Consider the following 144,179-nt stretch of genomic DNA (forward strand, 5'->3'; position numbering starts at 1 on the left):
AGGGAGTTAATACCTGAGTTTATAAACGGACACTTTTTAAAGGTTTTGTTATAAATCATATCAATTCCGAAGAACTGACTACTGAACTGATAATACACTCGGGGATTTTAAATATTCCACCAGAATTTTTCATATTCATATTTTCCCCGCGTAAGTTTACAAAAATTATGAGATGTGGTATCAGTGACAATGACACATCTATCCATCTATCTATTAGCAATCATAAGGTCTTTTACAATGAGAAAAACCTACACCGTATACTAGAAGTCGGCTATAAAGGTGTCATACCACCAATTACTCCCTCAAATTTAGAACGTATGTGAAAGTAGGCCTACTTGAACAAAAAATAGTGCATTTGATGTCATTGTTCATCTAAACTAACCAACAAGTTTGCAGAAATGAAACTTTTGTTAAAAGAGAAATATATTAAGACCATTTTGAGCCAAATTTTACCTGTCTAGGAATTTGCATTTAAAATTGAGGATTAATGCGCTCCATGGTATATCAATTTAAGATTTCCATAAAACCAGGGGTTATTTTTAGTGGTACCTCCTTTCGTGAGCTCTCTTTTTTCTCATATGATTTTGAATGTATGTTGAAAATTGGCATGCAGGAAGGTGACACCTGTGCAATTCAGGATATACCTAGTTTCTATGAAAAAGTAAAATCACAAAAATATTGAACTTAGGGGTAAAATATATAGAAAGCTGTGAAAATTGCAAACTTTGGTTGAACATTGAGGGACTTTAAATTGGTGGTATGACACATAAAAGATCCCGAAAAAGTGAAATAATATATAACAAAACCAGAGGTATCAACCTAGTGCTGTACGAAAGGAAAACAACCCATTATACATCGTACGCGTTTAAAGCGATTCTATGGCTTAAACACCTTACCAAACTACGGCTTCAAAGCGGTTCTATGGCTTAAACACCTTACCAAACTACGGCTTCAAAGCGATTCTATGGCTTAAACACCTTACCAAACTACGGCTTCAAAGCGATTCTATGGCTTAAACACCTTACCAAACTACGGCTTCAAAGCGATTCTATGGCTTAAACACCTTACCAAACTACGGCTTCAAAGCGATTCTATGGCTTAAACACCTTACCAAACTACGGCTTCAAAGCGATTCTATGGCTTAAACACCTTACCAAACTACGGCTTCAAAGCGATTCTATGGCTTAAACACCTTACCAAACTACGGCTTCAAAGCGATTCTATGGCTTAAACACCTTACCAAACTACGGCTTCAAATCGATTCTATGGCTTAAACACCTTACCAAACTACGGCTTCAAAGCGATTCTATGGCTTAAACACCTTACCAAACTACGGCTTCAAAGCGATTCTATGGCTTAAACACCTTACCAAACTACGACTTCAAAGCGATTCTATGGCTTAAACACCTTACCAAACTTTGTTTTTATAATCATCATTTCGAAGAAAGCAATCGTATCTCACCTGTAAAAATCGAAACTACTCAAACAGCTGTTCTTTTTACATAGTTTATACACTGATGTATATGACTTTTCTTCTTACATTCACAATTATCAAATCCAAGATTTTCTTTTGTATTAATCTAAAGACCTATCAACCTAGAGATTTTTTTTTATATCGCATCAAAATATGTCGTTTAATGAATCATATACATAATCAACAATATGTTCCATAATGATGTACGTTTCTAGAACAAAACGATATCGTATTATATAAAAGATCGACACTGATCCATCATTTGTCGAAGGACATGTTTATATTTAACGCCAAATTTAAAGGTTGACCACCGCTTCACCATTAAAAAGCGTGTGTAACAAATTTCTGACAGCTACCTATTTGTTCATCCCCTTCACTAATACTTAATGACAGGATCTTTCTCGGGCTTTTATTCGTATACTGAATATTTGTTTAGGATCAATGCGGAAAAATAAATACGTATTGCAGGAAATTACTTGAATTTGTCTGTTTTTTGGTTAACATACTTTTGTTTGTCTTTTGGACGTTTCCGATTGATTTTTTTTTATCATGGCATTTTTAGTTTGTTTTCGACTTATGAATTTGATTTTCCCTTTGGTTTTAGCCTTTCTGTTAGTCAAAAGTTACAGTCAATTGAAAAGTGTTTTCCGAAAGAGTCGCAATGTGGCACCAATTAATACGGAGAATACTTTTGAAGTTGTGAACCTCCTATTATGAAGTCATACAAAGATTCTTTTTATCATTTTTGCTCTATAAAATTTTGTTGTTTGTGTAGCACATTTTAGTAGATATTTCGTGCATAACTTCTTTCTCCACTCCATTCGATCTGTTATCTTTTAAACTAACGTATACTTTATAATCAACGTACTATGTTTAGAGTTCATATTATGATTCGTTTATTGTTTTTTTTTTTTTATCTTGAGTAATTTATTCTGATAGGCTCTGTAAGATTTAGATAGGGACAAAATACTGTTCTAACATGCTAATGAATAGTACACATCACTGTTCAATAGGTTATATGGGGACGAAGTCCCCAATAACAGTAGAAAAATCAATAAAAAAAAAAAATTAAAAAAAATCGGAAAAATTTTCCCGAAATTTTCATTGTACTAATGAACTCAAAATTTCAATCTTTTTGATGTCGTGTTTTGAATTCACGCAGCTGCGCAGAAATCTACAATGTACTTCCTTTTTGCGGTCTCGTTTGTATGAAACTTTGAGTAAAATATATATTTAACAGTCTAGTATAAAATAGGAAGGAACGCAATACCAATTTCATTTTTAATAATTCCTTGATATGAAAAAACGTTACCTGATGATAGCGTTTCTTTGTTTACATTGCTTATGACATCATAACTTAAATAACGTCACAACATAAATCCCTAACAACAGAACCAAAATCGGAAACGTTACGGTATTTCCGTTTCTTTTTTTTAACAAATATTTAAGTTACAAAAAAATAATTCATACAGACTTCGTCCCCATTTAAAGGTAATGCCTGCCTCATATTATTTCCGTTATGCATCATTTAAACATTATTTTCCTGTTTATCGCCAAACAAGCAATTGTTTCGGGAAATATACAAGGAAATTATTACTTGAATCTATATTATATTGGGGAATATTTCTAACCATCATTAGGTTTGTGTATATTTTTTACATTTTGATTTGATACGTATTACAATGATTACTTTACTGAAGGTATAGATGATGTAGGTTAATAAGACAGACATAAGACATATCAGTCTAAATCGGCCTGTTGCGTCTACAGAGTAAAAGAGGGGATAACGATACCAGAGGGACAGTCAAGTAAGCATCTCATGCGATATACATGCATCCTTCGAGATATCAATCCGTACTCACTTCCGGAAGGGACAAAGCCAGTAAATAATTTAATTACTCTTTTCTTGAAGTCAGGAAAATTAAAGTTATTATCAATTCGTTTGATGTGTTTGAGCTTTAAATTTCGCTATTTGATAAGAGACTTTCCATATTTTTGTTTTTTACTTTTTGCAAACTACAAGACAAAGATTGTAACATACAACACCACTTTCAAATGATGTAGCTTTAACCTGCTTAACTGTTATGTTAGGCATACGTCAAAGTGATTCTTTCCTTGTAGTGTGCTTTAGTTATACATATCCCTTCAACGTGATCTTTTATTTGTCTTCATTAATATAAATTGTACTGTTTGGTCTGTTTGGTGATATTCATTTGACGTGGCTCTGTACTTCTGTATTTTTGCTAGTGTGCTTTGTCCGTGTGACTTGTTATGTTTGTTTGATATATATGACGTGGCTCTGTGCTTTAAACATCCTGTCATTCTGTTAATGATATATTATAATTTTTGCATACTCTGAACGACAAAATTATTTTATATCTCTACTTGTGTGACGTTACATTCTGACGTCAAACACGCGATTCTACACCAGAGTTGATTTCAATCTAGCCACTCGGCTAGAATTTAATTCATCATTCCGTTAAAAAATTTCCAATAGTTCATATTGAAGTAACTGTAAAATGTGTATCCTTGCTGTATAAATGATACTTATTGTCCTTTATTATGACCTTGTTTCATATTTTGTTACAAACATGTAACAGTATATCATATAAAAGAACGACATTTCGTTCAAATAGTTTTGAAAAATACAAATGATGAGTTTGTACACAGTGTAGTTATTTTTTTCTTTTTCTTTTTAAATAAACAATACATGCAGATAGTTTTATAAGTTGTACAAGTTTCTGCAAGTACAGACCATGTTATATCCCATATGAACCTCTTTTATTGCCACTTATTAAATAATAAAGCATGGATTCGAAAGTTTAAACTTCTATTTTTATACAAGTAATATCAAAGTGTTTTGCGACATAATTTCAACATTTATATGCCTCTAACATCAGAGTTTAAAGTCATTAAGATTATAATCCCCACCTGTTATTCTGAACCTCCCTGTGAACTCAATTAAATTTGACTGTCCCTTTGGTATCTTTCGTCCCTCTTTTAAAGCGCTATTCAACTATTTGTATTCTGGTAAAATAATCTCTTACCTTTTATAATGAGGACAGTTTCAAATGCTCGAATATAAAAATAATTCGTCAATTTGGAATTTCTTTTTCTACAAAATAATAAGTTCGTGGATTTATGATAAGTCTTAAAGGTATATAATTTTCCTCCAACCCTTCCGCTACCTTTAACCTTTTGAAGAAGTCATTGTTAAAGTTAATTTTTATTTTCCTTTTCAGAGAATTTCAATAAAGATGAGATTCCTGCTGTTGGTTATTATCCACAGCGTTTTGGCAGAAGGTAAGAGTTTATCCATATAGTTCAGAGTACCTCAATCAAACACTGTGGGACCTTTTGTGTATCTGGGGTTTTTTTTATGCTACAGTGTTTTTTTAAAACTTTTTCTATTAAAAAGTCCTCTTTTGTATATACTTTTTGAATAATTGAAGGCCGTATTTTGATTTATAATGGTTGACTTTTACAAATTTTGACACAGTTGTCTCATCTTCTTATATATATGTACCGTGCAGTTATAATTGATGACGTTTTAAGTAAGTAGGAAGTAATGTTAAAATAATCAAACGTATTGCGTATGTAAGGTATGGTAAAACTGTGACTTCTGTGAAACGCAGATATGCTTAAAATATTGTAAAAACCAACGAGCACTTGCAATAAAAGTTAAAATTTCGATGCTATATTTCAGATATAAATATAGTCTCAGACATAAAAACAAATCATTATGTAGGAGAAACAGCTATCTTGTCATGCAACTTTTCTGATGATGCCTCAGGAATCAGGTGGCGCCTTGCTGGTGCAATTATTGCAACATCATCGAATATAACCTTGGCAGACCCCGAGGGTAAACACTTCAATGTCGTCGAGGATGAAGACAAATATAATCTTGAAATTTATAATGTGACAAAATTAGATTCTGGTCTTTACTGGTGTGAAATGCAAAGAGATGGACGGATTACACAGCAAAGAGTCACATTGTTCATATTAGGCAAGTTAACTTTAAGATATGATTTTTTACAAGATGGTAATATGTCTACCAAATTTGAACGTAAAATTAGCAATATTCTGTAAAACATGCTTCCGATATGATACGACATTCTGAGGATTTCATTCCCTATGCTGCTTACATAAAAGTCAATGTACAAAGTTTTCCAAGTGAGAAAGTGCCCTTCAAATGTTTTCCATAAGTCATCATGAATCGGTTGACCGTTATGGAAAATCAATGACACAGAAGACCATAGATATGATCACTTATAAATTAACAATCTCGACCTCTTTCCTTGATTTTGATATTCCTGATTGTAACTGATCCCTTTTTTGTTATATATATGCCTCTTTTTTATACATATATGACGGGACTCTGTACTTAAACATCACGTCATTGTGTTATTGTACTATGGTAAATTTGTGTATTTTTTTGCTAATATTCTTTGTCTATATACCATTTTGTGCTTTTTTGTTACATATTTAAAATTGAGAATGGAAATGAGGAATATGTCAGAGAAACAATGACTAGACCAAAGAGCAGACATAAGCCAAGGGCCACCAATGGGTATTCAATGCAGGGCGAGAAACTCCCTCATCCGAAGGCGTGCTTCGATCAGCTGGCCCATAAAACAAATGTATGCTAGTTCATTGATAATGGACGTCATACTCCAAAATATACACAAAAAAAACTTAAATTTAAAATCATACAAGACAACAGACTAACTCCAGATGCTCCTGGCTTGGGACAGGTGCTAAAATGTGGCGGGGTTAAACATGTTTTTTTTTGTCTCCACCCTCCCCCTATGCGTCTAGCCAATGTCGAAAAAACAAACACACAACAATACGCACAAGTGAAACTCAGTTCAAAAGAAGTCCTAGTCCGATATCAAAATAGATAACAAAAGAAACTAAACAGAATGACAATGAAACATAAATTAACAAAGGACTACAAGCAGTTACTAACATGCCAGCTCCAGACCTCAATCAAGCTGATTTAAAGATTATGTCTTCATCATATGATAATCAATTACAATCCCCCCCCCCCCGTTAGGCGTTTATTATTATACCATCATACAATATTGATTGTTTTTTAGCTATTAAGATAATAACACAATGTTGAGTGCAGTAGCCCTGGTTTTTGACATTTTTACTTATTATGTCTCTATATTTTGTTCACGCATCGTTTTTAATATAATGGAATTTGAAACGACTGTCATACAAGTGAAAGGTTAATCTAGCTTTAAATCCGCCATTTTGTTTTTACATTAGAAAATGTCAGTACCAAGTCGGGAATATGAAAGCTCATATCCATTCGTTTGATGTGTTTGAGCCTTTGATTTTGAGACATTCCGTTTGAGTTTTCCTTGGAGTTCAGTATTGTTGTCATTTTACATTTTATACCACAAAAAAAACCCGAAAATTTGTGAGAAAAATATACAAATTTGGAGACCTTTATCGATCTGTGTCTTATACGCTTTCTCTCAGTAGAAGTACTGTCCGCGAAATTCAAAAACTCTTTGTTTCAACAATTGTCCCAAAAAAGGGTAGATGTGAATTCCATTTCATATGCATTTTACATATACCATTACCAAAATAACTTAAATTCAAGTGTTACATTTAGAGACTTAAATAAGGTTAAAACTTCAAAATGTAGAGATAAAATCAGATTACTTGTAACAAAAAGAAAAAGTCATTGGAATAAAACAATTCATGGTATCTTTCATATAACTAACCCTAGTGTCGAGGTTAGGATTTTTCCTTAAATGTCACAAGTCGTTGCTTATATTTAATTATTACAATGTAAGAGAATGTATATTTCATTACTCAGCAGTAACTAGGCAATAACAAATATTTTATCTTTGTGTAATAAAACATTACATTTTTGTTTTATTTAAAAGAGAGAAGGACTACAGAACTGATTACAGAGACTATGACAACAAGTAGGAATTTATGTGTCTCTTATCTACTCTACAAGTTGAGCGACAAATTAAGAATTGTTTTCAAAGGCAAATGATTTGGGTGTTGTTGTTATCTTGTTTCTCTCTTATAGTTTAAGTTTTCCCTAAGTTTTCGGTTGTGACCTGGATTAGTTTTCTCTCAATCAGTTTATTATTTTGAATACCGGTATTATACCGTTGCTTCTATTTACATGGACTTTCGCACTTGACTGTTGTTAAATAGTTTTATGAATTCATAGACATGAACACTATCCAATAAAATGAAAAGAGGTAAAAAAAAAAAACCAACACTTTAGTAATTTTTCTTAACTTTAAAATTGGTACAGAAATAATACCAAAAGTGATCACAATATTCCATGTTTGAAAATCATTACTTTAAGATATTTGAAAACTGTAGCAATGACGAGAGAGAAAACAACTGATGTTGACAGTATGTTTGATTTTAATATTATTTGGCCTCCAGTCACAATTATTTTTATTATTGATTACAATTGTTTTTTTTTGTAAAAGTCAAATTAAATGAAAAAATTACAACGGTTAAGAAATGTAATATAAAATCGAACACTTTTATACCATTATCATACTAACAAAGTATGCATATCGATTGATGAATTAAAAAATATGGGAAAAAAACGATTTAAAGCCACTGTTACCTTTATATACTACATCTGCATATTCTATTCAAATTCATTTTTGAAATAGATGTGTGCTTGACTCCTTCATCGTCTTTGCACATACAACTAGCGTGAATGCTAACGTTAACAATGTCATTAATGTCAGCGTATTACTGCAATAGACCTGCATCATTCACGTATCTGGATACGTGCACAGATTGACGTATCGGGTAGATTTGTATTAAATAAAGAATTAACCTTAATTGAAACTGAATTAGAATTAACTGCATTATACAATATCTTCTAAAGATCAAATTTAATCTATTCTTTTTAAATTTACGTGTTATACGATACTTCGATATGATACGCAGGCAAATACGTGAATAATGCAAGTGGTCTATTAATAGTTTCCCAAATACTTGCATAGCGTGCGTAAAATGTCCTGTACCAAGTCAAGAAAATGGCCATTGTTATATTATAGTTCGTATCTGTGTGTGTTACATTTTAATGTTGTGTTTCTGTTGTGTCGCTGTTCTCGTCTTATATTTGATGCGTTTGCCTCAATTTTAGTTTGTAATCCGGATTTGTTTTTTTTTTCTCAATCGATTTATGAATTTCAAACAGCGGTAAACTACTGTTGCCTTTATTTAAACCTGTAAGCCCTCCCTCTAACCTGGGACAGTTATGCAACAGAAAAACTTAAGAATCAACTATAAAAATCAATTGAAAAAGGCTTAACTCATCAAATGGATACAAATAGAAATACATCTAACAAAAACACAGAGTAAACGTGGCAGGGAAATTGTATATCAAAACAAATAAAAAACAGTAAGTAATGACTGACTGCTAGTTCAAATCCAAAAACAATTAATAAGAAAAAATCATGCATCTTAGACTAAATTATCAATCAGAACACATCAACATCCAATGGATTTAGTATAAAGACGTCATAAACAGTCAAAGAAAAACACGACCTTGTGCAATGTCAAGATACAGGTATCGACAGATTTTAGATTCATAAATGTGTATATGTAAACAACAATAATATCTAATTTGCTACTAAATTACTGATAACATAATCAGTATTAATACCAATCAAAACAATATTAAATGATCTAATTACAGTGTCGTATTAGTAACCTTTTAGAATAAGTTTGTTTAATGATCGATAGGTTTACCTGAACGATTTTTAATCTCCTGCCACGGTAAACAACGTTTCCGTAAAAATGAGGATAAGCTTCATATCCGACTGAGAAACACACACAAAACATTTTCAGTCAGAAGTATCTCCTACTAGACTTCATCTTCAAATTGACTATGTTTGCTAATTCCTTTTAATACTGTTTATACTATTTTATTTACGAAAGTATGTGTTATGGATAATTTTGTACCATACGTTTATCTCAGTCTAATGTATGTATTGTTTTAAGGAAACAACAGCAATAAAACTGTAGAGAACACTGATCCAGGTGAAGCAGAAACAGTCACAAACTCGGGTATATTAATCAATTAATCAAGCAAATAAGCAAATGCATAACCAAAAACATCAAGTAAACAACCACTGCAATGCCTAAAGAAAAACGATGACAGAAACAAACACTGCACAAAAATGTCACGACTGATGCAGTAGTAGAATCTATATTTATCTGTCTTAATGTGGTACCAAAGACCTTGAATAAAATTAATTTGACTCGTTTAATTTTAATGAAATTTTGACAAAATATCAATTTGACCCTTTTACAAAAATTTTGAAAAAAAACTTGAGCCACACATTTTTCCAGAAAATGTAAGTGGATATATAGCAGTTTGACAAACTCTAATTTTGATCATTGAGAAGCTTCATATTCCTTGTACTATAGAACGTGATTCAAACATTCAGCCGATTTTTCAGAGTTATTTCTCTGTAGTATGTAGCACCTTAAGTATATAATATATCACTTTAAGTGATACACAGCCAGCTAACTGTGGAGAACACCGATTCAGGTGAAGTGCTTGATTGATTATTGACTGCTTTACGCCACATTAACACAAAAAGTCTATATCGCGGCGATCAGGTGAAGTGGAAATAGTCACAAACTCGAGTATAATTAATCAGTTTATACAAACATTTTACACTTGATATCATTAAAATGTATCATGTGGAGCAGGATTTGAAGCATATAACGTCCTCTTCAAATCATGAGTTTTGAATGTCTGATTGGTATTTTCCATCTCATGTTTGACAAAAACAAACTGCTTACAAAGAAATATGGTCTAAAGTCTATGATACTGTTGGAAATATCGATCAAATGTTGTTTACTGTGGATTCATTATTATTCTTTGGATACCAATTTTCATGGGTTTCGTGGGTACATGTAAAATATCGATCAAATGTTGTTTACTAGTAATTGGGTCTACCCAAATTTACCTTAATGTGTGATTCATAGAAATAATTAAATAAATATACATGACTATAGCACAGTACGTCCAAATGGGAATATCAATCATAAAAAGGGGGAAATAAATCAACAAAAATGAAGAAAAAAATATTATGGCTTCGATCATCTCTACGACAGACTATTGAGTTTTCCATACAAGAGTTTTATCATTGAGAGAGAAATTGAAGTACAGTTAAATAACACCAGGATAATAAGGATTTACCGTTTTCAATTTTCCACGGATTTCAATATTTTTGTGATTTTAGTTTTGAAAGCCAATTTAATGAAGTAAGAAAGATAGTTAGGATTAAAGTGTATTCAAGCGGTAACTACAAACCTTTAAAAATAAACCACTTCAAGCCATTTCCAATAAACTCATAAAATTGCAGCATAGATATCAGCATTAAATTTATGTATGCCAGATGCTAGTTTCGTCTTCAAAAGACTCATTATTGACGCTCAAGTAAAATAAGGTGAAATTTCGAAAGGTATTTTCAAATACGGCTAAGGTAAGTATGTTGGTATTATTGATAAATGTGTTTTTAATTTAAACTACATATATTCAATGTCTTTTTAATGCCAATGATTGAGAACACTTTGAAACACATTTTGCAAGTCGACCAAAAAATTCAATCTACATACGTATAACACTTCTAGAGCAATCGACTTGTGCATAACTTCTTTTTTTAATGCATACGAGTAAGTCAAGTGCTAAGTAATAATTTCATTGACGTTTTACTGTAAATAGTTATCAAAGGTACCAGGATTATAATTTAGTACGTAATGTTTTAATAAAATCCTCGCTTATAATATATTCTTTGTTTTTTTTATAGAAAATACACGCGTGCCGTATACATTTAAGAAATTTATTCTATGAAACATATGTTTAGGACGGTCATGTCAAGAAAAGTTTTATCATGGTCTATTATCAGCTGGACTTATCCTTATATCATTTTTATTGGTTATATGCAGTGCTTGTTTCAACCGTAATTGTCGAACCAAGAAATTAGAACAAAGATAGAAAGATAAGTCAACCAGTGGTATACATCTCAACAAGACATAAGAACAAAGATAGAAAGATAAGTCAACAAGTTATATACAACACAACATGATTGATAAAGAAATGTGCAAGGAAAGGACAAAAATTACAATAACTAAAACTATGTTATATATTTTTGACATGCAAATTTCTGAAATCAATTTGGGATCAAATGAAACTTAGAATATGACATCATATATTATCACTTAGATCACTTTTTTATGGATACATGATAAACGATACCAATTATTATAGTATTTTTGATTTACTAACAATGATATATTTTACGGTATTTACAAAGGATATAATATATACGAGCAAAAAACAATGATTTCAAACTTTTAAAATGGAATTTCTTCAACATAACGAGATATTAAGAAATAAAAAAGGCAAACGTGAAAACTAGGATTTATAAAATATCACATTATCTTATTTTTATTCAGTTGCATATCATTGTGAGCTAACTTTTATTATATATATTGAACACTAACAAGTCCTAATATCTCATGATATGAACTAACGTTAACGAGGCCGGGATAAGGTACCGGTACTTTATGTATCTCTAACAAATGTAAAGTTCAAATAAAATTATATATCATTAAAGAACGATAAAGAAATGCAAGGACATTACAGCTCTAATCAAGGAGGAATTTTCTACGAAATAGTCCATGTTTATGTATGTCGGCGTTTGTTTTGCCGCAGTTCAGTGTTCTGGTGTTCCAATGTTTTTCTCTTATAGTTGATTTGTTTCCTCGGTTTTAGTTTTAGTTTTTCAAGTAGGATTTATTTTCGAGTATGCGATTGTTGACTATTGAACAGGAGTATGCTTCTGCTGCCTTTATCTATGTGTGAATCTATTGAGGAAAACTAAATGACACATTATAATACTCCTGATCAGAATGCTATAAAAATATCGAAAGTTCAGGTCTAACAATACGTCCTTATTTTGTTATCTAAAACAATTTTCTAACAAATAAATATGAAGACAGATTTAGTTTCTGATAACAATTTGTCTAAAGTGTAATAATGTTGTGTCATGTGTACTATTGTTTATACTATTGTTGTACTATAAGACAAACAAACATGTGTACTATTGTTTGTCTGTTTGTCTTTTTCATTTTTGGTCATGGCGTTGTCAGTTTATTTTCGATTTATGAGTTTGACTGTCCCTTTGGTATCTTTCGTTCCTCTTTTACAAACATGCGCACATATAATTCAAAATCATAGTCGATATCGCTATAGGGATACTACGGGAAATATGAGAGTTTACTTGTCTGACCAAATCTTGATATTTCCGTAAAACAAGGGTAATATATTAATTATGCTTAACCTGTGGAAATTTTGCTTGAATTTTGTGGATTTTTCACATGTACACATTAAATGTAAGGAATATAATTTGTTTTGGTGAAGTCCATTAAGGCCCTTATCATTTTGTCAGTTTTGTTGCCTCATTCCAAATCAGGTATGTACTCCTGAGAAAAAAAGCGTTATTGATTGATTTGTCCGAAGAGCTCTAACAGCCAATATTTCATATCGGTTAATAATTATCTTCTCTTATTGGATCAAAAGGAGCCCATGACATTCTTTATTCTTCAGTACTAAATCTCATCAGTCATAAACACAGCAAAACGGACCAGAAAACCGTTTGTTGTCGGACTTTTACATGTTAATGCCCGATGGGACGGACGTGCTTTCTCTGTTAATGACATGAGGGGTGTGGTTTCTTTGTTAATGACCGGAGGGGTGTGGTTTCTTTGTTTAAAGATATGTCCCTTTAATAAAACAATTTCCTGTTTTTAATTTTATATTTGATTTGTTTAATTGTTTACCATATGCTTTTGTAAATTATAGACTTAAATGAATGGCTTAAGACTTAAAGTTAGATGTATTACTACGACTGGTCTTCATTCTTTGCTATACAAATCGTATAATAACTTGAGTTTGCTTTGAACAATTTGAATATATGAGAATTTGTAAAAACATTATTCCTAATTCAAATATTAGTAATAGTTATTGAAGCACTAGTCATTATCGTGAGATATGGACTGCCCGAATGCAATGATATTGCCTGCGACAGTGATAATGACCTCGATCACCTACGGCTCAGTCATTATCACTGTCTTAGTCAATACTACTGTCCTGTGGGCAGTCCATATATCACGATATTGACCAGTTTTTCAATACCTATTATGTGAATGATATATGAGAACCGAAAGATCAATTGAGCTACAAGACTTGTATCGAGTTGTCCTTCATCTGTAGATAGAGTTATGCACCTTGCATTATCATCTAAATTGAATTTTATTTTTACAGGGTTTGGCAGCGCATTTAAAGCAAACAGCAAGAAGTCTAGTTATCATACTTCTATAATAAATTAATCTTATTAACCCTTCTTTTACGTGAAATATTTAACCTTGTGTTGAAGTAACATCTTAAGTATTGGTAAAACTCCCATCACACATGGTCATATAAATCTCTTTTCAAAACTTGTTAAAAACAAAGGACTTTGTACCCAAGGAATACTGACCTTATATGTTTTTGGCAAAACATTTCGTTAATCTGAAACAGAATGCTGATCAAACATCGTTTTTGATTTGGCTGTTTAATTTTAAAATTTTAAATTTCCTTGTACGTCAAGAAACATAGCCACTATGACTTTTTTGCTTTTGAAAAAAATATGACAGATAAATAGAACATTTAAATGACGTTTTAAACAACGTTTATATATATTGAAGAGCAAAAATAATTATTTATGAAAGATTTAAGATAAACATTACAAGTGAGCAATTCGGGCCATAGTCTCATCTTTTATTTTATTCCAATATGAGTTAACTTCTTTGAAATATATTGCAATAAAAAAATATCCAAAAGGTCTGAATTTCCAATCAGTTCAGAGTTTTGTATACACAAGGTAAACATTTTGGTTGAAGATTTGGACCATTTCTCTTTGGTCATATCTACCTTAGACTCTGGACATATGTTTATTTTAATGAAAACTTTTTAAAATGTGTGTTAATTTTATACAGCAAAAATATTGTTAATTATACATACTTCTATATATATTTATCAAAGGTATCAGGCTTATAATTAGATACGACAGACGCGCAGAATTTGGTGAGGCTGTCATCAAAGTGAGAGGGTTAGCGCTATAAAACCAGGTTTAATCCACCATTTTCTACATTTGAAAATGACCGTGCCAAGTCAGGAATATGAAAGTTCTTGTCCCTTCGTTTTTGATGTGTTTTGTTATTTGATTTTGCCATGTGATGATGGACTTTCCGATTAGATTTTCCTCTAAGTTCAGTATTTTTGTGATTTTAATTTTTCGTCTACATCAGTTACGCTCATATCAAAATAATTAGAAAGCCAAACAAGTATAAATTTGAAGAGCATTGAGGACCGAAAATTTAAAAATAAAATGTGCCAAACATGGCTAAGGTAATATATGTCAGGTATAAGAATTTTCTAAGTTTTTTTTTTTTTAAATATTTCATACTTTTGCAAACAGTTAATTTATAAACAATGACCATATAATAGATATTTATGTCAACACCGAAGTGCTGACTACTGGGCTGGTGAAACCCTCGAGGACAAAACGTCCACCAGCAGTGGCATCGACCCAGTTGTGTGTATACCCGATTTTCAAATTCATGCATTTTCATGATCATTTCCGATTTCAATGTTGTAACGTCAGTTAGAACATTGGACCAATTAGTTTATCTAATTCATAAAAAATCGAGATATTACTACTTCATTAAAATTTTACTTATAGCCATTATATTTTAAAAATCTGTACGACTATATAACGTGAAAAAAAATGATGTCATTCAGGGTTTAAATGAAACGTTTAGTCGCCAGATACTTTGGTTCATACTTATCATACACATATAAATTCAGAAAAAAAATAAACGTCATCAGGGACCGCCAATTAGGGGGAGAGCTTTCTGTATAAAACTGAAATCATGTGATCTTTCGATTAGTAGATAATGTTTGTAGTACATATGTTTGATAGATGGATCAAAACTAGAGTTAAAAAAATAAACAAATGAATGCTGAATGTACTATGTTTTTTACCACAGGGTTGAAGAGTAATTGTGGTAAGTAAAAAAATCAATATTTGTAAACAAAGCCCTGTGAATACACATAAATGCCGCATGACCCTATGTTTTTGTTGTTGCAAAAGATAGGGCTGCATTTGTACCTTCATGAATGGTATATATAAAAGCTTCTAATTTCCTAAAGTAAATTAGATATAAATTTAAATCAAGACATAGATTAGCATTAAAGTTCATGCCTTTACTATGCGAGATTTTTTTTACTGAAATTACCCTTTTAGAAAAATATGCACTTTGTCACTGTGAATGTTGAAGGCCATACAATAATCACAAAACTCATTTCCTGTTAATATAAATGCAATGGAAGCTTTTGGGAACCAGTTAAAGTTGTTTTATACAAATTTCTATGTTTTACTGCAGCTATTCATGATGCACTGAATGTACTGTGGGAGGAAGCAGGGGGTATATTTGTTTCCAGATTGAACGAAACAACAGAAATTACACTTAGGAGTCAATGAAAGGCATTAACATTCTCCCCATGTCAATCACATTTTGCACATATTTCTCATATATAAGGACTTTCATTTATTTTTACATAATTCTTTGCCTTTCTTTAATTATAAGATACTAGACAACTTTTCATGATTACATACCCTTCATATATGAAGCTAGTGTTGAAATGTTTGTAATTGGAATGCTATGTTAAATAATTGCTTTTAAATATTCTTTTAATTGATACTCTAATCTTCTAAATGCAAAGTTTGTACATACTCAGTCTTAGTTGGCACTTTTTTCTACTTCAGGTTTGGCTGTCTAGTTTTGGCGAAGAAGCCATCATAATTTTGGAATAACAGGAATTTACACGAATGTAACAAAATTCTCTAAAATCTTGCACCCGATGAAACATATGTAAGATTAAGGTATTTTAAAAGAACTAAAATTGAGAAAGGAAATGGGGAATGTGTCAAAGCGACAACAACCCGACCATAGAGTAGACAACAGCCGAAGGCCACCAATGGGTTTTCAATGTAGCGATAAACTCCCGCACCCGGAGGCGTCCTTCAGCAGTTTACCAGTTTAGTAATATTATACAGCACAATACATTTCACTTCTAAATGAAATCCCCACCACACAAGTTGGGGGCATATACGGCGACTTACGTTTTAGACTTTTTACTTAAAAAAACTCACTTAGATATCAGGATAAAAATAATTGTACACAAAATGCGCGTTTCGCCTATCAAAGATTCATCAGTGAGGCCCGTTTCAAAAAATTTCAAAATATAAAATAAAGTACTACGTTGAAGGGCATTGAGGACTCAAAATTCCATAAGGTTTTTGTCAAATTAGCTACGGTAAACAATTCCTAGAGTAAAATGCCTTAGTATTTCGAAAAAAAATAATAGTTTTATAATCATTTAATTTATAATTATGACAATGTCAATGCTATTTCCTGTCAACACAGAATGCTGACTACTGGACCTGGATTATCATCACGGAGAATGCCCCACCAGCAGTGGCATTGACCCAGTAAGCTATTACTGGGGTAGAAAATCCTCAGTTTACGAACAACTGCAACTTTTGAAAAGAGTTGATTTAAAATTATAGCCATTTTATTGATACTGCGTGTCAACACGGAAGTACTAATAACTAGGCTGGTGATACCGTTGTGGAGGGAATCTTTACCAGGATAGTCTTGTTGATTTCAAACAACCCTCATTGTGTCCACCTGACGTGCGTATTGTATAAAGGACTCACCACCATGTTTTAGAAATAAAAATAAAAAGATAGTGTAACATCATATACCCAAAATTCAGAAAGATTTGCCAAACATAACTGAGATAATATATTCCTTTTCTAGAACGTCATTAATTGTTTAACTATTCAAAGTTTTGTAAACAGTTGATTTATCAATAGGACTATATCAATGGAATTAGATATAAGAAAATGTGGTATCAGTTTCATTCAAGTCACAGTTTGTAAAAGTAAACCATTGTTGGTAAAAGTACGGTCTTAAACCTAATACCTGGCTCTAAACCGAACAGCAAGCCACACAGGGCCCCCAAATTACTAGCTGCATGTCAACACGGAAGTGCTTACCACTACGCTGGGGATACATAGTTCAATTGTGTGATGCGACCTTTATTGTGTGGTACGAGTAAAAGCACTGTTAAGAGTGTTCTTGTATTAATTCAACTGTATTCTTGTCACGTACTGTTGTCACTTAAGCGATATTTTTAACCCTGCCATACAAGCAGAAGGTTTGGCTAGCCGTAAACCCACCTTAAACCCCCATGTTTTCTTCAAGTGTCAGGTTCCAAATCATGAGTATGACATCTGTTATGGAATAGTCCGTTTCTATGTATGTTGCATTTCTGTGTTTATGTTGTTCCCCTGTCTACCACCTCATGTAGGTGTAAACCATCAAATCATGGTACGTCACATCCGGTTGTATACGAAAATAGGTCGAAAAACATATTCCCTTAAATTTGACAGTTTTGGGTAATTAATCCTACATTGTATTGCAGTAAAACATTTCTGTTTCATAAACAGCTGTCTTGGGTATTTCAAAGCACCTTTATTTTTTATTCGGGGTTTCTATAGAATATTTTTTAAACTTGAGGTTACATGATTACTAAAGTTTGTACACAGATTAGATAAGGAGAGAAATTTGATTGGTTAACTTCCAGTGATGGTTATTTTCCTATATGCAATGAAATGTTATGTGAAATTTTTTCTATAGTACTTGACAGAATGAAACTTTACTCGGGCTGAGAATTTCTTTATTTGAAACGAAGACAAATTCTGCACAATTTTTTTTTTTTGCAAATCTAACAAAGATTAAAAGGAGAAAATCAATGGTGGTATTACATCTATAGTTAATGCGTTTCCCTCGGTTTTAGTTTGCGACCCGGAATTTGTTTCGATGAACCGTTGTTTGAATATATAACAAAGCTATACTACTGCTGCCTTTATTTTTACATGTGTATGAAAGGTTTGAGAACATAAAGCGTCACTAGTATCTGTTGATTATTATCCTTGCTAATGGAGATAAAAGATTTGATCACACAAGAAAACTCATATTTCCCCAAGTTTCCCTTCGGTCATTTTGACAAACATCTCGATGTTCTTGCGTTAAAGAATCTAGACATGTCAAAATTTGCATACGTACAATACAATTGGCTCAGTAGTTATTATATATATCGCGCCTTTTCTCGCTCGAATTCGTAGTAGATATGATGTTCATAGAGGAAACTCGTTTTCGTGAGAAAGTCACAACCAATATATGAAATGTATTTAGCTATCAATTTCAACATATTGAATTATTACACTTTGGACATATTAGTGTTAGAACTTAACCCGTCCTCATAGTCATTCGTTAGAAAATTGTTTTTAGAGGAGGATACTTTATTTAAAGTACTTATATCAGCACATTCAGATTTCGTTTTGGAGTAAGTAGATGCAGATGTGATAGGTGTGTAAGTCGGTAAATATTCTATTTCATTCTTATTTAACGGCACATATGGATTTCTGGTATTGTCCTCATATATTGTGTGCTTTTCATTTAAAGTATTCACAGAATCAGGTTGTATGTTCATACTTAAACTTTCTATCGTTGACTCAGATTTCGGTTTATGTTCTCTGTCAATAGCCTCTTCTGCACTTGAAGCTTTGTTTATTGGTGGCAGCTCTTGTTTTATTGGGGTAGTGTAACTTTGTAAATATTCCATGTCTTCTGAAATGAGTGGTACATATGGACTTAAATATTCATCTGTTTTAACTGACGCGACGTCACTATTGTCTGATGACTCATCGCCGTCATTCGAATTCATAGATTCCGGCTCCTTTTCGGAGTGCACTTGCACAATGCTGATAGAATTTGTATTCAAATGCGGTGACAGTCTATCATCATCGTTATTTAGTACTGGTTTGTTTAAAGAATTATTTGAACTTGACGTACCCGATTCAGCAGATTTTGATTTATTTAAACTAAGATCTCCTATAGAACCCATTACCGTAGTTGAATCATTATCATCGACTACATCTAAATATAGTGGTTTTGATTGCAATAACAAATTAGGACGTAATGGCAGACCTGGACTTCTTTCGATATTTTTTATATCATTCTGATCAGGATAATCATAATGCGTCATTTTGTTTTCATCAATTGATTCATACACAGACGAATCTTCTTCGATTTGAATCATAATTTCCTTTCCATGCACATTTGGTTTGTTATCTTCTTCTTCAACAAGCTTGTTGAGTTGTATATCATCTGCTGGCTTATCTTCCGATCTATGTTTTAATGTCTTGCTCTTGGATCGACACTTGCGGTTAAGACACGCATTGCATATAACCGATAAACATAATACCAGGACAAGACCAGCTCCTAATAACCAATAAATAAACTGTTCTTGCACTGGTGGCCCTAAATGAAAAAGATTTATTCATTTTCCATATGGAGCTTTTTTAAATGTATTCGATATGCGTGCAGTTCACAAAAAAGAATGTACGCTATGCAAGTATTTGGGAAACTATTAATAGAACATTTGCATTATTCACGTATTTGCTTGCGTATCATATCGAAGTATCGTATAACACGTAAGTTAACAAAGAATAGTTTAAATTGGATCCTTAGAAGATATTTTATAATGCATTTAATTTTAATTCAGTTCCAATTAAGGTTAATTCTTTATTTAATAAAAATCTTCCCGATACGTCAATCTGTGCACGTATCCAGATACGTGAATGATGCAGCTCTATTGCAGTAATACGCTGACATTAATGACATTGTTAACGTTAGCTTTCAGGCTAATTGTATGTGCAAAGACGATGAAGGAGTCAAGCACACATCTATTTCAAAAATGAATTTGAATAGAATATGCAGATGTAGTATATAAAGGTAACAGTGGCTTTAAATCGTGTTTTTTTTTCCACAGTTTTTAATTCATCAATCGATATGCATACTTTGTTAGTATGATAATGGTATAAAAGTGTTCGATTTTATATTACATTTCTTAACCGTTGTAATTTTTTCATTTAATTTGACTTTTACAAAAAAAAACGATTGTAAACAATATTTAAAATTATTGTGACTGGAGGCCAAATAATATTAAAATCAAACATACTGTCAACATCAGTTGTTTTCTCAGTTGTTTTCTCTCTTGTAATTGCTACAGTAGTTGTTTGGTATATCAATGCCGTAGACGTTTCCATGTTTGCAGTTTCTGAAAAATAAATTATCATGCTACAGTAAAAAAGGGACAAATCTATAATCAAAAATACAAGTCTACTTTAGTAGGTTCAAAAATTCGAGTAAGTAACCTCTTTCAAAATCAGCTAATCGTTTTAATCATATTCTATGAGAGCATTCAACCGTCTCAAATATCAAAACATGTGTTCGTCCGAAGAATTTATTCCAATGAGTTGTGTAGCTCGCACTTCTTAATATGTGCATGCGTCCGAATCTTAAATCTTATTATGAACAAGAAAATGCGGGTTTCTTGTGTGCCGATTCCCGCTTGAAGTACGAAAAAGTGTTACCTGAAATCTTAGCACTAACAAAAAATACCGTCATATCCCTGCTGCCCAGAATCCATTAAAAAGCCCAGAAAAATAGACATTTTCTTGGCTAAATTTGATCCAAAAATGTTTTTAAAAATGTAATAAAGTTTTGTAATTAAAAAAAGCAGTTTGCCATATTTCCACATCACTTCCACTATTTCATGATGTTAGATGACGGTATCTGGTCCACAGCTACTTTTGCATAGTACTAGTTCTGTACCAAAAATCTGTAGTACTGGAAATTTACTTTTGATATTCAGTACTATTTTATTACTTTAAAATTGTTGTAATATTTAGGTACCCTGTATTTTACAGTACTTAATTTGTACTTGAAATTTAAGTACTACATATTTTTGGTTACACTGTTACAACTTCAGCATTTCGAAAGTATGTCTTTTTCAATTATCTTAAAGTTATGATTTTCAAACATGGAATATTGTGATCGCTTTTGGTATTATTTCTGTACCAATTTTAAAGTTAAGAAATAGTACTAAAGTGTTGGTTTTTTTTTACCTCTATTCATTTTAGTGGATAGTGTTCATGTCTATGAATTCATAAAACTATTTAACAACAGTCAAGTGCGAAAGTCCATGTAAATAGAAGCAACGGTATCATAACGGTGTTCAAAAGTCATAAACTGATTGAGAGAAAACTAATCAAGGTCACAACCGAAAACTTAGGGAAAACTTAAACCATAAGAGGGAAACAAAATAACAACAACAACCAAATCATTTGCCTTAATTTGTCGCTCAACTTGTAGAGTAGATAAGAGACACATACATTCCTACCTGTTGTCATAGTCTCTGTAATCAGTTCTGTAGTCCTTCTCTCTTTTAAATTAAAAAATAATGTAATGTTTTATTACACAAAGATAAAATATTTGTTATTGCCTAGTTACTTCTGAGTAGTGATATATACATTGTCTTGTAATAATTAAATATAAGCAAAGACTTGTGACATTTAAGGCAAAATCCTAACCTCAACACTAGGGTTAGTTATATAAAAGATACCATGAATTGTTTTATTCCAATGACTTTTTCTTTTTGTTACTAGTAATCTAATTTTATCTCTACATTTTGAAGTGTTAACCTTCTTTAAGTCTTTTAAATGTAACACTTGAATTTAAGTTATTTTAGTAATGGTATATGTAAAATGCATATGCAACGGAATTCACATCTACCCCTTTTTGGGACAATTGTTGAAACAAAGAGTTTTTAAATTTCGTACTTCCACTGAGCATGCGCGAAAGCGTATAAGACACAGATCGATAAAGGCCTCCAAATTTGTATATTTTTCTCAAAAATTGTCGTTTTTTTGTGGTATAAAATGTAAAATGACAACAATACTGAACTCCAAGGAAAATTCAAAACGGAATGTCACAAAATCAAAGGCTCAAACATCAAACGAATGGATATGACCTTTCATATTCCCGACTTGGTACTGACATTTTTTAATGTAAAACAAATGGAGGATTTAAAGCTAGATAAACCTCTCACTTGTATGACAGTCGTTTCAAATTTCATTATATTGAAAACGATGAGTGATCAAAACATACAGACATAATAAGTAAAAATGTCAAAAACAGGGGTACTGCAGTCAACATTGTGTTATAATTTTAATAACTAAAAAAACAAACAATATTGTATGATGGTATAATAATAAACACCTAACGGGAGGGATAATTGTAATTGATTATCATATGATGGAGACATAATCTTTCAATCAGCTTGATTGAGGTCTGGAGCTGGCATGTTAGTAACTGCTTGTAGTCCTTTGTTAATTTATGTTTCATTGTCGTTCTGTTTAGTTTCTTTTGTTACCTATTTTGACATCGGACTAGGACTTCTTTTGGACTGAGTTTCACTGTGCGTATTGTTGTGTGTTTGTTTTTTCGACATTGGCTAGACGCATAGGGGGAGGGTTGAGACAAAAACATGTTTAACCCCGCCACATTTTAGCACCTGTCCCAAGCACAGAGCCTCTGGAGTTAGTCTGTTGTTTTGTATGATTTTAAATTTAAGTTTTTTTTGTGTATATTTTGAAGTTTAGTATGACGTCCATTATCACTGAACTAGCATACATTTGGTTTATGGGCCAGCTGATCGAAGTACGCGTTCGGATGCGGGAGTTTCTAGCCCTGCATTGAAGACCCATTGGTGGCCCTCGGCTTATGTCTGCTCTTTGGTCTAGTCATTGTCTCTCTGACATATTCCTCATTTTCATTCTCAATTTTAAATATGTAACAAAATAGCACAAAATGGCATATAGACACAGCATATTAGCAAAAAATTAAAGACAAGAATACACAAATTTACCATAGTACAATAACACAATGACGGGATGTTTAAGTACAGAGTCCGGACATATATGTATCAAAGAAAACTAAAAAGGCATATATATAATAAAAATGTGTAAAGGTTCCGCGGAACCCAGAGTCTCGCCTACTTTTGCTGTAAATTGCAGGCTCAACAAAATTGAGGGAAAAAATCAATAAAAATATTCCACTTGATACTATCTTTTGATTGTAAAAAGCTTCTGTCCAAGTTTGGTAAAAATCCAGGATGGTTTATGAATCTAATAAATATTTTAAAAACTTTAACTGCAGACTGGATGTTATGTTAACTGGAAGAAAAACTAAGTCCATTTATAAGTTAAAAACATATACACAGGTACAAAATATTAACAAAATTTCTTTCTAGATACTAGCTTTTGATCATAAACAAGCTTCTGTCCAAGTTTGGTACAAATTAAAAATAGTATAAGAAAGTTATCAAATTTTTTTAAAATTTAACCACAGAGTGAATGCGTTGCTGGCAGAAAATCTAAGTCTATTTAAAGTAGAATACGGAAAAAATGGATTTTTATTAAGAAGGGATATAATTACGATACTGTTGTCAAGTCATTAAAGATTGCATATTTTGGCGTTAATATTGAGTCACTGATAAGGTCTTTGCATCGGAACTAAACACATTATTTTTAAAAACAGTTGTTGGCATGACACGGGTTATGTTCTTCTCATATATGTTATGATGGTATGATACTAAACCCCTAACGGGAAGGATTGTGCCTGATGTTCATATGATGAAATCATAATCTTTCAGTCAGTTTAATTGAAGTCTGGAGCTGGCATGTCAGTTAACTGCTAGTAGTCTGTTGTTATTTATGTATTATTGTCATTTTGTTTATTTTCTTTGGTTACATCTTCTGACATCAGACTCGGATTTCCCTTGAACTGAATTTTAATGTGCGTATTGTTATTCGTTTACTTTACTACATTGGTTAGAGGTATAGGGGGAGGGTTGAGATCTCACAAACATGTTTAACCCCGCCGCATTTTTGCGCCTGTCCCAAGTCAGGAGCCTCTGGCCTTTGTTAGTCTTGTATTATTTTAATTTCAGTTTCTTGTGTACAATTTGGAAATTAGTATGGCGTTCATTATCACTGGACTAGTATATATTTGTTTAGGGGCCAGCTGAAGGACGCCTCCGGGTGCGGGAATTTCTCGCTACATTGAAGACCTGTTGGTGACCCTCTGCTGTTGTTTTTTATTTGGTCGGGTTGTTGTCTCTTTGACACATTCCCCATTTCCATTCTCAATTTTATCGTTTTAAAATTTACTTTTGGATACTATCTTATGATCATAAACAAGCTTCTGTCCAAGTTTGGTACAAACCAAGGATAGTTTAAGAAAGTTATTAAAACTTTTAAAAACTTTAACCACAGAGCGAATGTAATGTTTTCCCGCAGAAAAACTAAGTCCATTTATAAGTAAAATACGGAAAAAATGGAATTTTATTTTTACAAAATTTACTTCTGGATACTATCTAATAATCATAAACAAGCTTCTGTCCAAGTTTGGTAGAAATCCAGGATAGTTTAAGAAAGTTACTAAAATTTTAAAAACTTTAACCACAGAGTGAATGTAATATTTTCCCGCAGAAAAAACTAAGTTCATTTATAAGTAAAATACGGAAAAAATGAAATTTTATTATCACAAAATTTACTTCTGGATACTATCTTATGATCATAAACAAGCTTCTGTCCAAGTTTGGTAGAAATCCAGTATGGTTTAAGAAAGTTATTAAAATTTCAAAAACTTTAACCACAGAGTGAATATTTGTGGACGCCGCCGTCGACGACGACGACGGAATGTAGGATCGCTTAGTCTCCCTTTTTCGACTAAAGTCGAAGGCTCGACAAAAAGGGATCAGTTATATTCGGGAATATCAAAATCAAGGAAAGAGGTCGAAAATGTTAATTCGCAAGTGATCATATCTATGGTCTTCTGTGTCATTGATTTTCCATAACGGTCAACCGATTCATGATGACTTATGGAAAACATTTGAAGGGCACTTTCTCACTTGGAAAACTTTGTACATTGACTTTTATGAAAGCAGCATAGGGAATGAAAACCTCAGAATGTCGTATCATTTCGGAAGCATGTTTTACAGAATATTGCTAATTGTACGTTGGTAGACATATTACCATCTTGTAAAATATCATATCTTAAAGTTAACTTGCCTAATATGAACAATGTGACTCTTTGCTGTGTAATCTGTCCATCTCTTTGCATTTCACACCAGTAAAGACCAGAATCTAATTTTGTCACATTATAAATTTCAAGATTATATTTGTCTTGTTCTTCATCCTCGACGACATTGAAGTGTTTACCCTCGGGGTCTGCCAAGGTTATATTCGAGGATGTTGCAATAATTGCACCAGCACGGCGCCATCTGTTTCCTGATGCATCATCAAAAAAGTTGCATGACAAAATAGCTGTTTCTCCTACATAATGATTTGTTTTTATATCTGAGACTATATTTTCACCAAATGTATCTGAAATATATATCATCTAAATTTTAACTTTTATAGCAAGTGCTGGTTGGTTTTCACAATATTTTTAGCACATCTGCGTTTCATAGAAGTCACAGTTTTACTATAATTCACATACACATTACGTTTTATTATTTTAACATTTCTCCTACTTACTTAGTACGTCAACAATTAATACTGCACCGTAAATATATGAGCTGCGTCGGATAGAAATCGACCTTATGCAAGTGCATGCATGTACACATATACATATATAAAACTTTGATCGATTTTGGAATAATTAAGATATAAAAGCTGCATTTTGGTCCGTTTAAAAGGGTTGTCTTCTTATGAAAACCTACTTTTGGAACAGACTTTCCGTAGAAATTATTTTAACCCAAAATAGGTTAACAGAGGTATTGATTTTCGTTTGCATAAGGTCGATTTCTATCCGACGTAGCTCATATATTAGAAGATGTGGTATGAATGCGAATGAGACAACTCTCCATCTTAGTCATAATTTGTAAAAGTAAACCATTATAGATCAAATTACGGCCTTCAATTATTTTGAAAGTATATACAATAGAGGCTTTTATAATAAAAAAAAAAGTTTTAAAAAGCAAACAACACGGTAGCAAGAAAAAACCCAAATACACAAAGGGTCACATATTGTTTGATTGAGGGACTGTAATCTATATAGATAAATTCTTACCTTCTGCCAAAACGCTGTGGATAACAACAAACAGCAGGAATCTCATCTTTGTTGAAATTCTCTGAGGAGGAAAATAAAAATTAACGTTAACAATGATTTCTTCAAAAGGTTAAAGGCAGCGGAAGGGTTGGAGGAAAATTAGATACCTTTAAGACTTATCATAAATCCACGAACTTATTATTTTGTAGAAAAAGAAATTCCAAATTGACGAATTATTTTCATATTCGAGCATTTGAAACTGTCCTCATTATAAAAGTTAAGAGATTATTTTACCAGGATACAAACAGTTGAAAAGCGCTTTAATTGAGTTTACAGGGAGGTTCAGAATAACAGGTTGGAATTATAGTCTTAATGATAACTCTGATGTTTGAGGCATATACATGTTGAAGTTATGTTGCAAAACACTTTGATATTACTTGTATAAAAATAGAAGTTTAAACTTTCGAATCCATGCTATATTATTTAATAAGTGGCAATAAAAGAGGTTCATATGGGATATAACATGGTCTGTACTAACAGAAACTTGTACAACTTATAAAACTATCTGCATGTATTGTTAATTTAAAAAGAAAAAGAAAAAATAACTACACTGTGTACTCATCATTTGTATTTTTCAAAACTGTTTGAACGAAATGTCGTTCTTTTATCTGATATACAGTTACATGTTTGTAACAAAACAGGAAACAAGGTCATAATAAAGGACAAATAAGTATCATTTATACAGCAAGGATACACATTTTACAGTTACTTCAATATGAACTATTGGAACTTTTTTTAACGGAATGATGAATTAAATTCTAGCCGAGTGGCTAGATTGAAATCAACTCTGGTGTAGAATCGCGTGTTTGACGTCAGAATGTAACGTCACACAAGAAGAGATATAAAATAATTTTGTCGTTCAGAGTATGCAAAAATTATAATATATCAATAACAGAATGACAGGATGTTTAAAGCACAGAGCCACGTCATATATATCAAACAAACATAACAAGTCACACGGACAAGGCACACTAGCAAAAAAACAGAAGTACAGAGCCACGTCAAATGAATATCACCAAATAGACCAAACAGTACAATTAATATTAATGAAGATTACATAAAAGATCAATATAACACGTCATTAAGTTGATAAACAACGTCAGTACGAAGAATCTGTACACCAAAACCATCATATGTGCTACATTAAACTGTTTTAAAGATTCAGATCACGTTGAAGGGGTATGTATAACTAAAGCACACTACAAGGAAAGAATCACTTTGACGTATGCCTAACATGACAGTTAAGCAGGTTATAGCTACATCAATTGAAAGAGGTGTTGTATGTTACAATCTTTGATTTGTAGTTTGCAAAAAGTAAAAAACAAAATTACCGAATTCCGAGGAAAATTAAAAATGGAAAGTCCCTTATCAAATAGCGAAATCAAAAGATCAAACACATCAAACGAATTGATAATAACTTTCATATTCCTGACTTGGACAAAAAAGAAAAGAGGAATTAAATTATTTACTGGATTCGTCCCTTCCGAAAGTGATTGTGGATTGATATCACGAAGGATGCATGTATAGCGCAGGAAATGCTTACTTGACTGTCCCTCTGATATCTTTACCCCCTCTTTTACTCTGTAGACGCAACAGGTCGATTTAGACTGATATGTTTTCTGTCTGTCTAATTAACCTACATCATATATACCTTCAGTAAAGTAATGAAATCAAAATGTAAAAAAAATATACACAAACCTAATGATGGTTAGAAATATTCCCCAATATATTTTGGATACAAGTAATAATTTCCTTGTATATTTCCCGAAACAATTGCCAGTTTGGCGATAAACAGGAAAATAATGTTTAAATGATGCATAACGGAAATATAACCTATTGAACAGTAATGTGTACATTCATTAGCATCCTTAATATCATATAAAGAAAGAATGCAAACAACAAAAAGTAATTCAGTTCTCTCTCTCTCTCTCTCTCTCTCTCTCTCTCTCTCTCTCTCTCTCTCTCTCTCTCTCAAATCAATAGTAAAAGGTAGATAATTATGATTGTGAGTTTGTAAAACAATATGCAAAATAAGGCGTTTAGACAAATATTATTTAGGCTTAGCGCGGGTGGTGAATGAGGTCCTATCGACAGATCTTTTGTTTAAAGTATTATTGAACTATTTATATTGCACTTATTTATCAATAAGTCCATCATAAAACATAAATATGTCTTAAATATTGCGATAAAAAGTTAACGACACGAGAACCGCACAAGCCCAGTTAGAACAGTAGTTTGTCGGTATTTAAATCTCACAGAACCTATCAGAATAAATTACTCAAGATAAAAAACAACAACAAACTACTCATATGAACTCTAAACATAGTACGTTGATTATAAAGTATACGTTAGTTTAAAAGATAACAGATCAAATGGAGGGGAGAAAGAAGTTATGCACAAAATATCTACAAAAATGTGCTACACAAACAACAAAATTTTATAGAGCAAAAATGATAAAAAGAATCTTTAGATAACTTCATAATAGGAGGTTCAAAACTTCAAAAGTATTCTTCGTATTAATTGGTGCCACATTGCGACTCTTTTGGAACACCCTTTTCAATTGACTGTAATAAAATTAACGGTATCAATTTTCTTGCACCAGATGTAACTTTTGACTAACAGGAAGGTTAAAACCAAAGGGAAAATCAAGTCGAAAACGAACTAACAATGCCATGATAAAAAAAATCAATCGGAAACGTCTAAAAGACAAACAAAAGTATGTTAACCAAAAAACAGACAACTGCAAGTAAATTCCTGCAATACGTATTTATTTTTTTCCGCATTGATTCTAAATAAATATTCAGTATACGAATAAAATCCCGAGAAAGATCCTGTCATTAAGTATTAGTGAAGGGGATGAACAAATAGGTAGGTGTCAGATATTTGTTCCACAGGCTTATTAATCCCTTATCTTAATATTCAAATAATTCAAGAATATACTCGATATACATTTGATTACCGAATCTGGAAGTGGTGAAGCGGTGGTCAATCTTTAAATTTTGCGTTAAAGATAAATATGTCCTTCGACAAATAATGGATCAGTTCCGATCTTTTACATAATATGATATCGTTTTGTTCTAGGAACGTACATCATTATGGAACATATTATTAGTTACATAGTGTGCTAGTGACCTAATACGGTATATATCGGGTCAGTAAATTCCATATGGGGTGAGAGCGAAGCTTGAATCCCCATATGGAATTTACTGACCCCATATATACCGTATTATGTCACTAGCACACTATGTAACGAATTTATCTTACCGACTATCTTAACGTGTGAAATTAAGACTAGTGATTCTCAAAATGAGCAAGTCTTCAATACTGTTAGCACTAAGAAAATACTTCCATTGATCTTACAAAAACAGATGCCAACAATAACGACTTGTAAGGTTTAAATGTGTTTTATGAATTTGTTTCAATCTTAATCATCAATTTCTTCGTCTTTTGGAACTTTTAAGATTTTTTCTTAGTACCGTTTTGTTTTTTTATAAAGCGACATAACACCATTACTAACCGTGTATGAAATAAGCCCCTCCCCCTTCTTACCTAATAAGGATTATAAAGGGACGTAACTCCACTACTAACCGTGTATGAGATAAGCCCCGCCTCCCTACTAACCTAATATCAAATATACACGGTTTGCACGCGGACGCTTTTAACCAATCATATTCCTGGAAATGTATAGGAGGTAAGATAATGTTGATTATGTATATGATTCATTAAACGACATATTTTGATGCGATATAAAAAAAAAATCTCTAGGTTGATAGGTCTTTAGATTAATACAAAAGAAACTCTTGGATTTGATAATTATGTACTATGTAAGAAGAAAAGTTATATACATCAGCGTATAAAATATGTAAAAAGAACAGCTGAGATACGATTGATTTCTTCGAAATGATGATTATAAAAACAAAGTTTGGTAAGGTGTTTAAGCCATAGAATCGCTTTGAACGCGTACGATGTATAATGTGTTGTTTTCCTTTCGTACAGCACTATGTTGATACCTCTGGTTTTGGTATGTATTATTTCACTTTTTCGGGATCTTTTATAGCCGACTACTATTATACGGTGTAGGTTTTTCTCATTGTCAAAGACCTTAATTATGATTGCTAATAGATAGATGGATAGATGTGTCATTGTCACTGATACCACATCTCATTATTCGTCCCCGAGGGTATCACCAGCTCAGTAGTCAACACTCCGGTGTTGACATGAATATCAATAATGTGGTCATTTTTATAAATTTCCTGTTTACAAAACTTTGAATTTATCGAAAAACTAAGGATTTACTTATCCAAGGAATGAATTACCTTAGCCGTATTTGGCACAACTTTTTGTAATTTTGGATCCTCAATGCTCTTCAACTTTGTTCTTGTTTGGCTTTATAACTATTTTGATATGAGCGTCGTCACTGATGAGTCTTATGTATACGTAGACGAAACGTGCGTCAGGTGTACTAAATTATAATCCTGGTACCTTTGATAACAAAACCTTTAAAAAGTGTCCGTTTATAAACTAAGGTATTAACTCCCTTTGGCAAAGTTGATCTTCGAAGGATTTGGCTATTTTTATAAGACCTTTTTGGTTATAACGCTCTTCAACTGTTTGAGTTGGTATACATCCTTGTTATTCAAATATTCGACTTTAAGCGTTCTTGACATGGATAGGTCAAGAACAGCAGATTCGGACCCATGAAAATTAAAACGTGCTGTTTTCATTTTTTTAATGAAAATGAGACAAATGTTATGACTTTATACATGCGTCTCTCTGGATTGACTTTCATCTGGAACCCTTAGTGCGATGTTCTCCTTCGTTACGCTCATTTTTTAGCTCACCTGGCCCGAAGGTCCAAGTGAGCTTTTCCCATCACTTTGCGTCCGTCGTCCGTCGTCGTCCGTTGTCGTCCGTCGTCGTTAACTTTTACAAAAATCTTCTCCTCTGAAACTACTGGGAAAAATTAAACCAAACTTGGCCACAATCATCATTGGGGTATTTTGTTTAAAAAATGTGTCCGGTGACCCGGCCAACCAACCAAGATGGCCGCCATGGCTTAAAATAGAACATAGGGGTATAATGCAGTTTTTGGCTTATAACTCAAAAACCAAAGCATTTAGAGCAAATCTGACATTGGGGTAAAATAATCTATTAGGTCAAGATCTATCTGCCCTGAAATTTTCAGACTAATCGGACAACCCGTTGTTGGGTTGATGCCCCTGAATTAGTTATTTTAAGGAAATTTTGCAGTTTTTGCTTTTTATCTTGAATATTATTATAAATAGAGATAAACTGTAAACAGCAATAATCTTCAGCAAAGTAAGATCTACAAATAAGTCAACATGACCAAAATTGTCAGTTGACCCATTAAGGAGTTATTGCCCTTTATAGTCAATTTTCAACCATTTTTCTAAAATTTTAGTATTGTTTAAAAAAAATCTTCTCCTCTGAAACAACTGAACCAAATTTAATCAAACTTGGCCACAATCATCATTTGGGTATATAATTTTCAAAAATGTGTGGCGTGACCCTGCTTACCAACCAAGATGGCCGCCATGGTTAATAATAGTACATAGGGGCGAAATGTAGATTTTGTCTTATATCTCTGAAACCAAAGCATTTAAAGCAAATCTGACTGGGATAAAATGTTTATCAGGTCAAGATCTATCTGCCCTGAAATTTTCAGACGAAACAGACAACCTGTTGTTTGGTTGCTGCCCAAGAATTAGTAATTTTAAGGAAATTTTGTAGTTTTTGGTTATTATCTTGAATATTACAATAGATAGAGATAAACTGCAAACAGCAATAATGTTCAGCAAAGTAAGATCTACAAATAAGTCAACATGAACAAAATTTTCCTTAGAGTTATTGCCCTTTATAGTCATTTTTTAACAATTTTCATAAATTTTTGTAAATTTTTGTAAATTTTTAGAATATATTTTCCACTGTAATTACTGGGTCAAGTTCATTATAGATAGAGATAATTGTAGCAAGAAGGATGTCCAGTAAAGTAAGATCTACAAACACATCATGATCAACAAAACACAATTTTGTCATGAATTTATCTGTGTCCATTGTTTAATATGCACATAGACCAAGGTGAGCGACACAGGCTCTTGAGAGCCTCTAGTTTTTCATAATTCCAAAAATAAAACAAATGAAGATATATTTGCATTGAGAAAAAAGTAAAATCACAAAATTACGGAAATCCGAGGAAAATTCAAAACGGAAAGTCTTTTATCCAATGCAACATCAAAATAACAAACACATCAAGGAATTGTAATAAATTGTATTGAATAGCATGTAAAGAACTAAATCATTATTTAACAATATACTAATATAAGTCCAAAACGTCACCACAATCCTTGAATCACAATCTACAAATACAAATTTTTATATTAGAAAAAAAACCACTTACTTACAAAGGCATATTTATATTTACAAAAAATAAAATCTGAACGCAACTAACGAACTTGCTTTGGTGTTTCCTCGACCATTGATAAGAAATGTTATTCTCGGTATTAATTTTGTACTTTTAATATATCGTCCAAAATTGCATGCTGATTTCTATTTGTTTTTTCATTTGTATTATAGTGTAGACTGTTAGCTGTCTCATTGACATTTAATACACGTCTTCCTCCTTCGACTTAGAAATGAACTATAGACAGTTGATCCGTGAATACAAAAAGAAAACCACAACTACATCGTTTAAATACTCATTGATCGTCATTCCTATGTACAGAAAGTTACCTTCAAATGTTAAATTACTTTTTTTATTCATTCAGTCAAAAAATTTTAAAATGTTTCGGCAAAAACTGTCAATTTATTTTTTATTTGTAAACCTAAGTTGACATGAACATATCTAAACAAATTATATGATTTAATGAATGGAGGTTGACCCAAAGAAACATGTACATCAAAGGCAATAATTTTGAGTTCATGCATAGCAGTTGCATAGATTTAAACATAAATATATGAGAGCACATTTATTTAATAGTCTGTAGAATTGATTTTAAAATGTACACATAATTAAAATATACTCAATACTTACCATAAAATATCGTATAGACTGTTTTATAATAATAAGCGCAAAATGTTCGTCGTCAATCGTCAAAGAAATATGAATATGAATTGAAAATGATACATGTGGGACATATGACAAAGAACACAGAAAACATAAAAGCACAAAATGATGAAACAAAATATATGAATATATATATGTAAATATATTCGATGATATATTTGTGTCCTCTAATATCATATTTCTGTTTTGATTTATGAACAATAGGTAATAGCATGATATTTCTTTTACTTCTAACCCGATGCAGATGCGATATGTACAACATGCATCATATATATAAAAAAAAAAAAACAACAACATGTAAAATGCACTAGTTATCAAAATCTTGGACATTATTGATAGTGTAATTATTAAAAACTATTTGATATAGGAATAAAGAATAAGGATTTAAACGAAACATTGAAGAGGAAAAAAATCGGCAAAAAAAAACCCGGACCATTACTCAACCTTCGAATATTTAAATTCAAGTGTTGATGTTTTTGTTTGTTTTTTTAACGTTACCATCACGAAGTATCCATGCACTAAATCACAACATATTTAAAGAAAAACTTGCCTATGTGCAGTGTGACCTTTTGCTGCATAATGTGTCCTCCTAATCGCATTTCACACCAATAAAGACCACTATCCGATTGTATCACACCAGATATTTCAAGATTGTATTCACCCTCCATTTGATCTGCGACAATATTAAATCGTTTGCGGGTGTCTGGATTTTCCACATTTAAATCCAAGCCTCTTGCAATTATTTCCTGCAAGCGACGCCACCTGATCTTTGTGGCTCCACGAGGAAACATGCATGACAAAACAACTGTTTCCCCAACATAACCATAATGCGCTTTGTTTGAAAGTACAAATTTATCATCTATATTTGTATCTGAAATTTGAAATTTTCCTTTTAAGTTTTAAATGGCATTACTGATTAGTCTCTAGAAGAATTTTTCAAAAACATTATATGATTTATAGAATCCATAAACAAACTAAGGCGAATATATTCCCTATTTGTAAACTACGAGATCAATTGTTTCCTAAATTTGACAGTAAATTTTGTCACTCTTAAAGAATACAAAGAAGGAATGGGTAAACTAAAACTGTTACGCGAAAAGAAACATAACAAAAATACCGAACTCCGGGGAAAATTCTAAACGGAAAGTCCCAAAGCAAATGGCAAAATCAAAAGCTCAAACACATCAAACGAATGGATAACAACTGTCATATTCATCACTTGGTACAGGCATTTATTTATGTTGAAAATGGTGGATTTAACTTGGTTTTATAGCTAGCTTCACCTTTCCCATGTTTGACAGTTGCATAAATGAAAAAGCAGCAACTTTTGTCATTAATTTTTTAACAATTTAATTTGATCACAACTAATAATTCTACTGTAGACTGAACGTGTATTGCTGTCATTTAATGGATTTGAAGAATGGTAAAAAAATCCTTAAAACTCGTTACGAAAGGAACATTATACCTTAGTACAACTTATTCCTTTGTGTTATTCTGTACAGGATGAAATAGGTAAATATTCATCAAAATCACCTCTGTAGACCAAACCAAACCTTTCTAAAATAGTTTATGAATCTTAAATTATTAAAAAAAACTAAGGTTTCAACTCCTTCCGGCAAAGTTGACATCATGTGTATTGGGGTATTGTTAGGTCTTTTTTAATAATTGACTCTTCAACTGATTCGGTTCTTATATACCATTGTCTCTCAATATAAGGCGTTGGTCGTTCCTAATGAAATTAAATTTGGAAACGCGAATCGTACGCATGAAATGTATAACTTGTATCTATTTTTAAGTGTATCTTACCTATGTACAATGTGACCTTTTGTTGCATAATTTTCCCACTAAATCGCATTTCACACCAGTAAAGACCACTATCAGATCGGTCCACATCAGCTATTTCAAGATTGTAATCACCCTTCATTTGATCGACAGCAACCTTGAATCGTTTGCGGTCGTCAGCATTTTTCAGCTTCAAATCGGAGCCTCTTGCAATAATTCCCTGCCAGCGTCGCCATCTGATTTTCTTGGCACCATGAGGATACTTACACGGCAAAACAACTGTTTCTCCAATATGAGTGTGTTGTGCCCTATTGGACAGGACAATTTCACCATATTGATCTGAAATATACAATCGTATTTTTTACTTTGATTGACTATTGGCTAGTGGGTTTATTTTTTTTTTTATCAAAACACCGCAATTTCTTGATATCATTTCCACGTAAATAAACCAGTAATTTGTTTATTTTAACACTAAAATATTCTTAGTTTAAATCACCAGTCACTTTCGAAAAGTCAGGAAAATGGCCATTGTTATATAATAGTTCGTTTCTATGTGTGTTGCATTTAGTGTTTCTGTTGTGTCGTTGTTCTTCTCTTATATTTGATATGTTTTCCTCAGTTTTAGTTTGTAACCCGGATTTGCTTGTTTTTTTTCTCAATCGATTTATAAATTTCGAACAGCTGTATATTACTGTTGCCTTTATTCAACATATAATATGAACCCAGTCATCGTTCTGGTTCTCATAAAAGAAGAATTTGGTAAGTTAAAAACGGTTATGAAATATTGAATTTGATCCTCATAATAAAGTTTCTTTCGACATTTTTGTTTTTAAAATGGTATTTCAACTGCTTTGGATTGAGTACCATTGATGATAGTAAATACGTTGTCAATAAAAAAAAAAAGTGTCTTGATGATATCAAATATGCAATTATCAACAAATGAGAATCCTGAATTTTTATATAAGGTTTAATTGTGGTAAGTGGACGAAAGAATTCAAAAGGAAGAAATTTAGAAATGTAGTCCCCAAATATCACCTATCGCCATTCCAACTGCGTTACACTGTCAATTGTAAACTTGTTCTCATTTTTATAATAATGTACGAAGAACAATACATATTATGCATAAATAAAGGCAACAGTAGTATACCGCTGTTCAAAACTCATAAATCCATGGACAAAAAACAAAATCGGGGTAACAAACTAAAACCGAGGGCAACGAATTAAATATAAGATGAGAACAACGACATAACACTAAAATGTAACACACATAGACAAAATCCCACGAGAATAACAAATATAACATATATATATATAACATCAAAACCAAATACATGAATTTGGGATAGACAAGTACCGTGACACGTCTTATCGCAATGTGAATTTACACTCAACAACTCTAACTCTTCATAACATATTTATAGTTGCACTTGCCTATGTACAATGTGACCCTTTGTTGTGTTATTTCTCCACCGATTTGCATTTCACACCAGTAAAGACCACTATCAGATTGGTTCACACCGGACATCTTCAGATTGTATTCACCCTTTATTTGGTCTGCAATAACATTGAATCGTCTTCGGTTGAAAGTATGTTTCGAATCTAAATCCGAGTTTTTTGCAATAATTCCTTGCCAGTTTCTCCATCGGACTTTCGTTGCACCTTGAGGATACTTGCATGACAAAACAACTGTTTCTCCAGTATGAGTATGTTGTGCTTTGTTGGACAAGATAATTTCACCAAATGTTTCTAAAATATACAATCTAAACTATTACTTTTATTGACAGCACTTGCTTTTCTTTACAGGACTTACCTAAAACATGTATGTGGTTCTTAAATGTACAGTAAAAACGATTTTTCACCGAAATGTATCAGTTAAAACAGAAATGACAGAAATATCTTACTAAAGGTGAAAATCTATAAAGCACATTCTTAGTTAGAAACTATCTTCCAGAATCGAATTGGTTATCCAAATTATTTGGTGAAAATAAACTAACAACGCCATGGCTAAAATAGAAAATGAAAAAAAGACAACAGTACAACACAAAAAACTATAAGTATGCTTGAAAGAAAAGGAAAGATAAGCCCATTGTTTTGGCACCTTGAATACGAGAGTGAGAGTATAATGAATCTACCAAAAAGCATCCTTCAGATGTTCATAACACATAACTCTCTGTAACATTTCCATTTACAAGTTTTGAAATTTAATCTAAACATATATTTATAAGACCTTCAGACTTCTAAATTTTGTGTAAAAAATCCAAAACTGCAAAAATAGCCTCATTGTTTGAATAATATTAAGATATGGGTATGACTTTTATCCGAAAAGACATTTTTCGTTAAAATTTATTCATTTTAAATATGATTCACTGCTGAATAATTTTGCCTTTAACAATACTGGTTGTCTTTTCATGTGTTTAAGTGGATATGATATAGTTATCAAAGGTACCAGCATTATAATTTAGGACCGACCGTGCGACGGCTTAAAAGCCAGTCAAGGTCGTTAAACACTTCAATTTGTTGATAATTTAGTACGCCAGACGGGCGTTTCGTCTACATAAGACTCATCAGTGACGCTCAAAATAGTCATAAAGCAAAACAAGTACAAAGTTAAAGAGCATTGAGGATACAAATGCTAATATTCATCAAACATAACTTCTAAGAAGCGTAAACTCTTATGGTCCCATGCAACTGTCTACAGACCTAAAAACAGAAAACAGACTGAGCAAAAAACAGCAATAACGAAGGTGAACTCTTTTCGAAGAACCCAGAGCGCGACACACGATCAATCCTTCATTAATTAAAATTAATAAAAGAATGTATACAAAAATATAATATGGTTATCTTACTGCATTTGTGGTGTCAGCATGTTCTAGTTCTTACCTGCTGCCAATACGCTGTGAATGACGATCAACAGCAAGCACCGCATTTTATCAGATATTCTTGTTCAATCTGTGAAAAAGAACAAAATCTAGAATCTACAATTTCTTTTAAAGGTTAAGTCATAATAGGTTTGACTAAAGCTTAAAAAAAATAAGTCAACCTTCAGAATCAGTCTTTTGAAATAAAAAAAAATTGTCAAATTGACTAAATCCATTATCTGTGAAACAATTTAAACAGTCATCTTTATGAAATGATCACGTTACGGTCTTAAACAGTAAGCTAAAGCCAAACAGTTGAGCAAGCTTACAAAAACCGACATGGGAGACAGCAATCATTAACAAACACTGGATGATATGCTCTAGTCTTAGTCCAAGACGTGCCGACTTAAACAGACACAAAAAAAAAAGAATACAGTGATGTTCAACATTTTTGAAAGCGCTCATCCCTGTTCTAACCTGGAACCGGTACAATAAAAGAGTTCAATACAGTTGGAGGGAGATTCACAAATAGTAGTACCCGCATATTTGTCTAACTGACCAATATCTTATCTCGACCTCAGCATAGTACTTCATAAATTTCTTATCTACTAATATTTAAAATGTAAAAAAATTAACATTTACAAACCATATGATGATTAGAAAATATCCACTTCGGTTATTGTTATGATTATGTAAATAATAGTTTCCTTGTATCGTATATTCGATGAACAATTGTTAGTCTGGTGTTCAACAGGAAACGAATATTCAATTGATAGTTTGCGGAAATATAAAAAGCTTTGAAAATTACTATACAACACCATTAACGCTCTTAATGAAATTCATGTCCAAAAATATACGTTTGGATCAAGAGATTAAACAACAAAACCTTATGCAGTCTATCATCAATCGATACGTTTAGAAAATGCTAAAGGTCGTACATAGAATGATTTATAACTTCGAAATCTATAGTTAAGTCATACCAATCTGCGTAGGAAACAAAAAGGGACAATAACAAGTCATCGGTCGAAAAAAAAACTGACATGGCAAAACAAAGTAAAACTACGAAAGACAAACAAAAGTTTATAAAACACAATATAGAAATCTTAACGATAGGAAACATGAAACCCAATAAAACACGGCGATTTCATATCCTGCTCCACATGTGGCACTAGTTGACTGATTCTGCTAAGTACACATTCGGTGAAAAATCTCATTCAGTAATGAAAACAGGATCATTTTCGTTGTCATCTGTCTCACAGGTATTCCAAAACGGTTAACCAACCCAAAATGACAACCTTAAACATGATGATTTCAACTATTACCACTGTATCAGTGGTATTCTGTATGTCAGTTTCGATTTGATAGATGCGTCATACATAGTCATCAAATTTTGAATTATGTATAAGTGAGGAAACATCATCATGACCAGCCTCTGTCATTTCTCCCATGGATTTTTTTTTTGTCATTTCTTCCATGGAAGCTACTGAATGATGCATAAAGAAGTAGTCCCATAGGAATGCCGATTATTTGTTGATAAACATGTTCTAATTTAATAAATATGGTGTCATTTAAATAGCATATATTGGTCTAAAGCATCACATTATTTGTCGAAATGCGCATCTGGTAGAATCAACTTAGTACTTAGCAATGCTATTATTTAATGAGATTTAAAACGAAAACGATCTTGTTGTGGGAGTTGTCTGAAGCGACAACAAATTCAACAAATTAATGGAAATGGGGAAAAAGCTGGTTATGTTATGAAGGTAGGACAGGTGTTAAGAAATGTTTGGATGTTTGAAGAGATTTATCCATAGCTTAAAATTCTTTTTGTCAACAATCCTACAGCGTTAACAAATTTGGAAAGAGCCTTTTTGACTTATTTTTGACTTTGATCTTATGATCCAGTTGTCTAGCATAATTCTTTATTCAATCAATTTTCAAACGGGGTGTCCAATTTTTGGATTTAGGCTCAATGTTTTAGGCCCTTACGATAACACATTTAACAATAAGTAATGTTGAAAATGTAAAGGTGCTATCATAAGCTTTCCTCAATACTGAGATCTTGGTAGACGTGTTTTTAGTTTATAATATTATAGTCACAATATGCGTGGTAAAGGTATGACAGATAATATGATCAGACTGGTCCATAAGCTCACTTAATACAGGAACTTCTTAGGAAGAAAGAAAGGAAGTTAGCAGTATCCTTGAACTTTTCTTTCAGCTATATAGCTGATTTTCTCTCATTAAAGAATTCAAAATTTGGTGACTAAGTTGAACGCATCTATTCCATCAAATTTGAAAAGGAAACACAAGGTCGTGTTTTTCTTCAACTTAAGACATCTTCATGCTAAACACATTGGAAGTCATATGTGTACTGATTGATATTTTAGTCTTACAATCAGGTTTTTTTTCGTTACTTGTTATTGGCTTTGAACTAACTGTCAGTAACTGTGAATACTCTCAGATTTGTTATTAGCGTCTTTTTGTTTAGGAATGTAAATAAACTCATCATAGATACCAGGACTAATTTGTGTATATACGCCAGACGCGCGTTTCGTCCCCAAAAGACTTATCAGTGACGCTCGAATCCAAAAAAGTTAAAAGGGCCAAATAAAGTACGAAGTTGAACAGCATTGAGGACCAAAATTCCTAAAAGTTTTGCCAAATACAGCTAAGGTAATCTATGCCTGAGGTAGAAAAGCCTTAGTATTTCAAAAAATTCTAAATTTTGTAAACAGTTAATTTATTAATATAACCATATCAATGATAATTCATGTCAGCACAAAAAGTGCTGACTACTGGTCTTGTGATACCCTCGGGGAAATAAATCTCCACCAGCAGTGGCATCGACCCAGTGGTTGTAAATAAACTCATCATAGATACCAGGACTAATTTTTGTATATACGCCAGACGCGTGTTTCGTCTACAAAAGACTCATCAGTGACGCTCGAATTCAAAAAAGTTCAAAGGGCCAAATAAAGTACGAAGTTGAAGAGCATTGAGGACCAAAATTCCTAAAATACAGCCAAGGTAATCTATGCCTGAGGTAGAAAAGCCTTAGTATTTCAAAAATTCTAAATTCTAAATTTTGTAAACAGTTAATTCATTAATATAACCATATCAATAACAATTCATGTCAGCACAAAGTACCCTGCCACTTCCACTCTGTCTTTTTGTTAGATGTGTTTTAGCTCTGTATCGATCTGATGAGTTCAGCCTTTTCAATCAATTTATAGTTTTTTTCTTATGTTATACTGTTACATCACTGACACCGGTAAGGGATGGCAGGCGCGCCTACAAATTAGTTTAACTCCGCCATATTTTGTACGTGCCTGTGAGGAGCCTGCAATTCAGTTTTTGTCGTTTGTTGCTGTATATCATATTTGTTTTCGTTCATTATTTTGCACCTAAAGCATGCCGTTAGTTTTTTTCGTTTGAATTGTTTTACATTGATGTGACCTACCAAATAAGACTTATTACCGGATTTGTAATAACATGAGAAACACGACAGGTGCCTCATGCTGAGCAAAATGTGCTTACCCTTCCCGAGCACCGGAGATCACACCCAGTTTTTGGTGGGGTTCGTGCTGCTCAATCTTAAGTTTTCTATGTTGTGTCATGTGTACTATTGTTTGTCTATTTGTTTCTTTTTCATTTTAGCAATGACAAATAATAGTACACAAAGCACAACATAGAAAACTGAAGACTAAAAATAAAAAAACATAAATCCCACCAAAATCTTGGGATGATCTCAGGTGCTCTGGAAGGGTAAGCATGTCCTGCTCCACATGAATGATTTGACCGTTAAGAGCAGGATTGGCATAAATAACTTTATTTAACGTTACCACACTTTGGATGTTCATAACAACACCAAGATATTCCTATAATCTGGTACATATTTAATATATAGTCATTTTTTCTATACCCAGCTATGATGTATTATGCTAGTGAAATAATAGTCTCAAAAATGCATAAATTTCCAACTGCATTAGTAGAAGTAATACAACGTAATTCTGACAACATCATAATAGAACCATTTCAGCAACTTTGCATATTAACAGATTTGACTTAGAGAGCAAATGTCTCCTTATTTCTTCCGAAACACTGATGGCCATGTATAATAAAAGTATGTGAATTGCAAATATGCAAATGGTGAAGATATGTCATTTCCTGTAATAAGTTGTCATTTGCATGATTTATCAGTTTTTTGCGAAGTCTATTTCAATAGTAACTATTGTAACAAAAAGATAAGATCATCTTGATATCCAAGAATATTTTTCCTTCTCAAAAAACATAAAAGTTTCACTTAACCACCTCAACTAACCTGACCGCTAACATGATTCTCAGGTTTTGTTCTCATTAGTAATGTGGCTGCCATGTATCATAGAAATTAGGATCATCTTGAACATTCTCTCTCAAACAACTCAAACTAATTGTCAAAGTCTTAAAGTTTACAAAGAATATCAAAACTCTACCATCTCAAAATAACAAGAATCAAATTGATATGGCATAAGAGGAAAACCACTGATATGTGTTTGTTATTAAACTGGCCCTTTTAATAAATTTTTAAAGGCAAAAGGAATTGAGATGTGACTTATACTGTTAACTTTGATTGGGTATTAAACAAGATTCTGTATCATAAAAGTTGGATTTATTGCAAAATCATTTTAACAACACAATAAAATGTAATTTTCATTCAGATCATAACATTCAAGCTCTAGCATACACAACATTCAATATATATGACAGGTTATTGTGACCAATGTTACATAGATTTCTGACATTGCTTGACCCTTTCAAATAATGCTCAGCAGGGTAGTTCTTTACTCTTAACCATATATACCTGTAATTAACTCACACAAGTTACTCATAATTTTTGATGGCATATATATATATATCTAAATAATGTTAATTTCAAAATGTAATATCTGCAATACGAAATCATCTCAATAATAAAACAAAATCAACAATTATAGAAAAAGCATATGGATTTTGCACAAATGCAGAAATTAAATTCTAATTTTACAGTATTAATAATGACGCTATTTTGACTTAACTGTAAAAAAATTGTACATCATTAATATCTCCAAAAGTAAAAGTATAAAATAAAAACTAGAATAAAACAAACAAAATTGAAAAAATTAATCAAATTTAAAAATCAAAATTCATGGAATTTCTGAACAATTCTTAACAATCGATATAAGAATATGTGGTATGTGTGCCAATGAGACACCTCTCCAATTCACAATTTTTAAAAGTAAACCATTATAGGTCAAAGTACACTGAGCATGGGAAAACTATAAAAATTCCATTAAGAATAACAAACAAGCATAATTAAAGTTTTTAAATAAGTAATCATTCAAAAATCAAAATAAACCATTTCTGAATAAAAACTTGGTTAAATATCTTAACTGTAGATAAAATGCTTAATACTAAATTTTGATTTTGTAAAATGTCAATTGAGACTAGAGTTCACAGCATCAATCAAAATATGTTTTAAATAAATTTGAATGTTTTGTTTTAATATAAAGATGTACTGTCAATTTCGAACAATATTTTGCCCTATAAATAAGTCACTGTTATACTTTGCTGACTGATTGATCGACCAATCAATGATTCTAAACTTCGAGATCTTGTCAATGGTTTTGGTGTCGTCTGCATTGGAGCTTCCATCTTTGATTTTGAACTACCAATCAAATGATATATACCCTCTAAACTTGATATAGAGTTTGCATTATAGTCTGTTTCTACTTTGTACATTTTCTGTTTTAAATGCTTTGGTTTTTGATTAGGAGATAAGGGGAGAACTGCGACGGTATTAACATATTTCGGTCCTGGTTTGTCATCTGTCACATGTGACTTCTGATTTGCATTTATTGTATTAATATATCTCTGAGTCATTTCCTTCACATTCACTGGAGAATGTGGAAGCTCTAATGAACCACGTTTACTAACGTTACCTTCGGTAATGTTCTGATTGTCATGTTGCTTTTGTGAGTCAAATTGCTGAACATCTTCATAAACCCCACATGACATATGAATAGAATTCTGACTGTTTTTAAGTATTGCAGGTATCCCACTAGTTGCCCTTATATTTGTCACATCAGGATCTGAACGTTCTAATATCTGTGGTATAGCCACAGGCATCGGAGGAGCTCGATGTTTTTTCTCACTGACGTTTTTTACATGTTTATAACCACTGACAACAGAATTATCACAGATATTGGTGTTTTCACCTTGTTCTGTTGAACCATGTCCATTTAAAAGATTTTTAACTCTATTTGGAGGTGAACGATGTGTTGACTGAGGTAATTTTTGCGTCACTGGAGGTGATCTCTTAACTTTGATCTCCTGACCACTTGCTTTATGGTCAAGGTCAGAATTATGCACTAGAACAACATGTTCTACAACATTTTCTCTGTGTTGCTGTTGTAATCTCTGTCCATTGATTTCAGGTGAGTAGCTTCCCTTTTTCTTCACAGAAACTTCCTGTTTTCCATTTAGCACATGTTTGTCATTTTGTGATTGCACACTTGAATTTTCTAACACTGCTGTAGTTCCAGTTTCTTTTTGAACTAAAGTTTTGTCTTTTTTGGGATGTTTTGATTTTTGTTTTGCTTTCAGTAAAGGAGAATTTTGTGGAACAGCTTCTGTTTGCAACAAAACTTGATCATTTTGTAAGTGAGGATTTCCTTGATAAGATGGATTTGGTTCAGGCTCTGACCCTCCAATGCTATGAGCAGACAATGCAGGCTCTTGGCTATGAATCAAAACTTCAATGCTATGGGATGATGTTTTAAGACCTCCACTGAAATCTTTCCTCATTGGATTAGCTGGCACAGACTGTGTGGAGTTTAAACTGTCTGTACTCTGCCGAGTGGCTCGCACCATTTGCATCTGATGAAACAAGATTGCATCTCTATCAATGTTCATTGGATAATGATTATATTCTTTCTGGAATTCTACAGATTGAACAGAAGCTGATGGATTAATAAGAGGACTGGATCCCAGGAAATTGTTTTTTGATCCTTTGCCATTTTTAGGAAGTAACAGATCCTTATCGCTATCACTTATTTCCCAATTATTGTCAATATCATCTTCTAATTCATCAACAAACATGAACCCTTGACCCTCACCTCTTTCTAAGAACACATGTTGTAACTCTTTATTTTTTATTTCTTCTGTTAGCCTCTTTTGCAGTAATTCCTCCCAGTTATCCGAAAAATCACTATTGTGTCCACTATCATCATTTTGATTAATTGCCTCATTCTGATCCCTGACATCTTTGAGACTAACATATTCTCCACCTTCATCATTGAAAACTGACGAAGCCTGAACACGTGTTCTATGTCGATCTTTTAATTTCACTATTTCCATGGGAACCACTTCTTCCTCTTCCATCATTTCAGAACGCCTTTTCCTTTTCTCCATTTCCCTCCTCAAATCTCGACTTTTAAGTTGGGATAATAAGTTTTGTTCTGCTTCAAACTGAGTCTGCAGTATATCCTTCAATCTATGTCTTTCTTTATTTGATAATAGCAACCTTACAACTAAAACCCCAATGCTCTCTTTTGACCCATATCCTTGAGCAAGGTCCTGAAGTTTTTTAGCACCTAAGACTGGGTCAGGTATGTCAATGACCTGATTGACAGCCTCCTGATACGACACATATTTCCACAGACCGTGATTAGCAATGATAAGGACTTGATCCTCTGGTCTAAGATTGATACTGGTCACATGTGGTTCTGGGACTACATGAGGGAACAGAAAGCTGCATCCAAGCAGACGAGAATTACATGTAACACCACTGACATGACCATCCTGAAATATAGAAAATCATTGTAACTTGTGGTAAAACCAACTTAAATATTCTGGTTTTCATTAAATTAAAATATTGGTTTTTTTTTAAATTTTCATTTGTTTTCATTGTTCTGTGAATTTTTTTATTTAAAAAAATCTTTTAAATATACCCATAAAATAAAATGTTTAAAGAAAATATAAAATAGTTAAGTTTCCTTACTTACTATTTTTTAAAATCAATCAATCAAAGTCGAAAAATAAGATTTATGTGTGTGTATATAACTAATTTTTTTTTATTATAGCAAAATCTCATGTTATAGAGCAGATATTAGCAAAAGAATCCTGAAAGTCTACTATGCAATGGGTAAAATTTACTTGAAGGATGCCTGGTTAAGACATAGCTTTTCGTTGGGTTTTATGGGGGTAGGGATTACTAATGTAGTACACTTTTAACCTCATAAACAAATGTAGAGAGACTAGAAATATAATTTTTGCTATGATTTGTTGACATACAAATTTCCAGTACATGTTAATGTTGGTCTACAGTTATTTCTTATTTATCACTTACACCATTAAAATGGCGTGCATTGAGTGTACAGTCTATCAATTACAACTGTAAATAGTAAAAATTTCTGTTTTTTTATGCTTTATTTATTTTGTCTTATACCTCAGTAATGATTCCATCAGACTTATAAATTCTCTGTCTCTCTTCCTTGTCCTTGTTGACAACAAATAACCTTGACAAGGGCACAGCTTCACCATGACGACTGATTACTGCCATGGTATCACCAACATTAGCAATATTTAGTACAAACTTGTCTTCTGTTTCTGACTTCCTTATATGGCAAAGAACACCAGCTGCCCCAACTTTCTGTCCAACAGATTTCAATTTACTGAAAAAGAAAAAGTATTATGAGCATTTAGACTGTTTCAGTATAATTGTTGTAATTCTTGGATGATACAAAGATATTCCAATGCATTTGTATCATTATTATCAAGTATGCTCTCTTGCAACATAAAACTATCATTTTTAACGAGTAGTTCTGGTCACAATTTCTCCTATCACATTTTTTTGATATATAGAAATAGTACTTTTAAGGGAAGATAACCAACATACAATTCTTGATAATAAAACTAAGTAATCTCCCTTACTTTGAAAATCGTCTCTCTTTTGGCAATCTATCAAAAGATCTCTAGATGTGTTTTGGGCTGAAAAGGAAAGTTATGTTATATTTTAGTGTCCTATAATGTCGTATGTGGAAAAGTTTTGACCAATCAAATTTATTTTTGATGATTTTTTACCTGTGCAAGGCCAGCATGGTATATTTCATATAACTGTAATGTGTAGTTTGATGGTGTATTTCTCCAAGCAGGGTTTTATCCACATTGTCTGTTATCACCTTGACAACCTCGTCATTTCGTCCTCCATCAAATATACCAAACAATCCCTCTACCTCATTGGTAAAACTTGGCTTGTTGATAATGGATACTGACAATCTAAATAAACAAGTAAAAATCATGTCAGATATATTATATACTGCAGTAAATTTTTTTTCTGGGTATAACTTTGCCTATAGTTTTAAAGACAAATCCCTCTATTGTTTATGCGCATATACAAGCGCAACAGTACTATGCCGTCAGTGGTTTATGACGTCGCGGTTTCCGCGAACTGGAAACGTTTATTAGAGTTATTCCTCTTTGAGCCGATGGAGAGAGTGACAATCGTTTTGATAGGTTAATTTGCCGAGAAAAAAATGAAAATTGTTTTTAAATAATAGACATGTTCCAGAATTGGATAAAATATGAGAATGAAGAGATCAACTATACAGCAATCTAACAACAAAAAATACACAAAAATGACCGTAAAGAAACGAAATAGAATCAGGATACTCGACAACAAGATGAGCCAATCAAATTATAATATAATACTTTTTTCCTTAATTTTCTACATGTATAGACTTTTGTAGGTTCTTAATTACATCGATATTTTACAAATCATTAAGAAAGTACGAAAATCATCAATCTTTCTGATCATGTCCTCAAAATTCACTGTATCTTTAGCAATAGGTATGGATATGGCAAATTGCACTGACGTATTTTGAATGTGTACTGCACTTACATTTGTACATGAATATGATAATTAGATTTCAAATAAACACCAACAAAACAGTAACCTAATGACGCATACATGTAAAACAAAGTACATCTAGAGAAGTTAACATATAATCTTCTAACATTGTAGGTTTTTTTATATGACCATTCCGAGTTTGTCCCGATTGTTTGATATTTATGTATAAGGTGAGCATTTTTTGTTTAAAAAAACATAATCGTGTCTTTGTTAAAAAGATGTCGGAATGAAGAAATACAGAGGAATGCATATGGGAAAAAAATAATTAAAAGGAGATTTGAGAAAAGAGGTCGGACTAGGTTTTATTCATACTCACGGTATGACAGCTGTATGAGTATACTGTGACTGAGTTTCTAGCAACATTACGGAATATTTCGATATTCATAGATGCCTAAGGATGAGTGATCAAAACAGAAATGGTGTTAATTAGACCCCGTTATAACACTTGCACGGAATTGAAATAAAATCGATCTCTGAAGAGCATCTCGCGTTTTCGATCTTTTTAAAAGAACTTGTGCGTTTACATTTAGTCTACATTGCATATCTAAAATAATCAGCCTAACCATTTCGTTGACAAAAAATCGTAAAAAATTAAATAAGGAAATATTTGGTTCATTAGATAATTATATGCTTCTGCATTTATTAATATTATATTTGATTAACATGTCATAAGTAATTAAAAAAAAAAGAATTGTCAGAAAAAAAATTACTTATAACGCTCATTTCGTTTGAAGATGAGTAATCTACAGGAAAAAAAATACTGAATGAATACAATTGAAAAGATATTGTTTTAAAAAGGTGCACCGAATATCACACGTATAGTAAGAGAATATGGAACGAATAAGTAACAGGGCATCAGTCGAGCACTGAAACGAGTATTTACGCCTTAGAATAGGGTTATTTTATCTCTTAGAACCAATATATAGCATCAGAGACAAGAACAGAAAAGGTGCGACCTATAACAAGCATATTGTAAGCGAATAAGTAGCAGGTCATCGGTCTAACGCTAAAACTGGAACATACGTGCTAATAGGTATATTTCACTTTTAAGAACCTATAGCTAACACCAGAGACAAGAAAACAATTTAAAAGATTTGTTTCGTAATAGGTGCAATGTGTTTCAACGTATAAGGAACGAATAAGTAACGGTATCAGTCGAGCGCTGTAACGGGTCCTGTCTCAAATCAGGAGTATGTAATTTAAAGTGGTTGTTGTTTGCAAAAGAGTCACACATTTGTTTTTCATTAATTATTATTTTTTATTATTTTCTAGTTTGAATTGTGTTACATTTGTCCTTTCGGGACCTTTTATAGTTGTGTATGCGGTATGGGATTTGCTCATTGTTGTAGACAGTACGGTGACCCATAGTTAATAATTTCCAGTGTCAATTGGTCATTTGTGGAGCATTGTGTTATTTGCAATCATACCACATTTTCTTTTTTTATTAATATATTTTCAGAAGAATGACGCAAAAAACGTCGAATATATTAATTTGGTTTTTATTATGTCCATGGCACGTTTTGTCAAATCATTTGAGAATAAACACTGAAAACATTTTTAAACTGACCATGCGCAGATTTATTTTCATATCTACATAAAACACTTGGAATTTTATATCGATTGATTGATTGAAAAGTCGATCGCGATGTATCTAAAGCGTTTTCACTTGAAGAAAAATCGGTTCATAAAAAAATCGTTCTTTTAAAACTACGTCTGGGGATGGAATGTTTATGTCCGATTGAAGATCGATCTTTCTCATTTTCGCAATACCAAAGATCGGCGATCTCAGAAATGATCGATCTTTATTGTTATTGGAAACGGAGTCTTAGATTTCTAATGATTTTAAGTAATTATCATCAAAATAAAAAGGAACAACATTCTTAAAAGAAATTAAAATTCAAGATACCGGAAGCAAAATTCTGTCTTGTCTTTCAGATGTACTTTGATTGAACAATGATATTATATAAAAAGTCTTCATTATTTAAAAAAAAATTTCTGTTCAACACGTAAGCACTATGAATAACCTGAAATGAAATGTTCACAGAAGCATTCGTGTGTACATTTGTACAACGCAGTGTTTTCCAACCACCGCATTTATATTACGTGTCTGTGATACTGACTGAAAACTAAGTACTATCATGTGTAGATTACTGTGAATTTATCGTAGTTTAAAACAAACAAACAACAAAACAGCAAATAACGAGAACTGGGTTGTCTCTAATTTGTGAGAATATAGCCTAAAACGGCCGAACGTCTTTCGACGTTGTTTTTAGAATTGGCGCAATGTGTTCCCGCCAATTCAAATTGTTAACCCCTTTTTTGAAATATCTCTTTTTCCATTACGGTGACCCCATCTTTTTATTTCCTTATTTTGTTTAGATATAAACAACGCATATTCTATTGAAGACTCATGGAGAAATTATTGGTCAATTTTTTTTAAACTTATTTTTTTTATAGGTATTTCACAATAAAAAAAAGGCGGGAAAACTATTATAGCGACTTATCATTATTATTTTCCATTCAGTAAAGGGTGATATTATTAAAATAGTTTGTATTAACAACTAGGTTAACAAAACAGACAAGTTTTTATTGGATACGGACTTTAAAAACAATATTACACTGCTATTGACTAGAAGTCCCAATTTCCAAATTCCGTGAAAAAGATGGCGTTTTAAATCGAAAACGAGGTCGGTGACCCCATTTTTTTATTTGCTGATTTTAAAGCTTTTACCTAGCCTAAAGTAAAAATAAAATATAAAGAAGATATTATTGGTCGATCTGAATAGAAGGATTTGTCTTTAAGCTGTCAAAAGTTAGGAAAGACAAGGAGATACGTTAATAAAAACACTTGAGAGAAATGTTATCATAATACATCTCAAAACTTTGACGAAAGGAGCTTAGAACTTGTAATAGTTTAAAAGCTCAAAGTACTATAAGTGCTGTATTTGAGAAAATAGGGGGCCAAAAACAGGCCTTATCATACCTTGTCCTTTATCAACTCATCTTTTTTAATAACTCATTGTCCATCACCTAGCATTAACTACATTTATCTTGATAAATAATATGAAATGTGAAACATATATATATAAATGACCAATTGATTCACTTATGAACTTATGATAGTTAGTTAAAAAAAAGTGTAAATTAATTCAGTGTCCACAACACGTTTATTATGAATACCAGGTAACCTTCATCAGGTGCACTCATGCAACATCTGATGTTTTAAATAAGTGGATGTATAAATTTATTTGAACATTTGTGACTAGATTTCAGTAGGTTGATTATTTGGTGAACTTTTTGGCCCTTTTGAGGTAATAATACTTACTTGTTTCTGGTTCCAGAAGTTTGAGACAATCCAGTTTGCCATGGTAACCCTGAGTTATCAAATACTGACTGTCTGAGATCCAGTAATGACCGATTCTGTCCCCTCATATCTATACTACAGATCTTCTTTACAGTGCTTAAATAATAATTCAATCTATTGATGGTCATAGCTAGTAATATTAAATGTTTCAAATAATTTTTGTTAAAATCTTCACATTATATGAAAACAATAAATCAGATATAGTTTCTGAAGTTTATGGAAATTATATATGTCATTGCTTTAGATTTCATTTGATTGTAGACAAAAAAATCAAAATCTAATAAGAATTCATTGTTTAAATGTTACTCATAAACTATGCCTAGATTATCTTACTATTTCAAATAATATTTCATTTTCAGTTGAACATGACTAGTAGATTATTCTGAGTTACCTCCCTTTCAAAAAAACTAATGTCATTTTATTCACACAATGTGGATATCATTTAGATAGTTACCTAATTCCTTTAAGAACACTGGTGTCCAAATTGATATTATTACCAGATATATCCAACAAGTTAACTTGGGATGACATTAGGTTGGCTACAGTGATATCTGACAGGCGATTGGAGCCAACTTCTAATACCTACAATGAATTATCTCCCTTTATATAATGTTCAATCTGACATATTTAAGTGATTAAAAATCATTTCCAGGAAAAATTGTACAGTGTTATTTGTTTGCATTTTCATTTATATATCTTTGAAAAATATATCAAAATTTATTGTTATAATGCTTTATGAAATATATATTATTTTTTACAAATTTTCTTTAAAGAAATTCGTAAATAAAAAAATTAATTCTTCTGTAATGAAAAACGAATAAAAAACAAAACACATAAAATCCATCTTTTGATGAAATAGTTCCTTTTGATACACAACTAGTGGACAAGACCTAAATTACTCAGTACATACTTTTAATGCTTGGGCTCTCTTAAAATCAGGCAGATCTTTGATGAAGTTTGCATTGATTCTAAGAACTTGTAATTTTGGATGTTTTCCCACAGCTACAGGTAAATGTCTCAGCTTGTTCCCAGATAGATTCAATTCTTGTAATGTATCTAGTCTCACTATATCCCTAAATCAAACAAAAGTATTCAATAACATCAGATAAATAATTGTCTCAAAAATGTCTTCAAATGTTATGAAGGCATATAGAATAATGTACAGCATTATACGTCATTTCTTTTAGATTAGAGCCTTGATACAATTGCAGGAAGAACAAAGCTTTAATCTCTCTTGTTTAAATATGCATGATGATGATCTATTTGATGCTGGATGTTAATCAACCATCAATCAATGACCCTGACATTCTTTTTATTTCTACAATCATATACAACTTATTCAGTGTCTACTGTTTAAAGAATTGCTTCAAATAAGTAGTAGTACCTGTTTCTAAGTTCTGTAATATAGTTGTGTGCCAGGTGTAGAACTTTTAATCTTGAAAATGTACAGACAAATGTTAAAGCCAGGTCATCTAAATGGTTGAAAGACAGGTACAGCTCTGATAGTCTATATGGTGAATTAGAGGGAGGTAACTCTGGCAAATCTTCTAAATTATTCCCAGTGAGGTTCAAATATCTTAACCTGTAATGGAAGAAAACAATTATTCATTAAAAGAATGCAGGAAACAATAAGCAAGCATTAAACAAGAGAAATAACCTTTTCATTACACATTAATGCTGTGTTCACACATAATTTTGAATTTGATTCGCATTTATTAATTCGAATCATTTTAATTCCAATTTGTAACGTTTTACGTCTGAACATAAATTCTAATGCAAATTGCAATAGGAGGAAAATTCTCTTTACTCTCCCAACAACGCTAACTTTTAATTCGCATTATCAACTAATTGATTATTATTTTATTCGAATTACAATTTAGAAAGTGTCCACACCACAGTGTATTTCTAATTAAAGCAAAATTAACTAATTTGTATCAACGAAAAATGCATTTTAAATGCCAATTTGACAACGTGAACTAGCCAATTCAAATTTGATTCGAATTAAAAAAAGAGTGTGTGAACACGATTAGCGTATTCAATTCAAATTAAATGCATGTGTGAACAAGGCATTAATCAACACACATTTGAATCATGAATAATGTCAAAGTTTTAGACAAATAATTCAAATAAGTATATTCTAGCATGTCTAAAGACAGACAATTATCAACCAATCAGTAACTTGTTCGTTAGAAAAGGAGAAGGTATGATACTATGTGTAGAACTTTTTTTTTTGGGTTAAACTCTACCTATTTTATACTTTAACCAAAAACAACTGGCATTTTAGGTCAAATACGTAAACCTTGTCATATTTTAATTTTAACCTATTGAAATAAATTTTCAGATAAAAGCAACTGGTTCATTTTTCAATAAAAACAACATAATTTTGAAAGATTTAAACATTTTTTGAAAGATCAAATACTGGTGCACATGCTATTATTTTAACTGCTTACTTTGAAGCTTTAATAAACAATTCAGCAGGAATGGATTCTATTTTGTTATGTTCCAAGTTCAGTTCCTCTATCACAGTTTTACCAATATCTTCTGGGAATGTAGATATTTGATTGTGATTGGCTCTTAACACCTTCAGCTTCTGTGCCTCTACAAATAACCTGAAATAAATGACAGAAATTTATATAATGTCAAATAACTTTAACACTGTAAACATGCTGATTTAATGTATAAGCAGATACTTTTCTGATGACATTGCTGAACTGTTATGACGAAATCATAACTCCAGGTTTACATATTTGTTTTGTATATATTTTTACTTGTACAATTGAAAAAACAAGCATCATGATTTTTCACATATTTTTGTTAAATCATGAACAGTTACAGGCATACTTAAAATAAACTTATTTTCAATAAACATAGCCTCTACATTGGTCACTGTAGCTTATTATTTGTGAAAGATTCGCTCCTAACAGAAAATGAGTATTTTTTTACATTCTGCACATGTGTAAGCCTCCCTTAGTGCAATAAACTGAGTCCAATTTCCATGACCTCCATTTTCTCTGGAGCATTCAGTGTCCATTAAAAAATAAAAGAAAGTATGGCAACAGAACAGAATGTTTATTTAAGGAAATGTTGTAACATTGCCAATCAGACCAAAAGATCTAGGGAAAAAGATGTCAACAATAACACTGTTTTAGTTGCGGTTTAATTGAGATTTTAATTAAAAACTTGCCTTCCTGGTAGTTTAGTGAGCTGGTTATAACTGATATCTAACTTCAGGAGAAAGAAACACTCTGACATCCAGCCTGGTAAAGTCTTTAACTTGTTACTACAAAACAACACAAAAAGTTTAATGATAGAATAATGCACATTTGTTGAATCTCTTCAGGTGAACTACGAGACAGATTTTGATTTTCTAAATTTTTTTCATAAAAAATCTCTTAACAGGATTCACTAGCAGGTGTGCACTCATGCCTTTAAAATATGGTACTGATAAACATCACTTTTCATATGTGTTAAATTTTTCTCAGTATATTGAATGTATAATTTGTATACATATTTTCTTCATTCACTAACCCATTTGACATAATTATATTTAAAAACAAGAATGTGTCCATAGTACACAGATGCCCCACTCCCACTATCATTTTCTATGTTCAGTGGACCGTGAAATTAGGGTCAAAACTTTAATTTGGAATTAAAATTAGAAAGATCATATCATAGGGAACATGTGTTCTAAGTTTCAAGTTGATGTAACTTTAACTTCATCAAAAACTACCTTGACCAAAAACTTTAACCTGAACTTTGCACTATCATTTTCTATGTTCAGTGGACCATGAAATTGGGTTCAAAACTATAAATTGGCATTAAAATTAGAAAGATCATATCATAGGGAACATGTGTATTAAGTTTCAAGTTGATTGGACTTCAGCTTCATCAACAAGAGTGCACACGCTGAAATGTCTCGCCTTCTATACTAATCATTGATATTATTGAGCTTTAGTACAACTGTCACATAAACTTAACATTAACCAAGATAACTAAACAAAGACCAATGAACATTGAAAAAGAGGTCCAGGTCAGATGAACCATGCCAGGCAGACAGGTACAGCTAACAATGCTTCTTTACAACATATATAGTTGACACATTACTTATAGTTTAAGAAAAATAGACCAAAACACAAAAACTTAACACTGTGCAATGAACCGTGAAAATGAGGTCACAGTTAAATAAAACCTGCTTGACTGACATTAAAGATCATAAAATATTTCCATACACCAAATATAGTTGACCTATGGCATATAGCATTAGATAAAAAGACCAAAAATCAAAATCTTAACTTTGACCACTGAACCATGAAAATGAGGTCAAGGTCACATGACAGCTGCCCGCTAGACATGTACACTTAACAATCATTCCACACAACAAATATAGTAGACCTATTGCATATGGTATGAGAAAAACAGACCAAAACACAAAAATTTAACTATAACCACTGAACCATGAAAATGAGGTCAAGGTCAGATGACACCTGCCAGTTGGACATGTATACCTTACAGTCCTTCCATACACCGAATATACAAGCCCTATTACTTATAGTATCTGAGATATGGACTTGACCACCAAAACTTAACCTTGTTCACTGATCCATGAAATGAGGTCGAGGTCAAGTGAAAACTGTCTGACAGACACGAGGACCTTGCAAGGTACACACATATAAAATATAGTTATCCTATTACTTATAATAAGAGAGAATTCAACATTACAAAAAATTTGAACTTTTTTTTCAAGTGGTCACTGAACCATGAAAATGAGGTCAAGGACATTGGACATGTGATTGACGGAAACTTCGTAACATGAAGCATCTATATACAAAGTATGAAGCATCCAGGTCTTCCACCTTCTAAAATATAAAGCTTTTAAGAAGTGAGCTAACGCCGCTGCCGTTGCCGCCGCCGTAGCCGTAGCCGAATCACTATCCCTATGTCGAGCTTTCTGCAACAAAAGTTGCAGGCTCGACAAAAACTACCTCGACCAAAAACTTGAACCTGAAGCGAACGGACAGACGCACAGACGGACGCACAGACGAACGGAGGCACAGACCAGAAAACATAATGCCCCTCCACTATCATAGGTGGGGCATAAAAAAACCATTTACCATGTACTGGATGAGTACATATTTTACAATTACAACAAACTCAGGCAACTATGAATAATTTAAGATATGCAGAATACATTAAACTTACTGTGATATCTCAATGTTAACAATCCACTCTGGCTTAGGACTAATGGAAAATGTTTCTAAATCTGAAACAAAAATGCATTTTTTTTAATTACTTTCATAGTATAACAGTGGGAAATTGTTGAATATGCATTAAAAATTAATCCAGAGAAGATGAAGGACGCCTCCGGTACGGGAATTTCTCGCTGCATTGAAGACCTGTTGGTGACCTTCTGCTGTTGTCTTTTCTATGGTCAGGTTGTTGTCTCTTTGACACATTCCCCATTTCCATTCTAAATTATATATCAAAGGAACAGAGCTTTTATTGAGGTTCTTCATCTTGATAGTTCCTAGTTCATCATTTATACATTATGAAAATGTTGTATCCTCATTTTTCTGTTTGTACTCTTTTTCTATATTTTTAACAGCTCTTGCAGCACACAGATCAGCTAAAACTTTTGTACATAAAATTACATTTGTATCTCACATGAGCACAAAGCCTTCATACTCATAAACGTTAAAAAAAAAAGTTTTCAAACAAGTCATAATATTTTCAAAAGTTTTTTATACCCAAAATACAAGGATATTGTTTGATTAGATGCAGAAATCATTCCAAATTTTTACTTCAAATTAAATTATAACCAAAATGAATGGGTCCATAGTACATGGATGCCCCACTCACATTATCATTTCCTATGTTCATTGGACATGATATTGTGGTCAACACTCTAATTTGGCATGAAAATTAAAAAGATCATATCATAGGAAACATGTGTACTAAGTTTCAAGTTGGTTGGACTTCACCAAAAGCTACTTTGACCAAAACAAATTAACCTGCAGGGGGACAGCCAGACGGATGGAGGAACGAACTAATGAATGGGCATACAGATGAATGAACAGACACACAGACCTAAAACCATAATGCCCATAGGTGGGGCTTAAAAATGGCTGCATATTTAAACATCACTCACAGCTGAACAGATGTCTTACTTTAGGAACAATTTTACTGATAGTGATGACCATATTTCTATACCCCAGTCAACCCTAGAGGTGCAAAAACTGAAAAACTACTGATTATTTTTGAAGACTTCAATACTTACTGTTATGTGAAGCTAACACATTCTTCAATGACATCCCATTTATTTGTAATGTATGCATCTCATTTCTCTCACAATTCAAATACTCTAATCCTTTCAGTGAACGAATATCTAAGTCTGGAATCTGATTGTCTCGCACATCTAAATGTGTCAATATTTCCAAAAAAGAAAATTTTGTAGTTTCACTTGGCAAGAGTGACAATAAATTCATTCTAAAATCTACTTTCTTTATATGTTGCATTTTAGACAACACTTCGTAAGTCAGTTTTTCTATTCTATTCCCTGCCATGATAATGCTGTCAAGTTGTAATGCTGCATGCTGGGAGTTAAGAAGAACTTCAGGTACTGTTGTAAAATGGTTGAAAGCCAGCACTAAAACATGAAGTGACTTCATCCCCCACATCTCCAATGGTAATGCAGTTAGGTGATTGTTGTGTGCTTGTAGAACTTGTAAACTGGAAATAAAAACAAAACATTTATGCTTATTTAAGAAAATTTCACATTATCAGCACAAAAGTGTATTAGAACATCAAAATATTTTGGTGAAGTTTGTGTTGAACAATTTCTGTGTAGTGTTTTGTTAGCTGCTGTTCATTTGTTTACCATTTTTCTAATTTAGTTATGGTGCTGATAATCTTCACTTATGTTTTTCATTGTCCCCTCTCCCCTTTGTTGAGATTGCCATTCTAATACTACAACTATCAAATTATATGCATCAATTTTAACAGAAAAAAAATGCACAGCTAATTTAGGTATTTTTAAGAAAATGCTTCAACGCAATTATCAATTTAGATTTTTTTTTTTAAATCTAATATTAGGGTAATACTATGCTTGTCAATATTTTGAAATGATAAAAACATTGCAAAGATTTCTGAACTTACACTTTGAATGTTTTGCTTTCCAGAGTGTTGGCCCTCAAAACATGTTCTGTGTATGGTAAATGGTATTGTGATGTATTTCTTAAGTAATTTTTTAATGAATTTCTTACTTGGTAAGTTCTGCTAGGTCTGGTGGTAATATTGATATTTGGTTACTAGCTATGTTCAGTTCTGTCAAAGTCTTCATTTTACAAAGTGATGATGGTAAAATCAGCAGATTGTTGTCAGCTAAGTTAAGACTAGTTAGGCTGTGGAACCTGTTGATATAAACAAACACTTAATTAGTTTCATTTAATGGAGATTTTATATGGATAAGTTAAGACTAGTAGTATGGCTTTGGAAATTGCCAAAAAGTATAATAACTTTATAAATAATTTTAAAAATACTACTACAGGAAAAAAAGAGGGACATTCTAACTCAAAAGTGGGAAATAAACTGACAACGCCATATAACATATTCTTAGACATGTCATGGTAGATGCTAAGAAATAAACTGACAATGCCATATAACATATTCTTAGACATGTCATGGTAGATGCTAAGAAATAAACTGACAACGCCATATAACATATTCTTAGACATGTCATGGTAGATGTTAAGAAATAAACTGACAATGCCATATAACATATTCTTAGACATGTCATGGTAGATGCTAAGAAATAAACTGACAACGCCATATAACATATTCTTAGACATGTCATGGTAGATGCTAAGAAATAAACTGACAACGCCATATAACATATTCTTAGACATGGCATGGTAGATGCTAAGAACTAAACTGACAACGCCATATAACATTTTCTTAGACATGTCATGGTAGATGCTAAGAAATAAACTGACAACGCCATATAACATATTCTTAGACATGGCATGGTAGATGCTAAGAAATAAACTGACAACGCCATATAACATTTTCTTAGACATGTCATGGTAGATGCTAAGAAATAAACTGACAACGCCATATACATTGTAACATATTCTTAGACATGTCATGGTAGATGCTAAGAAATTGGAAAAGATAACATTGAGCCTTTGGTCAACTGATCTAAGACTAACAACCAAATTTTCAACTTACCTCGGTAAATCATCTAACCAACCAATGGTATAAATGTCTTCCTCTATTGGTCGAGATTTGAGAGCATTATGTCTCAGATTGAGGCTCTGTAAGTCCTGGTTAATGAACACAGTTTCTGGTAGGAATTCTAAGTGACAATTGGATAAATCAGCTTTAGAAGGTAACTTTGCTGTAGCCTATGGAAGGTAAATTAGAAAAATATCAAATAATGAGTATAAAAAAAGATTTTTATTTGGTGGAAGGTTAGAATTCAAGTATTGTCAATGTGATGGTGATGATCTTCAAACTCTTTGATTTTATTTCCTTTTTTCTTATGCTTAATGATAATATCTTGCCCTCATTTCTATTTATAGTATATAAGAATATCCTTGTTTGGTTTTATTGTATGTTCTACTATTAAGACCAAGGTCTAAAACAGCAAAAGGAGAGGTTTGAGTGCAAACACATCCGATTAACCCACCACAATTTGTGCCTGTATCAAATCAGGCTATCCAGACCATAGTTTGTTGTTGTCTATGTTTTATATCAATTTTGAAGAAGTTGGGTGCTGGTGTGATCTATTGTTGGCTGAAAATTTTTTATAACTTTGGAAATTAGCAAGTTTCATATTATGTTAGATTCTGTTTTAGCCTGTATGTTATTACCTTCTTTGATTTTCTGAACCATTTTGAAAATTCATTTTCATCTGTAAATGACAGGTACACTGACCTATCACCTTGAAGTGTGGAGGTCAACTTCAGACAGAAGTCATGACCTTTGAACTGGGACTCTTCAACAGAACCTTTAGCAAGTTGTACAATTGTTGGTTTTGAGTTCTTGTTTTTGTCTGAAAAATATATAAAACTGTGGTATACAATCATCAAACAGACTAAAACGGTTTTTGTTTTATTTCTTGACTGGAACTGACTATATTAACATGTGCATCATAAAAACAAGACATTTTGTTTTTCATACTAAATACAGACAAATACTACTTCTTTACCAATTCAAATTCAAACTCAGGTCATTATAGTGATACAAAATGAAGAAAGAAAAAAACACAACAAAATTGTCATGTGTTAGAAGCACTTTTCTGGAACTCACTTCATTAGAAACATTTAAGGTCTAATGATTGAAAGCTAACAATGTTTTAATAATTGATGATTTTTCATTTGCAAAAAGCCTTCCATGGGGATAACAAAAAAGTTTGTCTATAAGTAAAAAAAAAAAAAAATGCAATATGATGCCACCACTTATCAAATGACCATGGTTTTAAGATTTGAATCTATGAATATCTAAGTATCTATATCTGTTGTCCTGACATTAGAATATGACCTTGGTCTGTGATGTCTTCCTATAAAATCCGATAGATTAAAATGTCAAAATGAAGTTTTATTATGTCTACAAGCTCTTTCTATTTATGAGCATTTTGATGAATAACCTTTGGCAGTGCCATACTCCTCCAATGGTCATTTAAGTTTACAAAGTTTAAATTCTAGTTCAATTATGCCTGTCTTAGATAGTTATGGACCGATATATATATTTATATCATATGAATAGATTAATAAACCACAACTTTATCTATAAACTATAAACTAATGTATGCCATGGGTTTGAAAAGGCATGACATATTGTACTGGTATCCTGTCTTTACCTCTGTAGATCATTAATCTGGTACCCGAGATGACACACAGACGTTTTACCCATTGGTAAATCAGTTTCCCCTTGCGTACCAGTACTAAAGACTGTAACTGGTTCCTGGAATAAGTACTGTCTGATATAGGTTTACCTGAAAAAGGTGAAAAATACTAACTGCATTAATTCTTATAGTTGGGGAACAATCTAAATGAGAACTGAGTTCTCCAGATTTAAGAATAAAGAAAACTTTAAATCATCACATATACTATTCTGTTTTATTTTGTTACAACTAGACGCTCGCTGATTCTTATCTTTATTCTATGGTAACCAAATCCAGGTACATCTTTCAAACTTATGTTATACAAGGCAGCACTCGCAGCGGCAGAGTGGAAAGGGATTAATATAAGTTGCAAAACTTTTTTCATAATCCACTATAAATAAGTATGATTAAACTAAAAATTCTTATGATTTGTATCATTATATTCTATTATATAATTTTTAAAAACTGGAGATGTGTAATCAAATGAGGAAAAGCTTATCCATAAGTTTTTACGCAATGGCTGTATGAGGGGGAGGACAGGGGGTTACCCTTCTCCCTTCTCCCACCCCTCTTCTCCTTTCTCCTTTCTCCCATTAGAATAAAACATCTCCTTTTGAGATAAATTTAAAAAAATTCTCCTTTCTCCCAGCCTTCCTCTCCTTTCTCCTACCCCCTTTCTCACTGTCTCCCTTACCCCTGTCCTCCTCCTCCTGTATGTTCCCTCTTCCCCTACCCTTTGTCAAATTCTGAGCAATCTCCTGTTTGGTTTTGCTCTTGCAGAAATTAAAAACTTCTTAAAAATAAATGTCTTTTTTTAATAGTTGGTGATATTATAAGACTGTCAACAATTAAATTTACCACACATGACATCACAAACAATTGTAATAAGACAGTATCTTCTTATGATCCTGATATTTAACCACAATGTGACAGAACTATTTATCTAATTATAATTGTAGTTGTATTACATGATAAAAAACAATATAGTTGAACCATTGATCTATATAATATTAGTCCCTATAAATCTTTTTGGGGTGTTTAAATGGCAGTAATTTATATCATTGGGAAGATTATTAATTCTATAAAAATCAGATCAATCAATCAATCAATCAGATTTAGATTGTTTCAAAACAACACAACAATAGATGATTTTTGACATTTGTCATTGCCAAACATTTCAGTAAGATTTAATGTGTTTAATTATTATACTATTAACTGTGATAAAATAATTTATAGGTTTATCAAACAATATTCAGACATATTTTAAGTAAACAAAGTGTTTTTGTCAGTTTTGCTTGCCATTAGAAATGTATTATTTCTTTATCAATAATATTATTTTACAAAATTTAGTTTTTGAATTACAATGTATTCTTTTTATACATGAAAGTTGGAATTAGCACCTTATTTTGCATTTTAATCATAAGCTTTTATGTTCAGCTTTTTTAATTCCCTTGTGTTGTCTCTGATGTGTATAGAAAATTAACAAGGCTTACAAAAACACAGACAGAGAACTAGCTCAAAAGAGAAAACAAATGACCTGATATAGGAATGTTTGTTTTTTACATAATTGTTCACTCAACATAGAAGCAGCGTAACAGTAGACTTTATTTGTATACTGTATAAAATAAAGATAAGTTTTATAAGTTTGTCTGAATTAAGTACAAATGCTTGGCTGATTGCAGAATAAAATTATCTCCCAATACACATATATACTTCCTTAACCTATTTATTTTACACCAAAATTTCACATACTAATGCATTAAAGAAATAATCAGTCATGCAAAGTTGGGCTTCAGTATTCACAGTCTTTTTTTATATTTTGATATAATATGGTCTCATTATATGAATTTTAATTTTAGTTTCTTGTGTATAATTCAGAGTTTAGTATGACGTCCATTATCACTGTACTAGTATACATTTTTTTTAGAGGACCAGCTGAAGGACACCTAAGTGTGCGGGGATTCTCGCTACATTGAAGACCCATTGGTGGCCTTCGGCTGTTGTCTGCTCTATTGTTGGGTTGTTGTCGCTTTGACACATTCACCATTTCCTTTCTCAATTTTATCTGCATAAAAGCTTACCTAAATCCAACCTAGGCTGCAGCCTTGTCAGGATAATGTAATATTGTGTTAAAAGAATCTGTAGAATTTCAAATAAAAAACAGAGTCTTTCTCAGGCCACTGTCTTAATTGAAATAATAAGTTTGTAAACACTAATTAATTTAAGTTTAAACAATCTAAACTGCAAAATTATTTCAATTTTGTGGAGTCAACATTCTGTTTATTTCATTGTAAGTTTAATATATTATACAAACTGTTACAAACATAGCAATGATATCATCAATGTTATCACAAACTTTACTTGTATATTATTCAATCTTATAAATCAGTACAATACTTATTCATTGTTCAAAATTTAACAGATTAAATAATGATAAAATATTACAAACTTTGACTTTCAGTTTTACACTTCAAATCAAAACATTTCATTAACTTTACAAAAAAACAGCCTAAGGGGAGATAATCAAGTAATATGATTACATCTTTAAAACTCAATTATTGTCGTTTTACATATTTTCTTGTTATAAAAGGTGTTAAGAGCTACAAACACATTAAGTTGGGGGATAGTACATATTTCTCCAAATTTTTAGTGTTATGCCGAAGGGTAGATAACTGAATCATGAAATCAGAAAATCTTTCAATTATTCCAGGTTTTTGTTCCCTAAATGATGATGTCTAGCTCTTGATGACTGACGTTTATTTCTATTTATTTTATAATGTAAACATGAACATAAAATGTCCATATATGGATACTTTTTATTCTTTATTGTGTGAATAAACGGAAATTTCATGGTAAATTTAAATATTTAGTATGACAGAAATTTTATTTTAGATAACATAAAGTTATTGAGTGGTGTCATGTGATCAGTTCAAACTGGGATGTACTGTGCTGTAAAACTTCTAAAAAGAGAAATCCCATTAGACAGTCCTGAACCAGCAACTCTATTAAGGACAGGGGTGATGGAAGAAGTGTTTACCCTTCCAGAGGACCTGATTTAATCAATGATTATTTTATGGCCTTCATGTTTATACTCAATATTAAGTTTTCACAATAAGTGTTTCATTGATAAATAGACTGTTTGTCTATCCTCCTTTTGCCACGGTTTTGTCTATTATATAATATTTCAATAACTTTTAGTTTTTCAATTTCCAATCTTGGTATATTTTTATTAACATTACAGTCTACTCAGATAACTCTACCTATATGACAATTGTACATGAGTCTAAATAACACGGAATATTTGATAATAATCCTCTGAAAATCCTCACACCCACCACAACTACAGCCCAACCCCAAGTGAAGGCTATAAATATTGATAGCCTGTCAATACTATATATGTAGCTCATTAACAACAAGTTTTCAATACACATCTATATAAACCCTGTCAATACCACAAACGTAAGTCGTAAATATTGTCAATACTATATAGGTATCCTATAAACATCAAGTTGTCAATAAATAAACACACCACTACATCTCTGGGAAATACATTTATATGGTATTGTTAAGGGAATACTGTAATAAAATCTCCATCTTCTCCTTAAATTATAACAAATATGTCAATAAAATCATTGTATTATGTATTCTATAGGGACATACATGTAGTCAATTGTACCTTTAAATGGAGACAAAATTACTGGTGAAAAAAATCCAAAAATGACAAAGGATTGAATAACAGTTGAACTGAGTTTAAACCTATATTGTGAAGGAATTTAGAACACAGTATTGATACTTAATAGGGTTTATAAGAAAAGTAGTGTAAGCTTTTCGATGAATAGAAAGACCTCTCAAAATTTAATGAAAATTGGGAAGTAGATTTTTGCTATATAAGACCCTAAAATCACTTTGATCAGAAAGTCAATTAAAGGAGTAGGTCCATTTTACAGCATGGTAATTTGACCCCGGGTTCACTTTTTAGGGGGTTCAAAATACCATATGACACCTGTAAGTGCAGATTTTGGCCTCAAAATTTCAGGTTCATCTGACAAAAGATTTCAGGCATTTTTTATAAACACTTAAGTGTCTATTTAATTGATTCAATTAGTTTATATGAAAGATTTTTACTGATTTAGTCATTAAAAACGATCTGATTCAAGCTTAGATATAAAAAATCTATCAAATATGCCAAAAAACGTCACTTTTCAGATGATTTTTGTCAAAATTGGAAGTGGCCGCATCAGTGTTCATCCTCAACCTTTATATATGTTATGTATGATCATCAAATACAAATTACATTTAAATATTATGAATGAACATGAATGCGGCCACCTTCTTTTAAGATGGAAACTGTCTAAAATTTAACTAAAATGCTAAAATTATGAAGATTTCAGTAATTTAGCATAACTTAATGATGCTAGTACCCAATATATGTGCATTGCATTGTCAAAAACAGCCCATATTTATGTAGCAGAAGAATTCTACTTTCCAATAAACAGCTTAAAGATTATATTTTCACAATTTTGTAAAACTGCTATATTTTGGGGCCAAAAAGGGGTCTTACTGAACCTACTCCTTTGCATGACAGTATTGCATCAGAGAGCCAGTTTGGAACAATTTTGTCAATGTAAGCTAAAAAGCATCCCTTAATGAATTATTAACTTGCAAGTGAATCATTTGACTTATTACATTGGTTGCAATGAATTACATTGATTTCCAAGTTAAATAAAAACCAATTATTTCAAGTTCGAGCAATCTAAACTTCAAAGTATCATCAAACAGGAATTATATGCCTCGGACAGAACCTACTAGTGCTTGTACATTACAACTGATCACTGTAACTGATCAAATATGAAGACATTGAGTTCAGTTGTTGCTTAGAAAAAGAGTGCTGAAATATTGGTTGTTGGACAAACAGACAGATGAAAAAGGTTAAACAGAAAATAAGTTCTATGGGAATATCAATTTTTATTCCGATTAGAATTAAGATTTATTTATTAGGAAGTCAAACCATAATCCTATTTATAAGGCAAACTTTATACTTATTACAAATTACATTTAATCTACATTGAAAATTCTCTTATTATTAAACAACATTTAAATCCTGTGAAGAAAACCTTTACAATTTTATGCCCTAGTTGAATATTTTGATTATCAATACAGATTTGTTAAATAGAATTGCTATCCTTATAAAGGTTGTTAAAATAACAAGTTTTTAAAAAGCCAGGACAATTAAACAGATTACAATTTAAGATTATAAAAATAAATCTTTTGAACTCTTTCAAATAAATATATGGTTAGAAATTAATAAACATTTATTTACAAGTTAAATTTGCCTTTTATGGGGGGTGAATAAAGAAGAACTTACAGAATTTTCATATTTTATACCAAACTTGATATAAGGTGTTTCGTTTCTTCTATCAGATTCTTTTGCTATAATAGAATATGCTTGTGTTTTTTTAAACTATATTGGCTAGAGGTAATGGGGAGGGTTTGAGATCTCACAAAACATGTTTAACCCCCCTGCTTTTTTTTGCACCTGTCCCATGTCAGGAGCCTCTGGCCTTTGTTAGCCTTGTATGTTTTTTTAATTTTATGCTTACATACCATTGTGATATTTGTTCACATCTATGAATAAAGTCACATGCATTTCTTGATAAATTAGTGTAAACAATATTTTATTTTATAAATGTACAAATTGCTGAAAAATATTTTTTCTTAGAATTTAAGTTATTATTAATGAAAAGTATAAGACTTGTATTGGATTACTTTCCTTGTATGTTTTTTTTTTATTTCGTGACGAAACTAAACTATTCAGTAATAACATTTTAACAGTGCATTTAAAATTCCATTTAAAATTGAAATAAGGGTTTTATAATACAAACAAAATCACTGAATCATTTATTTCTACATCACAACAAATATTTGAATAAAAATTCAGGTCAAACTTTCTCAGACTTTTGCTTCGGTTATTTAGTTACATGATATATAGTCTGAAATATTAGATGCCTCCTTTAAACTCTGTTAAATATACAAAAATGATCACTTAAGATAGCAGTGCTCTATCGTCTGTGAAATATATATGTTAAACACCCAAAAGTGAAAAAAGATAAAGTCGGTTGTAAGTTTTGCTATTTTCTATGTGCCATTACAAAAAATACAAATATAATATCTGGGTTGTTGACAGTGGTCATTGGTCAGTAGCAAACTATTAAAAATAAATCTCTGTGTACTAAAGTGAGGGAGGATAAAAAAAAACCATATATACCTTCTTATCAACTTTCACAAGGTAGAAATATTTTATAAAGATACAACTTGCAGCAGAATACTGAAGATAAACAGTGCTGAAGTGACTTCAAACAAACAATCAAATAATATATATTTGAATATTTCTAACAGGCAGAAGACGATCAATCTTCAGAATCAGTATTCAAAGTACCTCCTCCTCCCGGGTTCAAAGCAGAATACTGAAGATTGACTTTATGTAGTCAGTAGCTTACAAAACAAAAAATCTAACATCCATTTCATTTAAACTAATATATACACCCTAAATAACTAAAAAATATGCACCATTTACTAAAGCATCATTTCCTTACCTGCATAGAATTTAACGAGATAAGACAGATCTTCACAAGCACCAAACTCCTGTATTTTACTTATATCTGTATATCCTATTCTCTGTAAATATTCATTCTGTATGGCTAGAGGACAATCAAACGGTTCTAGTCTCTTAATAATGTCCCCGTTCAACTGAACGTGGAGAGAATTTGGTGGTCGGCCGCATCGTGTACATATCTTCTGGGACTGTGTGGATAATGTCAATTTGAAAAGCTGTGAGTTATCAGCATCAGAAAAGAATACTCTTATATATCCATTACTGGTATCTTTATCTAAATAAGGTCGGTCAATGTCATCAGCTTTAATTCCCATGGTCAGCGTTCCATCAGAAAAACTTTTATCTCTTTTATTTGCTTCCACATACAAATCTGCTAATGAATCGGACAAGTCCCAAGTATCCTCTTCATTCTTGTTTCTCAGTCCCTTCCCATGATGCAACCCACCACGGAGATAAGTGTCTACAGTCCACCATGCATCTGCTCCATTGAAGTCTCCATGATATAAAGGGTCATCAGTTCTTGTTGTTGCATGTGATTGCGCTGATATTTGACTAGGGGCACAGCTGTCAAAACTTACACGGCTACTGCTACTGTCTTCAGTGCCTCCCTCTGGTGGAGGATTGATAGTCCTACAAGTAAAATAATGATAGTTATAATTCTGTTTAGATTATTCTTGACACAAAATAATACTCTATTCTTAATCTTAACCACCTCTCTGTAACCTCTCTATTTATTTCTGTAGGTTTGTTTCATTACCTTAGAGTCAGCGTCATTTTCAATATCTTCAATATAGAGTACAATAAAAAAAAATCATGGTGTATTCATTTTCATAAACCCGTGATGAGTCTATTTTTGTAAAACTAAATACATGCTTATACAAATGCAGTTTACATGCATATAAAACCATTGAATAAATGTCAAGAGAATTACACCTCATTTGAACTGTTAAGCTGTTTAAACAACACTAGTTACCAATACAGAAAACCAATTAACAATAAGGACAAAGGGTAACAATAAATGCCAAAAGCCAAATACGACAGCTTTAGAGTGTTACTAATAGTTACGAACTGATTTTTTTAGTTCATTCTTGTGTAGTGCTGTTACACCACTGTCCAGGTCAGGGGAATGGCTGGGCACCCTAATACATGTTTATCCCCACCCTGTTATGTTTAGGACCTTTTTTTTTTTTTATCTTACAATGCTGTAGTTAAGGGGGGGAAATCAAACAAAATATATGACTAACAAAAATTATTACAGATATTGGAATGAAATAAATATATATAATTATAAAAAATCCTTTCTTTCAAAAGATAATTTACCTTATATAAAGAAATTTGTGAATCACTCCATAAAAGATAACTTTTACTATGAAGTCATTTTTGGGTTGCTACTTGATTTTGTGGTTGAAAAGAATTTTGCAAGAATGCATGTAAGATATTTATGTATTATAGTGGAATGTGTGGGTTTTTGTGGTTGATGTTGTCTTGTATTGTTCAGTATTTTTGGCAAATCTTTTTATCTCTTTTTAGGTATTAACTTTGAGTTATTATGATTTATCTTCAAAAAAGGAGTATTGAATGAAAAAGATATTAATTTTTAATATAAACAAATAATAGCTTAATTTAATCTTTCATAGATAAACAAAACCTTGCAAGAGATTTAAATTATTTCTGAACAAAATTGGCAGCAGTCCTTTTGCGCCAATTACTGTTTTTCATGGGCATCATTTGCGCCAAATTTTTCCAAATGTATCAATTGCGCAAATATTCAGAACTCATTTGCACCAATTTACCTGTACGCATATCTATCATAAATATTAATAATTACTATATATTTATTCTTAATTTTGGCTTAAAAAGTATCATATGTTCAGATATATTTCACCATGAAGATATGCATCTGCTGTAGAGAAATGACTTAAAATGCATTAGACATTTTCTGTGTAAACTGCCGGCTCCAAGTCCGAATAAAGGAGCAGGGAAGTCATTTTTCTTCTAATTGGCGCAATTGTATGTTTTATTTTTGGCGCAAATGATACTATGTAATTTTAAAACATGTGGCACAAAAGTAGCATTCCAGAAAAAAAGTTGTGGCGCAAAAGGACACATTTTTGGCACAAACGGATCTCTCCCAAAAAATTATACCCATGTTCAAAATCAACACGCTACTAGTATATACATTCAGACTTCCTTATAACCTATTAACTAATTATTTATTTCTTAAAGTTTCAAATTGCATTAGCTCAAAGCTATATAAATATAATTTTTACAATATATTTTCCCACGTTCTTAAACCCAACATGACAATTAAATAACAACGAATTGTTGTATTGTGAGGGGAGAAGGTGATACCTAGTAACATCCTGAAATGACGTATCGGTAATAGGACACTAATACATTACTATAGAATTATTACACGTAATTATACATAGCTACCCCACATTTACAAGGTTGAAATTGTTATGGTACTCTAATATCCCAAAACATACTTTTAATGTGAAAAAGTCATTTTAGTTAATTTTGGATTATAAGTTAAACAAGAATGTGTCCATAGCACACGATTGCACTACTTGCACTATTATTTAGTATGTTCAGTAGATGGTGCAATTGGAGTCAAACTCTCATTTGGCTCATAAAATTAGAAAAATCATTTAATAGGGAACACATGTACTAAGTTTCAAGTTGATTGGACATCAACTTCATCAAAAACTACCTGGACCAAAAAATTTAACGCGAAGTGGGAAAGACAGACGGATGGACAGACCGACAAACGAACAAACGGACACACAGACCGACAAACGAACACAAAGGCTGACAAACGAACAGACACACAGACTGACAAACCTTATGTCCCTGGGTGGGGCATAAAAAGTAGTTTACTGATCTCTGAATAAGATAAACTGTGATCTTATTGGGGTCAAACGTAATTAAGTTTCAATAGTTGAAATTCTTGAAATAGATTAAATATACTACAATTGAACCACTGAATAAGAATACATGTAATTGACTAATATTGACAAGATACATGCTGCTTTCCTATTGTTACAATAGTCCTTATTCACAGCTGGATAAAGTGGTCAGATTTAAAGTACAAATTTAACCTGTTCACAACAACACTTTAAGTAAAGTAATGTGATTCAATTACATATGTTAGCTCTTAATATTTTGGACTGTTCATAATAAATGGTTTCGTTCATTTCAAGTTGTTCATCATATACCCAAGGTGTTTTCAGATAAAAAGGAAATCTTTGACTTTACTGAAAAGAAATGAGCATCTTCCTTCTATATTTTTATCCTGAGCTATATAATTATCTTCATCCTAATTATACCTAGAAATCATGAAATGAAGAGCAATTTTTTAAGAAATCTGAACACTGTGGTACAAGTATCCATGGAATTGTGTCCAGCACAAGATGCAGACTAGCAAACTAGCAAGACTCTTTTTATATTGCTTGGACTTAATTAAGGATTACTTGACATACAAATCTTTTAATTTGATAACTAAATTTGTTTTAACTTTCAAGAAAGGTGGATTTGTAAAAAATGTGACATGCTAAGCCAAGCATCAAGTCCAGTGTATGTCCTATGGGTATTATAAACAATTATGTAATTTAACTTAGATTTTAGTTGATAACACTTGCAAATATAATGCCTACTAGTGTGGCATTTCTCTAAATCTTTCAACTGCTTAATTGTATAATAGAAATTTAAAATAATACATTTCATCCTGCAAAAAAGTAGACTTTGCTAGAACATATTCAATCAAGAAAAATAACAGGTACAAGAAGAAACCCTGGTACTTAATTAAAGCTATCTATAATCAGAACTGACAATTTCTCCTTTGCTTAAGTGACATTTTGGTTGGGTGTTATATTTATGGTCCACAAAGCTATATGGTCTGTATATCAAGAAAAAGGATGTCCCCAAAATGGAATCAGTAAAAATATGAAAACTGTTTTCTTTGAGTTGAGAAGCATGATACTCTAATCTATTGGTATAAATATTTTAGAATTTACAACATGAATAAAAAGAAATACTGGGTAAGGGGATATAAGTTGATTCAATAGTAACAGACCAATTCTTAGAAACAATAAAAAAAAAAGTGTTCTATTTGCTAATTAAAACATCAGCAAAAAAAACAGTTTTTTATTATTATTATTACTTCTCTTGATTATTTCTCAAGAATGACTTCAAAATTAAACTTAAAACACTCGCATCTAACAGCAAGATTACAACAGCTTATAAAAACTTCAATATATACAGCAGTATTTTATTATTTTCTGTACAGCAGAATAACTATTAAAGTAAAATTTAAATGCAAATATATAGATTTTTCATATTTATTTTGTAAATATTTAGTGCTACATTTTAAAAGAGTTTATTTTAAAATTCTATTAAATCAAGTGTTATAATACATTGTTATATTTTACAAATTTACTTAAACTCCAAAGCCCTCTTCTAATTTGTTTACCTTATAATTTCATTTACATAAAATTAAACTTTGTAAACAATCCACCTACCTTGGAAATGGTAATATAATTTTGTTATATTCTGGAACATACATTTTCAACATTTTCACTCAAAATATCACAAAATATAATAAACTCTCCTGACAAACTCAAACAGCTGTCTTTTTTATCGTGAAATACTACTCCATCCTTGAACAGTTAGAAAATCTCATGTTTAGAACTAAATTTATAATTCAAGAAGCTGTTTACATCTTTTAAGGTTTTAACCTTTCACCGCTACAACCACGTTATTAAGCCTACTTTAACCGAACATCTCTTAATACAGAAATATGACACTTTCTTTAGGAGACATTTTTATATCAACAAACTAAGATCAATTAGACCTTCAATTAAATATGGTACAATGTGAATTAGACAATGAACAAACTAGTGGTAGATTTAAATTCACAGTCATTCCGATGTCGTTACACCTGAGCGACCATTCAAAACCAGCTATTTTTGTTATTACATTCACCCTTTTGATCTAAACAACCCCAAACATTTATACCTGGATAAAAATCTAAGGCTTTCACATCTCAGCTCCATTGCTCCATCCAATCTTGATAAGGTATAAAAAATATGTTGTAACGCTATCTACAAGTCGATCTTATTTGGTGGGATTTTATTTCTTTGTGTCCAATGTCCTTACATGTAATATGGTTATCAATCAATCTAACATTTTTTGGACATCAGGACAATAAACATGTAGTACAATGTGATAAAGATCATAATTATAATTATCAGATAATTTCATCAAAGATTGTTTCCTTTTCACCTTATAACATCTTAGTTATTTTTGGTTTCATTACTTTATTTACTTGTTTATATTTAGCCAAATATGTCTATTTTATATCAGACTGAGTAGCTTAAATATTTTTTAGATTACATTGCAACTTAAAAGAGGGGTGGGTGGTTGAAACAAATAACTGATGACCTGAACTAGCTTTTTATGTTTTTTTTCAACAAATTTTCAATTATGAAAAATTATCATAGATGTGTGCACCAGAAACCCTTTTATTCAAATTTAATTACTATACTTAAGATTGTGTAAAATATAAAATAATTAAAAAATAAATCATGGAACAACATGTAGAAAATTTGTGTCATTATACAAATAACCACATCATTATCCTATTATAAAGATATCCTATAACCTGATTGGAGAATGATGGGACTTTCTGTTTAAAATGTAATCACTAAGTCATTTACCTCCCCTGTTTGTCATTACGGTAACACTGTGACCCCCGAAGTGAGGTGTACCATCATTCACATACAAAATCCATCACAAATACCCATACAAAAATACAAATCAATTAGAAAATTGCACAGTATCCGAATTCAAGTCAATTCTACCATGTCGGAATGATTTTCAATGGGTACTGAATTTGATAAATTTCTCTTCAACATGTCAAGTGCTTTATACTTACTTACATAATCAAACTGCAATGTGTTATGAAAAAAATCAATTGACGGTGACCTTGCTAGCAGATTACAGACTAGTTTTTCTAAGTACATGTATATAAAAAAGAAGATGTGGTATGATTGCCAATGAGACAACTATTCACAAAAAGACCAAAATGACACAGACATTAACAACTATAGGTCACCGTACGGCATAACCATTAAAATATTGTAAAATTCAAAAGTGTGAAGCAATGACCTCCAAACTGAAAGAATTTGTCTCATTTTAGATGGATCTATTCTTAATTCACAAGTGATTTTGAAAGTGTGTTTATATGTGGTTTTTTTTATTTCCTTTTTTTTTTTTGAGATATTGATTCATCTTTTTATATATTTGTATTCTTGGATAAGTTAATATTCTTATAACATCAATTGTTAAAGTAAATAAAGTAAAAAATGCAGGAAATATATCTTAGCCTCATTTCTTTGTGTTTTCACTTCGTCCTAATGCAACATTTTAACAATGTCTTGCCATTACCTATTGTTGTATGACGTCAGCGAATTGAAATAGATATTTTTTTCACATGTGCAACTATTATGCATTCATTTTCTCACACTGTGTAAAGATCCACCCATAGACAAATACTTCAACTAGTACATCGAATAGAATTCTTTTTACAAGCTCAATTAATTCTGTTTGATTTGCACTTTTAATAGATGTCATTGAAATTATTCTTAGGTACTAGTATACCATATAATTATTTTTTAATTTATTAAATGGACCTAAAAAGAATTAAAAGAACAAATAATAAAATTAAAATTTCAACAAGATGAATAAATAAATTATAAATCTTTGAATTTAAAAAGTTAACAGTTACTTGAATAATATTCACATTAACTTGAATCAGTTTTCCCACGACACTAAATCTTCATAAAATGTTGTTTAGTGTATATATTCAATTTAAGATTTATGTTCCAAACTTTTACTAATAAACAGAATAAGGATAAATGTTTCATGAACTTTCATATTTTCTTTCATTTCTGCAACAACAAAATATCCCAGCACCACAAATACATCTGTCCCAATTATTTTAACTATTTCAGTCCCATACCTCTGGAAGAACAAAACAGAAGGTCGTGAAAAGTTAAAAATGCAGTATATTCAATGATTTGGTAGTAAGAATGTTATAAAATTTCATTGGATTTGGTAAAAAGAAACTTAACTTGGCATGGTAGAAATTGTTTTCATGTCGTTTTTAGACCTGTATTCAAACTTAAATGTCATTTCTAATCATTTGTGAAAAACTGTGAAATTTCAGTAGAAAGGGCAGGGAAAATAAAAAACTTTTACAAGTATAGATTAGTAATTCATTTTTGAAACTTTCTTGTATTAATAATATAATTGATTATAATTTAAAAAATAATTATATTATTAATACAAGAAGATGTGTTATGATTGCCAATGATACAACTCTCTACCAGAGACCAAATGACATAGAGGTTACATTTGATGAAGTCATTATGTAAAAAAAGATTTGAAATAGGAACTGAAATAGGAACTAAAGTTACAGATATCTTAGATTTTTTTTACAGGTAGACATTAAAGACTTTTACCTGACCAATAGTTAATTGGATTCTTACCTTAATTAAGAAATTAGACCATAATTGAAAGGTAACCTTCCGTTCTGAAGATAACTAATGATATCAAACGGACCAAAAACAAACAATTTGTTTATCTATACAATCCAATACAACTTACTAACTCCCGGTGAACAGAATATGTCATAAACAGAATATCATAGAACAATGCAATCTCTTGATAAAGTTCCTATAGCATCTTTTTGATCCTGTCTTTGACTGTTTACTTTATATAACTATCTAGGCCTATATAAGTGGATGTAGTATTTGAATTATACCAGAAGTGACAGCTCACTGGTGCCTTGATAAAGTGGTGCTTGTCCTGATGAAGTCAGTAAAGCTACTTAGGCATTCTTTAAAGGGTGGTGGGTGTCCAGTGGTTCTTAGGGGGAGAAATATTGTTTTTGGTAGTGATAAGCAGAAAAAGGAAAAAAATGTTTATGAGATTATAGCCCTAGAATGATAAGTACCTGTAGTTTAAAATTTTTAAATTCTAAAATAAAAATTGACCTTCATTAAAATCTAGCTCATAAGCTCCTGCCCTCCCCCCACAAGTTTTATCATATCACATGCATCAACTATTGTGTTTTCAATACTCTAAACTGACACCAATTAATTGAAAGCATCATTTGCATTTAAATAGTCATGGCAGAGGAAAGCATGAATTTGTCAAACTTTCTTAAGAAATTTTTGACCATTTATAAAGATTATAGAAAATCTGTTTCATTTCACCTGCCATCTGTCATAACACATTTTAACTGTCCATTTCAACCAAATAATTACAGGTCAAATCGTCCTTTTCTTTTATGATTTTAATTAATTCCTTCATAGAAGGAGCATAAAACATCCATGCATACAGTGAAATGGCCATTTACTGACTGTTAAAAATAAATAAAATTGTATTGTTCTATTTTAACGGGTGGACCATAAGTAACATCCATTTCAACACATTATAATACTATCGTTTTGTATTTAATATGCCACTGTCTGTTTGTTTGTTTTTGTTGTATATTTTAGTAACAATCCTATTGTTTGGATTTTATACTAATAAAATTCTTATTCTTATTATTATTCTTACTGATAACCTTCTGGACACTTGCTTAAGATATACAGCCTTAAAATAGAGGGGATAGGTGAAATTTAAAAAAAAATAATCCGGTCATATTTTCTTATGCCTTACCCCAAGTCAGAAACCTTTTAAGTAGTTGTTTGTTGTATGTCATATCTTAATGTTTTTAGAAGTTCAGAAAATTGTGTTAATGTTTGATGTTTGATAGTTTATGTTTAATATATTTACAACTTTGATAGATTAGGAGGATATATTTTCTCCTATACAAGAACATTTGCTGATGAAAAAGTCCTAAGCTTACATTAGTTCATTTGATTTCATAATGTGGGGGACCAAAGAAGACCAATATCAATATAAAAAAAAAGATGTGATAATCTCCACAAGAAACCTAATGACACAGAAATTAACAACTATAGGTCACCGTTTTGTTCATGAATGATCTCTCTTTTTGATTAATAGCATAAATGCATTGTAACATCTGAAATTTTTAGGAAACCACAACAAAGTAAAAGCCATGAACACCAAAGATTAAAAGGAAATGTAAACATCTACAGGTTACCATATGACCTTCAATAAGCAAAATGTATAGTAATCTATAAAAGGCACCAGGATTACATGTGAAAATTCAAGTAGAAAACATGTCCAGCAGTAAATTAAAAAATATCTGTTTTGACGTACTGCTTATATCTGCCTTACTTCTATATCCTTACTCAAAGAGTGTCTAAGTATTCTACATGGATCATCAATTATTTATATTTTTTTAAAAGACTTGGTCTGAAAAGGAACCATCAATTATATAACCATTTGCCTTCACTCATGCTATTGAGATATATTGCATTTCTTGGACTATGACCCCGCATCTTGGTTTATTTAAAAAGAAGAGCATACCAAACTCTCAAGGTAATAATTTCTATAGAATATATAAAATTGTAGACAAGTGCAAAATTTAAACACCTGTGTAACAAAGTATAAATACAGAGACATTCTTATCATTTATATTACATAACAAAGACTGTTCTTTAAATTTATGGGTTTATAATGGATCTTACATAATGAAAAATTCAGTGATAGTTCACCCACATAAGGATATGACTCAAAAGTACACGTAACTACCCGTGGTTACATTGTGTTAAACACCACCCCATTACTCATCACATGCCGATTTATCTTCTTCCTATTTCTATACGGTAACTGTACACACAAGTTTATCATTGCATCTTCTCATTTTGTTAAAAGGTTTTAAGCATAAGTATATTAGGGAACAACCTAAAGCGTTTTCCTTATTGGGTTGGTAGATCATTTCAACAGAATACCATTTCATCATCAAATTAAAAGATTTGTTTAAATTTTAAAATATTTTTACCACATATAAAGAGTGTCTGTCACCAGGTGCAGCATGGTATAACTCCAGCATGCCAAAAAAAAAATGATAAAGTATAAATATAAAGAGAAGTGGTATAATTATCAATGAGACAAATATACATGTGAGGCTAAAGGATGAGGTTAAAAACAAATATAGATTCCCATAGTACCTTCAACAATGAGCTAAACCCATTCCATATAGTAAGCCATATTAGACCCAATTTGGAGATCAGTCAATAAAAGTATCTGTTTACAGTGTTGTGCTTGGTACAGTTCTATACTGGACAAAGTAGTGTTATAGATACAGTAGTATGCTGAAAAAACAACATCCTGAAAGTTAGATGAATATTTGTTGAATTTGGAGGTAGACTTTTTCAACAAATTGTCGGCATTCCTATGGGAACGAACTGTGCGCCTCTCCTTGCCGACCTCTTCTTATTTTCATATGAATCGGAGTTCCTTCAGACACTTGTTAAAAACAAGAAGACCAAAGAAGCCAGGTTATTTAATTTCACTTTCAGATATATTGATGATGTTCTTTCCATTAACAATCCGAACTTTTCTGATTGGGTTCCATTAATATATCTCCCAGAACTAGAAATTAAAGAGACCACAGACACGGCTTCCTCCGCCTCATTTTTAGACATATATCTAGAATTTGACATACACAGTCATCTCAGTACCAGAATCTATGACAAACGAGACGATTTTAGTTTTGAAATTATCAATTTCCCCCACCTTAGTAGTAATATACCAACTTCACCTGCATATGAAATATACATTTCCCAACTTATTACGTATTCAAGAGCTTGCAGCTCCTATTCAGACTGTGTAAAACGTCACCAGTGTCTGAGCAGAAAGTTGATGAACCAGGGGTATGTCAAAGAACGTCTCGTCCTTTTTCTAAAAAAAGTTCATCGGAAGATACCCAGAATTTGTTGATAAATATTCCGTATCAACTTCACAAATAATACAAGATGGTCTTGAAGTATAAATTTTGCGTACTGACGTTGGTTATCATCTTAATAACGTGTAAAAGTATTATTTCATTTGTCCTTATTTTATATTACTTGTACTGTTAAGTCAGTTTTTTGAGATATTCTTTTGAAGTGACTCTGTGGTTATGTAAAACATCATACTTTGAACGACAAAATTATTTCATTTATTAATATTACTTTTACTTATGGATCTTGACATACTATGAATGACAAAACCATTTTATTCAAAAATTCGTAAGGGTTCCACGGAACCCAGTGTCTCGCCTACTTTTGCTGTTAATCGCAGACTCAACAAAAATGAGGACAAACATCAATAAAAATTTCCCTCTCAATACTGTCTTTTGATTGAAAGAAGCTTCCAAGTTTGTTAAAAAATCCAGGATAGTTTATGAATCTAATAAATGTTTTATAAACTTTAACTGAAAACTGTATGTAATGTTAACTGGAAGAAAAACTAAGTTCATTTATAAGTAAAATACGGAAAAAGTGATTTTTTTTTTTACAAAATTTACTTCTGAATAATATCTTATGATCAGAAACAAGCTTTTGTCTAAGTTTGGTAGAAATCCAGGATAGTTTAAGAACATTATAAAAATTTTTAAAACTTAAACCACAGAGTGAATGTTTTGTTTCTGGCAAAAAAATTAAGTCCATTTATAAGTAAAATACGGAAAAGTGGAAATTTATTTTTACAAAATTTTCTTCTTGATACTATCTTATGATCATAAACAAGCTTCTGTCCAAGTTTGGTACAAATTAAGGATAGTTTATGAAAGTTATCAAAATTTTAAAAACTTTAATCACAGAGTGAATGTAATGTTTCCTCGCAGAAAAACTAAGTCCATTTATAAGTAAAATACGGAAAAGTGGAAATTTATTTTTACAAAATTTTCTTCTTGATACTATCTTATGATCATAAACAAGCTTCTGTCCAAGTTTGGTACAAATCAAGGATAGTTTATGAAAGTTATTAAAATTTTAAAAACTTTAACCACAGAGTGAATGTAATGTTTCCTCGCAGAAAAACTAAGTCCATTTATAAGTAAAATACGGAAAAAATGGAATTTTATTTTTACAAAATTTACTTCTGGATACTTTCTTATGATAATAAACAAGCTTCTGTCCAAGTTTAGTAGAAATTCAGTATAGTTTAAGAAAGTTATTAAAATTTCAAAAACTTTAACCACAGAGTGAATATTTGTGGACGACGCCGACGACGACGGAATGTAGGATCGCTTAGTCTCGCTTTTTCGACTAAAGTCGAAGGCTCGACAATAATACTACTTTTTCTGTCAAGTCTGTTTTTTATGATATACATTTGACATGAAACTGTACTTATGTATCCCGTCATACTTTGAACCACACAATTATTTTATTAATTATTATTACTTTTACTGTTAAATCTGTTATATCTACTTTACGTGACTCTGTATTTATGTATGCCGTCATACTTTGAACGACAAAATTATTTTCATGTCTACCTGTACGAATTTCAAGCGCGCAATTTTACACCAGTACTGAAAACCTTCTATCCTTTATGGGTAGACTTTACATAGATAAATTAAGTCGTATAAGAAAAACAAAATGAGTATGTTAAATTTGATGTATGCCTTTTTGTGCTTCTTCGTTACATTTGTTGTTTTTATAGTGATTAAGATGATAACACAATGTTGACTGCTGTACCCCTATTTTTGACATTTTTTACTCTTTGAGTATGTTTGTTTTGTTCATGCATTGTTGACAATGTAATGGAATTTGATACGACTGTCATACAAGTGAGAGGTTTAGCTAGCTATAAAATCAGGTTCAATCCACCATTTTCTACATTAGAGAATGCCTGTACCAAGTCAGGAATATGACAGTTGTTATCCATTCGTTTGATGTGTTTGGACTTTTGATTTTGCCTTTTGATTTTGGATTTTCCTTTTTGAATTTTCCTCGGAGTTCAGTATTTTTTTGTGTTTTTACTTTTTAGATGCTTATACCAGTAGCTTCTTTTTTTTATTATCTTTCTAAGCAATCAGAAAACTGCATTAAAGTTAAAATATCAGTCAACAAGAACAAAGTGACCAAGAAAAAACATTGTCTAGAGACAGACAACAAGAACAATGACACACCCATACCAAGTTTTCACATCTTAAAATCATTTGACCTCCCCATGATCCCATCATATAAGTATTTTAACACTTCCCATATGATAAAGCTTTCTTCTTTTTTTTATATTTCATAATTTATCATTTACACATGAGACTTGTAATATGATACTGTCAAGGGAAATGCATTGAAATATGCAAGCATAACTTTTTTGAAAAATTTTCATCTCGTAACACAATGACTCATACGATGCATTAAAACACAGAAATATGATCATTTTGTATTAAGTCAAAAAACTAAATTAATGTGGTGTGTCTTGTCACATATTAAATATTTACGAAACTTCCTTCTCTTCAAACAAGTATGAAAATAAAAAAAGTTTATAACAAAATGTCTTTAACAATAGTGTAAAAGTTCTTTAGGTTTCAGAGGTAATTTTTACCAAAAAATCATATAATAGAAAAACAGCAGATATTGGGTATCTATCCATGACACAAAATCAGTACTTGTAACATATAAAAAGCAAAGGAATGTCTTTAATCAATTGCAAGTTAAACATATTTGTTCATGACTTATCCCTGTCTCATGTGTTTTCTTTCTATACATGAGAATGCATTATGAAGTCACAATTTCCATTGAAAAAGCCTGCATGGGAAGAATTCATATGACATCTTAAAATTAAGTTCTCACCATGCAAGTAATTTTCTAAACAAGAGGCTGTCACAACGACAGCAAACCGGATTTATTAACATTTATTTGTGTCCTGGCAATATCACAAGAACAATAACTGATGTCTGATGAATGCTGAAAGTGAAAATCGTCAATATCAAATTTGACCTCCATTTTGTAGTCAGTATCAACATATTAAAATTTGAAAAGCTTAGATTGAATGGTTCATTAGTAAATGCAACAACGTGAATGGAAACGCCATTTTACGATCTTTCAAGAACCATAACTCCTGAACAGTAAAAGTCAAAATCGTCATTATTGAACTCGACCTCTATTTTGTCATCAGTAACAACATATAAAAATTTCAAAAGCTTTGGTTGAATGGTTTATGAGAAAATGCACGGACACGACTGGAAAGACCATTTTTCAATCTTTCAAGAACCATAACTCCTGAACAGTAAAAGTCAAAATCGTCATTATTGAACTTGACCTCCATTTTGTCATCGGTAACAACATATTAAAATTTGGGAAGCTTTGGTAGAACAGTTCATGTGTAAATGCACGGACACGACTGGAAACTCCAATTTTTTCAATCTTTCAAGAACCATAACTCCTGAACGGTAAAAGTCAAAACCGCCATTATTAAACTTGACCTTCATTTAGTTGTCAGTAACAACATATTAAAATTTTAAAAGCTTTGGTTGAACGGTTCATGAGTTAATGCACGGACAACATTTGATTGCCGCCCGCCCGCCCACCCCCCCATACATCCCCAAATCAATAACCGACATATATGTCACAAAAATCCGGTTAAAAATGAAAAAATCATGGAAGGTATCCTAGGTTCATGTCACTAGATTTTTCTTCCAATTTATACATTCTTACATTTTGTTTTTTATCTTTGTATTTTTAAATATCTATTGATTTAAGATTGATTAAAGTTTGATTGAAACAATATTTCTAGTTGAACACTCTCACACAGCAGACTTGTCAACTCTACTGAACTTTTTAAGTAGATTTATAAACAAAGAAAACCGCTAACCAGATTAAATCAAGGCAAGGTAACTTTTGATTTTATAATCGCTTTTAAAATTATTTATTTTTAAATGTAACATATAAGTTTGTGAAAAGATTAATTCCACTTAAACTTAAACCATTTAAATAATCTATAAATATAACATGTCATATACAAGACAAAAACTCTTAGGTTTTTGTTATTCAAACCATGGAAGTATTATAGTGTCAATATGATATTTCTATGTTCAAACAAAGAGAGATAACTCTGGCTGCCCTAATAGAATTTATGTATTTAAATATTATCAGTATAGAAGTATACTCCTTGGATAAAGTTCTGTTGTTCAAATGCAAGGTTGGGGTGCTATCTGAAGCAGGATATAACTTGAACAAGTGGTACAGAGATTTGTTGTTGACCTCTAGATCTTATGAATAAGATGATGGTATGATTGCCATTGAGACAACTATCTACCAGAGTTCAAACAAAGTTGATATAAGCAAGATTGCCTTCAACAATGTTAGTGTTTAAGTCTAATTGTAAAATGATATAAAGGGCATAACTTCCTCATAACAGTTTAACTTAAATGAGTGCAGAAAATGACAAAAGCAGACAGGAAAACCAAACACAACAGGATTCAAAATGTACTTGTTGTTAAACTTTGGACTTTTGATGATGTAATATTTACAGTAAGACATAAAGGAGCCACACCATGTCTAAATAGAAGTTGTATTCAAGTTTCTCTAACTCTTCGTCAATGTATCCCTTTCTGCACCCATTGTATAAAAAAAATTAATCAACGTGTGGTTCGTTTGATCTCAGTATTTCATACGGTTCTTATATTAACACAGCTACCTCATATCAACATATATATATACTGATTGTGCATGGCAATTTTTTCAACCCTACAAAAGATTAACAGATGTATTGATAATCATTTGTATAGGGTGGATTTCTATCATGACTGAAAAATCCTACAAAATTATAATGCAATGTATTCCTGTAGGAAAAGGCCATCAAAAAGGGACAGATAGCATTGTGTTTAATTAACTATTACTTAGTCCCTTCCTATTATTGGAGAGTATAAAGAAAATGCATATCAACTTTCAACATTGATAGGATGCTTCTCTGTATATGTAATTGGAGATGGGTCAATGAGTCAGAAACCCAATGACAAAATACCCACAAGACATAAAGTATAACACTACAACAGTATTGAACAAATAACTTATTTTTCTTTTTTAATTTTGTCATTATTATTATTCTCAGGTGTCAACAATTATATACAATTATAATTAGGTATAAAAATATTGTAGAATTTAATTGAGTGTCATACAAACGGCATAGTTCAATACAGGACATAAAGAGACTGTATCCTCAAGCAGAAATTGGGCTGCTGGAATGTGAAGAAAAGGTAATTGAAAAAATACTTTTAACACGTTTTTTGTAAATAATGTTGAACTTGTATCAAGTTTTATAATTATTAGTGTTACTATTTGTCATGGTACATTTGTATTGCTCAATAAAATTCACATCAAAGAAAATTAAAAACATTATTACCTGTAATTTTCTAGCAATAATTTACACAAATTTCAGATTTTATACAATAACATAATTGTTTAACCAATTCACTGCTTATGTACTTTTAATAAACTTTACTGAACAAACAGCATGTAAGGGGAGATAACTCAAGTTTAACTGTCACATCAAACACAAAACTATACTCTCCAGATATTTAAAATCTAATTGAATAACAAAAATTATCCTGCAATTGGGTGTTCTACTATACAGATACAGCCCTACAGATATCTCTATGCTGTATCGGTATACTATACAGATATCGCTTAAAAGCTCCACCCACTGCCGGACTGAGTATTGTATGAACCTGCGTGACCTCAGAATGTGTATTGCATTCGCATTCCATTGTCGTATCAATTGCTAATAAACGATTACTTTTATACGTTCTGTTCGTTTTCAAACATTTCTTAAGAGCAATAAGAGATTCTTTTTTTGCGAACCCGTCTTCAGCTGAATGTGTGATTACTGTATCGTATTACTACACGGGCCTCAAGGGATTTCAAATCAAAAATAAATGCAAAACATGTGTTTTTGTGTCTTTCAAAACACAAATAATATACAGAATTAATTGTAGGATAAAGACAATAACTGTTTAGTGTCTTTAAATATCAGCTGTATTTGTACACGGCTCGAAACAGGTGTAATAGCTCGCTAAAAGCTCGCATACATCTTGTTTCCTAGCCTCGTACAAATACAGCTGATATTTAAAAACACTAAACAGTTATTGTCTATATACACTAGTGTATTATTGGACTTTCATGATTCTTAAAGTTTGATCCACCTTTACTATGAAAAATTGATTTCTAGTAAAATAAGAAAGAAAATCAGAAAAACTTTATAACTAAATAGTATAACTATATTTAAAATAAATGATTGTTGATTGTTGCCCAATGACAAATATTTCAAGCATGTTCATATTGATAAAAATACACCACAAAATCAAATAGAAGTGGTATGGCTAAATATTTAACCTGTCCATCCTAGTGTGAAAATACAATTTTATTTTATAATTTGTTTTTGATTAGTCCTTGTCTCAGGTAGCAACAATTGGCATCTAATGGCTCAATGACTTTTGAGAAAAAAAAATACCGGAAAACTTAAATTATCATCATTCATTCCTGTCAAATCTTGATAACTATTTATGTTCACAATTCATTCTGACAAAGCATTTATATAGTTTATAATAAAAAAAAAAAGAACAACATTGTAAAAAGAGAATCTGAAATTTCTTTTACTTTAACGAGTTCCTTGTGCATCAAGTTTTTAATACCAAAATTCCACACAAAGCACAGTTTGACAATTAAGCTTTAAGAAATGCTCAGATTAGATCTAAATATCTTATATAATGGTCAATCAAAAACATTAATTAAAAACTGCAGTTGCTTATCTTTTAAAATTGTATTTAAATGTTCATATCGGTTATTTATTGCAAACAGTGTAATCAAACGAGTTCTTATAGCACAATTTGCATGGTGTCAATCAACAGTCTAAAGCTAATTTAAAAGATTTAAACATATTACAATGTATTCAAAATACAATGAATGTCGAAATTTAAAAACTTCTTTTTTAAATTGCCACCAACATGGATATTAACTGAAACTGATCAGATATCGTAATTTATCCATATCAATCATAAATTGTATGACCTGGAGATGGTCGCCCGCTGACTTTAAAATATTTCTCATTACAATTTAATAACCACATGTACTTGTGTTTATAGTTAATTTAGATGTAAACAAAGCTCCTGTATGATATATTGTTATTCTATGGTGTAGTTTGTCTCATATCTGTGCCAAGAATATATTTGAGGGTGCTATTATTTCAGTATTTTTTTTTTTTAGTGGTATTTTGGATTCATTATTATTTGTGGAATACCAATTTTCCTGGATTTCCTGGATAAATGTGAACTACAAATTTCGATGTTCAATGAAGCATAATTTTTTATGCAGACTTTGCCAAAACCACAAAATACAAATTTCCTCATCCATGAAAATAAATGAATCCTCAGTATGTTTTAACTTTTTTAATTTCTAAAAATTTTGAATGAAAAGAACATAAGTTCAACAGAAAACTGGGACCTCAATTTTGACTGTTAAACAACTGATAGGGATAAGAATTGTTTTTCTTGAACCTAAAGACCAATCACTAAGAGTTGTGGATTCAGTGCATAGATTGGTGGACCCTTGGACTAATAAACAACAATGCTTCAAACAAATCATCCCACATACACTAAAAGGCACACTCAAAGTCTATTCTTGTTGAAGATTTAATATGAGTACACATGCTGGAACATCTTGTCTGCTTTACACTGATCATGATTCAATTATTTTACACATAATTAATATTACTGAAAATCCATTATATGGGGTAGTAGTGAGATTAAAGCTGTCAGATGAAATAGTACACTATAAAATCATTACAAACACCAAATAAAGTTAACCTGTTGCTTTTAGTATTTCAAAAACAGACCTAACAAAGAAAACTAAACAATTATCATTCAATGAACCATGAAAATGAAGTCAAGGTCAGATTATCTCTTACAGACAGACATGTTCACTTAACAGTCATTCATAACACCAAATACAGCAGATCTTTTGCTTATTTGAAAAATGAACTTAATCATGAAAATATGGCATTAACCAATGAACAAGGTAAATGAGGTCAAGGTAAGAAGAAACCAGCCATACAGAGACTTGTTCACTTACAAACTTTCCATACTTAAATTATAGTTGTCCTATTGCTAAAAGTATACTACAAAGAATGGATTAAAACACAAAAATTCATTTCCATAATTGAAAATGTCCAAAAATAATATGAGTTCTCTAATCTATAAAAGGACTGTCTCATTGACTTATGGTTTATTCTAGCATGTTTTGGGGAATGATGTCTTGTTTCCATTCACCTGAAATATATCTTTTCTCTCTAATGCATATAGTGGTCTATTTACAAAAACAATATGAAACTGTGAATAAAAATATTGTGATAAGTAATCTTTATTTATTTTTTATGAATATTGACAGAACAAATAAAATATCTGAGTAAACAATGAAAATCCTTAAAATATACATTTTCTGATGAATGTTTTTCTATTTTGTTTTATTTAGATGGAAATGTTGGGAAATTATTTATAACTTCATGAAACAAAATCTGTACATTTTTTTAAACAAAATTCAGCAACTTCACACAACTTTATTCCTGTATTTCAATTCAAATTCACAGCATTTGGCTTGAAGCAAAATAAGAATTCTTTGCTTGAACTTGATAATGTAACATCTATACACAAAAGTTTATTTATTAATATGAATAACAGTAGAAAAATCAATAAAAAAAATTATTTTTTTTTAAATCGGGAAATTTTCATTGTACTAATGAACTCAAAATCGTTCAATTTTTTTGATTTCATGTTTTGAAACCCGCATCTGCGCAGAAATCTACAATGTACTTCCTTTTTCTGGTCTCGTTTGTATGAAACTTTCAGTTAGATATATATTTATCAGTCTAGTATAAAATAGGAAGGAACACAATACCAATTTCATTTTTAATAATTCCTTGATATGAAAAAACGTTACATGATGATAGCGTTTCTTTGTTTACATTGCATATGACGTCATAACTTAAATAACGTCACAACTAAAATCCCTAACAACAGAACCAAAATCAGAAACGTTACGGTATTTCCGTTTCTTTTTTTTAACAAATATTTAAGTTACAAAAAAATAATTCATACAGACGTCGTCCCCATTTACAGGTAATGTCTGCCTCATATTATAATTTACATAGTGTTAAAACTTGAAAGGCTAGGATAAATTGATAAATTTTGCAATTCGCTTTTTCAGAATCTAAAGGACTATGGATAATTTCATTGTTTGTACACCAAAATGAACTTAACGTCACATCATTGGTTGAATTTCCATTGTTTATTACATCTTGAACCAACCAATAAAGACATTTTGGTTTACGCTTTTGAAAATATTACCCAGAATGCATTAGATTCAGCGAATTTCAGAGGCTAAAATATGACTCTTATCATATCTCCTCACAGAGGCGGATTTAGAGGGGGGAATTTGGTTGATTATATAGAAAATCACTGAGGAATAACTTGAACTGGCCCCCTTTTAAGCAGTTAGCGGGTCCCCTCTTATGAAAATTTCTCGATACACCACTGCTTCCTTCTAATATTAAAATATAAGAGAGTTACACCTCAAACAAGGGAAGCTTTATACAGCAACCACAAAGCAAGACAGACAAAAATTATGGCCATAGTTGTTGATACGACTGCTGGACAGGGTTGTTTAAAATTTCCCATATAACCTTTGTATAAAAGGTCTAAGTAATATCTGCTCCATCACCTTTGCTTTGTGTAACAAGTAAAATGTCAAACTAAAAAGCTAAAAAACCGAATTTATGGTGCAGAGGACTCTTGCAGCTACTGAGCCTTTAGTTACTTAAACGGGCAACCATTTGCAAAAATGTATATTAATAATGGCAATGATGTAGCCAATAATGACATAATTTGTTGAGATTTCAATTGAAACGAAAGATCAAATAATAAGCCTGAAACCATAAATATATAAATTGAATTACTTAATTAGCTTCATAAACAAAATCTGTAACAATAAATAAAACATTATAATATATCAAAGCTTACCCAACAGTGCCACAGTTAAAGAATGGAAGAGTTAATAATTTTGATTCTACACCTTTGTGAAATCATTTTCTATTTATTAAATGGCCTATAATTCTTTATTGAAAATAAGTGAATTCCAAAACTAATAAAAACAGACGGAATTCCACTTCAAGACTAAGTGACAACTATTTACAAATATTTTCTTAACAATTTTTGATGACCTTAATTCAAAAGTAAAAGTTGGTTCAATTTCAGATTTAATTGAAATTTTGAAGTTTTAATTTCACCTGAAAGTCAAACAATTGTGTGTGTTTGATTAGAAGCAATGGTTAATTGATTTTAAAAAGACCTTGTATAGTTGTAATTTTCAAGTTATTGTGACAAATGACGGTCAGACATGCAACATTTCCATCATTTACCACATCCTTTGTGCAAAACACGCTCTCTATATTTGAAGTTGAACTACACTTTCCTGAGATAAATAACAGGGGTATTTCTTATTAGATTTAAAAAGCAGGATAGCTTCAGGATTTAGAATTGCAGGCTGCATTAACCAATATGATCCCTTCCTGCTAAAACTTTATAGAAAATAATTCTCTTTTGTACTTTTTGCTTACTTGCTGGGAATGGTAAAGTTACTTGTACACTTTGATTGCCACACTTGGGAGTTAATTAGATCATGTCCCTTTTTCCAGAAGGGGATGTATTTGCATAAAAAGGCATACTGTTCTAGCTGTTTACATTGATATCGAAAATATACATAGACATTTAAGGAATGACTGTAATATTTTTTCTGTCTAATAAGAAATAACATAAAAAGTTTGGTGCACACTGAATAACGGTTATTTACACTGTGCACCACATTTTTATGCTATTTCGAATAGACAGAAAAAATATTACAGTCATTTCTTATAATTTAATTCTAAATTCCATTTTAAACCGTAGAAAACCATGAAAAAACGTTGATGACGTCACGGTCACATGACTAAATTATGTCTATGGGCTGATAATAAAATAACGTCAGCTAATCAGAGAAAGCGTTACATCCACAATTAAATTATATATAGTTAAACAGAATAATGTTCCATTTTTTTGCAAAACAAGAATTTTCATGTTTTGTTATTTTTCGTGAGATTAAATCATCGAACAATTTGCTACTGAAATAGAACACCTCACAGTGATCAATAATAACATGCCATTGTGTTTTAAATTGATAAATAAACAAACAAAATCGGATTTGGTGTTGAATCCCTTACTCCTTGTTTATTTTAGATCTAAATTTCTTCTGCTTCGATGGAAATTAAATATTATAAAATTTAAACAGACAGAAAATTTGATGTAATGGATAATTAAAAGATTACCTGACCTACGATCCTTTGATAGTCGGGAGCATCAAAGAGGGTGGCCCGTCTAAATATTTTAGTATTAAACAGATTTTAAGCAGTTATGTTAACAAATTAATCTTTCAGATGATTTTAGCCAGGAACACTTTATGTCAAACTGGCATATTTCAATTCTATAACTTAGTAATATATACCAGCTTGATTTTCTATATACATGTACCACACATTTCCTACTAATCAATCTATAAATATTTATTTATAAAAAACATTGCTTCTCTTCTGAACTCAAATTCTGAATTTAACCATGATCCAAATCTATCTAATTTGGATTTGATGGTTGGTTTTTATAGGTTCCAATTGTAGCATTCTCATTTTTGGCTAACATCAATCAATTACTATAGGTCATCAAATCAAAATATTTGACATTCAATTTGGATTTTAAAACTTACAAGGGCTCAACATCTTAAAACATACTGAATAATTGTCAAGAGAAATAAAAGCAGTACAAAAATAAAAATTCTCAAGTATTTTTTAAACTTTCAATGACCGCTTACATCCATTTAATTTCAAATTATAGCCTTGTTGTAAAGTAACAAAACTTGGAAGTATTTGTATTCACAATGTTTTCGAACGTAAATAAAAATTTCTTGTAGTCGTATAACATTACTAAGACAACTTTACATCTTTCCTTTAAATAAAAACTGATTGAAACATATATTATGCAATATGTGAACTCTTCTTGTGTGAAATAGGTAGACTGAATAAATTTGCATAATTCACACAATTTAGTGTTTATTTCAGTATGTCAACATTACCACAATTTAATGTCATCATAGTCTTAATGCCACCAAATATATTAGTTATAGGGAAAACTTAACTGACAATTTTTAATTTAAGATTATATCTTAATTTTACCCAGACTAATGTTCTTTTAATGGTAATTGTTTATGATGTTGTATCCTACTTACACATCAAACACTGCACCTAATATATCATATGCACTTATAAAATTACATGTAGGCATGTACGAATTATTTATATTCTTTATTACCTTGAATATTACGTCTTGTCATTTACATAATAGAAATATAAACATGTTGACAGAGATTGTTGATTGATTTGTTAAATCATTTCTCAAATTTTAAAACAGATTTCTTTTTTACTACATGTCCAGTGGCAAATATTTCAGGTATATTAATGACAATACTCTTACACAGAGATAGCATAAATTTTATTAAATGTATTAACTTTAATAGTTGCAACATGGAGTTCAAAATCATTCATTACTGTGATCAGGACCTTTTGATGTTATAAAGATTGATCAATTGATTGATAGCTATTCAAAATTACATCTTTTTTTTAAATGGCCTATTAGTTTTATCAATTATTAAAACAGGGTCAAAAATACTTGCATGTTGTTATCATGTTATTGTAGAATAAAATAAATTAGTTAATGCGAATCAAATTCGAATTACATGAGAACTCAGCATAAAGCAATTAAATAAGATAAATCAAATATCTATTATCTTTATATAGAAATGAGAACGCATTTGACCAGTTTAGGGAGAAAAATGTTAAAGGGTAAAAAAGCTTTTTCTAGACAAAATGTAAAAGAATTTATATCAGCTTTGAGTGTAATAAAAATATCTTCTTGGTTTTGAAGAAAAAAAGAATTTATCCGGCTACTACCCAAGAAGTTAAATATAAACTAATATTTACTTTCACTTGTAAATACAATGACAAAAAAATCTTTGAAATTTAAACCTATGTAATTTCTCCCTTTTAAATGCACATTAAAGTCAAATCATAACTTGTGATAAAAAGTCACGAATCCTTTTAAATCAAAGATCATAATGATGTAATTCAAATCCTTCAATGAAAAGCATACATGGGAAAATATTACAATGTGTCTTTTTTTCACACAGACAAAATAAAAGATGCTAAATGTACTTACTTTTCACATTCTTCAACAAGTCGCATTTCTTTGGATGTCATTTTAAACTGTAAATTTATTAAGCTCTGTTTAGAATCTTAATCCATCGCTTCATCTCTATATCTCTATAAAGTTAAAACAGGATAAAGTTATAAAGCATCTCCAGAAGGCTCTGAAGCGCAACCATAACTTTAACCGTAAAGAAACTGTAAAATTAGTTTAATTTAAAAGTCTGAATGATAAGTTTTATTTTGATCACATGATTACCATGCACAATAAAATGGCAGACGGTCATTGGTTGAAGTGTTTCTGCTGTCCCATACTAACTGTTTAGGTGAAATTTATTGGGTTTTATTTCAATGAAACCTACAATTTAGTTTTAATTCAAAATACAGAAATTATTGACAATAACTTTCTTGACAAATGAAGTTTGACCTTTGAGCCTTCTTTCTTCTTCATGAATAAGTTTAAAGATTGTCACAGAATTAAGTGTTTTCAGTGAATAATTCGAAAATAATGAAATACAATTAGAAAAGGTTAAAGAAAAATATTTGAACATGTAGTCTAGGCTTCCAATAGGAAAATGTTTATAACTTTATACAATTTTAATTATTTAACAATTTAACTTTAAAATGCCTTCTTTAAAAACATTAGACCATCTTGTTAGTGCATGTATTAGTGCATTGGTACCTAAATATTACAAACTTAAAAAATAAATGAGTACAAACCGAAATCTTTTCTGTGATAACTTCAATACTCTAATTTGTACTTTTCTGTATAAATACAAGGACAGCATTATCTTTTGTTTTTCCATGCTGAAAATAAATAAAATATTTATATGAATAATGCGAGACTTCATTCCTTTTGTACATGCAATAAAAATGAGTCATTTGAGGTCACAAGAATTTCAAACATAATTTTAAATCGTAACATTTTCAAGGTTGAGCAAGATTCTTATGCCTGATTTGTAAACATGCATTCAGTTTTTTAAAATAGCAATATTTAAATTGTCTCAAAATTCAAAAGAGAGTTTTGTGAATTTAGAAAATTAACAAAACTAAAACTAAAAATTGTTTTTTAAATTTCAATAAAATTTCATTTAATCTTGATCAAAGCTATATTTTAAGTAATTTTGAGTAAATATATAAGGTCATGATAAACTGATTAGTGAATCAGGTTTTTTTCCTTCTAAATATTTGATGGATATCTTCTTAATTTTATAAGGTCTGGACTTAAATGTGATGAGGGTAATCATGATAACTTTTTATTTGTTTTCTCTTTGTTTTGAACAGAAAACAAAAGATATGGGGTATCCATCCATGACATAAAACCAGTACATACCTGTACATGGCAGAAAAACACACTAAAAGCAAAGGAAAAGGGCTTTCATTGCTGTTCATCATCTCAAAGTCACAGTAGGCCTCTGTATTGTTTAGATTATTAAGTGTAAATACATTAAAAAAAAACGCCTAAAAGTTGATGAGAATCTTGTTTTAAGATAAATATATAGTATAAACGTCAATGATACAAAATCTATTTAGACTATAGAATAAGAACAATTACTTGTCACTGTATGGCTTTTGTTTTTCTTTCATTTTTTTATATAAATAAGGCCGTTAGTTTTCTCGTTTGAATTGTTTTACATTGTCTTATCTGGGCCTTTTATAGCGGACTATGTGGTATGAGCTTTGCTCATTGTTGAAGGCCATACGGTGACCTATAGTTGTTAATGTCTGTGTCATTTTGGTCTCTTTTGGATGGTTGTCTCATTGGCAATCATACCACATCTTCTTTTTTATATTTAACAGTTAGCAAAACACAAAGTATAGCAAGATATAAAAAGCCTCTAGATCAAAACTTGAATTTTTTGGTAAGATTTTTTCTATAAAAAAATTAATATGGTTAGGTGCACAAAAATTATTTCCCCTAACGGTCCACAAATCATGAAGTTTCTATTATTCTAATCTGTATGCAAAAATCTATAAGTAATACATGGAATAACTTTTTAAATACCAGAACTGTAAAAAGAGAAAACATGAACAAAGATATAGCCATTGCATTAAAGACTTGGGCTGAAAAAGCTTCTTAATCATAAAGCTAATCATAATTGAACTTTAAAAAAGGTCAACACTCTAGTACTGACATTATAATTAATTACCAGTGAAACCATATAGAATTCAATAAATTTAATAAAATTTTGTTTTTAAGGAAAGATGGAGATATCAAAGATTTCACTTTGTAATTGGTCAAAAATACACTAGAAGGATAATAATAATCACATATTAAGATTCTAAAAATATTAGAAATTTCCAACAGAACCAACCAACCACCAGGCCTTTTATTGCTGACTATAATGTAAAAGTATAGATGTTTTGTTCATTATTGAAGGCCATACTGTGACCTTTAGTTGTTAACTTTAATCTCATTTGGTCTCTGGTGGAGAGTTGTCTCATTGGCACTTATTCCATGTATAAACTGAGACAAACAACAATGAAAAACACATGGTCTAGATATATACTGACTTGATACAGACACAAATGAGGTGGGAGGTCAACCTATCAACCAGAAACATCACTCTTAAAAAAAATAGATGCACAAACAAGGACAAATGACAAAAAACAACACATAGTTCAGAAAACCTAAGTATAAAATCTTGTTTGGTAAATTAACATCAAGGAATAAGAATCTCCATTAGGGAAAAATTAATTCCTTTCAGTATCTAAATTTACCTTAGCTCCACCAAACAGGACATCATTTTTTTCATAGACATGTTCATCTGCCTACATTAAAAAGAGACAATTATAATATTGTGATTTTAAACAGATAAACACTTATTACGATTTATTAAGATGTTAAAAACGCATAATGTATTTTAAATTTTGAGAAAAAATTGAAGTTAAAAAAACGAATCTCTTTCCCAGATCATAACCAGTATTTATGCTATTGCACACCTGTCAATTTTTTTATACAATCATAATTTATGGACATATAAAAAGTTTAAAATTTGATCATTTCTAGATGATTTTGATATTTTGAAAGGTTTTTATTGACAATTATTGTGTACTATATCATATCTACAATCTTTCTACCTGATAAATCTCCCTTTCATATCATCTTTTTACATTGTTCCCCTGGTTCACTAAATTTTATACCAACCTATTAACAAGGACAGCTGTCGTGCTACCTCATTTCTCCTCTGTCAAGAGACTCTGGTACCCCATGTTTTAAACACACTCAAACTTAAATGTACAATTTTGAGGCCATTATTAATTTTATCTTTTTGATATAAAAGAGATTTAAAAATGCATTAGTTGGAGTTAAAAGTAAAATAAAAATACAGAACTGCAAGGGAAATTCAGAACAAAAAGTCTGTTGAGAATATAATGCAAATGTTAACGTGTCATTTTGGTCTTTTGTGATTGGCAATCATACCACATCTTCTTTTTTATATTGCCCACAGGCACTTGTTTCTGTCAATATGGGGTTTACTATCCATACCCGTACGAGTGATTGAGTGATTTTTCGTACGGGTATGGATAGTAAACCCCATATTGACAGAAACAAGTGCCTGTGGTCTTGCCCCTAGATGGTACCTGCTATTCATACTGGAATTTTTGTATTCCTGCAATATTGCTTGACACTGTATATTAAAGGGAGCTACCATTTGATTTTTATGGGGGGGCTAGGATGAAATTTGAAAAAAATAGGCAGGACAGGAGTTTTGAGTAAAAAAAAAAGGCAGGATGAGACACTTGCAAAAAAAAAGTCAGGACGACAATTTAGGTAAAAAAAACAGTCAGGACGACAATTTAGGTAAAAAAAACAGTCAGGATAAACTAAAAAAAAAGGCAGGACCGAACAGAGTGAAAAATAAAAAGGCAGGACAGAGATTACAGCTAAAAAAAAATGCAGGACAAAACTTTTCATCCTAGCCCCCCCCCCCCCCCCCCCATAAAAATCAAATGGTAGCTCCCTAAGATCGTATACAGTTATACTTTTTTTGTAAACTTCTTCAACACACTCTTACCAACAAGAAGGATATTGGTGGACAGTATGGTGCAGTCTGCAAAGTTAGCCACTAGTCCGATGCCCCAGACTAGTAAAATTTGGTTAAGACTAGTAAGTTTTTGCAAAAATTTGTTTGGCCCAATAACAAAAATGTCAGAATATTGGTCTTCGGGGACTAGTAGTTGAAAAAGTTTTTGGTGCAGACTGATGGTGTCCTTGACAATCATACAAAATTTTCTTATTTTCATTCTGGTCATGTTTCCCGCAAATTCTGTTTTGTAGTTATCTCCCTTTGCACACTATAAAGTGTGGACACAGATTAGTGCGGACAGTATGAGTGGATGGTTGTTCTTTTTGGATCCATCGAATTCTATGTTAAACTGTGTTGCACAAATTTAATGACAGCTAACCTGTACCAAACACTAGTAATTTCGTTTATTTAATAAATTGTTTAAATCGTTCAAGACTGTAACAGAACCCCTCGTGACGGTGTCCAAGTAATCACATAATCACAATTTCTTGCCAATATAATCACATCAAAATTACAGTCCTAGATTATCAAAAAATCAAATCTTATAATCATGAAATATTTGGTCTGGTTATCAAATAATCACTATAAAAACAGCCAAGTAATCACATAAACAGTGGCGAATCAAAAGGGGGCGTAAGGGCGTACGCCCCCCCCCCCCCCCCCTTTTGCTGGCACTTTTTTTTTCTTTTGTAAAATGATAAATTAGCCTTGACTTCATAAACTTTGCTGTGTATTTATTTTTTTTGCGACAATTCTTCACTTATAAAGATATTTTTCGCTCGTATTTACTGTAATGTATTATTGATTATGTCAAAGTTATGTGATTTGCTACAATGGAGATGACCAGTCCGTCAAAAAAAACATCACTCAGCCATTTTGAAATTCAATTACAGTTACACATTGCTTAGGCTAAGGATGACAAGCATGACACCGTCAAAGCGACAAAGTATTGAGCAAGAACAACATTTTGACTTCTTTTTCACAATTCCACCCAACAGAAAGTAATACTCTATTTAATACACTCTCATGAAAAAAAAAGTTCCACAGCAATATTATTTACCTACGAAAATGTTTGACCCCACACGCCCCAGCCCATTGATAACATTGCTGAATAGTGATCCCCAGTCAGTAAGCTCTAGATATAGATTTAAAGTTTAAAGAACGAACCATTTGATTTGAGGGGCAATCTCGATTAATAACAGGCGTAATTATTATTTTTTTTTTGCCTGCTTGGTGTGGCCTAAATGTCTCCATGTGTCGACCGTTATTCACAACTTCATTGTCATTTCCGATTCATTCATGGCCTTTGTTTGATTTAAACCCATCGCTTCCCTTGATGGGTGAAACATTTCAACCAAACATTTGGATAAAAATTGCTTGTTTGTTTTTCTTCGTGTCATTCGTGTTGTAAATTTCACTGAATAGCCGTATATCTTGTTCACAACAAGAAATCTGTAAGGTTATGCTAACTAACCATACAACAAACGGGAATTTTCCATGTCCATTTTTTACTAACAAATCCCACATCAAATATATTAAAAAGTACATAGCCTTGGATCCATTCTATAATAGACAATTAATGAAGAGATTACGGCACCAAAAATGTCCAACCCCTACACTTTACCTAAAATGCATTTTACACTTATTTTATGTTTTTTAGCAAAAAAAAAGGTCCCAATGAGGAAGCACTTATTCAAAGTGCATGGATTACCAATTAATTCTGATAAAATATGTTCCACAACTTTGATTTGGATAGCAACAAAATCTTCAAATTAGAAGAGGAACATGTTGGATACATTTCTGCATGTTATAGTTTCAATATGTGAGATTCTATTTGAGAATCAGCATGCATGTTCAATGTGTATGGTTCGATTTATGTTCCATTGTGGTGGGTGGTCATCTCCTTTCTTACTTGGCTTTGTCCACAAAAACTGGATTTTTCATTTGATTTAATAGTAATTTACAATAACGAGTTCAATGTCCATAAACAATTGAACAAACAAATCAACACCATGTTATACATATCTTGGGTTTGACCAGAGGCTATTTTTTGGGGGATGGGTTACAACCCCCTTTTTTCACTCATTTAAAATTAAATTGGAGTAACAACTACCGAGACTGACGGTCATTTGATAAACAGAACATAAGAAAAGTATTGAATTTAGGACTGTTAAACAGTTACAATGTTTGTGAGTGACAGCTGTTGTAGAATATATTCTAAGACTATTGTATTGTACTAATTTGATTGTTGATCGATCTTGTCAATACACTTCATTGTATAAATATTGCAATTTACCTTAAGGTTTGCCAATACATGTCTTTTACCAGAATTTGTTAGAGAGCCTTATTATAAAAATGTTCATGTGATTAGACCAATTGTTGCTTGATTAATGTCCAGTTGCAATTATTTCATGCATATTCAGGACAAAAACTCAAAGTATTCAATTTCAATAGACAGCATCTTCAAAAAGGGGCTACAGCCAGGGATGAAGGATGGAAAATCTTAACTTCAACTGAAAACTAACGGCATGCTTGATAGGGCAGACATTTTGCCTTGCAATATTGAAAAGAACGATTATTGTCAATGAAACAGCAACTCAACAACACAATATAATCTGTAGCTCAGTAAACAACTATTGTCAGGTAGTTATCACTAACATTGTCAGGCTACATGCCCTGTTTCATATGCTTTATCAATTAAGTAATAATAGGCCTCAATGTAAACTTCTTATCAAACCGCTTTCATAAAGACTTTGTGTTAATACACTCTCTTTGTCAAATATGTTAACCAAGAAACTAACCAGTATACATGTACTTGTCAGTGCTATTTTTTGTCTAATAATTGGTTACAAAACCCATGGACTTGACAAAACTCACAGCATTATCACAAAAATCAGTGTCATATTGTTTACCCCAATCCATAGGTTTGCCAGTGTATAGTCCTTGTGTCAAACAGACGACCTACACAAAACTCATGAACTAGTAGTGCACTCCTTTCGTCAAAAGAATTAACAATGAACTCATAGGGGTTTTGGTCACTCCATTTCTGCAAAAGTTGAACCAAACACCAATGGACTGCATGGTGATGCGTTTCATTTGTCATATGTATACCAGAATATTAATGGACCATCAATACATAACATTTGATAGAATGTATTTTAAAAACTGATGGACTATATATCAGTGCACTCTGTTAGTCAAAGAGTTTACATCAAAACATTTAGTGTCAGTGCCTTCCTTTATTTGGCAAATGATTAACAAAAATTATAGAATGTCTGAAACAAGGTCAAATTCTCAACTCAAATTTCTTCAACCTTTTGGTGCACTCATTTCCCTAAAAAACTAGTTCTTTGTCAGTTTTTTCCTACGCATATTGTCCTTGTCAGTTTACCTTATTGCAATTTTTGTTTTATTTTGCTGTTGTTAATTCAACTGCATATTAAAAATCAAGTACCTACCCCCAGTGGTTTCACATAAACTGACCCATAAATGACAAACTTTTAAATGTTAACTAGTCAAAAGACCATAGCTGATGGAGCATGGCCAAATAATCTCCATGGAAATTCAAATGAGATGTGCCAATGCTTATACAACTACCATTGACATACCTCTAGTGGTTCACCATAAACTGAGATAATCACAAGCTAATGCATTGTTGATGTCACCACCACCAGAAACAGCATATCTCAAGGCGAGATGAAAAAGAAATACTCCCAAAATCTTTGACTCTGGTCTCTAGAATATGTAGTTATGCCAATGTCAAGTACCAATGACTGTCTGATATTGAAACATACACTTCAATATAAAATCTGATTGACTTGATTGCAAAGATTTGAAGAATTTTGTAACTATGTACAAGGCCTGTTTCTAAAAAATCTAAAGTGTTGTCTCTTAGACACATTTCCTGTTTCCATTCTAAACTCTATGATTTCAAATCAAGTATGACACAAAATTATAAATACTATTCACTGAATACTATCAAGTAGGCATAAATCAAAAGAGCAAGACTTTCTATACTTTTTATATTTCTTAATAGTGTGTTTTCATATATATACATAAATATAGCACTGAAAGTACCAGATATTTATTATCAAGACTTGATTTTCAATGTCATCTCACAATTATTGTTTCCCTGAAGTACATACTTTAGGGTGACATTTAATATATAAACAATACAAATCTGATAAAACATATTTCTTAACAGTTTATTTATCTAAGAATATTCATAAGTTTAAAATAATAAAGCTTTTTGGACGGTCTTATAAAATAATAAACTTTCATATCACAGATTTCTTTCTCTTACAAATGAAATAAATAACAATAAATTAAAAATTGATAAAAATAAAATGTCATATATGTAAAACCAAAACTGGAAATAAAGAGAAATAAAGAGAAAAATATGGGATTTTTTCCTATATTATAAATGTGTATGCAAACTATTTAAAAAATTTTTTATATTGTATTGAAAACACAGTTTGTAAGGTGAGAATTTTTATTGATGGGAAAGCTAAATATCTGTATGTTTGGCAGTATACACCATATTTCTCTTTTCCATTACTTTTCTTCAACTAAGATGTTTTCTGGTTTTTTTTACATATAAAAGGTACCACTTATTGGTGCTTAAACATTTTAAAAACATATGAAAACTAAAATGATACATTCACACATACAAGAACATCCACCCTCTTCCATACAACACACAAAATATCACAGACAAATAAGTCAAACATTAAAATGCTAAAAAAAATATCATCTTCATTTGAATTACATATTGATCATATTTTTAAAATTTCCTCCCCGACCGTCTGACATTGCCATTCTGTAATCTACTAATTACTTTAGATAATTCTATTGATTCTACTTCAGCTATTTTATCTGGTGTGGTATCGAAGACCCATAACACATATTTGTCCATTGTCTTATTATCAATTTCAGGGTCTGCTAAACTTAATCCTCTCTTTAATTCATCAACAGACACAGTCCTGGAAAATAAAAGATGATATTTAAATATGTATAAATTGTCATTGGTCATACAAATAAGTTATGTCACAGTATTGTTTCAAAGTTTCTAATGGTTAAGGTACAAAATGGTATCTTACCTATGTTATATGTTATTTTTGTTCATATTACAAATGACAATATACTAGTTTTGTTTTATGTAGTGTTATATTTAAAATCCATTTTGAAATGATTGATCAATGACATTTCTATTGAATATCCCTTAATTTTGAAGCAGAATCCTTTGCATGTATTAATTTAAATTTAATTTAAAACTATTTTTTATTTTAGATGAGCTGTTACCACAGATACATGCTGATTTAGAGTACAGAATAAAATATATTTTCTCTTATTTTATTACTTTGTTTCAATAATGTTTTTTTTTTTCATATATTGATGAATGAAGTCATATACCTGTGCTGTTCTTCTTCAAATCAAATTTTATACATAAAATGCTGCTTTATATTTTGTTTTGTTTTTCCCGCCATTAATCTAGGAAACATATTTACAATCATGTGACCTACTTTAAATCTGATAATTGTTGTTTAACATCTTCAGCATAATTATTTCTTTCTTGTTTAATCCATTTTCTAACTTCATCAAGGAATGGTCCTGTTCTTCCTTCATCATCCTAAAATATCCAAAATAGTAAATAAGGGAGATAATTCAACAAAAAAAGTTTTTTTAATCATATGAACTTAATTCAATTTCCATGTTTAGCTTCTAAAATTAATCTCATGAAAGAATCCTACTAAATACAATAAGAGAGAAATAGGGAATATAGAATATCAATTTAAAAGTCAAACCACAACTATGACAGAACTAACAACATGTATTCTGACAAGAATAAACAGTTTTCTCAAATACAGACATCACAAAGTGTATATTAACAATCTGTATAAATCAAAAGCCCTAGGATAAAACTCTCATCAAATGCAGCTCATTAATTAATCAGTTCAGTTACATTTTATGTAGAAAATTTTGAATTTCAAAATGCAAAACAATTTCATATGAAGATAATTTTAAAATTCACATTGAAATCAATACAAATGAAACAAATAACAAACCTCTTTAAACATTTCTTGATATTCAACTTCGTCTTTGTCTCTAGCATCTAATTCCACTTCAGCAGCAGAAACAATAGCTACAATCATCTCTGGATCTACTGTAGGGAAGACCTCCTTCAAACCTTGCCGTAATCCGTCCCTGGTAATCTTCCCAGGGTTCCCTTTATCAAAATCTATTTTGTTATATGTAGCCATTAATTGTTCTATTTGTTCCATCGTACCATGATAAACTTCTTCATCAATCTACAATATATCAGATTTATAATTAAAGACTCATCAATCTACAATATATCAAATTTATAATTAAAGACTCATCAATCTACAATATATCAGATTTATAATTTAAGACTCATAACACTTAATTGACAAACATCCATATAATTTCTTGTTGTTTAAAAAATACTACAGTGCAAAAGCAGGGCTTAGAAAACATGAAAGGTCTCTTTGGCTTTCTTATTACTATAAAAATCTGCATGCTTAAAATAAAATTTTAACCTGAAGTTATCATTTTTCCAATAAACAAAAATGCAAGAGTTATCTTTCTTTTAATAAAACAAATAGCATAGAAATTGTCACAAGTATAAAACATCACAATCTTTAAAAATTTACAGTAAGCAATCTTTTTATAGTCAAAGCTGTTCTGTTTCAAGATACATTGTACTTTAGGAGTGCTTTTGAAAATCTCTAATATAGGCCACATTTCAGCATACTAAAAAACTCATACAATCTCTTTTCAATATTGAGGAATATTGCTAGTCAAATTTTACAAAAATAACTGTAAGACTACAATTGTGACCAAAATTTATCTTAATTACCTCCCCTGACAGTACACCCTGGAACAATCCAATCATCTCATCATGAGCATATCTTGTGCAGGCATCCTCTAAATTATAGCCCCATTCAATCCTCATCTGTTCCATGGAGAACCTTCGACTCAAATATTCATACAGGAAGTCCTGCATTTTATCCCGTACACCATCTGTTTTCTATAGAAAATATATCAGTTTTAATAAACTATAGAAGTTAAAAATGTCAAAGCTTACATGTTTTTTAAATGATTTTTGAAGGCCATAGTGTCCCTTGATTTAAATTTGTGATGTGATACATGCATACTGAAGGCAATTCTAATATCCAAATAATCTCTATGAAAATAAGGTTACTATAGATATGTTAATGCTAATATAACTGCATTCAAAATATAATTGACTTGTTATAAGTGGTTCCCTTTTAACTGACATAATAGCAATCTTTAACATATTAAGTATGTCTGTTACAGAAACAACTGGCTATGTCTTGCCTCAGAAACTTTCCCAAAGGTTACGAGAATTATATTTTTATTTTATTGTTGATGTATAAATATAATGGGAAAAGTGTGCATTCCTTTGTTATTTGTATGTTTTTTGTAACTTTTTTTTATCCATGTTGTTTATTACTTGAAGTATGAATATAACTGATATTATCAAGGGAGATAATCCTTACTCCTGCATCATTTGCTGCCTTTTCCCTCCAAATATCTCTGATGATTAGTGAGCAGTCACGTTTACCAAGTCTTCTGTTCCGTACTTGCCCCTCAACTCTCAAGTAGGCTGGAATTTCAGGTCCAGTTCCCTAATAAAAAAACAGATATCCTTTAAAAGATAACAGTTAGATATTATAATTACTTCTATTTTATTAGTTCCATATTGACAACAAAATCAGCATACACATACAAAAAAATGTACCTTTGATTATTTAACAATGAGAACACTAGAGTGCTAAAAATATCATTTTGATGACAAAGTCTGACAAAACGCTTTTCAAATCTCGTTTTGCTTTTAAATTTGCTACAGTTAAGTATATGGATAAATTAAACATTTCTCAATTCCTATTAATATTTTTTGTTTCAGGAGTGTGAGAATTGTAAAATATCTAATTATAAATAAAATAAAGCATATTTTCATAAAAAATGGCATTATTTTCTGTTGAAAATAGATTCTCATACATATACTTGACAAACATATATATAATACCATTATACAATTCATTCCTCATTATATTGATTAGTTTGCCCCTTAAACTATTTATTCCTTACATTGATCGTTTTTTTAAACTTTTGAACAATTTATTCCTTGTATTGATTGGTCAGTTTACCTTTCCATCAAAATACTCAGCTCCGCCTGCATCAGATCCCCCACCAGCAGCAATCTCATTGAGTAAGACATCTACACATTCATTGGTTGATTTATTCTGTGATATTTCCTTCCATCTACCCATACCTCCTTGTAAAATATCTGCACACTTGTCCCAATCTGGTCTAAAATTACATGAAATTTAATACACATTAGTATTCAAACTTGAAATAAAATTTTTGAGAGAAACTGGAATTATAAATTCAGACGGCTATTAATGTTGTTAATTTACAAACCTAACATAAAATTGTAAACAGTGAAGTTTGAAACAAAGTTTGATTATAAGTATAATCTCAATACAATTATAAGGACACTTTCAAGATACTGGAAATACAATTATAATATTTTTATTCATTTGATATAGTTACAACCTTAGTAAACTAAGTCAAAAGATAAAATTCTACAGATCTTTAAAAACAAACCTTGGTGTTGAGCTTCTTTTCATGGTTTCCAATTCCACATAAAATTCATCTCTCTGTTTTGTTATCTTGGTATGCATTTCAAGAAGGGCACTGCAATTAATGTTGAGCACATATTATGACATTCAAACTATGGACACCCTTACTCATAATTCAAAGTATAAAAAGCAGAAAGCAGCTGTCAGACTGATTCAAAAAGAACTAACCAGTTACAAATAATCGCTGTGAAGCTGCTCACTATGTATAAAGTTCTTCTTTTCAGAATTTTTTACAAAGTGTGACTAGAAATTTTACAGTCATTTAACATATTTAAAAACATTTGTGAACAAGAATAAGTCTGTGACAACTAACAAGTCATCCCTGTGACCCTGTCGAGCTGCTTACCAAATATAAAGATATTATGTTCACTAGTACTTGAGAAAAGTGAGATGATAAATATCTGTTAAATGAACAAATGAATGGATTAGGTGTATACATTATAGCCCCTACTCTTAGAGCGACAGTATTATTAGTTGTGCAATGATAATCTAGGCTTACTTTGAGTTTCAGTCTAATCCCTAGTTTACTGCACAATTCTATATATATATCAACAATAATCTTTTACTAAAATAATACAATTTAATGAGGGTCGTAATGGGGGTACCTTCATGAAGAATAATGGTAAAAAATCTTGCCAAAATGACATTAACAGTAATTTGTGATGAATGACCATAGACATAGGAAGATGTGGTATGAGTGCCAATGCGACAACTCTCCATCCAAGTAACAATCTATAAAAGTAAACAATTATAGGTCAAGGTACGGCCTTCAACACATGTATATTTTCTTTATGACAATTAAAAAAAAATGATTTTGACAAATCATTTAAATTTTTTCCCAAAAATAATGGTAATGGATAATTATTTGAGACCTCTGATGAATCACAATAAAATTTTATCCAATTTAAGAAACTCAAAATTAAGACAATCATTTTCTTCATATTCAATTTAGCAACCCCACCCTATGAAATTAAAAATAACCTACTCATGTTCAGCTTTCAGTTTGGCAAAGTCATCTTTAGATATAGTATAGTCTTCTTCCATTTTCTGAAAGATGGAATAAATTGATTATTTACTCAGAAGTACAGGTAATAAGATTAAATTCTATTGTAATAATGAAGATTTCATTTCTAAAAAAAATTATTGGATATCATTTTGCACATTTAACTCTTTCAAACATCTTGCAGCAATATAATTTTTAATTTTTCTTCCATTGTTGATGTTTTTATATAAGAAGAAACAATTGTTCTACTTGCATTTAAAACTGAAAGGTTTGAAATTTCTTCTTTCAAAAGTCAATGAATGTAATTGCCATTGTATCTACCAAGAAATGCTTTTACAGGCAGAAATAAACACTTTTTAGATTTAACTTCTAACAAGAAATCCTCTAATATATTTATAAAATTTAATTTTCAGTATTCAATTTTGAACATTCTCTCCTTGCTCATTTGAGACTTTTTAGAAAAATAAAAATTCATGAATAAAGACAAAAAAGATTTTCTACAAATCGTTTCTTCTATAGTTTTCATGATATTTAACCCTTACCTGGGATTTGATAGTCAGAGCTTCAAAATCTCTTCTTGGTATAACATCTCCATAATTGGCTACCATATCATTCAGTCTGGTCGTAGCACTTTTCTCGTCTATTCTGGCTTGTCTGTCAGGAAAATAAATAAGATGAAACTTTTGTTGTTTATATACACATTTTATAATTATCAAAAGTTTTTCTATTATAAAATCTGATTCTTTTCCCAGTGTAAATAAAGCAATACATGTTTAGTTAAAAAAAAAAAAAAAATTCTAATCCCCCTTAAGAAAAAATCATCAAATAATGTGACTGTATCCCTAATTCAGCTTCTATTCATAGATAGTACTCAATGATGAAAAATGTTGTACAGAAATAATCATGAAGGTATAAAGATTCTAAACTTGAGTAAACATAAAATCTTTTAAGCATCATTTGATGTCAAAAATGTTATACATGTACATAAAGACTGTTGTATAGTGAAATATAAATTTGTCCAGCAGAGTTGAGTAGAAAATAGTAAACAGTTTCATAAAAAGTCATCAAAATTGAAGCAAAAAAAACTATATCGTGTTATTATCTCCCTTTACCTGAGAGCAATTTTCATCATTTCTGGGTCATCCTCGACAGCCTCTCCTGACATTGTTGGTTGTTTGCTATCATCAGCCATCTCTGCTGCTCTCATTTCATTGATGTCTTCAATCAACATTTTCCTGGCATCACATTCGTCCCTGTAACGTCTGTATTCAGCTGCTAGTTCCTCCTGTAGTTTATACACCTGACTGTTTAAATCTCCTCGTTCATTGTTCATAGCTTGTATTCTTTCTTTTAAATTCTTGTTTTCCATTTTTAAATCTGTCATTTCTGTAAGCAAAATTTTATAAATTACTAAAAACACTCAAAAAAAAACCAAACAAGCTTATATAAATAGAAATAAGTTTTAAGAAAGAAAAAAAAACCATTGTTCTGAGATCATTTCATTGTCCAAAGCATCATTATGTTTTCAAAATGAAATGTTTTGTATAGAAAGTGACAAGATTACTAAATTTAGCTAGATTTTCATTTGTGCCCTTTAATTTTTTATTTGATGAACCAATATCCTTAAATTAAGAATTAAAAAAAATTAAATGAATATTAATTTTGTCCTATCAATTAATTATCATATACTAATTTCTTTAATTGTATAGCTTAATTTTTTATCCAGTCATTTTATTTGAAATCACACAAAATGTGTTAATAAATGAATGTATAAATTACCTTGTTTTTCTTCGTCTCTAATTGACATTATCTTCTGGTCACATTGTTCTGATACAGTTATTAACATTTGCTACAAAAAATAACAACATTACTTTGAAGAAATCTAAATTTTGGGTTTTTTCCATTTCACAGATACATAACTTCTCAGACTATTAAATTCAAAATCAATAATGTTTCTTTCGCCTATGTGAAATTGAATGAATGAAGGAAAAACAACAATATAAACAATTTCTCATACCAGTATTGCCAGTAGTTGCCTTTTAGTTTTCAGTTTAAATCATATGTGTACTGTTTCTTTCCACACTTTGTTTTACAATTCACTTAAAAACGTAAAACTTAAAATACTTCCATCTCTTTTTTCTTACAATTTTTGTCGTAAAGACATAATTAATGAAAATTTGTGACAATTGTGGCTCCAACATGGTCAAATTTGACATGGGGCCTTGGAGGGTTAAGTTTAACCTGACAACTCATTTAAAAGGACCTGTTACTTTAAAAATGTTCAAAACCAAGAATTAGATCAGTTTAGAACTTTAAAATTTGCTTAAAAGTGACCTGGATATCTAAGGCATTTTTTCAACTTGACCTTGTGACCTAGGCAGAATACCCTAGCAGGGATCTCCATGGCCTGTTTAACAATGGCGCCCCACCATCATTCAAATGTCTTGCACCATCGTCAAATGACCCGTGCCATCGTTAAATTGTCTTCCGCCATCGTTCAAAACTGTTATCTTTTTTATAGCTCGACGCCATTTTTTTAGCAATTATAATTAAATGCATATAATTGCATAACCTTAGGCTTTTTATATATAATCCAATACAGTTAATTCTAACGCCTGAGGGATATCCGGATTAAGACCTGAGATTGTACAGGTTGATCAACAAATCAGATAGGAGAATACTATCTGAAGATCGATGATTGAATCAACTAAGTTTCCGCAAATGCTTAAGATAATTTAGATTAAATAAATAGATTGATAATCCAGTTACAAAGAAAACAGTTTAACAAGTCAAACACATGCTTTTATTTTGACTTACGCAATCAGCATCCCCCTTTTTAAGTGGTACAAAATATTAAAGACATAAAACAGTTATTATTATTTCATCGCAAATAACTCGAGTTCTGCTGTAAGGGTACTATAGAATTACTTTAAAAGTTAAAGAGTGAAAACTTAATATTTCCTGTAAAGAAATTTCGTATTGTAATTCCGAATTCATTTCGTAGTTTACAATCAAAATTATACATCCGCGTTTTCGGTTTTTTATTCAGACGCGAAAGATGCATGTTGCATAGCATCAATTTGCTAGATAAAGTCATTAAAAACCTTTTTTATTTGTCAACGTTTGCTTTACAAATCCCTATAACCTATTACAGAACCCGTACGAATCGTTTTTTTTATTGTTGCTGCAAATGAGCCATACCGGTAATGCCTAATGGGTTCATGACTTCTGAATAATTTTGACAGTGTCCATGAAAAATAAGCTCCACATGATTTTTAATCCCCATAACAATTACCAAAAATAGCAAGAAAACTACATGGGGACCTTCATGACAGCTTTTGGTCATTATCTACTAAAGGGGTGACCATGAAGGCTTGGCAGTTGAACGGTTACAAACGGCAATTATTGAAAATATTTATAATGAAAATTCAATTAAATATAATTTGAATAAGCAATAAATTAGCATGTTCACCATTCCTTATATGGAGGAATGAAATACTTTCAATCGCGCTACACTGTATGGCATAGACACGGTTTGTGATAGTGAAAGTTCCTCCATCGTTCAATTTTCATCCATGGAGATCCCTGCCTAGGTATCATTATGCTTATGATTCAGTGAGTGAAAGATTTATCAGTCATGATTTGAGTTACTAATTATAAACTATAGAATTTTGACAATCTGAACTATATATACATGCATAATAAATATCAGGCATCTACTTCACTTACTTTTAATGGTTCCAGATCCCTAATCTGTTGTCTCTGATAGGCCAACATCATCTCATATTCATTTTTAATTGCTGATAAAAGTGGCTTATAAGTCTTGAAATCTTCAATCAGATATTCAAACACTTCTCTGTGTGCCTGCAAATACCAAAACTTGGTTAGTAATTATAAACCAATAAAGAAAAAAAGATTTCTTCAGAACGATGTAAATAAACAATATATCTAATATGTGAAGAGATGTGTATCATGAATAAATACAACCTATCCCTCCTTTTTTCTGAAATAAAAAATAATAAAAAAAAACAGATGTGTTCTTCATGTAAAAGTTTACAAATTGATGATTTATGCAATAAAACACTGTATATGCTGACTATTAATTTAGAAACAAGTAACTATGATGTGATGTGGATACTGAGATCGCTGTATTATCCAAGTTATGTTTTCATAAATGCATTAATTTTGAAACTTACCTGTAATCTAAGTTCATTTGGCATGACCTCTGTAACACCTAAGGCCCTTAACTCTTTCTTTAAGTAGGTTTCTAATTGGTCCAAAAATCTTGGTTTTGGAATGACTTGAGGTTTACCAAAATCTTCATCATTATATATGACCAAGCTTTTATTTTTGGACAACATCATGGATACATTTCCTACAGCATGACCACTGGCATGGGCTGGCCATGTGTCGACCTCTCCTGATATAGTGTCAACATAGGGCTGTAATTAAATAACAATTTAAATGTGTGTATCTCCTTCTTAAAGATTTTGGAGGTTCCAAAATTTGTTGAATTATATAAATTAAAGTACATGTCTATATTTACAAATTGACAAATGGCATTTTTGTTTGTGTAATCGTCCTAAACCAAACGCCGGCTTTCTATAAAATTTGAAAAGAATATTTATAACATAAATCGGTGTCCCTTCTATTATATTTATTATCCAAATTATTTAATTTTTGGGTGTATGCTATAACTAGAAAGGTAAATAGACATTTCATATCTGTAATTCCACTTAAACCATAAATTAGATTTAAATGAATATTTTAGAGAATGTTTGTTAATTAATACCTTTTTCCTGAAATGTAAATTATGCTAACGTCTGTCTTACATGAATTGTTTGTTCCAGATAATGAATATGTATATGTACTTACCCTCAGTGCTCTAGGGTTAGGTAGAGGATGAGATGTATCACCAAGTTTATAGGAAGGTCCAGTTAACCCATCAAACTTTGTAGGAGGCATTCCTAATGTTTTAGCCCTATTAATAAAATAAAATAAAAGTATGGTTTACATAGTCACTAAAGCAAATGCAGTCAACAAGAAATGTAGGCTTAAGAAACAAAACATGAGGAAAAATAAAAATTCTGGATATTTTGGTCCTCGAGTACATGTATATCATGGTGCATATTGGATTTAAAAAAGAAAAAAAAGTATTTGCAAGAGCTTATTTTCATTGTTTGCATATCGTCAAAGCACTTGGATACTCTGGCATCTTTTCATTCAGGTAAAATTCATTTTAATACTAATACTTTTATTTTCCTTATCATAGGGCTCATCACATCCATAACAATCAAGTTACAGACAATAACGGGTCTGTTCGCACAAAAAACACATTCGCATCCCACACGTTCATTCCCCGAGTCAAATCTCCCTATTTTTTTCAAATACAGGTTGAATTATTAGATGTTATTTAGATGTTTATATCAAAATATTTATTTTCTATAAATAACAATTCATGAGGTCTTCTTTTAAGGAAATATTTCTTTTTTGTATTTATATGATTGATATTATTGATATGTGTTTGGTTAAAAGTAAGAAACAAGTAGATAAACAGCTTTATAGTAGTAATTACTATGAAGATTCTAAAAGAAAAAAATATGAAAGATAATTAATATTAATTAAAGATAAACAAGGAGTCTAATGCTGTTTGGAATCTTTTGCCTTTTTTTTTTTTTTTTACAAATCTTGGAGACAGATGACTTAGTTTTAGATCATCAAGACACTATTTTTTATTCAGAGTATGAACTTATGAAGTTTGAAAGTGAAAGGCACTTTAAGGGAAACATAAGGCACGCACATCAAACCAAACACAAGAAAACAAGAAATAAAACACAAAAACATGTGAATTAAAAAGGCCGTAAATGTTGCATGAAATTAACCCTCGACCCAGATTCGTCCATCACAGGTAACATCTCATCACCTGCCTCATTTTACTCTTTAACCCTTTCCCTTTCAGGCATTTTAGACCTTTACTTATCGAAAAGACATTATTGAAGTTTAAATGAATACTGCATTCGCATCAATGGTCATACACATGCCATGTTGGGCTCAAATGAAAGATAATTGGTAAAATATTTCAAAAAATTAAGTTTGAAGATAATTCGTCATTTTTTGGTCACGTGGTATATTTCCCAAAATCACGTGACTGTTGGAGAAAAGGTGAAAAAATACGAAATCCTTGGGCAAAAAGTCATGCAGAGACATATTGGTGGGCTAATAGGGTCAGGTTTTGGTGGAAACACAATGCCTCGAGTCTGTTGAAGCCATATAAGTTATCATAGTGGTATAAATAGACGCATAAAGTGCTATAGGCCTTGAAATAAAGATGTCCGTAACATTCAAAATAACTGATTTTAGACGGCAATTTTGTCCGATTTCAAAATTGGACCCTAGTTATTTGTCTAATTCGTGTTCAATCAATCAGCAACCTAAACTTTGTTTTTACAAGGAAAAATTCATTGAATTACCAATGCTAGCTTGATCTGGGACACCCTTGACCGAGCCCGATGGAGCAAAGGGGGTAAAAAAAGGTGGGGGGGTAATTTGGCACACACATTCTTTTTAAAAAATTCCGTAGGTTTTCTTTTTGAAATTGAAAGTAAAGTTAAGTTAAGTTACATTTAATATAGGAAATTGTTTTTCCACCTCCGGCAGTGAGATTCGAACTCTCAATCTTAGCGCCTTGGGATAGATCATCGTACCCCTGCGCCACTGACATTGTAATGATTTTATTGAAATTTAAGTACTTAAGTCTACTACTACGGAAGAAATTAAAAAAAAAAATAATATAAAGATTCTCCCCCAGTTTGTTTTCTTTTCGGAATTATGTGTTCAGATGATATTTTTTTGTTGCCAAATGCATGATTTTTACGCAAATCTGGGAGGAATCCACTCTTTAAAATGTCATTTTTTCATTGAAATATACATGTTCCTTTATTCAAACAAAACTGTTTTCAACTTTAGCACACTGCAACACTTACGAAACCATGTTTTGTTACATCTATTTCAACTTTGCCAAAATAATTTAGAATATTTTAGTGGTTTTTGTCTCTTTTCTCGTAATATCTTTTAGAAATGACTTCGGATTTTTAGCGCATTTCAAGTTTGTGATTGCGCTGCTACAATAAAAATTACATTTGCAACTAGTGTACAAGTTAGAACTATTAGTTTAATACTATTCTTCAAAAACTCTCTGCACAGTTATTGAGAAAAGTCATAAATCCTCTTAAAAGAGCAGTTTTCTTTGCCCTTCTTTTTGAGAATTTTCCTCAAAATTCGAAAAAAAATAAATGGTTTTTACAGAAGGATTACACATCAGTAAGGGGCGACTTGTTTATTAACTAATAATGATAGAGGTTTGATGCACCTTAAATCGCATTGCTGGTTATCTGAGGATTAATTTGAGCCCTTGACCACATCTGTACGTCAGCAAATGGCGACGGAACAAGTCTAAATGCACCCAAAAATTCTTGAAATTGGCTTCACCGGTAAGCTGTACTGGTGTGAAAGGGAAAGGGTTAAGGTCCCTATACTTGAATCTGGGTCCATTCGAGCCCATTCACGTTCGCATCCACTCATGTTCGCCCCCTTTCACTGTTCTCACCCAGTCGTGTTCGCACCCAATTTTAATTGGTTTTGTGTTTAATATTTTTGTAATCAAGTATTGGCAACTGTATTCTTATAAGTATAATTGTTGTCATTGTCTCAAAATAAAGTGAGACAGCATTTTTTTTTTGTGTTGAATAAATCTTAATCATGTTTCGGAAAATGTATTGTTAAAAAAATAATAATCCTTTCTAAATATAGTCATGAGTGGGATTCTGTCAAAGTTTTATTTTGTGTTGAATAACTCTTAATCATGTTTTGGTTAATGTATTGCTATGACTTTGTTCCACTGACTTGTTTCAAAATAAAGTGAGATTCTGACTACGGTTATTTTTTTTGTGTGTTGAATAAATTTTATCATGTTTTGGTTATAATTCGTGTATTGCTATATTTTATTGTTTCATTGTTTCAGACCAAGCTGTTAAAAACAATTACCTTTTGTGTTTTTCATTTAAAATCTTCATTGTTTTACTCATACCAAGCTATAAATACATTCAGTATTTACACTGTCACTAAAGCAATTTAAAACAACAGTCATGTTTTTCCAACTATTTAACTGGAATTTGAATTAAAATTGGGTGCGAATGTGTAGAGTGCGAACGTGCGAGGTGCGAACGTGTAGGGTGCGAAAGTGTATTGGGCGCGAACGGACCTAATACCTCTATACTTAAAAGTAAGAGTAAGGTTACCGCTATTGTATGTTCCAGAATTTAGAAGCCAAACAGCAATTTAAAGAAAACTAATATCAAGAATCCAAGAAATAGCACTGGTCAAGTTTATACCATTTACTTTATAGTACAGCCCGAAGAATGCCCTCAGATTTGAGGGAATCTCAAATTTCACAACTGATTACCATCACAGTTTGAAGTCCTTGTAATTTATATATCACTCTTCCCAATAAACTGACCACAGATGTTACACATAGATTATCTGATAAGAAAGTCAACATTTTGGCATTTTTTGTCCTTTCTTGAAAAATAAATATGTCTACTACATCTAACATTATATATGTGTGTATTTTTATCAATCATGTTCAAATACATTTAAAGGAATCAATATAAAATAAAGTTATGAATATTTTTTACTAATTTTCATTTTTTTTTAACGTAGAATAGATTGATAATTGTTGTCATTTTGAAGATTAATTTTGTTAAGAAATAAATATTCTTTTTAATTTTCACATTTTTTTGATAAATTTTATTTAATGATAAAATAAAATCTCCCTAATATTTAAACTTTTTTTTTATAAAATATTCATAAAGCAAAGACAACTTTATTTACGCCTGATTAAAGGTATCTTCAGTCCGTCTTAAACATGTCAGACACCTAGTATTTGGAGAAAAACTCAAAAATGCTTTCAGCAGTTCTCATGAAACTTTGGTGAATTGTTTATATCTATTTATTTAAGCTCATTTTCGCTATATAAATTTTAGATCTCACATTTCCGGGAATGCTATGGGAATTTAGTAATGAAAAGGAGTGATTTTCTAGTTTTCAGACAATAACCTTAAAGTGCTTTGACCATTTTTCGTGCAACTTTGTTGACCTATTTATATCTATTAAGATACCCCCCCCCCCCTTTTTTTCATAAATTTCTGGTATGACATTGAGAAGTTATTAATCTGTAAACTTAAAAAACTGTTAAAAGGGCGTATCATGCGCTCTAGCTCATGGCGCAGTTGTTTATAATTTTTATGCCCCTCCTACAATAATAGAGGGGCCTTTATGTTTAAACTCTGGTTGTAGCGTCGGTTTATTTGTCCGTCCTTATGTCTGTCCCACTTCAGGTTAAAGTTTTTGGTCAAGGTAGTTATTGATGAAGTTGGAATATCAACTTAAAACTTAGTACACATGTTCCCTATGATATGATCTTTCTAATTTAAATGCCAAATTAGAATTTTACCCCAATTTCACTGAACATAGAAAATGATAGTGTGAGTGGGGCATCCGTGTACTGTGGACACATTCTTGTTGTGCTTAATTTTCATTTTTAAAACATCTTCAAGTGCTGGGGTTTCCCCCTGTGTTGAAGACCCATGGGTGGCCTTCATCGGTTTTCTGCTCTTTTGTCGGGTTGTTGTCTCTTTGACACATTCCCCATTTCCATTCTCAATTTTAATTCATATTTGAACTTGTTTTCTCTTATTTTAAGCGTTTGATCTCACTCATTTTAATGCAATACTATAAAAGTGGTTTATAAACATATTGCCGGGCAGCCCCTCTATTCAGTGGAAATAAAAAGGGGTGTGTGTCCACTCCACATTTGCATGTGAACAGAATTAGGTAATATTTCAGCCTAAAAATGACGAATATATGGATTGGTCCTGAACCTGATTGATTTCAATATATCTATTTGAGTACACTGACTGCCTTAGAGGGGCCTGCTCCGGTCAGGCTTCAGTGATTCCCTATTTTATCAATCAAATTTCTCACAGAAAAGAGGGGGCTTGGCTCCCCCTCTAAATCAGCCTCTGGAGTATCCCCATAAGTGAAACCAAATTCGAACCATTCTAAGTATTATAAGAAAGGAAACATATAGCTAAGGGATACCTGATGAGGAAAGGTGACCGTAACCGAAACACCTCCTTTAGTATTAGAAACACAGACCAGATTTTGATTTTTATTCTAAATATACACACACAATAAAATCTTTACTACAAGCTTGCAAAAATCAAAATAAATGCTAAAAAAAAGTATTCCATAAAAACCTTTTCTAACAAGAAATATGTATCCTTCGCTTTAAATATATGCACATGAAAAATAAAAATTAATTACGAAGGACTATTATACGATAGACTGGATTGGTCCTGGACCCTATAATAATAATAATAATAATAAATTCTTTATTTAAAGAGGGTAACTCAATTAGAAATAGTCTAATTTTCATTGAGGCCCTCAAACAAAATACATGCATACAGTTAACATTCATACATTCATACATTAATTTACAATATATATTACTAGTATATACACAATTCAATCATTGAAATATACAAAGGGTAATAAATGACAATATTTGATATAGTTTTGTTAGAGGAAACCAAATTAGTTGACTTGCATATAATTTTCAAGAAATTGATTATAACTATGTTTCTTGAATAATTCCACATTAGGACATTTCTTTATTTCGAGGGGTAAATTATTCCATACTTTGGTTGCAGAATAATGAAAAGATTTTTTATAAAAATTTGTATTTGGTCTTGGAACAAAAAGATCATTATTAGAGACAGATCGTAAGTTGTGGCGTTGCACATCATCAATATTTAGTATTGCTAAGTAATCAGGTGTTAGCCCATTTACAATTTTATACATTAGAATTGATTGTTGGTATTTTATTCTTTTGATATATATATATTATATTGATATCAATATAATATTAAAACATATCAAATTTGATAAAATTAAAATATTTATCATAGCATTTCCAAATTAGCTGCAGAAATCATAAACAAAAATTAAATTTTAATATTATTTAAATGAATTTTTAAAGTAAATTTTTTTTCATTCAAAATACCTTGACTATGAGAATATTGTGTAGACAAGAATATAAAATGTATTTAGTGCAGAGGATATGGAAATTAAATAATCTTGACCAAGCTAACCATCTGTGTTCATTTGATAACATCAGTGGACACCAACTGTGAATGAAGCACTTAACCTAATCATTTAATTGCTTGTATAAACAATCAATTACATGGTTTCAATGTTGAATATCAGGGAAAATCCGGGCTGTTCTCTAAAGTACATTCATCTTTGCAAAACAGAACAGAAATCATAACATTTTTTGCAAAATTACCCATTAAGAGGGGGAAGGCGAGCTACTGCCATTCTTCCGTCCATTTCAGTTGATTTATTAAGCAGAAATCAATGTGTACTCGGCATTTATTTACATTCTGCATGTAAAATTATGGAAAATGGCGTCGTCGTCGGGGTAACAGTACAGTTTACGTTAAGTCGTTATAGACAAGGTTTATTAAATTATTGATATTTATTAATTAATTTTGGACGTTTCATAAATGTTATCAATACAAATTGAATATAATCCTGTTGCGTGTATAGTGATAATAGGAAGAATATATACAAATTATAATATTGCGACACAGAGTACTTGACAGCATCGGATCCATATACAGACGGACACTGACCAGTTCGATCGTTTTCAGTCTGATTAAAACCAGCCCCACTAGTGACGGGGGCTGGTTTTAATCAGACTGGCTCGTTTTAAACTGGGACTTTTATACTTATATAATATGTCATAAAAAACATTTAAAAAAAAACTCAAATATTAAGAAATGTTTGATGTAATGGTCTTTAATTGTCATTGCAAGAACTTTGCCAACATATACACTCATGTTAAAAACATTTTTTTATTCGGATTTTCGCCTGAAAAGCTTTCATCTAGTAAACAACTGTCAACATTAATTGGAAAATATGCTTTAAATGATGTTTTGTTAAATTCAAAATTTCAACTAAAAAATATCATGTTGCGCAGCGGCATAATTGTGTTTCACTTTACTTTCTCTATAACGTGACTCTGTACTTTGAAAGATCCCGTCAGTATGTTATTGTTCATAATATGTCATTATAATATATTTCTATCATGAATTAGAAAATACGTTGAACCACAAACGTCAAAATTATTCAATCGCGTAGTGGAATGAACTATTTGTGGATTCTTATAAATTCTATAGAACTTTTGGACTATTTTAAATCTCGGTCTGTTTCTGAAATTAATTCTTACATACTTTTGTTTATTTAACCCTGTATGCTAACATTGCCCATGTGAAATTTAAAAATTGTTTGTATAAACATTGAACGACAAAAATATGTGACGTGTAAAATTTTCAGACACGCTAATCAATGAATGTGTTTGTAGATATATGTTTTTGAGTTCTGTTAAATTGTTCCTTTTAAAATTGTTACACGATGATAACTGCTGTACCCATATTTTGACTATTTTATTTATTATGTCTGTTTAGTTCACGCATCATTGTAAATATAACGTAAATTGATGAGACTGTCAACAACGTGAGAGGTTTAGCGCTATAAAACCAGGTTTAATCCACCATTTTCTGCATTTGAAAATGCCTGTACCAAGTCAGGAATATGACAGTTCTTGTCAATTCGTTAATGATGTGTTTTGTCATTTGATTTTGCCATATGATTATGGAATTTCCGATTAGATTTTCCTCAGAGTTCAGTATTTTTGTGATTTTACTTTTTTCTTTATTATTTTGTTTGATTTTGAAGCATGACGTAAATAACAGTAATCGAAAAGTAATATAATTACTTTTGATAAAGTAATTGATCGTAAAAGATTACATACAAAAAAAAAAAGAGTAATCGATTATTTATTGATCGATTCTTATTGCCGAATTACACAAAGAAAACACTTCATATAACCGAATGCATGTCAGTAATCGAGCCCTTCTCTGATTTAAGGAATGGCTACCACTAACATAAGACAAAAACTTGAACTAGCCAACTGACCAACTGACCAAACAATGAAAAGTCATTTAACAAAACATTCTCGGCGCGCCTTAATCATACTGACCAATGGAAAACCTATAAATAAAAATGTAATGTTCTGCCTGAAAAACTGTAATAACTGTAAATAAAATATGTTGACAGGGCCGTAACTACCTATGAATTTTCTAAACCAAAATTTTTTTTTGCAGTAATAAAATGAAATATTGACAATAAGTTCACGAAGAATTTGAATTTATAGTACAAACAACACATTCCAAGTTTACAGTTTTAACAGTGTCATCATGATACGTGATATATGTCATTTTCCGAATTTTTTATCGATAGTGAAACGTTTCAGTATATTTGTTTGTTTGGTTTTTTTTTTTTGTTCGTGTGGCTGTCCGTATGTTATTCAGTATTCGTACGAGAACACATATTTAACTTTGCTTTTCGATAATTTTGAATAAAACATAACTGTTCACACTTATTTAGGGACTCAATTAAGCATAGGAAGTTCCCTTTGTATTGTGAATCTTTAATAATATCGGAAATTCGTTACCAACTGAATCAGCAGTTGGATCATTTTTTTTTTAATGTTTCGCGATCGTACGAGAACATTATGGTCAATGCCTTAGTAGTTAAACACTCCCATTTGTTGTAGCATGGACTTTCTATACTAAGTATATATACTAAGTATATATACTAGTATAGAAAGGCCCTGCTGGTTGTAGTTATATACATGTTTGTTCAGCTTTCAAAAATATTGAAATTCAAGGTCCTCGATAAAAAAAAATATATCTTGCGTTCTATGATCTTGCTTTATATGTTTTTTTTAACTTACCAGTTTGATTTCTAACAAAAAGATTTTGAAATACAAATAATAATTGTTTGCATAAAAATTGCTTCCAGGATCCAGCAATACTGATGTTTCTTAAAAAAAAGTAAATCGAAGGAAAACGGGTCATTTTATATTTTATTGCTCGGAGAAAAACATCCGCGGTCACAATGTATTTAATGTTCATAATTAAAGGTCAAAGTATGGCTTTCAAGACAGAGCATTGGCTCAACCCGAACAGCAATCTCAGTTTGTTTTTGCATAAAAATTGCTTCCAGTTCAAGCAGTACTGATGTTTCTTAAAGTAAGGAAATCGAATGAAAAAGGGTCCTGATGAAGGTAAATCCAGAAAAGCGCTTCGGACGCAATAATTTATTAAACGTGTTGTTTTCCATTTTTTTAGCCATTTTAATGAGAGGAAAAAATCGGCGGGGGCGCAGCTCTTTAAGGTGCCTCATTCGGCGGCCCCCTAACCCCTGCCTCCCCTGAATTCGAACCCTAGTTACGGCCCTGGTTGAGTATATTTTATTAGCATAAAACCTTAACAATATAATAAATAAAAAAACATAACACTACCACACATTCCGATAGCTTTAAAATGACGCGTCTCGTCATTCTTCGAAACTGATGATAGTTAACTATATCTATAGAGTGGCTAAGGCTACTTTTCAATGTTATCCTGAAAACAACGGTGTCCTAGCTAGAGATGGAATGCAGTAAACTTTTTTTTTAAGGCAGTTGCTATCTGTCCGACTAGCCGGACGAATAGTACCAGGACTTTTTGTCCGGCCAATACAATGCGCATTTCACTATGTGTGTGTGCGTGTAATATTATCTTTACAGCACCAGGGGGTAGCAAATGTTTGTAATCTTTATTGTTAGGGCCTAATCTTGTAACTGGTATTCGAAATTGTTGTTTTCTTCATACGAGTACATAGTCCAATGTGTATAACGAATAAATAAAAAAAAATCATATGTATCCCTTTTTTTTTTATATAAGAAGAGAGATGAAAACTTGGGTAGTGTTTGACTCGTGCATTTCAAGTTAACGTAAAGGATTTTGTCTAGCTGAAAAAAGGTATGTCTGTAGTTATCCATATTTTGAGTTAGAGGTGGGAGATTTTTCTATAATCCTACCCACTAAGAAAAAGGAAACAACACTGTTAAAATCTTCTTCAGAAATTCTAGGTGGGATTTTATTTCATTTACGTGAGAGGGTCGGGATGACACGGTGTACTCCTTTTCCAAAATTCCTCTTTTCTTTTTTCTCCTGACCCAGCTTTGTTGTCTCGTGTATTTCATAACTCCACTTTTTATAATCCTATATCCAACGTTTGTAACCTCAATCCCCCCTATATACCACTTCAAGGGCTACTTGCAAGATTCATTTTCGGAATATAACTAAGCTAAATGTTATTCAGTTAAAAACGCAATTATAAAGGCCTTTCTCAACTACTCTCGCTTTGAACATCTTTTCCACCATTTAAACAGTTGTAGCGAGTCGAATAATTTTGTAAAACTATAGTTCTCCGATCTTTTATTTCCCATTTTTCTTGTGATTTCATTTTTTTAGTCCCTTTTATAAGATTATATCCTTCTTTATAGTTCATACTATCGTGTTAAAGTATATAAACTAAAGTAAAGTAAAGTAATCTTTATTTAAAGTCGGGTTGCATATATACATAATAACAAGAACATGAGCTCTTAAGAGTCCTTTAACCGACTGATATTAATAAACAAAACATACTATGTAATAACATCAGATACACATACAATGTAATAACATCAGATACACATACAACACAAACATACAGACATCACATATATATATTAATGCACAAATAGCGCATGCAGAATAAAAGCTAAGCAAGATATATTAAAACAAATGTCTAATATCAGTACGTATATAGCAGCACATAGTATTTATATCAGAGTAGCACATGCAAACTTTAACATTATAAGCACAAACAAAAGACTGCATGCAGCTATAGCAAAGGTAATGCATAAGCAAAAGAAATAAATGGCTAAATAAAAAAAAATAAAAATAACTGCAAAAAGATAAAACAAAAAAAAAACAAGCAGGTTTTGAGATCAAGTTATGGGGCAGCAAGTAAGTACATTATTTACAAGAACTACATGTACATTTTTCTGAAAAACACCAGGTGGAGATACATTTTTTGAACTGGCCAAAAGGTGATAAGCTCCTTGCCTCATTTGGCAAGGAGCTTCAGAGTTTTGCTGCCTCATATAACTAAAGCTTTTCTTACCATACCTTGTTGTTTTTGGCCGTGGTATATCTGCTATGCCTTTGTACCTGAAGTTATATGATTTTTTTTAATATTTACTAATTTATTAATTATTTTATATGTCTCTAATGCCATGGGTCTCAATCTTCTGATTTTTAGTGCTGGTAGCTTTGACTGTTCAAGAAGTGTATTGTAAGAGTTTGTGTAGTCGTCATAAATAAATCTGAGTGCTCTTTCTTGTATTTTTTCTATTTTCTTTGTGTTTTGTTCACTGCAGAAGGTCCATGTAAGAGGACAGTACTTAGCTGAGGTCCGACATGATAAATGAGTGAGTTTTGAAAGTCTGGTGAGATGAGCGCCAATTCTTTTTAGAACGTTTAGTTGTCGTGCAGCTTTTTTGCAAATATTTGAGATGTGAGTGTTGAAATCCAGTTTAAAGTCTATTGTTACACCGAGAGTGTTCTATTGTCAAATTCCGAAAACTGCAAAATTTATCACAAATATTGATATTTCCGTTTTCAGCCATGATCTCAAAATTGAAAATCAGTGATCGGATTACACGCGCTCCCTTGGTGCTGCTGAAGATAATATTACACGCATTTCCGAACGCACATTATATGCCATGCGCATTGTAATGGCATTGTAATGGCCGGCACTAGCAATAGTCACTCCGTTTTTTTATTTTTTTTAATCAATCAGCATTTAGGATAAAGGTTTATTCTGAATGCGCTACTTCGTCTGAACATAGATGTAATACGTATTACATCTATGGTCTGAATGAGTTCTATTTATTGATATTTGTAGATTATCACATTAAAATAATGAGATATCCAAACACATCATCGTGATAAGCGAGCGAAGCCTTTATTTCCATAAACAGCTAAGCAATTTCAAGATAATAAAGGGGAAACAGAATATATCCGAAAGGGATAATATTCAAACTCATAAGTCGAGAACAAGCAGACACCGCCATGTCTTAAAAAAACGAAAATAGACGAAAAGTATTCACGACGTAGAAAAAATAAATAAATAGATGTCACGTGGTATGAGTTCCATCCAAGTCACAATTTATAAAAGTAAGCCATAATAGGTAAAAGTACGGCCTTCAACACGTAGTTTTGTCTCGGACAGAAGAGCAAGCTATGACCCCCCCCCCCCAAATGTAATTGTAAAACCATTCAAACGACTCGAGAAAAAAATGAGTAATATAAAAGTATAACTAGAAACACTATGTAGTATGGTACTATATATACATGTTATTCCTGGTATCATTGCTAGTTCAAACAAGCGCTTTTACTGCGTGCAATCTAAATAAAATATTGATCTCTGATTTCAATTATACTACATATGAGTATAACGAAATCAGAGATCAATATTTTATTTAGATTGATGCTTGTTTGACCTCACATGGTTGTATACGTAAATCTTGTTTGACCTCACATGGTTGTATATGTAAATCTTGTTTGACCTCACATGGTTGTATATGTAAATCTTGTTTGACCTCACATGGTTGTATATGTAAATCTTGTTTGACCTCACATGGTTGTATATGTAAATCTTGTTTGACCTCACATGGTTGTATATGTAAATATCCAGGATGCTTGTTTGACCTCACATGGTTGTATATGTAAATATCCAGGATGCTTGTTTGACCTCACATGGTTGTATATGTAAATATCCAGGATGCTTGTGGTTGTATATGTAAATATCCAGGAATAACAATCAGTAACCACGAACCTGGGATAAACACGGTCGACAATACAGTTGACAAAGGAAATAGAACACTAGAATTTATCCACAGAAATCTAAAAGGCTGCACAAAAAATGTAATGGCGGTTGCATATGTATCAATGGTAAGACCTGTACACACAGTATAATAGATCAAGACGATAAACTGGTTAAAAAAACAGCAGGAAGATTTGTGAATGACAACTACATAGACAGAACACAAAGCTTGGTTACTAAAATGGTCAAAACTTTCAATGGGAGAGCCTTAAAAAACAGGAAAACAAACAGAGTATACATGCTATTCAAGATCCAGAATGATCTAATAGACAATCATAGATCGTCCAAAAATATCTGAACAAAACGATACCAGCCAATATGGTTCAATTTTGTCAAAATAAGCAAAGAAATGTCGTTGATGAATTATTATCTCGACCTCATTAATTAGATATTATAAGATGCGATATGATTGCCATTGTGACAATTCTCCATCAAAGTCAGAATTTGTAAAAGTACACCATTATCTCTACGGTCAAAGTATGGTCTTCAACACGGAGCCTTGGCTTACACCAAACAGCAAGCTATGAAGATCTCCAAAACATGACTAGTGTAAAACCATTCAAACCAACGGTCTAATCTATATAAAAACGAAAAACGAGAAACACTTATGAACCACATCAAAAAACGACAACTACTGAACATCAGATTCCTGGTGAGAACAGGTGCAAACAAACAGCGGGGTTAAACGTTTAAATAGATACCAACCTTCATCCTTATCTGAAACAATAGTGTAACATCACAACTTAGAAAGACATACTATAAAATATCAATTGAAATGGCTTAATTCAATCAAAAGACATCATATGATTACATATTAACACAAATGAACATAAACTGAACAAACACATTTTATAAATGATACAATGTAAATATAAAATCAATAAAATAAGTGGTGAACAAAATAAGGCAACAGTAGTATATACCACTGTGAGATGTTAAACAATATCAGAAAATCAGCTGTGACAATATCCTTGAGCAAAGGGCGGAATTCACAATAATATACACATGTAAATGAAAATAATTTTGTTGTAAGGTATACAGTTTAAATGGAGAACGGAATTTTACAAAATGAATAATTTTGTTGTTCAAGGTACGAAGAGGTGAAACTTTAAAGTACATGTAATACCAAACACTTTGAAAAAAAAGTATTCATGTGACCTTCAATTTAACCCATTAACTAGAGATTGTTTACGCATGCATAATTCATGTTCAGCCGGTAAAAGGAAACGAATGTCAACATTGAAAGTGAAACAAAAAGTGTTCCACAAAAAAATAATTCTTATAACGTAAAAACGTGAAATGACTTCTTTTTTTAACCTATAACATGGAATCAAACAGACCTGTAAAATCCAATTGCACGAGGTTGCAATCAATTTATATTTATGTTCATATCGGGTTATGTAATTGTCGGCAGTATTCGGAGGTCATCTCGGCTGTTAATTAGATAGCGTCTTAACTTAAGAACTTAAGCAATTCTGATATATTGTCGGGTACATGCTTTGTGACAGACTTTTTAATGTGGATATAGGTAAATTTAGTCCTGGTATCTATGATGAGTTTTTGTACAACCACTGGGTCGATGCCACTGCTGGTGGAGATTTATTTCCCCGAGGGTATCACCAGCCTAGTAGTCAGCACTTGTGTGCTGACATAAATTATCATTGATATGGTTATATTTATGAATTAACTGTTTACAAAATTTTTTGAAATACTAAGGCTTTTCTACCTCAGGCATAGATTACCTTAGCTGTATTTGGCAAAACTTTTAGGAATTTTAGTCCTCAATGCTCTTCAACTTCGTACTTTATTTGGCCCTTTTTAACTTTTTTGGATTCGAGCGTCACTGATAAGTCTTTTGTAGACGAAACTCGCGTATATACAAATTTAGTCCTGGTATCTATGATGAGTTTATTTAGTATGTTATAAATTAGATAAAAAGAATGTGAATCAAATCAGTGAACACAAATTAGACAGTTAGCGCCCTTTTTAAACTGACACGTAAGATGAATAATGATAAATGCTGAAAAAAGTGAAATAACAAAAATACCGATCTCCAAAACCCCAAACACATCAAACCATTAAAAAATGGAAAACAACTGTTGTGCTGAGTTATTGAAAATCTTTGTTTTTTTAATACAGACAATGATTGATTGTAGTCGCAGTATAAATTCAGAAAACCTTTTTGTTTAACTTTAAATATTCACGTTCTTGAAGAGCATACGATACTTTTTTTTCTTTTTTCTTTTTAAAGCGTTGGTATTTCGGAAAAGTCTTAAAAAATGAAAGTTTGCGTTTTTTACATGAAACATCAAAATTTAAAACTGGTTATTTTTTTTTATTTTTTTTTGTGTATATATTTCGATTGTGCATATCAAAGTTGACTTTAAGTCAAAATTTGAAGGAATAATCAAAGTAAGTCGTATGCTCTTAATCGCTCATTCAACCATGACGATTGGCCTTTGATTTGCTTTCTATATGAGGATGTTAAACTGTCGAATAATATCATAAGATCATCGTATGTTTTAGAAGTTTTGATTGGACAAATAAAAATAGAAACCCAATTATGTATTAGATAACATACCTTAATTTAACCCAAATACACATCCGGGTAACTTAATAACTAGAAAAGAAGATGGCTGCGATTAGTGAATCGAGTTCCACTGAATCGCTGATTTCTAGTGTCCAGGACTCAGTTGATCGTATAAAATCTTTATATCCAGCAGTTAACGAAGAAGAGACACCACTGCCTAAATGTTGGAGCCAAAAAGACAAATTTACTTGCATCGGATTATCTCAAAATAACCTTCGGGTTCACTACAAAGGTATCGACTTTTTGTTGACTTTACGAAATCAACGTAAACAAACAAAAGAAAACGCAATTTATGAAAGTGTAAAATCACAACTTAGTGAAAAAAGAACGGAAACATATTCAAAATACATTTTTTGTACTATCGAAGAAGTTATTAGCTATGTTTTAATTTTGTGAACCAAAGAAGGCAAATGAACAAAGAGAATCTAAAAGTTGTCAACATGATCAGCTGATCATCTGTAGAGTGTTCAGTGACGCATTTAAATTCATCAATCTGATCAAAACAATAGATTTACCTGTCTGTTAATCAAGTGATTAACTCATTTTCATACAGTTAACTTGTTTGCCAGTTCATTTTTGTATTTAAAAAAGTAGAAATTTGTAAACAATAAGACTGATCTGCTTTCACTTCAATGGCCCCAGACTTGATATGATAATTTATTTAAATAATTAATTTTCACCTCATGTACTGTACATTTAGCTTCTTTTCTCTTTAATACAATCCTAAAGGTTCCACTTGTCAAACTGTAGGACAATTCCTAATCATCTAAACTTTACCTGTATTTTTCAACCTATAATGAATAAAATCCTAAACTATAGGAACATATGTTCATTTAAACATATGTAGCATATACACACTGTGTAAATTGTAAATAAACTTGAAATTGTTATGTTGTGGCCAAATCGGTTCTTGGGGTGAACAATAAATTTTCAAAAAATTCTGGAGGCCTGCGAGACGACTTAATTTGTTTAAAATTGGTATTGATGAATACTGTTATATCTTATGCAGGGCATTAGCTCATGTTGAATGAAGTTGTCTGTGCCATATAGTTTTACCCTTGTCTGTAATTCCGTCATTCTGCAACAAACCATTATACACATTTTTTTCTAAACACCTTCAGATATTGGGCTGATTTTTGGTATGCGAGTTAACCATAATGAGTTACAGATCAAGTTTAAGTTTCCTTCCGCTCCACTAATTTTTGCCGAAATTAAGGGCTTTGGACTTAGATAAATTGTTGAAAATCACAGTTATCATGGTTATACAGACTTTTTTTCTAAACTCTTTCAGATATTGGGCTGATTTTTGTATGTGAGTTAACCATGATGAGTTACAGATCAAGTTAAAATTTTTGTTCCACTCCCGTAATTTTTGCTGAAATTAAGGGCTTTGGACTTTGATAAATTGTTGAAAATCAGTTATACGGACTTTTTAAACTTTCAGATATTGGGATGTTTTTTGGAATGTGAGTTTTTCAACTTCAAAGACGGGGCCAATCGGCTTTGACACATCTAGTTAGAAAATGTATTGATTTTAGAGTTTCAGTTAATTTCATGTATCTAGGTGAACGAATATTGAAGGTACAAAACAGGAAATTGGACAAATATGACATTAAAACATATGTATGTGATAAATCAACATGAGCTTACATGTATTGATGTAACACAGAGATGCAAACAGTTTTTTTTTCCTGTCAGACAATGGGGCCTACAGGGTACCAAGTTTTGCCAGACCCATATTTTCACTCAAAAATCAAATGAAATTATGCTATTGAACAAACATTAATTTTGATTTTGTTGATATTATTATTATTTTAAAATAACCTGTGATTCATAACAATTGTAGTTTATTGAATAATACATTACATAATATTGATCTGATTAAAAGTTAATGATCTCCCCTCTTGCCATTTTGGGTTGAATGACCTTTCAGGTCGTTTCTCCTTTTCGTACAAAGACCGCTTTACAGCTTTATCAACTTGAATAGGTGACTGGTTTGGTCTTTTACCGGGTTTCGACCCACTTACAAATTTTATCGGCCATGACATATTTCCTGAACTTATCAACTATGCTTAATAGACCTCCTTCCTAGAGAGCGAATTTCTAAAACAAAAAACATGACGGAAATACAGAGAATTGTTCGGGGCGAGATGGACAAGGTACGAAAGACTATTACTGGGCGGAAATACTGGTTCCCGGAGTTAGAAAATGCGGGGGAACAGGACATTTACTTTTATTAAAGATGATCGCAATTTTATAAACAAAATACTCTGCCGGGGCCGACGGGGATTTCAGTTTTGGCGGACCCAAGCGGACTTAAATATTGCCGGCCATCAGGTCCTGCACAGCTATGAGTTTTGCCGGACCTGCATAAATTCTGCCCCTTAGGTCCGACGGGTCCGACGATTAGTTGCATCTCTGGTAACAGTATTTTATTCATTGGTAATCATACCACACTTCAGTAGAAAAATCATTTAGTTTCACTGGTGAGTTGTAACACAAATCCATGAAATTTAATAATAATAACGTGTTTTTTCCTGTAAATAAATTTTGTGCATGTGCAACTTCTTTAAAAAAAATTTGCTTGTTCTTCAAATTTACTGTAGTGGCAAATAAAAATGTAAAAATAGGGGTTTAAGGGACCCCTTAAAAGCTAGACATTAAAGTGCAATTTTTATAGAAATTTTATTGTTTTTTTTTATAAAATCATTTGTAAGCATATGCCTACAATGCTATATAGGGTGCTACAATGCATGCTACTGAACTTATGACCATATTTTGTACATTTAAAAAAAAATGGTGTGCACAACTCACCATATACATGTATATGTTTATTTTCTTCATTTTGATTTTGATTTTTTAAGGGATAGGAAAAGCTGCCAAAGATGCTGCCAGTGTGAGAGCTACACATGCAATACCTGCATCATGTGGGATATATTATTATGAAATCAAGATCATCAGTAAAGGCAGGGATGGGTAAGTTATGATTATTTAAATATGATCTATAATCAAAAGAGGAATTAAATTTGGTTTGTCAAGGACACATTATTTCTGTAGCAGTCAAAATTAGTTTATTTGTGATGTGTAATTTATTCCAGAAACAAATATATGTTGTACATTTATAGTCCCATTTTAAAATGGTTTGGTGGGGTTCATGTTGTTATGCCCCTATTTGAGACATTTTATTCATGCATATTTGTTGATTTAATGGAATTTGACATGACTGTCGTACAAGTGAGAGGTTTAGCGCTATAAAACTAGGTTCAATCCACCATTTTCTACATTTGATGTCTGTACTAAGTCAGGAATATGACAGTTGTTGTCCATTCATTTCATGTGTTTTGTCATTTGATTTTGCAATGTGATTAGAGACTTTCTGATTGAATTTCCTCGAAGTTCAGTATTTTTGTGATTTTACTTTTTGATTTGTAGATACACAATGCACCATACAGGATTAAATATTTCTCAATAAAGTAAATTCAGGAGAGTCCTTTTGTGAGATACCACATCTTTGCAGTGATAAATGCTCATTTTCACACATTGCCATATCTTCTGAAGTTTCCAACTGTCTTGTTTGTAAAATGTATGACTTATGTTCTTGATCTAAATTTCATGGTTCAATATCTGCTAAAAAAAAAGGATCAGTTAAGAATTGTAACAACAAAAAATCAGTTACAAGCATTTTTGATAAAATGTAGGTCAAATTTGATTAGTAAAATGAATCAGTGGAAGCTGATTAACAACTACATCAATCTGTGGTTCTGACTCTGATCTCTTTTCATTGGTCATTGAATAACACTGATCAACCTTATGTTAATATGATTAGGTCTTTGTCAGAGAGTATAAAAATGAATTATTAGATGATGTAGTTGTATGTACACGATGATGTACAGTAAAGGTGACTGTAAATTACCCTTCATCCTAAATCCCTTATCAAAATGTCTTTCTGAAATCTACTACAAAGGACCAGACTCATTCTGAAACCCTACAGACATCTTATTTTAAAAATTGCATACTTCATGTATCATGTCCATGTGTATAAACACTTCTTTCTGAAGCCCCTGTATCATATATTATTGTCATCATCATGTCTTAGCTAAATATTATAACTTCTCCCTGTGGTATTATTAAAATGAGATAATGCTATTGATGTCAGCCTATGGGAATAGTTTAAAATTCAAGATATATGAATCATCATTTAAAGCTGTTTTTCAAGTTTATTGCCTTTCATTGATAAATAGAAGCATGCCTTGTCTTAATTGTTGTATACATGTATAATAGTGCAGAATAGATGCAATTTAGTACGACAAGTGTTCTCCATTAGGGCCCTGTAATTGGCATTAAGGTAAAGTGGTGCTTTATATTATTTGAATGTAATGCTACAATGATTTCCTTATACATGTTATAGATTGTGTGAGGAATATAAAATGCCATAATTTCAGTGAATTTAGGAAAATGGTATTTAAAGGTTCCTTGTTTACAGAATGCCATTTATAAGAAATTTATAGGGAGAACACCGAACTATAGCCCCTCTCTATAATGAGTGTATGTATAAAAAAAACCCATCTTTTTACTACTTGTTTACCATCACACATTAAGGTGAATGATGCAGTGATGTTTGTAGATAACTTTATTGAAAAGAATGACAAATTATTGATTAATGTATATTATGACTAACAGGGGATTTTCATAAATGAATTGTTGTAACACATCTAGTTTACAAAATCATTAAAGGAAAATATTTGTGATACCTAGAAAAAGACTTTTTATACGACCGCAAAATTTAAAAAAATTTTCGTCGTATATTGCTATCACGTTGGCGTCGTCGTCTGCGTCGTCGTCGTCGTCGTCCGAATACTTTTAGTTTTCGCACTCTAACTTTAGTAAAAGTGAATGGAAATCTATGAAATTTTAACACAAGGTTTATGACCACAATAGGAAGGTTGGTATTGATTTTGGGAGTTTTGGTCCCAACATTTTAGGAATTAGGGGCCAAAAAGGGCCCAAATAAGCATTATCTTGGTTTTCGCACTATAACTTTAGTTTAAGTAATAGAAATCTATGAAATTTTGACACAAGGTTTATGACCACAAAAGAACGGTTGGGATTGATTTTGGGAGTTTTGGTTTCAACAGTTTAGGAATTAGGGGCCAAAAAAGGGCCCAAATAAGCATTATTCTTGGTTTTCGCACAATAACTTTAGTTTAAGTAAATAGAAATCTATGAAATTTAAACACAAGGTTTATGACCATAAAAGGAAGGTTGGTATTGATTTTGGGAGTTTTGGTCCCAACAGAATAAGGGGCCCAAAGGGTCCAAAATTAAACTTTGTTTGATTTCATCAAAATTGAATAATTGGGGTTCTTTGATATGCCGAATCTAACTGTCATGACTGTGTATGTAGATTCTTAACTTTTGGTCCCGTTTTCAAATTGGTCTACATTAAGGTCCAAAGGGTCCAAAATTAAACTTAGTTTGATTTTGACAAAAAATGAATCAGTTAGGTTCTTTGATATGCTGAATCTAAAAATGTACTTAGATTCTTGATTATTGGCCCAGTTTTCAAGTTGGTCCAAATCGGGGTCCAAAATTAAACTTTGTTTGATTTCATCAAAAATTGAATAAATGGGGTTCTTTGATATACCAAATCTAACTGTATGTAGATTCTTCATTTTTGGTCCTGTTTTCAAATTGGTCTACACTAAAGTCCAAAGGGTCCAAAATTAAACTTAGTCTGATTTTAACAAAAATTGAAATCTTGGGGTTCTTTGATATGCTGAATCCAAAATGTACTTAGATTTTTTATTATGGGCCCAGTTTTCAAGTTGGTCCAAATCAGGATCAAAAATTATTATATTAAGTATTGTGCAATAGCAAGTCTTTTCAATTGCACAGTATTGCGCAATGGCAAGAAATATCTAATTGCACAATATTGTGAAATAGCAAATTTTTTTTTAATTAGAGTTATCTTTCTTTGTCCAGAATAGTAAGCAAGAAATATCTAATTGCAAAATATTGTGCAATAGCAAGATTTTTTTTAATTGGAGTTATCTTTCTTTGTCCAGAATCAACTTAAAATCTTTGTTATATACAATATACAATGTATATTCACTTTTTACTACCAACTGATAAATTAAAATAATCTTTACCATTCAGTGATAACAAGCAGTTTTTTTACATCTTAATATTTTATGATGTATTTAAATGAGTAGTTATTGTTGCAAACTCCATTAGAAATTTTAATTGAGATTATTATATTGATATGTGACAGAACATTATCTGTTCATGTGTGACAGTTGTGAAAGTCAGTGAGTAAATCTGTGAGAGTGTTAGCAATCAGTATGTGATAAACATGATGCATGTCAGAAAGTTTTGGATGCTGATATGTAAAAGGTTAAAATATAGAACTTTTGCTATTGGTATTGGAGACACCTTTGGATAATTATCATACATGATCTAAAACTTTGGTTAGTTTCTCTAACTTGTGCATGATCTAGAACTTCAGCCAACCATATCTATATATGTGATCTAGAACTTTAGCTAACCATACATTGTATATATGTGACTGAGATTTTGAGCTTAACCATATGGGATCTAAAATTTCAGCCCAGCATATCTATAAATCGGATCTATAACTTTAGACAACCATACATTGTATACGTAATTTAGAACATAAGCTAACCATATGTGATCTAGAACTTCAGCCCACCATATCTATAAATGTGATCTAGAACTTTAGCCAAATATGTATGAGCTTAGCATATGTGATTTAGAACTTTTACTTACAGTTGAACATATAAATTTTATCAAAACATTTGTCAACTAGAACCTATACTTACAATACAAGATCTAAAATTCTATCAAACCATATCATGTGATCTCGAACTTTTATCACCATAATAAAACATGTGTGTGATCTAGTCTTTAGAGCTTTAGCTAATCACATGTAATAACATATTAGTTCAAATGTACCTATATCTATGTGATTGGGTTTTAAAAGATTGAATTGTTAAATTGTGAAACAAAACTAGTGGGGCAGCCGCAAAATGATAATTTAGACTATGATACATGATTTAGGTGATTAATAAAATAAATCTTATTGGGAAATGGCATATTTATAGGACTCTTTCTGAAGAATCCTAGAAAAATAGCATGTACTTGTAGCTGTATAATGTTGAAATGTGAACAATTGCCTATACACAAGTCTTTTCAAGGGTTCCCCCCCCCCCCCCCCCCCCCCCACACTATTAGTGTGGACAATGTAAAATCATTCAATAGACTTCCAATAATAAGTTTGTATTATTTTGATCTGTTTTCAATAAATCAAATTGGATCATTTAAGGGCTATGTCTAAGTATGACTGTGATGACAGATAAGGCAGGTGTAAATATATTTTATCTTAAAATGATATTGTATGCAAATTTATGCAAAACTTAAAATACTTTTAATTAGCATATTATATAACAGTCAAACTTAAATTATCCTGTTAACAAGTGAGCAATAAAGGCCTGTTTCACGCCTCATTGACCCAGATATTGTAGATACATTTATAATACTAATGTCACAAAAGGTAAACATGTACAGCGCTACATGTACCTGTACATGTGTAATACAAGTTACATATCCTACATATGCATAATCATACATGTGTAATACAAGTTACATATCCTACATATGTATAATCATATGACCTTTAAAATTCTCAAGGCCACTAATGTCCAGCGGTCAATAATGTTCTACCTATTATGATCTACAGGTTAAATACACTATTTATAGTAACTGATGAATAAACCAGAGTCATGACAATTTCATAATATTTAGATATTGATTGTGGTTAAAATACTTTTTCACCTAAGGAAAAATAACCTCTGTTTATCAAAAGTGTATTCTATTTGAAATTTTATTGTTTATTTTTCTGAAAGATTTGTTTGCATTTGAAAGCTCAGACTAGACATCCTTATAGTTTCACTAAGTGGAGAAGTTTCCTTTTATTTACTGAAAGTAAAAAATAACACTTCCTTAAATATGGTTTCTTTATTTGATAATACTGTTACATTAGTTAGTTATGTGCACTGATAAAAGAAATGTTAGATACATTTGTACATGCACATTATATGTACTTCCTAAGTAAACCTATTATTCATTAAAAAAAATTCTGTTCAAATGTCTTGCAATTTATTTGAACACAACATTCAAGAAATTCAGATTTTAATATTTGCAGTTTATGTGGTTGTGATAAGATGTTCACCAAAGGGTCAATAGTTTATCTTGGACATACTAGTTGTCCACTAATCTGAACAAAGAAATAGACTATAGGTTCATTAATGAAAAAAATATTTCATAATAAAAGTACATATAACGGATAATTATTAAAAATGTATATAACTGTACAATAGACCACATCTTAGGAATTTGTAAGGTGGTACTTCAAAATGATGTTTTAGGCTTTAGTTTGTTAGTTTGTGATAAGGTCAGTCACTCAGTGTAAAGGGAACCACTAATAGTTAGTAAATGTTAATTGTATGCATGTAGTTGTATTAGACAGGGCCCATCTCCTTAGTACAAAGAATATTTGGCTCTTTACTCTATGTCATGGTTCATTGACTCCATTGACTTTTATTTTGAGTTTTGCATAGTTGTTAAGTGTTACTATTTTTTGCATTATACATGGACCATTAAAACACATACATGCAAGAAGTATCACTGGGTATAGCAAATCATATTTGTAAATATTATTAATTCGTATATTTTAACAAATTTGATTCGTTTAGGGATAGTCACATGTTAAACTATATTTTCGAAGGTAGAGAGAAAACGGCGGATAGCAAAAAGCATATTGACCGGCAAAAAGCATATTGCACAGTTATTTGTAGAATATCTAAAAACCGATATATTTTGTGACGTCATGTAATGAATTTCAGGATATTGTTTAACGTTTTGAAACAAATGATATCTGTGATCGATTATTTGACGAAATAAAATCTTCAAATACATAAGTTGTCCAAATACAAAGTAAATGAAATAACAACTAATATGTTGTTATTGTCAAGGGGACAATGTAATATCTATAAAGTCCCAACAAACCTAAATGAAGATTTTGATACAAACTAACATGGTCGGAAATTATAATATATCAAATATAGCCTTTGTATGAGGTCAATACAGGATATATCGGTCAATATACTTCTTTCGGGTCAATATATCCTTGTATCGACCTCATACAAAGGCTATATTTGTATAATATACCTTCCATTGTTTAGGGAATAGTTATGACTAGCTACAAAGTTGTAAAAATATGTTGTTTGATCAACCACCAATAAAAACTCCCAATAAGTCATTAAATAGTACCTTAACCACAGCATTCTTCAATGATAAAACTCTATTGATTAATAATATTATTGCACTAGATTATGAATAGGTGAAATTTATTGGAAAGTAAATATAACAATAGCATCTAAAATATATATTTACATGTAGGTCATGTTTATGTGTTTTATAGCTATATACAATGTAGGTCATGTTAATGTGTTTTATAGCTATATAGGTCATCTGAGATCTGTTTGACAAGATACATGTACAATCTATTTATGTCTTTTATGGGATGAGATAAGATATTACCTACTTAAAGTATATGTTTCCATTGAAGCCAGACATAGCTATGGTTACAAGGTAATCATGGGCAAAACAACTTATAATTGTCACATTTCTTCAAGGCTATAAAAAACAATATTTTCCCAAAACAGACACTTGGTATGAGTGCACTTGTCTTCTTAAAACTTTCAAATGATAATCTGTCCAGCTATGTACATATGACTGATCTATCTGCCACCATTATAAAGTCCATCTAGCTATTTAACTTTTAGAATCATCTTTAAATTCGATGAATGTTGATCTTTGATCTTTTGATCAGAAAACAAAATGAAGTACAGTCAATTCTATTAACTAGATTAAGTATCACTTCTTATGAGTTAATTTAAAGAATATAAAAAGAAGATGTGGTATGATTGCTTTTGAGACAACTATGCAGAGGAAACCAAATACCACAGAAAGTAATGGCTATAGGTCACCTTACGGCCTTTAACAAAGAGCAAAGCCCATAGCACATAAAGAAGCACTTTCTTTTAATTTCTTAATGACAAGTTTATAGAGATGGAGAATCATATTTAGATACTAATTTTGGCTAATCACTATACTATCTCCAGGAAATCATTGACATAGTTTTGTGTCACACTGACAGGTAGACTCAAATTACTTACTTTCTAAGTTTTCTATGTAACACCAAACCAAACCATCCAATTGGTATATCATGAACATCTGTCAATATATATATGCACTATTGAAATTTAGTGATAGGTGCACTGTAAAACCTGGGCTGTATGAATATTTAACAACTTATTGATGAATATACAGGACACATTTATCATAGCTTTAGATGACAGACATAATTCAGTTAAAAATATGTTTACAAGTTTTTAAAAGTGTTTATTTAATTGATTTGAGTTTCTCCTCAGTAATCACATGTCATAAAAGGAAGGTTAAATAAGATGTATTACTACTTGATATGTTAATCTAAATGTTGGGTACAATCGAAGTCAACATTGGTTTGCCAATACAATGCAGAAAGGGCAAATACCAACAGATTTTGAACTTTACATTGGTCAGAAAGTTCTAGAGGGACATGAAAATAAGACTAAATTAGATTGTACAATATTTTGAGTTATCTTCATTTTGAATGATGTAAAATACTTCCATAACCATGCATGTTTTATATGAAATATGAAATATTTTATTAAAGAAAGCTCAATTATAAATATAATCAATAATAGCATAGTTCTGGGACTATCATATATGCTATTTATACTATTTTCTTGATTATTCGAAGCACATGGTACATTTTGTATTTTGAATAAAGATACAAAAAAATCTGGTTAGCTTTATTGTAGTCAGAATAATGTTTAGGGGTTTTTGAAGGTGATATGTCTTCATGCAAACTTTTACCTGTGCTATAGAACATTGTAAATGTGGCTCAGTATGTCAGTCTGATACAAAGTAGGGTTGATAATAACATCACAATAACATGTTACCATCCAGATATACATGTAATATTTACTACATGACATTTAACACCAATCTATCACCATTATCTTCCATGTGGTTAATTCTAGTAATGCTTCATCAGAACCTGTTCTAAATAAGGTCAGGTGTAAACCAAAATTTATTTGAACACATAACGATTGCCTAAATTACTATAAAGAGAAAGTTCCAATTGGACTCACATGTTCAAATAAAAAACAGTCCACACAGATAAAATATGAGTACTATGACTTGTTTCCGTAACTGTACATAGTTACAGATGTTTTTGTCAGAAAAGAAAGAACACCAACATTTTGCTGTATCAACAATACCTTCTAGAGATCATTGTAAAGGCAGGGTTAACTTTTTACTTTACGAAGATGTCCTTGTATTTCAAGTGGGAAAGTAGGACAACCATTAATTAAAGTAGAACTTCTCATATTATTTGTGTTCTGTCAAGGAAATGGCCAAGACATTTAAAAGTTTATTTGTAAAGGTGAATGTCTTGTTTCTATTTATAGTAACTGATGTAATTTTTAATAATCTGTACATGGATACTGATGTTTATATAAGAAGAAAGTACACCAACATATATCAATAATACTTTCTATAGGTCATGGGAGAGACAGGGACAACTCTTACCTTGTATTTCAGTTTGAAAGTAGGACAAACTGTAATCAAAGTTATTAAGGGAAAGGCTAAGATATTTAAAAGTTACTGTTTTTAAAGCAATTCATTCAAACTCATTAATTGCAAAGTTGTTAAAAATTTATTCAAAAAGGAGCTCTCTATTTGAGATAAAGTGGAAAATTACAATTTGTCTTTGTACATGTGTTAATGTAAAAATTTGAGAAGCTACAAAGTTATTTTTGACCTAATTTGAGAGTATAGCCAAGCTGACACAGGAAGGACAGTCAACCAATTTATACATAAATAGAATTAATGATATATTTGTATACTAGTTGACAAATGGTAACTTACATAAGTTGAGAAGGAAGATAATATGGAGAATATCAGTCAGTCATACTTTATGACCTGTTATGGAATAATTTATACATGTATCTTATACTTCATTTAAAATGTCTTGTTTTATATTGATTTGTTAGTTTTGTCAGGAAATGTCATCAGAAATTATAAATACCGATTTAATGAATTGCAGTGACTTAATATTACATGTGTTGATACTGATCAGCTTTATTCATGAGATGCACAACCTGCTTCCTCACATTGAAATATAAAAATACATGTATTACTATACATGCTATAATTACATGTGAAAGAATAGAATTTAGAATTTATGTTTGAAACAGAATATCAGCAGTAAGTTGGCCAGAGAATTGCATGGTTTCAATACAAATATATAAAGAACAGGCAGTGCATACTTATATTAATATATATTAGTAACAAAAAAAGGTGAATATTAAGAGAAATTAGTGTCAGTGCCAATGATATACCTACTGATCAACAAGATAAAAATAACATACAGAGGTCAGGATATGATTTTCAGTTATAAATAGAAGTCAATCTCCTCAGTTTGATTACTGTTGCTGTGAGAATATGGCTTTCATTACCCTGCAGTTGTTAAAAAATGTCAATACCAATTAACTTTTTATACCACCACAAAAACAAAAAAAAATTGAAATTTTTTTGGTCGTATATTGGTATGATGTTGGCGTCGTCATCATCAGAAGACACTAGATAACTTAAGTATAACTAAATAGAAATCTATGAAATTTTGACACAAGGTTTATGACCACAAAAGGAAGGTTGGGATTGATTTTGGGAGTTTTGGTCCCAACAGTTTAGGAATTAGGGGCCAAAAGGGGCCAAAATTAAACTTTGTTTGATTTCATCAAAAAATGAATTATTGGGGTTCTTTGATATGCCAAATCTAACCGTGTGTTTAGATTCTTAATTTTTGGTCCTGTTTTCAAATTGGTCTACATTAAGGTCCAAAGGGTTCAAAATTAAACTTAGTTTAATTTTAACAAAACTTTAATTCTTGGGGTTCTTTGATATGCTGAATCTACTTTTAACATGTACTTAGATTTTTGATTATGGGCCCAGTATTCAAGTTGGTCCAAATCTGGGTCCAAAATTAAACTTTGTTTGATTTCAACAAAAATTGAATATATGGGTTTTTTCAACATGCTGAATCTAACCATGTATTTAGATTTTTGATATTTGGGCCCGGTTATCAGATTGGTCCACATTGAGGTCTAAATAGAATAAAATTGATCATTATTTGATTTCATCAAAAATTGAATTCTTGGGGTTCTATGATATGCTGAATCTAACTATGTATTTAGATTTTGGATATTGGACCATAAAAGGTAAATGTCCAATTCAAAATTTTTAAGTTTAAGTTCTTAGACCACATTCATTCTGTGTCAGAAACCTATGTTTTGTCAACTATTTAATCACGTTTCAAATTCAGAGCGGTATCAAGCTTAAATGTTGTGTCCATACTTGCCCCAACTGTTCAGGGTTCAACCTCTGCGGTAGTATAAAGCTGTGCCCTGCAAAGCATCTTGTTAAAAGATGTGTAGCATACTGCATGGTTAAGCTTGGTCTTGTCTCCTGTGCACCACCCACTTATCAATTTTCCTTGACTTTTTAATAGAAATCGTAAAAATAGATTGGCTATACAATATGTATCTGTATATTAGACATTAATTTATGCAACAAATCTTTTCCTCGTCTTCTGATGCAATGATGAGGGTAGTTGATTTCAAATTCATAATCATGGAAAGGATTACATTGAAGAAGCATTCCATCTATACCCTTCAATTCATATTTGATGGTTATTAAATATAAATTTCACTTTAAATTTAGTTAGATCACAGTACAACATGTGAAGCATAAGGTGAACAGAAACTAATAATGTGATGAATAATGAAAATAAATATAAACCAAATTAATTAATGGAATAACTAGTTTTTATGACCCACGTACGATAGTAGAGAGGCATTATGTTTTCTGGTCTGTGCGTTTGTTCGTTCGTTTGTTGGTTCGTTTCGTCCGTCTGTCCCGCTTCAGGTTAAAGATTTGGTCGAGGTAGTTTTTGATGAAGTTGAAGTCCAATAAACTTGAAACTTAGTACACATGTTCCCTTATGATATGTTTTTTTCTAAATTTAATGTCAAATAATAGTTTTTACCACAATTTCACAGTCCACTGATCATAGAAAATGATAGTGTGAGTGGGGCATCCGTGTACTTTGGACACATTATTGTTGGAAGTCTTTTCATCCCAAATAGATAGATGGAAAAATATAAAACAACAAAAATCAGAAGCTTTTTTTTTAATTCTTTAATATCAAACTTTTGGCTTACATGTATGAATATGCTTTCCTTCAAACTAGAGCTTAGGTCACGTTACATGTCTAATGTTATTTGACTATTGATTAAATATATAGAATGGGACTACTTACTACTTTCATGTTTTATACCTTAAAAGAGAATATTTCCAAAATGACAACTGATTAAGCACAAGGAAATTTTATTCTTATTTTAATTTTGTAGGGTAGTTAATTTGAGCGTAGCAGAGTTGTGCAGATTAGAATTGTGAAGATTCTTTAGACGGATTATTTGGGTGCCATAATTGATGAATTTCTATTGTTTATTTGTAGGTACATGGGCATTGGATTATCAGCTCAGGGTGTTAATATGAACAGACTTCCAGGATGGGATAAAAATTCATTTGGTTACCATGGTGATGATGGTCATTCCTTCTGCTCGTCAGGTTCTGGTCAGCCGTATGGTCCAACATTTACTACAGGAGATGTGATTGGTTGTTGTGTAAACATGATTGATCACACATGTTTCTACACTAAAAATGGAATTAATTTAGGTACAGTAATATAGGTTTGGAACCTATTTGGAAACATTTTTAACATTGAAATGTCATGATCAAAATTTAAAATTAAATTAACCATATCAAAAATTGAAAAATCATCTGGCATTATAATCATTGAGTTTACATAATTTGAAACTTCGTCAGATTTATTGGGTACCAGAATTTATTGATACATGTATGGTTAAATGATGGTTATACATTTGATATCATGATCAACATAATGAGTTTAAATATCATTTGCATAAAGCAACATTAATAGATTTTATTGACTGTAAAACAGTGATGGACAAATAAAACATGTTCTCTTTCATCTGGGACAAGAATATTCAATAACAGGCAACAAAATCCAGATATCATCTTTAATGGTTGTTTTCTTTTCCCTTGTTGGCATTAAGTGAACTGTCCAGTGAGTCACTTACCATTTTAAAGTTATGCCCCTTTATAACTTGGAAACAAAATGTTTTCTGCACTCTTACTTCTAACTTTTTAAAAAGGGCCATTGATGTCCTCAGCCATATTCAGATATATTGACCAATGATTGCTGCAATTTCCTAAAAGTATATCATTTAAACAGGTTGGTATTCAAATAATATTGGATGTATGTTTTGATGGTGAATACCAGTACAGAATGTATATTCATTGCTTTATTTCTCTTTACAGGAGTAGCATTTACAGATCTACCTATCAATACAGTAAGTCTTAGGAATAGTTAATTAAATGCTGTATTGGAACTATTCAACAAAGAGCAAAACTCAAACAGTATAGCATATTATAAAAGGCCCAGACAACAAAATAGTAAACCATTCTAACTAGAAAAACTAACAGGCTCAGGGATGTCCATGGATGAAAATTGAACCATGGAGGAACTTTCACCATTACAAACCTTGTCTACGCTGTACAGTGTAGCGCGATCGCAAGTATTTTATCACTCCATACAAGGAATGGTGAACATGCTAATTCATTGCTTATTTAAATTATATTTATTTGAATTTTCATTATAGAATTAGAAGTATCAATATTTTCATTTATTGCCGTTTTTAACCATTCAAATGCCAAGTCTTCATGGTCCCCCCTTAGTCGAGAATGACCAAAAGCTGTCATGAAGGTCCCCATGCAGATTTCTTTTATTTTTGGTAATTGTTATGGGGGTTAAAAATCATCTGATGTGGAGCTTATTTTTTGTGGACACTGTCAAATTCAGAGCCCATTACCGGTATGGCTGATGTGCAGCAACAACAAAACAATTCGTACGGGTTATGTAAAAGGTTAAAGAGATTTGTAAAGCAAACGTTGACAAATGAAAAGGTTTTTAATGACTGTATCTGAAAAAATTGATGCTGTGCAACATGCATCTTTCGAGTCTGAATAGAAACCGGAAACGCGGATGTATCAATTTGATTGTAATATACGAAATGAATTCGGAATTTAGATACGATATTTCTTTACAGGAAATATTTAAGTTTTTACTTTTAAACTTTTAAAGTAATTCTAAATTATCGTTACAGCAGTACTCGAGTTATTTGCGATGAAATAATATTTACTGTTTTGCGTCTTATTTTGTACTTCTTAAAAAAGGGGGATGCTGATTGCGTAAGTCAAAATAAAGCACGTGTTCGACTTGTTAAACTGTTTTCTTTGTAACTTGATTAATTTATTAATTAATTTATTTAATCTAAATGATCATAATCATTTGCTGAAAGTTAGTTGATTACTTCGACAAATGGATCGTCTATCCTCAGATAGTATTCTCCTGTCTGGTTTGTTGATCTACCTGTACAAGCTCAGGTACAAGTAATTAGCGATCTTAATCCGGATATCCCTCAGGCGTTAGAACTGTATTGGATTATAACATAAAAAGCCTAAGGGTTATGCAATTACATGCATTTGATTATAATTGATAAAAAAATGGCGTCGGGCTACAAAAAACAATGAAGTTTTGAACGATGGCGGAAGACACTTTAACGATGGCACAAGGCAATTTAACGATGGCGCGAGTCATTTGACGATGGCGCAAGACATTTGAACGATGGCGGGGCTCCATCGTTAAACAGGCTATGGAGATCCCTGAGGCTGATTGAAGTACAAAAGAAAAATTATAACATACAGAAACGACAACAACCACTGAATTACCGGCTCCTGACTTTGGGACAGCCACATACAGAAACGACAACAACCACTGAATTACCGGCTCCTGACTGGGGACAGCCACATACATATGATAAAGTAACATGGTTAAATACTTTTGTGGGTGTTCAACCCTTCCCTAACCTGGGACAGGGGTGTAACAGCACAACATTGAAGTTAACTATGAAATCATATTAAATGGTTTGTGTTTATTTGCTTATATTGTATATATGCATAAGTTAATATCTTAATTGGAGATTGAAGTTAATGATAAAATGTTTAATTTGATTTGTAATTATTTACTTTTTCTAGCTGTCACTATACCCTACAGTAGGACTACAGACACCAGGAGAGGTTGTGGAGGCAAATTTTGGACAGTTACCATTTATATTTGACATTGAGGATTATATGAAGGTACACAAAAACTAA

At 31.4% G+C, this 144,179-nt stretch overlaps 5 protein-coding genes across 7 annotated transcripts in view; 1 reads left to right on the forward strand and 4 right to left on the reverse strand.

Annotated features, from left to right (window-relative positions):
* Positions 1-18,517: 18,517 nt before the first annotated feature.
* LOC139522808 (uncharacterized) lies at positions 18,518-28,490 on the reverse strand. The gene is made up of 6 exons (XM_071316370.1): positions 28,388-28,490; positions 26,651-26,711; positions 25,648-25,962; positions 21,915-21,956; positions 20,691-20,789; positions 18,518-19,990 (listed from the first exon to the last, which is right to left on the reverse strand). The coding sequence occupies exons 2-6, from the start codon at positions 26,694-26,696 to the stop codon at positions 18,888-18,890; spliced, it is 1,605 nt and encodes a 534-aa protein (XP_071172471.1). The 5' UTR covers positions 26,697-26,711; positions 28,388-28,490; the 3' UTR covers positions 18,518-18,887.
* Positions 28,491-32,962: 4,472 nt separating this feature from the next.
* LOC139525356 (junctional adhesion molecule-like) lies at positions 32,963-39,172 on the reverse strand. Its single transcript, XM_071320590.1, has 5 exons — positions 39,060-39,172; positions 38,436-38,504; positions 36,987-37,301; positions 35,580-35,894; positions 32,963-34,644 (listed from the first exon to the last, which is right to left on the reverse strand). Exons 2-5 carry the CDS (start codon positions 38,479-38,481, stop codon positions 34,292-34,294), a joined length of 1,029 nt encoding a protein of 342 aa, XP_071176691.1. The 5' UTR covers positions 38,482-38,504; positions 39,060-39,172; the 3' UTR covers positions 32,963-34,291.
* Positions 39,173-43,049: 3,877 nt separating this feature from the next.
* On the reverse strand, positions 43,050-96,530 carry LOC139525345 (PH domain leucine-rich repeat-containing protein phosphatase 2-like). Of its 2 annotated transcripts, XM_071320557.1 has the most exons (20): positions 96,458-96,530; positions 95,160-95,210; positions 93,159-93,245; positions 92,452-92,555; positions 68,179-68,828; positions 61,562-61,696; positions 60,573-60,754; positions 59,929-60,104; positions 58,965-59,111; positions 57,980-58,431; positions 56,905-56,965; positions 54,890-54,985; positions 54,156-54,314; positions 53,090-53,287; positions 52,616-52,778; positions 52,160-52,287; positions 51,667-51,801; positions 47,516-47,710; positions 46,881-47,106; positions 43,050-46,234 (listed from the first exon to the last, which is right to left on the reverse strand). In XM_071320557.1, the coding sequence occupies exons 4-20, from the start codon at positions 92,490-92,492 to the stop codon at positions 43,976-43,978; spliced, it is 5,403 nt and encodes a 1,800-aa protein (XP_071176658.1). In that variant the 5' UTR covers positions 92,493-92,555; positions 93,159-93,245; positions 95,160-95,210; positions 96,458-96,530; the 3' UTR covers positions 43,050-43,975. The 2 variants fall into 2 exon arrangements, with proteins under 2 accessions (XP_071176658.1, XP_071176657.1); XM_071320556.1 differs by lacking the exons at positions 92,452-92,555; positions 93,159-93,245; positions 95,160-95,210; positions 96,458-96,530 and adding an exon at positions 72,719-73,119.
* Positions 96,531-100,475: 3,945 nt separating this feature from the next.
* Positions 100,476-117,719, reverse strand: LOC139525349 (translin-associated factor X-interacting protein 1-like). Of its 2 annotated transcripts, XR_011664886.1 has the most exons (16): positions 117,567-117,719; positions 111,038-111,143; positions 110,359-110,604; positions 109,892-110,026; positions 107,942-108,011; positions 107,275-107,548; positions 106,705-106,816; positions 106,145-106,206; positions 105,125-105,214; positions 104,665-104,827; positions 104,014-104,142; positions 103,350-103,520; positions 102,535-102,777; positions 101,992-102,098; positions 100,942-101,451; positions 100,476-100,838 (listed from the first exon to the last, which is right to left on the reverse strand). XR_011664886.1 is itself a non-coding variant. In XM_071320569.1 (15 exons), exons 1-15 carry the CDS (start codon positions 117,608-117,610, stop codon positions 101,253-101,255), a joined length of 2,151 nt encoding a protein of 716 aa, XP_071176670.1. In that variant the 5' UTR covers positions 117,611-117,719; the 3' UTR covers positions 100,476-101,252. The 2 variants fall into 2 exon arrangements, 1 of the variants encoding a protein (XP_071176670.1); XM_071320569.1 differs by having other exon boundaries at positions 100,476-101,451.
* An 8,965-nt stretch (positions 117,720-126,684) lies between these two features.
* LOC139525352 (ran-binding protein 9-like) overlaps positions 126,685-144,179 on the forward strand; it is a 24,671-nt gene continuing 7,176 nt past the window's right edge. The window contains exons 1-5 of the mRNA XM_071320585.1: positions 126,685-126,927; positions 129,560-129,671; positions 141,400-141,620; positions 142,287-142,318; positions 144,063-144,164. Of these exons, the coding sequence (XP_071176686.1) occupies positions 126,738-126,927; positions 129,560-129,671; positions 141,400-141,620; positions 142,287-142,318; positions 144,063-144,164 (657 nt within the window). The 5' untranslated portion in view covers positions 126,685-126,737. The remainder of the gene's footprint in view (positions 126,928-129,559; positions 129,672-141,399; positions 141,621-142,286; positions 142,319-144,062; positions 144,165-144,179) is intronic.

The sequence above is a fragment of the Mytilus edulis genome, chromosome 5 (genome assembly GCF_963676685.1).
Source record: "Mytilus edulis chromosome 5, xbMytEdul2.2, whole genome shotgun sequence".
NCBI lineage: Eukaryota > Metazoa > Mollusca > Bivalvia > Mytilida > Mytilidae > Mytilus > Mytilus edulis.

Coding starts and splice junctions, on each gene's coding strand:
- LOC139522808 (XM_071316370.1), bottom strand. CDS start 26,696: ATGAGATTCCTGCTGTTTGTTGTTATCCACAGCGTTTTGGCAGAAG. Junction 25,963..26,650: donor CCACAGCGTTTTGGCAGAAG/GTAAGAATTTAT, acceptor TATATATTTCAG/ATACATTTGGTGAAAATATA. Junction 19,991..20,690: donor GAAAACAACTGATGTTGACA/GTATGTTTGATT, acceptor TTTTTCATTTAG/GGCCACCAGTGCAAGAACAG.
- LOC139525356 (XM_071320590.1), bottom strand. CDS start 38,481: ATGCGGTGCTTGCTGTTGATCGTCATTCACAGCGTATTGGCAGCAG. Junction 35,895..36,986: donor AAGGGTCACATTGTACATAG/GCAAGTGCAACT, acceptor TGTATATTTCAG/ATCAATATGGTGAAATTGTC. Junction 34,645..35,579: donor AAAGGTCACATTGTACATAG/GTAAGATACACT, acceptor TTCAAATTTCAG/ATACAAATATAGATGATAAA.
- LOC139525345 (XM_071320556.1), bottom strand. CDS start 72,771: ATGTTGAAAATGTATGTTCCAGAATATAACAAAATTATATTACCATTT. Junction 52,779..53,089: donor ATTACAGAACTTAGAAACAG/GTACTACTACTT, acceptor TGTTTGATTTAG/GGATATAGTGAGACTAGATA. Junction 46,235..46,880: donor CTGATGGAATCATTACTGAG/GTATAAGACAAA, acceptor TCTATATTTCAG/GATGGTCATGTCAGTGGTGT.
- LOC139525349 (XM_071320569.1), bottom strand. CDS start 117,610: ATGGACGGAAGAATGGCAGTAGCTCGCCTTCCCCCTCTTAATGG. Junction 110,027..110,358: donor CAAATGAACTTAGATTACAG/GTAAGTTTCAAA, acceptor TGGTATTTGCAG/GCACACAGAGAAGTGTTTGA. Junction 103,521..104,013: donor AGGCAGCAAATGATGCAGGA/GTAAGGATTATC, acceptor TATTTTCTATAG/AAAACAGATGGTGTACGGGA.